The sequence below is a fragment of the Dermacentor variabilis genome, chromosome 6, assembly GCF_050947875.1.
Source record: "Dermacentor variabilis isolate Ectoservices chromosome 6, ASM5094787v1, whole genome shotgun sequence".
In the NCBI taxonomy this organism is placed as follows: Eukaryota; Metazoa; Arthropoda; class Arachnida; order Ixodida; family Ixodidae; genus Dermacentor; species Dermacentor variabilis.
Genome location: NC_134573.1, coordinates 57,794,834 through 57,939,012, shown reverse-complemented (window position 1 = coordinate 57,939,012; position 144,179 = coordinate 57,794,834). Strand labels below are relative to the sequence as shown.

At 47.2% G+C, this 144,179-nt stretch overlaps 2 protein-coding genes across 4 annotated transcripts; both read right to left on the bottom strand.

Annotated features, from left to right (window-relative positions):
• Nucleotides 1–1,993: 1,993 nt before the first annotated feature.
• On the bottom strand, nt 1,994–2,974 carry LOC142586143 (arylamine N-acetyltransferase-like). Its single transcript, XM_075697396.1, has one exon. The coding sequence runs from the start codon at nt 2,972–2,974 to the stop codon at nt 1,994–1,996; it is 981 nt and encodes a 326-aa protein (XP_075553511.1).
• Nucleotides 2,975–35,518: 32,544 nt separating this feature from the next.
• On the bottom strand, nt 35,519–142,631 carry LOC142584800 (monocarboxylate transporter 10-like). 3 transcript variants are annotated; one of them, XM_075695073.1, is made up of 10 exons: nt 142,381–142,631; nt 82,760–83,033; nt 78,154–78,302; nt 76,452–76,664; nt 73,965–74,054; nt 71,843–71,962; nt 55,332–55,472; nt 51,132–51,357; nt 38,147–38,253; nt 35,519–36,108 (listed from the first exon to the last, which is right to left on the bottom strand). In XM_075695073.1, exons 2-10 carry the CDS (start codon nt 82,977–82,979, stop codon nt 36,019–36,021), a joined length of 1,356 nt encoding a protein of 451 aa, XP_075551188.1. In that variant the 5' UTR covers nt 82,980–83,033; nt 142,381–142,631; the 3' UTR covers nt 35,519–36,018. The 3 variants fall into 3 exon arrangements, with proteins under 3 accessions (XP_075551188.1, XP_075551189.1, XP_075551190.1); XM_075695074.1 differs by lacking the exon at nt 142,381–142,631 and adding an exon at nt 84,481–84,503; XM_075695075.1 differs by lacking the exon at nt 82,760–83,033.
• Nucleotides 142,632–144,179: the final 1,548 nt, after the last annotated feature.

Genomic DNA, 144,179 nt, shown 5'->3' with positions numbered 1-144,179 from the left:
AGTACGTGATAACATAGACGTTTGCGCGTGGCATCTTGGTTCTTCTCGCCTGCCTCACGCTCTCGGAAGGTCTTCTTTGCTGATTTTACACGGGTTCGACGTGTCTGGCATCTAACATTTAATGTTTTCCGGAAATAAAGGCAACCATCAACCAAGAGCCGCCGCTAAAGAAGAGAAAATAGATGGAAACGTAACTGAAAAAAGCAACGAATAAAAATCCATATAAGGAAATACTGACCAAGAAAATGAGGCAGGATTTGACAGATATGATCAACGTCTACTCAGCAAATCCTTTGAGCCACCATGTAAATCGACCTTGTATTTTTAGCGTCGGCGCTAGGTTTCATCCTTTACTTGTTGTTTTTCATCTCGGGCTAATATTTCAACGCGCATTTATTTCACCGTAGCCACCATTTCGCGGCGCAGGCCGAACGGGCAGTGCAAGTTTGGTGATGGCGCAGCTGACGACAAACGCATGACGAGTGTTCACTGGCGACAAAGCAGACGAGAGGAACAAGCTGAGCGCTGTCTCAGCCATCGGTTCGCGCCATTCTTGCAGTACTAGGGTTGAAAAAAAAGGCCGCCACCTATAAGCGCTGAAATTTTTGTCCGTAGCTAAGAGTGTTTTCTGTAATCAGATTGCGCAAGTAGCAATAATAGTTTTATGCATCATCGAATGTGCGCGAGTACCATAGATTAACTTGAAATATAGTACGGTGATAAAGGCATAAGCAGCCGCCATGCTTGACTCCTGAATTTCTATTTGATGACCGACGAGCGTGGTCGCCGGTGTTATTATGATCTGAGTATTGGTTGCTTTTCTGGGGAGCAGTTTGCTCAATAAGTTCCTAAATGTGTGACCTGCCTGACTCACAATGTCGGCACTTTTTGATTATTCAAGTACAAATGCCAGGTTAAAATATCCTTTAAGGCAAGAGTGATCTATAGGCGCTTGCTTTCCTCGAAATATCAATGCGGAATCGGACAAAGTAATCAGTGAAATGGCAAAGTGTTCATTGATGTTATATCTCAGAGGGGATCTGTTCCTGTTGCAAAATATTCGGCAAGTTCATCTTTTATTAAACCACTTATGAAACACAGAAAATTTAGATAGTTACATCTCAAGATGTCTTCTATGTGACTCTATAGATCGCAATGCTTTACAGGTCCATAGAAAAACGTTTGAAAATGGGTTAGGAGGTTAATTTCGAAGAATAACCTAAGGCTGTACGAGATATTCCCTCAAATAATCGGAATTTAAGGACTCATCTGCGATGAAAGCGTATTTGATTTATGCCAGTTTATAATATACCTGCCTATTCGTTTGCATTTCCATTTGACCTGGGTATCCTCATGGGTGACCATAGCAATGGGTGATCTGTAATGACACTTGTGAACGCCGGCATAGAGTCTACTTCTAAAAGGGAGTATCTTTGTGGGAGGCACAACAGAGTGCCAACACTTGTGTCACAGCTTACGGAAATCATGTTGCGCTGCTATGCACAAGGTGGCTGGTTCGATCCCATATGTGGCGGTCGCATTTCGATGCGAGTGAAATATCAAAAAAATATTTGTTTGGTTCAATTTAGTTACAAGCGAAAGAAACCCAAATGCCAAAAATTAGTCCCAAGTCACCACTACGGCGTACCTCATAATCAGATCGCGGTTGTGGCATGTACAAAGGCAATGTTTACTTTTTTTTTGCCCAGCGTCGATGTAATATTTTGTGATTGCTTATTAAACATAGTGTAAAACAATTTGGGATTTCAGTGATGATCTCTGGCGGACATCCAAACGACTAGTGCGGTGAGGCTTTAATGCCTATCTATATAAAATATGGCGGACTACATCGGCAAATTGCATATCGTGTGCATCGTCGTGCAAATTTTACCTATATAAAGTAGCCTTTATTTCCTTAATGTTACACGAGGCGATTTGAAGGGGAAACGGAACATCCTGTTCCCAATTTATCTCCTTCTACAGATCTGCATGTCTAAATAACGCTCTTAATCCGGCACCTGAGGAAGTCGAGGTCAATGGTGGGATTCAGCTTTAAAGCAAACTCGGTGCCGAAGAGGCGAAGAACTTCTTCCACCTCCGTGACATGACGCTGTTCCACTTGCCCGATCGTCGAGCGGCGGCAAAAGCGGCCGTCCACCAGCGTCAGCCACGAATCATCAACGAAGCGCCCCACCATGAGCACGTTACGGAACAACGACCGCGGGTGCAGCGAGGCGTACCAGTTCTGTGGCACGAAGTCGATCCACTTTTGCGGCGGAGGAAACACGTGGTACAAGGGACGCCAACTCGCCGATGCGACACCGCGTCCCGTCGACTTGATGGCCACCTCGATGTTGCCTTCTTCATCGAGTCTGCGCACACGATACGGTTCAGCGTCGCCTTCTACAGGCAGGGCTTTGAACGGGTTGGGCCCGCCAAAGCCCACATCTGCGAAGTACTCTCCTTCCTCGCCCAGGTCGACGCAGAAGAGCATGTGTCCTAGAGGGGTCAGTGGCGTGTCCAGCGGACGGCCCCAGCGGACCCTGGCAGCCCGAATGTTGAACTTGAAGCCCAGTGTCAGCAAGAGCCTCCCGAAGATGTTATTGAGCTCCACGCAGTAGCCACCCCGGCGCTGCTCAATCAACTTACGGAACACTGAGTCGTCATCAAGCGGCGGCTGATGGCCGACGAAAGTGTCTATCCCCTGGAAAGGGATTCGTTCAAGGTGGGCTAAGATGAGGGTGTTCAAGGTGGTGAGGTTGGGTTCACTCAATGTACTGGGCTCTAGTTTCAGGACGTCAAGGTAGAGAAGCAGTTCTTTCGGGTTAAGTGGTCCCATGCGGTAGCCACTGAAGTCGATCTTCCGCTTTCGGGCTGCGGCAAACAGCACGGGGTCCGGATGCTCTGAGGACTCACCATATTGCAAACTGCAGTCAATGTTTTGCTGCGGTGAGACGAGCGCTCCACTTTCCATGTCTCCTTTTGCCAGTTCGCTCTGTCGCACTAGCAGTAATTGCGAGCTTTGCGTGCGCAATTGAATGTACACGCAAACTCACGGCGGAATACTGCACACGCGAAACGTGTTTCCAGTAAATGGCTCACTTCGACCCTCACCTGAAATGGGGCACAGGTGGCAGTGACAACAGTATGCCTATGCGTTGCAGTCCCTCTACCCGTAAAAAAATTTTGTATTTCGTCCCCGTGTTGCTGACCTATTTTACGCGCAAGCGCACGGCGCAGGCTACACGTATATTTGAGGATGCGCGCGAGCTCACGTAAACGCGCCTTGTACCTGCAGCACCTCGCGAGAGATGGCGGTGTGCACCTACAAAGACGCCCTAGAGTGCACGCTCTGTAGGCTAAGACGCTTTGGCGGACGCCACTTCGTACTTTGTTATTCAGAGTGTTTCAAAATTCTTTGATATCTATAAACATAATTGTTACATTTCCCTACCTGTTAGATCAGCAAAAAAGGAAATAAGATTTACTTTCTTGAAACATATAAGTCTGTTTCGCTGAGGATTGAATATATCGCGTCGTAGCTGTGTCCGCTGTGTAGCCAAGCCCCCCTCGCAAGGCAGCTGTAGGCAACTTTAATCTAAGGGGAATGGAGAAATGAGGCGAAGCGTCAAGGACGAGAAATGTCGTTGGAGGCGCGCTGGGTTGACCTCATCTGGCAGTTGCTGCGGTTTGTGTGAGCTCTGTAGAGGTACCCATTTATCTCGTCATCGAGTGCTGGAGTGCCGAGCAAAAAGGACGGAGTAGCAACACAAGCGATGGCAGGCCGACCGCGACTCGACCGACTCTGAAGTCGCTGCCAAGCAACGGGCACAAACGGAGAAAGTCCTGCAAAATTTGGAGGACGCTTAAGCTTCGCCTTTAGTAGTGGAACGCGATAGTATTCAAACACCCCTGACGGCTTCTCACGCTTTCCCGCACGTGAAGCGCATGTAACCGTAATGTTTACTGTCAAACACTGGCGGCGAACATTACGCACGAAGGTGATCTTTCTGGTAGAAATGCGGCCTCATGCGTACGTGGGCCGATCCCGGAGGTTGAGACCCCTCCCCGCTCAAGACCACGCTAAACATGTACATAAGTTCCAGGTTTGTGTTCTTGTATCGCACTTTTATACCTGACGTCTGAGAAGATTTACCATAGAAGACAATTGCTGTTAATGTTATTGAGCTCCAAGCAGACGCCATCGCGGCAATGCTTAATCACCTCGACGAACATTGACTCGTCATCTAGCGGTGGTAAATGGCCGACAAACGCATCTGTCCCCTGCAAAGAGATCAGTTCAACGTCGGTCACGATGAAGGTGTTCAAGGTGGCCAGATTCCGTTCATTCAGGGTGCTAGCCTGTAGCTTCACGGCGTCAATGCAAAGTAGCCGTACTTTCGAGCTAAGTCGTCCCATGCGGTCACCACCTATGTCGATCTTTCGCTTTTCCGTTGCGGCAAACAGCTCGGTGTCGGGATGCTCGATTGGCTGACCATTTTGGGACCTGCAGACTAGGCATGGTGGCGTGGAGAGTAACGCTGGACGTGCCATGTCTCTTTCTTCCAGTTTACTCCGTTGAGCCAGAGCAAATTTCTCTCATTTGTACACGCTATGACCATATACATTCTTGCGTTTCTTTAGTGCCTCCAGCTCCTCCTATGGCCTTGCCGGGCACAACCCCTTTCTCTATGAAAACTGCGCGGGCAGATTACCTGTAATTCAATAATGACCTTCCTATCTCCCATGGAGGGGTGCTTTCTAACTGAATGTACAAAATATATTGCTTGCGACGAACATCTCCTTCCAAGCATGGAGGCTTTATTACCTTCCATATTTTCTGGAAATGTGACTCAGATAACTGTGAGAAGAATTTCTCTAGATGAATCAGTCTCACTGTCCTTAAAATGATGTTATGGAAAGGAAGAAGCGTGCGTCTATATACAGATGGCTTTTAATGGCTGGGCCAACAAGCGTAGAGCAGCGATAAAGAAACTACCCTCTTCCTCTTCCTCTCTCAGACCACCATCATAGTCCTCTTCTTCACACATTACCGACTGTAACATCACCCCCATCGGAAAAGCACCTTATTGGTGCGCCTCATCTGTCCGAGAAAGGTAAGGTTTGAGACGGCTGACGTGGATGATGTCAGAGAGAGGTGAAGGCACCGTGGCATTCAGCGGAGACACTTCATATGTGACAGGGGTCACCTGGCGAAGGATGCGGTAAGGACCATAGTATCGGCAGACGAATCTCTCCGAAAGACCAACACGCCGAGTTGAATACCAGACAAGCACAAGAGCACCTGGTTCGTAATGCATGTTGTGATGGCGCTGGTCGTAACGGCACTTCTGGCGTGTCTGTGAAGCAGAAAGACGAATGCGGGCAATCTGGCGTGCTTGGGTCGCTGTGGTTATGACATCCCGAGTGTACTCTGTCGGCAAGTCGAGCGTGGTCGAGAGGAGTGTCTCGAAAGGCAATGTTGGCTCACGGCCGAAGAGGATATAGAAGGAGGAATAGCTTGCTGTGTCATGGCGCGAGGAATTTAGGCGAACGTGACAAACGGTAGAGCAGTGTCCCTGTCGCGATGATCGGAGGAAACATACAGTGCTAGCATGTCAGTTAATGTGCGATTCAGGCATTCGGTAAGACCGTTAGTTTGAGGATGGTAAGCGGTAGTAATTTTGTGTTTAGTAGCACATGATCGAAGTAGGTCGTCTATGACTTTGGAAAGAAAGTATCTGCCGCGATCGGTGAGAAGTTGATGAGGTGCACCGTGGTGCAAGATAACGTCGTGAAGAAATCAGCGACGTCTGTAGCGCAGCGGGTCGGTAGGGCTCTAGTAATGGCATAGCGAGTTGTATAGTCCGTAGCGACGGCAATCCACCTATTTCCGTCATTCGATATAGGGAATAGTCCGAGAAGATCAACGCCAATGCGAAAAAAGGGTCGGCCGGTATATCCAAAGGCTGCAGCAGTCCGGCAGGAGGCACAGCTGGTCTTTTGCGGCGTTGACACGACTCACAAGCGGCAACATAGCGCCGAGCGGAGCGGTTGCGACGGGGCCAGTAAAACCGTCGAAGAATTCGGTCATAGGTCCGCGTAACGCCAAGGTGTCCAGCGGTGGGAACGTCATGCAGTTGCTGCAGTACAGTCTGTCGCTGATGAGACGGAATGACGGTTAGGAGCTCGGGCCCGTCGGGGTGCATGTTGCGGCGACACAGGATGCCATTTTGTTGTACGAACATGTGAAGGGATGGGTCAGACGGATCAGAGAGGAGGCGTTCGATAATGGGGCGTAACGACTCATCGCGTCGTTGTTCAGCGCCAATGTTTTGCAAGGCCGAGAGCGAAATAACGCAGATCGGTGCGACATCCACGAAGCCGTCCGGTACATCGACGGGATGACGAGACAGGCAGTCGGCGTCCTGATGTAGACGACCCGACTTGTAGACCACAGTGTATGTGTATTCCTGCAGCCGTAGGGCCCAGCGACCGAGGCGTCCGGTGGGATCCTTAAGGGACGAAAGCCAACAAAGGGCGTGGTGGTTGGTTGTACCTGTAAATGGCCGACCATATATATAGGGTCTGAACTTGCCCACCGCCCAAATGAGGGCGAGACACTCGCGCTCAGTAATCGAGTAATTGCGCTCTGCGGGAGAGAGGAGGCGGCTGGCTGGCGTAGGCGATGACGCGGTCGTGCCCACATTGGCGTTGAGCTAAACTGTGCCGATGCCGTAGCCACTAGCGTCAGTGTGGATTTCTGTCGGATCGGAGGCGTCAAAATGGGCGAGAACAGGAGGTGTGGTGAGCAGCGTGATGAGCTGCGAGAAAGCAGACGCTTGTTCAGAGCCCCAACAGAGAGGAACATCTTTCTTCAGAAGGTCAGTCAGGGGAGGGGCAACATGGGCATCATAATCCTCTTCTTCACACATTACCGACTCTGACAATATTTGCATCGTAATGACTCATTGTGGTGCCTATAGTTTGTTCATGTTTTGCTGAACTTCGTTTTTTGGGTATGTCCCAGGATCTGTCAGATAAGTAAGGCCAAGCCCATCAATAATCATTGAAACGTTTTTCGTATATCTAGAAACAGAAGGTATCTCACAGGGAATGCTTTCTCACAGCAATTTCGTGTCAGCGCGCAAATAAAACAGATACGGGTGGTTTAACGTTTGCTCCAATGAATTACGGCCTTCCCCCTCAACATTACCGCGTGAGGCCATTGACAGCCGTGCTATTCGGTTTAAAGCTCAGTTCCGCCAAGAGGCACTAACGTTTGTGTGCTAATTTCTTCAGGAACTAGAGAACAATAATAAATAAGTTTCAAATATTGAATTATGAGTTAAATGTGAGTTCTCCAGTGAGCCAAGTGATATAAGAATTAAGTTCGCGGCTGAAAAGAACTGATGGGTGATGACTGTAAGTACGATTATTTTATAGTCTACCAGTTTCTTTTTTTACCAGTTTGGATATTGCAGACAGAGCCTAAAGTAAATTTGTGCAGTTGCAACCAGCGCATCAACTTTGTCCTAGCACATTCTCCGAAGCAATGAGTTACTGTCATCAGTCCTACGTACGTTAAAGCAATTCATCGCATCATAGAGAGTGAAAACAGTTTTACACGTTCTTCAAGAGCAACTATCGTGGCTGCTTCATTATTAATGAGCCTGCCTCCATTTATTGGGCGCTGTTCGCGGTTAGTTCCTCAATCTGCGTGCTCGTACAAATGTTGCTTTTGCCCTACTGTCGGGCTTGTCCGCAGTATTTTACTGGAGCGTACTGACGTTCCCTTCCGATAGCTACACGTATGGGAATGGGCACGTGATCTCAAGGTGAGCACGTAAGGGCCCGCTGTATCCGTGAAAAATTTCATGTGAAGAATCAAAGCTATGCTGCTTGTGCTGTTAGTCGAAGCCAATAATGAACCTCCGCGCACGCAAGTTATGAGACCTCTGGCTGCTCTGTTTTCTTTGCAATCTTCCTTCGACTGCGCGAATTCAAGTTATGCAAGTCAGGGCACAAACCTCTTTTTAAAACGAAGGACAAATTTGAACGAAAAGCTGAGTGTCAAGACTGGGTTCCGATCGCTGCTTTGTGCCCTCGGCCGTAGTTCTCTGATAAAATCCTTTCTAACAACAATCCGTGTCAGCGCGCTATAATAGTACACATACATGGGTTAAACACTAACTACCCTTCCCTGAAGCTACGGCTTTCCCCTCAACTTTGCACCATGTAGCCACGGGTATGTGCTGCCTCCTTCATGTGTTGACACAAGTGTCGTCGGTTTTCTGTTGATGTGGTCTGAATGTGTTTCCTTATCTCAGTTCTACGCTGGTTTATCATTAAGCGTGGTCTACACGGACGGAAACTTCAAGAGGAACTTCGCTCGACGGATGCAGACGCGGCCACACTAGGTGCAATCTTCATCGGCTTGCGGTACATAGAGTAAGGTCATGGGCAAGGGTGCGGCTAGGCCCACTAGCGCGGCGCCTCGACACGAGATCCAAAAATGAAATAACAAAAAGCACTTGTATGCCAAAAGAATGACCAAATTCAAATGCACATGCAATTTAACAGCAAGCAGCGTGGACAACCAGTGACAGCTTGGGCCTAGAGCACTCGGGCTTTGTCTATCTCTACCACTGGTGCGCTGCTGTGAAGAATAGAAGCAGCAAAGCTGCTTTGCTGCTCCGATTCCACTATAAAAGACGAATAATGGCTACCTTCTATGACATCCAGAAAGCTTGCTGCTTCTTTGTCTTCATCTTAGAAAAACAGTCCTTTTCGTAGCAAGCTTCCGCTAAGTTTGGAACAAGTAAAAGCAAAGTAATGAAATTTTGAGATTTTACGCGCCAAAAGCGTGATCTCATTACCAGGCGTGCCACACTGCGGTGCTCTCGGTTAATTTGGACCACCTGGGATTCTTTATGATTCGTTAATATACGTCGAAGGGCGTTTTCAGATTTTGTCAGTATCGAACACGTATAAAGGGTTTGGAAATGGTATATCGTATATTGACCGCGTGAATAACCTAGTAACCATGGTGGGTCTTCAGTAACGCCGCCGCTGATTCAAACGTGCTGCCTTTATTCATATCAAGTGCGCATTTAACAACGTTAGGCCCAACGCTTTTTATAGTTCCTTGATGAATATGCTACGTCTGCCTCTATGCACCTGTAGACAGCCAACTACCCTTTGAAAGGAAACAATTCGAAATTACGACCAATATTCGTGATAGCACGAAGGACCATCCCATCTCTCGTGGCATAATTTAAGAATACGGCTGAACTCGAATTGTGTACTATTTTCATCAAATCACTAGTGGGCACAATGTCGGTGTCCATGGCGCAGAGGATTTCTGCATTTGGACAGTAAGGGTAAGTACACGCAATCTAAGCTGCAGCATGCTTTGTTAATCATGTCCAGGTACTAAATCGTGGAGGTCTACAGCTCTCAGCGACAGGGACAATTGCTTTCACATGTCAGCTGGTGACTTTCTATTTCATTTTACTCAAAGGCAATATTGTAACCTTAGGTAACTCACTCCCTACTTCTTGGGTATCACCGTAGACCGCGATCTTTCTCTGCCGAAGCCTGTTTCAACATTTCCAAAATACCTGACGCCTTTGTAGAATATATGGGACATGGACTTTGAATTTGTGAGGGTCATCGAGTTCATCTCTTACGAAGATTTACCAGGCCGTTTTTGGTGAAAATTCTTTCAATGTGGTGCACTTGAATTTCCTCAGCTTAGACCATCCGCTACCGATACTATTAAAAGTGCTTTGTCCACTCCGCGAGAGTTAGCCTAACGCGAACACTGACATGCTGCAGCATAGAGCGCTATGTCACAGGCACGTGTCTTACCAGCTTTACTATATTTCAACTTGAACTAAAAGAATTCATTTACGATGTAGTTGGTACATTGTTGCTGAAAGCTCTGTATCTACAGCGCGAATTGACAAGACAGTGAGGAAGGCAAAGGACGTACACGGGTACATGTCTAGTTCGAGGGCATCTGCGACTAGTGACTAAGGATGTGGACTGTGATAACCTGCGATAATGTGGAGCCGTACACCAGCTACTCCAATAAAGCATTGTACCATAACGAGATTTATGTTTATTGGGCTATGAGCCCATGATGTACCAGAAGTTTTGTTCGGGACACTGAGGTCACTGGTAGTACAGCTCCATCCCCGGCATGAGGAAGTTACCGAACATACCCCGTCTTGAACACAGACAACTTGCGCTTTTATACATAGCTCACTTGTGTAGGTATGCCAAATATGTTTCCGCAGATGACTCCGTAGATCAAACCCCTTCGGCGACCGCTTGTATGCTACCAGGAATGAGAATCGTCCAGCGTTTCAAAGTACGCAAATTATTTGTCTACTGCAGTTGAATGCAGCAGTGTGCGGGAGGCAACGCGCTGCATAGAAGAATCAAATCTGGCTCAGTGGGCAATATCTTGTCAATATATAACCAAATTGGAAGTGGTAAGCAATTACATAACCCAAGGAAGGGCATATGGTACACTTATTGATAAAGTTGGGCGAATATTTGAAACTTTCGAATAACGTATCCAATATTCTTCTATTCGATTAGGTATACGTATCAAATAAACCCTTTTTGTAATTGTGATTATCTTTCGAATATATTTTTAATATTTCTGAACATCACGTTCTCCCAAATAAACATAACATTCGCGATAAATTACGGTAAATTTTCCCCACCGCGGGCACACTTGAGACATAAAACATAAGAATTTGCGCAACGGTGGAGGATACGTCTCTTAAGTAGCCGTACATTACAGGCTACATATACAGGGATCATTCGCAAACTCTTGAGTCAGGTGCATGCAAAGAAGTTATGTGATTTTTTTTTCTGATGCTCCATTTGTGCTTTTCATAAACGCTTCATAACGTACTCTGTAAGGACAGAAATTTGCTAAGTTTAGAATACTGCGATGTAAACAACCTTTTATATAAATATTAGTAACGACCGTTCATTACTCCACAAGTTTTCGTAAATTATTCGATAGGTGATTCTAATCGATTCGCCTCTGGGGCTGTTCGATTCGTATTCGATTCGGCCTAAAGAAATTACTATTCGTACACGCCTACTTATTTATACTATCTTTACTCTGCTTAGGGAGGTTCATCAGTCTGGACATATTGTCACGATTCAAACTAGCAGGAACGGATAAAAAAGCTCAGGGCACTTATATTTTGCAGGCCAACTGAAGAACGATCGCATAGGGACCTCTTCCGCCATGCGCGAGATCTTCGTCTTGCTCTACGTGCCGTGCACTGGATGTGGCATTTGGCTCCCTGCTCCCATACTCAGCGGCACGAAGGTGTGTCGGACGAGGTGTGGGCACTTCACTCCGAACAATAGGGCTTCACGCGCACAATGTGCACGACTTATGGTGGATGCTGCCTCGCCCCGGAGAAAGCAGGACTGTCAGGGATAACCTCTTTGTTCAGGACATTGAGGCGCCGTAAAACCTTGTACGGACAAAAGTACCGCCTGAGCAGCTTTTCTGAAAGCCCTCGCCGACGGATGGGACTCCAAACCCACACTTTGGCGCCTGGCTGATATGTGATGTAGCGGCGCCGCAGATTGTAGCGTCGAGCGTGTAGTCCTGTTGTCGGGCGATTCCGACGCGGGCGAGTTGTCTGGCTTCTTCAGCACCTGGAGCGCAAGCTTGAGCGTCCGTGCCTATATCACCGCAGTCATGTGGCAACATCGCATCGAGCATCGTCGTCATTTCACCGCCATGAAGAAGGCTGAATGGTGTCGTTCGCATTGTTTCCTGTTGAGCAGTGTTGTAAGCGACTGTGATGTACGCTAGAATGTTACAATTCATGTCGGCGATAGTCTTGTTCAAGCGTTCTGTTAGGCCGTTCGTTTGCGGGTGATAGGCTGCGGTCTTTCGGTGAGCCGTGCCGCTGAGGCTAAGCACTGTCTTAAGAAGTGTAGCCGTAAAGGCAGTCCTTGTGTCCGTTTTATCATCGCTGGTGCACCCTGCCTCAGAACCAGGTTTTCAATAAAAAATCGCGCTGCTTCAACTGCGGTGCCACCTGCAAGGGCCTCGGTCTCTGCATAGATTGTGTCAGGTAATCGATGGCAACTATTGTCCCCTTATTGCCAGTATTGGAAGTCGGGAATGATCCTAGAGGGTCCATCTCGATTTGGGCAAAGGGGGTCGCGGGCACTTGGACTGGTTGTAGTAGTCCAGCTGGTTTCATATATGGTGGTTTGCGCCACTGACAATCGATGCACGTGCGCTCGTAATGTTTCACAAAGGTGGCAATCGTTGGCCAGTAATATTTCTCTCTGACTCGGGCCAGTGTTCGCATGTAGCCGAGGTGGCCAGATGTCGGTTCATCGTGGCAGGCTTGCAAGACCTCATCACGGAGGCACGTTGGGACGACAAGTAGGCGGCTGCTTCCGCTTGCAGGGGAGTTCTTCTTGTAAAGAACATCATTACGGAAGCAGAATGATGGTAAGCTCCTTATAAATGTTTTGGGCGCGCTTGTAATCTGGCCTTCTATAAATTCAATAAGCGGAATCAGTTCGCTGTCTTCCCGCTGCTGACGACCAATCGTGGCCATGTCTAAAACACCTATAAAAGCCATGTCTTCGTCATCTTCTAGGACTTCCTGCTCAATCGCTGGCCTTGAAAGGCAGTCGGTGTCGGAGTGGTTTCGTCGGGACTTGTACACCACTGTCATATCGAATTCTTGAAGCCTTAGGCTCCAACGCACTAGTCGACCGGACGGCTCCTTCAAGTTCGTCAGCCAGCAAAGTCAGTGATGATCGCTGAAAACACTGAATGAATGGCCATGTAGACACGGGCGAAACTTCATAACTGCCCATACCATCGCAAGGCATTCCTTCTCTGGGAAACCCAGCATGCAAGAGCGTCCTGTTTGCGTGTGCAATGACCCTCTCGGCTGAGTCTTGCCACTGCATGAGCACAGCGCCTAGACCTACGTTGCTAGCGTCCGTATGAATCATGGTAGGAGCATCTTCGTCAACATGAGCCAGAACAGGAGATGTTTACAGGCGCTGTCAGTGATCATTAAACGCTGCGTTTTCTTATTCGCCCCATACACAGGCAACCTCTTCACTTGCAAGGTGCGTTAACGGTGAAGCTATATGTAAAAATGGCTATAGATCTTCGGTAATGCGAGGAGCGACCTAGGAAAGCCATCGCTGCCATCTTATCCGTTGACGTTGGAACTTTTCAACGGCCGTGATCTTCTAGGGGTCAAGGCGGACGCCTTGATGACTCACAACATGACCTAAGAACTGGAGTTCTTCGAAAGCAAAGTGTCACTTTTCTGTTTTCAGTGTTAAGCCGGTGGACAGGATCGTTTGTATAACTACCAGCAGTCGTCTCAGATGTTCCTCGAACGTTTCCGAAAAAACTGTGAGGTCGTCGAGGTATACTAGGCATGTCTGCCACTTGAGGCCTGACGGAACCATATCCATGAGTCGCTGAAATGTTGCCGGAGCTGAGCATAAATCGAAAGGCAGGACCTTGAATTCGTAAAGCCCATCAAGCGTTACGAAAGCAGTCTTTTCTCTGTCTCTTTCGTCAACCTCGATTTTCCAATAGCTACTTTTGCGGTCCATCAACAAGAAGTAGCGGGCATGGCTCAGCCTGTCGAGAGAATTCTCTATACGCCGTAATGGGTATACGTCTTTCTTTGTCACCCGGTTCAGCCCACTCAGCCTACAGTAGTCGGCACGAAAACGTAGACTGTCGTCTTTCTTTTTGATAATACTTACCGGCGATACCCACGGGCTTTTTTATGGTCGGATAACGCCATCGTCGAGAATTTTATTCACTTGCTCTCGGATTGCTTCGCGTTGTTTTGGTGCTCCATGATACGGGTTTCGTCGGATTGGTCACGCTCCCTCCTCTGTCATAATCCACTGCTTCGTCAGTGGCGTCTCGCCAACTCTAGATGTCGACGAGAAGCAATCGCGAAACTAGTCAAGCAGACCCACAAGGCACTGCCTTTCCGCTGGTGATAAGCTCGCGCCCACGTCAAGTACAGGTAATGGTGCACAAGCGTCTTACTCTCCACCTTGTAATGCAAAGCATTCGCCGAAATCCGCAATCTCGTCGAGGTAAGTAACTGCTGCGCCTTTTGCAACGTGTCGTCGTTGCTTGCTGAAGTTTGTCAACCGTAGTTCTGTTTCTCCATGCATTACTTTGACGGGACTTCTGGGCGTGGCAATACCTTGAGTGAGCAAAAGCGTAATTATCGGCTCTGCAATACCTTCCCCATCGTACTCTGGTCGCAGTTGACGGAAACAAGACGGCCAGATAACGGTGGTACGTACGGTCAGGTCATCTACGGTGCGCAAAGACTTGCGCTGTAGTTCTGCACTTTCTTTCCCAGAAAATGTTAGTATACCTTCTGGTATGTTAATTATGGCGTCATACTCGCATAAGAAGTCCATACCTAAGATTACATCTTTGCAGCAGTCGGGGAGAATAAGAAAATTTGCGACGAATGACGAATCCCCCATGTTGACCCTTGCGGTACACTTGCCAGTCGGTGTCAGTAGCTGGCCTCCAGCACCTCTAATTTGCGGCCCTGACTATTCTATTTTCCCTTTGCGAAGTCTGTCCGCCAGATTTTCAGTTACAGTTGAAAAGTCCACGCCGGTATCTACTAGCGCCGTCATGTCGTGGCCGTCAATTGATACAGTAACATCGGCGCTAGCAATCTTGTCCGTCGTCAAACCATCCGGCTGTATCGGCTCCTCGTTCGACGGCAATGGGGGGATTTTCGGCACTTCGACGTGTGGCAAGCTTCCCGCCTGAGGTCGCGGCCTTCAGTTTCCCCAGCGTCGGCTGGGAGATTGTCCTCGGGCTACGTCGGTGGAACTGCGTCTTGCAGCTGAAAAACAATGTCCCGGAGAAGGGGCGCGCGACCGGTAACCGGGTGGATCGGCTTGCCACCTCGTCAAATTCCCGTCGATGTTCGCTCGGCTGCCGTCAAAAGCACGAGGAGAAGCAGTGGCTGGGAACGCTTGGTGCCCTTCTATGCGATAAAGTCAATGACGGCAGATGTGGCCTGCTTCCCCACAGTGGAAGCACAAGGGCTTGTGATCAGCTGTGCGCCAAATGTCGGTTCTGCGAAGCGGTAGTCGCGTCGGTTGCCCCCTATGGTACCAAGGTAATGCCGGTGCAGACTGCTGGTGACACTCCGGCGTCGGCATTGGAGGTGGCGGACGAGGGACAACATCTGCAACGCTGCGCTGCCAAGTCTGGGAGTTTGGCTCGGGAGCCGCAAATGCTTGCTTTCTTTCTTGGCCCACAACTTTAGCAACCGACGCAGCTGTGTATTCATATGGTGTGGCAGTGAGCTGCTTAATTTCTTCCTGAACAATTGCGTGTATCAGCCGGCGCAAGGAACACTCGTCTGTGACTGTCACTGCTGCGACGCTTGCCGGTCCAGTGCTGGTCAGGTGATCATACTGGCGGCTGTGTAGGTGCACAGCGCACACTATGGCTGTCGATTCTTTAATAAATTCATCGACACTCGTCGGCGGGTTCCGCACAAGACCGGCAAACAGCTGCTCCTTTATGCCGCGCATAAGGTGGCTGAGTTTTTTTTTTTTTTTTTTGCATCGGGCATATCGGGGTCTGCATGACGACAGAGACAAGCCATTTGCTCGGTGAACATGGCAACAGTTTCAATCGGCTTTTGAATCTGTGATTCGAGAAGACGCTGCGCATGGTCTCGCCTTTCGGTGCTCCCGAACGTATGGAGGAAGTGTTGGCGGAACTCATCTCAGCTTGGCCAGATTCCCTCGCGATTTACGAACCATGTGCGGGCTCCGTCTTCAAGAGAGAATTACAAATGGGATAGCCTCTGTCCAGCATACCACTCATTATACTTGGCTACGCGCTCGTATTCCTCGAGCCAGTCTTCTGCATCCTCGTAGGCATTGCCGTGGAAGCTCACGGATCGAGGTGTCAAAAGAGTCAGCTGTGCAGGGCCTAGGTCTGCCATGGCTTGGGCACTCGTCGTAATAGGCAGACTTCCTGTTAGGGGCCCAAATACTGGGCTTATGCCTAGTTCCTCACGGCTGGCGCGGTGAACGGTTGTTTCGACACGCGGAAAACATCCTGGGCTTGATTTGGGGCTGTTGACAGGCGTCCCAAACATTTACCCAGCGCCTCCACCAGTGTCACGATTCACATGCAGCAGGAACTGATAAAAAAGGCAGGACAATTTTTTTGCAGGCCAACTGAAAGACGATCGCATAGGGACCTCTTCTTCTCTTCCACAATGAGCTAGATCTTCGTCTTTCTCTACGGGCCGCGTACTGGATGTGGCAATATCATCGCTCTACACTATATTGCAATAACTGTGGAAAACCCTCAACGAGCAGGTTAACGTTGTGTCAGAAATTGTTCACACTTGTGCCAAGGTATTCGGCATCAACTTTGCTCGATATGGCATTAGTACTTTTGGTTTCTCAATTGCGCCATTCCTGCAAAAGGCCACGTCAACGACCCCGGCAATCGGCAAAGCTGCCTCAATAGATTTTGCCCTATTTTGCATTCCCATCATGCATTTTGGCTACGGAGATGCCATGAAACACTGTGCTCTATCAATTATCGGTCTTGTGTTTTGCCTCGAATCATGAATATCTTCATAATATTCTGCTTGAACGAAACACTCACTACCGCGTCTGCCACATTTGTAAAACAATATCCTCCATACTTACCACATGATCGCAATAACGTTGTGTCAGAAATTGTTCACACTTGTGCCAAGGTATTCGGCATCAACTTTGCTCGATATGGCATTAGTACTTTTGGTTTCTCAATTGCGCCATTCCTGCAAAAGGCCACGTCAACGACCCCGGCAATCGGCAAAGCTGCCTCAATAGATTTTGCCCTATTTTGCATTCCCATCATGCATTTTGGCTACGGAGATGCCATGAAACACTGTGCTCTATCAATTATCGGTCTTGTGTTTTGCCTCGAATCATGAATATCTTCATAATATTCTGCTTGAACGAAACACTCACTACCGCGTCTGCCACATTTGTAAAACAATATCCTCCATACTTACCACATGATCGCAATAAGCTGACGCGTGGAAAACATTAATGTCCACTGTCTGAATGCCCTCGCCTCTTTAGAAAAGATCTCCAGAATAAATGCCGGTGAGCAATAAAATCTCTTTGCGAGTTTCTGTTCGAAGCAGGCTAGTGCGGCCGGTTCTAGTGCGCCTGATACGAATGGGAATGTGCAAAGATTGTTTGGGAGAGCAAGTTCTGCGTAGACGTAATGATTCAACGTTTGCCGTTGTGCAATACGCATATAGCATATTGGATGTTGCTGACATGACTCATTGTGTTATGTTTTAACATGGAATTTGCATTTACATTTCTTTGTATCTGTACTTTCTGCTTATTATCGGGGAGAATGAGCATGCCGAAGACATATTGTACTGGCCCTCTCGTCTTCAACATTTTGTCTCATAAAATCTTTTTGGATCTCAAAGTTTTGCTTATTTTGGTGTCTTTTGTAACACGTGACAAAGTGTCGAAGAGTTGTCGATGTGTTTGCGCCTTTTAGGCAACACTTTAACGTCGACAGTGTGCTTAAATGGGCTAGTTCATACACATAGGTAAAAACATGCATTTAACGGTGCCGCCAAGGAAACAAGAGTAACAAGAGCACTCTGTCCATATGCGCCCATCGTGGAACTCATAAAATACACTCTATCCTACTGAAATACCTTAACTTCCAATGCGGTTGTTGTGAAACAGCATCATTGTTGCAATTATTCATTAATTTGCTAACCAGCCTGCAAGCCGAGATTGGGTTAGATTAATGAATGGGAGGGCCTATTTGAGGAGGTGTTTAAGGTAGGAGATACGCATTTGCAAGAGCGGCTGCGAAAATACCGTTTGCGAAGCTCTATATAGTGAAGCGAGTGTCTAGCGCCGCCCATCTACCGGATCAATTTCCAAAACATTTCTCTCTTGGAACGGTGTTTGTTACAGAATGTCGCCAGTGTAGCGCCAGTGTAGGTTGCGTAACGCTTATCTTACCACGGTTTTCTATCCACATTGTCATTGTGTAGCCTAAAGAGCGCGTTATAATACGCACTTTAAGGGACCATTGAAAGGCGTTTTCAGCTTTCTGATTCAATGATCGGTGTATATTCATAGCGGGATGACTTTATTTCAATATGGACATTTAAAGAAATTTAAAATTGTAGATACACAACTGCGTACGCAGTTATCTTGCCATGGAGATTAGTTACATAACACTCTAATGGCCTTACTTCTTGAGCGCATCAAAAAGATTCGTAGCTGCATGTTGAGTATTTATTTGTGCGATATAAAAATTATCTAATCAAGACCGGGAAGCTCTGCGAACAGCAGAGGTCGTCTCTCCGACAAAGATACTTTAATGAAGCTGCATGTGCAGATGCAGTTTTTCGTCCATGTCAAGGTCGAAATTCACTTTAAATTCACCATCCTTGAGAGAGACTAGATGCCGCTTGTGACAGGACGACGCTCTGTCACTACTCCTATCCCACTGGACCTGCAGCGTCGGCGAATGAAGTTACGGTTACGCAGCGTTAGCTAGCAATCCCCTTTGTAATAGCTGACTGATAAAGCATCGCGCAAGATGACGCCTGGATACGTGGCAAATCACCACGATTCATCCATAAAATGTGACCACTCATGCGAGTAAGCGAAAACGTGATACAACGGAAGCCAGCAGGAGCTTTGTCAATCTTGTTTGAAGATCGACACTTCGATTAGCTTAGCCCAATCGTCATCTTGCGTGCGAAGGCGATAAGGCGTGGTGTGACCTTCGAGTGGAACAGCGTGCCGAGGACAAGGTCCCCACAAGCCTGTGTCGACCAAGAACAGCCTTATGCGACCTAGCCTTTTGTCACCTTCCCTGATGCAGAGCACCATGGGATCAGCCGGCGTCGGAGGATAATCCTCTGGAACCAGCCAGCGAATCCTGGAGCAGGGAACCTGAACTTCATAGCGAACTGATAGAAACAGTCTCGCGAGGAGAGAGTTCAGTTCGAAGCATTTGCCTCCGGCACCTTCCATTCCGATCTTAAAAAAGACAGCACTGGCTTCCACAGCCTCCGAGCCCACTGAACAAAAGTCGTTTTGAAGAAGTCTTGGACCAGCGGAAATCAGCTAACACGTCTACAACTATTTAGGACGGATACAAGACGTCTTTTTGCGCATGTCAGGGCGACGTTCTGCAGGACTACTAGGAGACTTCTTGTTAATATATCTTCTGCTTACATCTGGCAAAGACGTCCTTAAAGAGCCGTCAGCAGATTGCTTGAGAACGCTTTTCGCAAACATATGGAAGATGTCCGAGCTCATGTCTTTTTGGATATGTCTAATGTAAGACATTTCGATGATTTTCTTGGCTTGCACGACTGTTACATATCATCCCAAAATGACTATACCTAGTACAATACGTGATCTTCTTGGTGCGGTCATAGCGTCTATACGTACGTGAAGGAAAAAGCTTGGATCGAGCATAAAAATATTAGCATTTAGCATTACAACGTGTACGTGCATAGGCCAATATCAGTCGAAATATCAGTGAATAGGCAATTTCGTTTAGAATAAATTCAAATACTCGTGTAAATGCACGTGAAACACACACACGGGCGGAAATAAGGCGCTGCACACTGTATGACGCATAGGCGTTGCAGTATTTCAATGATTTTTGAAAAAGAGATAACTGTAAGTGGCTGGCTTTACTGTTTGTACTTTTTCATAACGTGAATCAATTCTATATCTGTGGTGTACCAGCATTTATCTAAACTACATTTCTTGCTGCACGAAGCGCAAGAATGCACACGGACCGGTATATATACCGCAGCCTTTTCTTACTGTCATACTAAGTGGGGACTCCACGAGCGTGGCGCCAACATACAGTGGCGAGATATGCACGTTTTTTTTTCGCAACAATATTCGGGCTTTGCCTTTGCGTATCGCTTTCTCAGTGCCAACAGGCAATACGGAGGTTAGTCGGAGTGGAAAATTCGATGGTTCGAAAGGGTAGTATAATCGTCCTGCATGCCATCAAATAATTCACGAAATAAAATCACTATTTATTGGTTTAAGTAGAAAGAGCATTTAAGTAAATGTGGTGCTACTGCTGCGATATTGAAAACGGTGTATTCATTCGCGAACATAAGTATACACGCGAGCGCAAAAGTAATCCGCAGCACTGGCAACTCTTTGAAATGCAACACCCATACGAATCCTTTGTTTCGAAGCGCAGCCGTTCCGAAACGATAGGATTTAACGCTTGCTCGTTGCAGATTTGTGTCGTAGCCAATCCCTCGAAGAAAATGCAAGCACGGTCACCTCTACAGAAAAACAAGAGGCACATTCTTTAAGCGCATCAGTCGTTTCGCTGATATATCGAAAAAGAAGTATCAAATACGAAAACACGAGAGCGAAGCAAGACTGCACTCTAGCGAAGCTGCAGCCGTCAGTGCTAACTTATGTATGGTAAAACGGCTCCGCCACTGCCACAAGGCAAGGAGGATAAGAGTGGAACTTTCTACTTTCCCTCACACCCGATGGTCCAGGCGGCATGTTGACGCCTCGAGCTAGCACGTGACCGAAAGCCTTGAGAGAGGGCGTAGCTTAAGCTCGTCCTCGCTCTGCCTTTAAGTTCTCTCTCCCTGCCTGCCCTTCGAAACTTTCGCCCTTTTACATCATTCCGGTGTGAAGCGGAGCACTTTGCCTGGTGGAGTCCATTGGTTCGGTTTGGCGCCTGTGTCGGTAGTGTAATGGTTGGGGTCAGGCATCAAATAGATGGTAGCTGGCCCATGCCGTCGTCCAACTTATCCCCGCTGAGGTCATACTGGAAGGGAGAGACATGTTCTCATCGAGAACGAGGAATGTGAAATTTATTTACTGTTTCTACATGAGGACGTTACAGTTAATAAGTCTAATATGACTGAAAGAGGAATGTACACTGAGGAGCCGCCAACGGCTCCTTAAATACACTCAGTCTTCCCTAGATCCCTAGGTGAGGAAAAACGGCAGTTCATCCCCATCATCACTATCATCATCATCATCATCATCATCATCATCATCATCATCATCATCATCAGCCTGGTTACGCCCACTGCAGGGCAAAGGCTTCTCCCATACTTCTCCAACTACCCCAGTCATGTACTAATTGTGGCCAGGTTATCCCTGCATACTTCTTAATCTCATCCGCCGACCTAACTTTCTGGCGCCCCCTGCTACGCTTCCCTTTCCTTGGAATTCAGTGGGTAACCCTTAATGACCATCGGTTATCTTCCCTCCTCATTACATGTCCTGCCCACGCCCCCATTTCTTTGCCTTGGTTTCAACTAAGATGTCATTAACTCGAGCTTATTCCCTCATCCAATCGGTTATTTTCTTGTCCCTTAACGTTACACCACCATTTTTCTTCCCATAGCTCGTTGCGTCGTCCTCAATTTAAGTAGAACCCTTTTCGTGAGCCTCTAGGTTTCTGCCCCGTACGTAAGTACTGGTAAGACACAGCTGCTCACACACTTTTCTCTTAAGGGATAATGGCAACCTGCTGTTCATAACCTGAGAATGCCTGCCAAACGCACTCCAGCCCACTCTTACTCTTCTGATTATTTCAGTCTCATGATCTGGATCCGCAGTCAGTACCTCTCCTAAGTAGATGTATTCCCTTACCACTTCCAGTGCCTCGCTACATATCGTAAACTGCTGTTCTCTTCCGAGACTGCTAAACATTACTTTAGTTTTCTGCTGATTAATTTTGCGACCCACCCTTCTGTTTTGCCTCTCCAAGTCAGTGAGCATGCATTGCAGTTGGTGCCCTGAGTTACTACGCAAGGCAATATCATCAGCGAATCGCAAATTACTAAAGTGTTCTCCATTAACTCTTATCCCTAATTCTTCCCATTGGAGGTCTCTGAATACCTCCTGTAAAGACGCTGTGAACAGCATTGGAGAGATCGTATCTCCCTGTTTAACGCCTTTCTTTATTGGCATTTTGTTGCTTTCTTTATGGAGGACTACGGTGGCTGTGGAGCCACTGTAGATATCTTTCAGTATTTTTCATACGGCTCGTCTACAGCCTGATTCCGTAATGCCTCAATGACAGCTGAGGTTTCTACTGAATACAACGCTTTCTCGTAATCAATGAAAGTTATATATAGTGGTTGGTTATATTCCGCACATTTCTCTATCACCTGATTGAAAGTGTGAATATGGTCTGTAGTTGAGTAGCCCTTACGGAATCCTGCGTGGTCTTTTGGTTGATGGAAGTCTAAGGTCTTCCTGATTCTGTTTCCAGTTACCTTAGTAAATAATTTGTAGGCAGTAAGCTGATAGGTCTATAATTTTTCAAGCCTTTGGCGTCCCCTTTCTTACGCATTAGGATTACGTTAGCGTTCTTCCAAGATTCCGGTACGCCTGAAGTCATGCGGCATTGCGTATACAGGGTGGCCAGTTTTTCTACAACAATCTGCCCACTATCCTTCAACAAACCTGCTGTTACCTGATCCTCTCCAGCTGCCTTCCCCCTTTGCATAGCTCCCAAGGCTATCTTTACTTCTTCCAGCTTTACTTGTGGGATTTCAATTTCCTCTAGAATATTCTCTCTTCCATTATCATCATGGGTGCCACTGATACTGCAGAAATCTCTATAAAACTCCCGAGCCACTTGAACGATCTTATCTATATTAGTAATGATATTGCCGGCCTTGTCTCTTAACGCATACATCTGATTCTTGCGTATTCCTAGTTTCTTTTTCAATACTTTTAGGCTTCCTCTATTCCTGAGAGCATGTTCAATTCCATCCATATTATACTTCCTTACGTGAGCTATCTTACGCTATTTGATCAACTTCGAAAGTTCTGCCAGTTCTATTCTAGCAGTTGGTTTAGAGGCTTTCATACATTGGCGTTTCTTCATCAGGTCCTTCGTCTCCTGCGACAGCTTTCTGGTATCTTGTCTAACAGAGTTACCACCGACTTCTATTGCAGACTCCTTAATGATGGCCATAAGATTGTCCTTCGTTGCTTCAACACTGAGGTCCTCTTCCTGTGTTAAAGCCGAATACCTGTTGTGTACCTTGATCCGGAATTCCTCTATTTTCCCTCTTACCGCTAACTCATTGGTCGGCTTCTTATGTGCCAGTTTCTTCCGTTCCCTCCTCAAGTCTAGGCTAATTCGAGTTATTACCATCTTATGGTCACTGCAGCGCGTCGGGCCGAGCACGTCCACATCTTGTATGATGCCAGCGTTAGCGCAGAGTATAAAATCTATTTCATTTCTAGTTTCGCCATTCGGGCTCCTCCGCGTCCACTTTCGGCTATCCCGCTTGCGGAAGAAAGTATCCATTATCCGTATGTTATTCTGTTAGGGCAAACTCTATTAATAACTCTCCCCTGCTATACCTGAGCCTATGCCATGTTTCCCCACTGACTTTTTTTCCAGCCTGCTTCTTGCCTACCCTGGTATTGAAGTCGTCCATCAGTATTGTGTATTTTGTTTTGACTTTACCCATCGCAGGCAGTTCACTGCCGACGAATTCGGATCGCTCAAGGTCATCGTAGCCGATCCGTTTTGAGAGAGAGAGTTTACGCACTCACTTCTGCACAGGTTGCACTTACCACACCAAGGTTAGAGGGTTCTCGCAGACACGGTGCTTGACCCGAGCAGGCGCCTCTTCATCCCAGTGTTGACTACGCAGACAATGACCGCCGCGTCTGTCCATGAATTATAAGCCCCATGAGACGGCCGCAAGACACCTCCCAGGATTTCCACCGCTTCAAACAAGCCGGGGAAGCCACTAACGGCGAATCTACTAACAATACTTGGTCCGCCGACCGCGTTTAGTCATAGCGGCGCCGAGGGGGTGTCTGTACACTTGAGCCTGTACACTAGGGTATTAGTGCATGGCCGTGAAACCGGTGTGGACCCTTGTGTGGCATTAATGTAGATCATATTTGCCTCCACGTTGGCGAGCTTATTTCCATGTAAGCCACAGTGTCCCGAAATCCACTGCAACCTTATGCAATGGCCAGCTCTCAGGCCGACATTGGGTTATTCGATCACCTCTTGAGTAAGCACATAGCAAGGTCCTCGTGTAAGTGCAGTTTCGATCAATTCATCGGCCGGTATCGCATCGCCAAATATAGTCCGCGTCTGGCGCGGCTACACAATATATAATGAATCGCCTGCCGAATGGCAACAATCTTTGCGTCCGTTGATGTAGTTCGGTGGTGGAGATGGAAGTGCTTACTAATTTTCATATTTGGTATACTGATGCCACGGTTTAAGTGGCTGTTGACACCAACCCATCTGTAAATATGCTATAGAAGCGGCATATTCTTCAGATATATGGGTTTAGGTAACTTGCTTAAGCCCACATGAGGGTGCACGTGAGTTTTTGCTCACTCCGGGAATGGATCGGTTCACTACAGGGCTTGACAAAGGCCACGCTGGCACGTCCACTGCTATTGCCATAGAAAAGCCTGAACGAAGTACGCTCTCATGACGCAAAAGGTATTCCAAGGAAGCACTGTCTGGACGTAGAATGCGAATAGTCGATAGAGGGTGACGTTCGTAGTGGTTCAACTGTTGAAGATATACCCTTAAAGGTTGGCATGAGAGATAAGCATTTATAGGAGGTACACCTGATTTCGCAATCACGCCCTTTGTCGAAGTGCAGCTAGGTAGATCAAGAAAATGTACTCAGGGCTTGAGCTTGGCAGCTCTCCCGCGTATATAGGCAGCAGGGGCGAATATTTGTAATAATCAGTAAACTGTATCCTACGTAGACTATGAAAAATGATTCATATAGCTAGAGCAATGGTCTCCCGCACGGGCCGCGCTTCATGTCTGCTATATGTTTAAGCATGTGTTTGAAGCTGCTTAATTTGGCCTTGAGCATCGATATTTGGTTAGACGAGGACAAGTTTTGGTTAATCGTCACTCCTAAGAATTTGTGGTGCGTTACGTACGGTATGGCTGCTCCGTTATTTGTAATCTGGTAGTGGTGCATCACCTTGCTTGTAGAAGCAAGGGCCGCACACTTCGCAGGGGCCAATTGTAGACCTCCCTGCGCAAAAACTTAGAGGTGGCCCACACTGCACGTTGTAGTCTTACACGAAATTTTGGCGCCTAAATAACAGAAGTGCATATGCAGATATTGTCAGTGTATAGGCTCATGCTGGTAATCTCTGGCGCTATATCGGTGAGTCTAATAAGGGTTATATTGAAGAGCGTAGGGCTGAGTACGCCTCTTTGAGGAACGCCATGGCTGATTTGATGACGACTGGTCGCCCTGTCTCTCGTCGTCATAAATATGGTCCGACCAATAAGGTAGTTCCTTAACCAGTGAAACCTCCCACCTCCAGCTCCTAGATCCTCAAGTACGTCAAAAATGGCGTCAATAACGCTGTCAATGCAGGATCTTCCTTTGCGAAAACACGCCATCACATCTGGTTAAAGGTTGTGCTTTTTCCTAAACCACACTAGCCTCTTCGGCGCCATTCTCTTCATGATCTTGCCCACGCAGCTTGCCAGGGCAATAGGTCTGCAGGAAGATATGGCATGAGGTGTTTTTCGAGCCTTCAGACGCTCTACAATAAGATTCGTTTTCCAGTTATTGAGTACTGTACCAGCACTCCACGATGCGTTGATTTCAAGAGGAGGACAGTGTGTGCGTCTTCCCCAGAGAACGCAGTGCAGCATATGTGATGCCAGTCAGTGCAGCCGCTGATCATCTCCGAGATGAAGCCATGCAGCGCTTAGTTCTTGCATAGTGAACATCGGGTCAAAGCGGTCGTATGTGGATGGTGTGGGGCTTGTGGGACTACTTAATGTGCACCTGAAGCTATAGCCTCAATGATTTTGAAGTAGTACTCTAAAACTTCTACTTCGCTTTTACACTGTCCCACTGCTAGTGTCCGGAATTGGTACTTTTCTTGAGGAGAAAATCGTAAACTGTGCATTATCTTGCCGTATTTTACAAAGTGACTTGCGAGGATTAAGAGAACTACAATATCCTCTTCGGAGCTTGTGCACAGTTTGTCAAAGTACCGACGAACAGGTCATTAAGCTCGGCGATAGTATAGTACAGTCTGAGGTAAATTTTGTTCTTTGGTATTTCCTCACTGCACGGCGACGTACAGTTTGTAGTTATTCATATTCGATGTCGGTGGAGCTTCTAGGTACCAATATGCGCATGAATTTTGTCGTTTCATGCAGAGCGGTGGTAATAATACGTTCTAGATCAGGCGGCGAAGATTTGTCTCACCAAACATTTTCCACCAATTTTTAATAATCTCTCTAGTTAGTACAACACACACGAGGTGGAGGAGCTTTAAGGAACCATTGCGGTTGAATATATGTAGGTATGTGGTCACTACGACGCGTTTCCAGATTTATTCAGCAGGTTGTTCAGGGTTGATGATTTCCGGACGCGATTGCAAGCTGTAATGAGCTGCTACGAGCCGGGCGTCGGATAAATGTTGGGGAACCGTCATTTATGGTTGCCAAACCTTCGTTGTCCATAAACTTTGTGAATTCCTCGCCCTGTCTATTCATCGTACTATTGAACCATAATGCTTGGTGCGCGTTAAAGACGGTGATGATTATATGTGGTCCAACGCATACTTGGGCCCTCGTTTGTTGGCATGTAGCCTCCACTGATCGAAAACACGTGCTGCTTATGTCTTACCGTTGCGCAGATATATTCATTAAACGCATGTTCCGCGACCATATGTTGGGTCTACACCATGACAGGTGTATGCACTAGTCAGTGGGAGAAAAATATAGATGCATTCGAGGATATTGTGCTGTTGTATTGCAAGTGGTACACAGCGTATCTGGAAGATTGGCCAAGAATGCGTACAAATTCAGTGACAGATGCTTAATGCCAAAATGTAAAAAATATATAATATAGAAAATGGACACAATGTAATATGTTATTCCATTAAGATGCTGATGTTTTATCGATTTTTTTTATTTTAAGAATGATATGCTGCAGGCCTTGCTAGACCCAAGGAGTAGGGACAAAGTACACAGAAAATAAAACAGTACATATAGAATCGAAGTACAACACAAAAAGTAATGCGACAAAGGCGCTGGAAAGGTTAAACGTTCCCTATATGCCGCTATATATGTTTATATTTTATGCAGAAACTTATTTTCATATTAGGAAGAACAAAAACCGCTTACTGCCGCTATTTTGTCGGTTAGCATACTGTGGTTATAAGCCTCTTAGCTGTCACCTACATTTGGAGCACAAATCACCTTGGCATATCAACCGACTCAGAAGCAGCAGGCCCGCTAAAGCAGGGAGGGTTGTCAATGAATGAATTACTCAAATGAGGCAGAATGTTTGCTTTAATGGGGAACGCGCAATTAAGTAATGACAGCATGCTGACAGACGAGCAGTCGAGCGCTATCATGCTGTACACTGCTCCTGTTAGGACGTCTCGAACAGAGTGAGAATCAGAAACAGCTTTTATTTTCCTCAAGGTAAAATGGACACCAGAAACAAAGCTGCTCATTGACGGCTTGACGAGGCCTGCTTCGTAATATTCGTCAGATAGAACTGATTTGTTACACACCACTCTTAGTTTTGCCGCTAGTTTGTGAGTATGGCCTTTAAAAAACGCTGACAAACAGACGTACGCATGTAAATTTACGCATAAAATTTTTGCAGTTTAGATGTCCTAACAGATGCAGGTTAGAGAAATGTGATATCTTTTTGCTGCTGAGGTACGGATTTGTAAAGGTTCTGCTTATTTTCTTTTTATATTTACCAATATGTGAAACTTTTTGCAAATACTCTGGCCATACGTTTATATTCTGCTTCCAAAAATCATCAAAAACTTATTTGTACTGCTACACGCGTGTGGTCTTTAATTTATTGAACGAGGTGTGCGGGTGCCATCACTCAAAAAAAGAGGAGAATAAACTAACTGGGCTCGCGCTGTGAATCTAATAGGTGAGCGCTACAACCGGTGTTGTAGATATACCCTGCAAATAGTTGTTCGTCTTACTGAATCGTCCTTCGCGTGACATTCTGGTGGAGGGGGAACGTTCCCCGTCCCCGCCATGGGGCTCCAAACCAGCCGCACCGTCGTCTTAGCCACGGTTTCCGAGGGAACTACTGCGTCACCACCTGCACCTCTGATGCCAACCACAACGCACGCTACGGTTCCTAGTGTCCGTGATCCTGGAACATTCTCCACCCAAAATGACGTTGACGTTGACGTTGACGACAGGCTCATCGTGTATGAGCGTGTTAGCCAAAGCCACCACTGGGACCCTACCATCATCCTTGCCAGTGATCTTTTATCTCGATGGGACACCGCGTGTCTGATTTGGCCCCCATGAGATCTAGCTCTCCAGCTGGGGCATTTTCAATGAGCGGCTTCAAGACCTATTTGGTAACCCGTCAGGTCGCCAAGCGGCTACGCAAAAAGAGCTTGCCACCCGTTTCCAGTCGTCGACCGAATCGTATGTCTCCTACATACGGAAAGTGCTCGCGCTTTGCCAGAAAGTCGACGAGCACATGACCGAGGTGGACAAGGTGGGCCATATCTTAAAACGCATCGCGGACGAGACCTTCAATTTGCTCGTCTATAACAACGTTTCTACCGTCGACGCCATTGTCAAAGAATGCCATCACTTTGAGGTAGCCAAAAGCCGCCGCGTCTTCCCAGTTTTCCCGGCTCCAAAACATCCCTACCATGTCTTCTTACTCCTCTCTTACCGCCACACGACCATTTCAAGAGAACGTCACATGTATCGTTCGCCGTGAGATTGAAGCGGCGAGTCCGGTCCCCCGTTCATCCACTACCCTCTGATGGTACCCTTGACCAGGCCGCCCCACTATTTACGCTATTCAAGCAGTTGGGCGGCAAGAAATTGAAAACCTTTGCATCCCTAGCGCCTGCTCGGCCTCCCGACTTGATTCGGCGCCCATTCCCATCGCCACAACCTGTAATGACCAGTATTTTGCTCCCAGACCGCGCAATCCTGCTGAATCGCGAACCTCAGACGACAAACCGATCTGCTTTTGCTGCCACCGCGTTGGTCATGTATCCCGCCACTGCCGCACTACTTGGATGCCGCCGAACTGGAGCTCATTCCCTGAATCCTCGCCCATACACCGACGCTCGCCATTATTCACCTCGCCGTCTGTACCCTGCTTCTGATGCCCCTGACAGTCGCTCCTCGGCGAGATCGCCGTCGCCTAAACGCTGTCGCTCCCCGAAACCCAAACCTCGCCGCTTTTCCTCGCCAAACGAACGGACGGAAAACTAGGCCATGCAGCTCTTGGAGGTAGTGCTGCATCACGCTCGTCCTTTCCAAATTCTCCGTTGACGCTCCTCACCAACACGAACCTAATTGAAGCAGACGTGAATGGTGTTTCGTTGACGGCATTAATTGATACTGGAGCCCAAGTGTTCATAATGAGCTTTAACATAGGTTAACGCTCATTATGAACACTTAAAAACTTTCTCACGCCTGCCATCACTCGAGCCGTACGCGTCGCCAATGGCGCGACTGTTGCCGTCAGGGGTATGTGCATTGCTCTCGCAGGAATTGCTGGCTGTTAAGTTCCAGTCCTGTTCCCCGTGCTCACCAGTTGCACTCATCACCTAATCTTCGGGCTCGATTTTCTGCCGACGGATTCTGCCCTCATCGACTGTTCCACCGGTGCGCTGTGCCTCGAGCTTCCTCTTCTTTCAGACGTTCGCCCCCAACAACCGAACACCCTCTTCACTACAGCGTTTGTTCGCTTACCTTCAAAAGCCCTAACCTTCGTCGAATTGGCCTCAACGGCCACCGTGCCTGACAGCGACTATGGCGTCACACCTATTCGTGATGTCCGCCTTGTGGGCGACATCTATGTGCCACACTCCGTCGTAACCCTTGCCGCTAATCCGATGCGTCTCTGGTTATGAATTTTGGCTTGACAAAGCAAGTGTTACCTGAAGGCATAGCGGTAGCCACGCTGTGGTCAGTGACAGACGACCACGTCACTGCTTTTGCAGCCGACGCATGTCCAGATCCTCCTGATTACCTGCAGAATGCCTTGAGCCTCGACGGCACATTACGTCACATGGTCACTCCGGGCCTCGCACCTGACCCAACAGCCGCCCTTTATCGCCTTTTGCTTTCCAACCTCGACATATTTGACACTTGCAATCAACTATTTGGTCAGATGTCCCTTGTTAAGCATCGGATAAATACTGGTGATGCTGTTCCCATTCACCGGCGACCGTATCACGTGTACACGGCAAAGCGGCAAGTTATTCAGTAGGAAGTAAAACAGATGCTCGCCAGAGGCACTGCTGAGCCCTCGTCGAGTCCTTGGGCGTCGCTGGTCGTGCTACTGAAAAACAAAGATGGCACGTGGTGTTTCTGCGTTGATTACCGCCACCTAAACCGAATTACTAAAAAGGACGTTTACCTTTACCACGAATCGACGACGCTTTTGATTGTCTTCACGGTGCCAAATACTTTTCGTCCACACCGACCTTCGACCTGATTATTGGCAGATTTCCGTCGATGAGCAAGACCAAGAAAATACCGCTTTCGTCACTCCAGATTGCCTCTACAATTCAAGGTTATGCCTTTCGATTTATGCAGTGCCCCAGCCACGTTCGAACGGATGGTCGAATTTCTGCTTTAATGTTTCTGCTTTAAGGTTTCAAATGGTCAACTTGCCTTTGTTACCTAGACGAAGTCCTTGTGTTTTCTCCAACATTTGAGACGCCCTTTGAGCACGTCGTAACTATTCTTAACGCCTTCCGCAAAGCTGTGCTCCAATTGAACTCATCGAAGTGCCACTGTGGGTGCCGACAGACTACAGTGCAGGCCATCTTGTCGATGCTTCCAGGTACAACCAGACCCAGAGTAGTTTTGAGCAGTAACGGCTTTTCCTATACCTCAGTCTGTCAAAGACGTCTGGAGATTTGTGGGGTTCTGTTCTTATCTCCGACAGTTCGTGAAAGATTTCGCAGCAATCGCTCGACCACACTCTCAACTTCTGAAGAAAGATGTGCCTTTTACGAGGGTTCCCCTCAGGCTGCCGCATTTTCACGCCTTATCACGATTCTCACCAATCCACCGGTCTTGGTCCACTTTGACCCATCCGTACCTACAGAGGTCCGAACCGATGGCAGTGGTTATGGGATCGGCCCCGTCAAATCGCAACGCCCACATGGACACGAACGCGTTATAGCCTACGCTAGCCGGCTCCTGACAACTGTAGAGCGCAACTATTCAATTACCGAGCGGGAATGTCTGGCTCTCGTCTGGGCTATTTCAAAGTTCCGCCCATGTTTATAGGGCAAGCCCTTGTCAGTAATCACAGACCATCATGCGCTCTGTTGGCTTTCGTCGCTCAAGGATCCTACTGGCCGGCTCGGTTGTTGGGTCCTCCAACTACAAGAATATCCCTACACAGTGATTTACAAGGCTGACAATACTGACACTGACACCTGCGTTCTGTCTATTTCTCCACTGCTCCATATCGCCGACAAGCAGAGTAGTGACCCGCCCTTGCGTATCATCACTGACCACCTAGAATCGTCACTTGCCGGCAGTTCCCTTCGCTGATTCACACTTCAAATAGCGTACTCTACCGCCATAGCGTTCGCCCCGACGGCCTTGCATTGCTCCTTGTGATCCCTAAACAGCTTCGCTCGGCTGTTCTCCACGAACTTCGCGACTTCCCCACTGCCGGTCCCCTGGGTGTGTCACGTACCTACGACAGGATCCCCCGACGCTTTTTTTGGCCAGGGCTTACTCGCTCCGTCCGAAGATACGTAGCTGCGTGTGAGAAATACCAGTCACGCAAGACACCATCGACGCTCCCAGCTGGGTACCTTCAACCACTCGACATTCCCGCAAAGCCATTTTTTCGGGTTGGTTTGGCTTACTCGGCCCTTTTCTTCTTTTTACCTCTGGGAACAGGTGGATCGCTCTGGCCACGTATTACCCTATGCGCTACGCCATTACCCGAGCGCTTCCTACAAGCTGCGCCACAGATGTCGCCGAATTCTACGCAACGGGATTTTATTACATGGAGCTCCGCGACAACTACTCAGAGACCGTGGCCGGACATTCCTCTCTAAAGTTATGCAGTCCTGTGCCACGAGGCACAAGCTATCCACGTCATACCGTCCGCAAATAAATGGCCTCACGGAGCATCTCAATCGCACTCTCACAGACATGCTCGCGAGATATGTCTCTTCAGACCACACTGACTGGGACCTCGCTCTTCCGTATGTCACAGTTTCTTATAATTCCTCGTGCCACGACACAGCCGGTTTTTCCCTATTTTTCCTTCTGTTCTGCCAAGAACCAGCACTGCCCCTCGACAAAACCGTCCCTGTTCATGCGGCTGCGACCAGTAAATGTGCACTTGACGCCATCGCCCGCTGTGCCCATGCAAGGGAAATTGCCCGTGACCGCCCTCTGAAATCCCAAGAGAGTCAAAGGCGTTTGTGCAACCGGCGACACGGAGCCGTGCACTTCCCACCTGGTTCTTTGGCGCTTCTATGGTCTCCGTCGCGTCAGGTGGGCCTGTCAAAAAACTGCTGTCTCCTTACACAGGCCGTAGCGAGCGCTTCGTGCCGTGACTCCCGTAACCTACGGGATCGCCCCTGGCGCCCAAGCTGCTTCCCAGTCTTGTGATATCCTGCACGTTACACGACTGAACGGTATCACCCTCCCAGTGATTATGGGGCGATTACTGGGGATTATGCTACACGCGTGTGGTATTTGATTGTTTGAACGAGGCGCGCAGGTGCCATCACTCGAGAAACGATGAGAAAGAACGAACTGGGCTCGTGCTGTGAATCTAACCGGTCAGCTCTGCAACCGCTGTGGTGTATATAACCTGTAAACAGTTGCTCGTCTTACTTACTCGTCATTGGCCTAACAATATCTATAATTTAACAGATATTGATGAAATGGGTCCAGCAATTGTATTATAAAAGCATTTCGCTGTTTTACAGCCACTTTAATAGGAAAATCAAAGCAAATATGTCGGTGCGCAGAGCTGTAGCTGCAAGTCAACGCAAGAAAGTGGCTTGCCGAGGAACGCATGGTGCTTATAGACTCACCTGAACACCGCCTACACAGCTTGTACGCATTCTGAAGATAACATAGGAGACGTAATCCTATAGGGTGAATGGACACAAGGCTATAGAAAGTACAGAAATAGCATACAACGAAAGTGGCATCTCAATGCGTGTAGAATAGAACAAGCCAACTTCACTAAGCAGTGCTAGGTGGAGATTAGAGGCCACGTCTTACGGTCAGAAGATTGGGCCATCTTGCCAGAAGGAAGATAATTATTGGGGAGTGGCAACGAGTTAACAAATTTTGAGCTAAGAAGTTTAAAGTATCTAAACTGCACAAATCGTTAGGAGAAACAGCATACTCGGCGCTCCAGGTGAATTTTGATGGCCGAATTTTTTTAATGCGCACCTAAAGCTACGTACACGAGCGTTTTTTTCTAGTCCTCTCTGATTGAAATGCAGCCGCGGGAACTGGTAATCGCAACCTGGGCCTCCTGCACTGTAAGACAGCGCCATACCCACTGATATATAGAGGCGGCTCAATTCGGAGATATAAGGAAGCTAGAAACCTAGCATACTTGGCTGAATATGAACTGAAACAAAGCCGTCTGCTTGTGCTTTGGTACCACCAGTGATAAAGACCTACCTTGCAAAAGCAGGCAATATTTTCTAAGTTGTTGGGGAAGTACATATCATCTAGGTGATGTAGTCGACACTTCCAACGGGCAGGCAGAGACTCGCCTTTTGATACTTGTATGGCAAAGAGGCTGGTTCATCAATATCTGCATAGTAGACACAGTAGGTTAGAATAAATCAAGGCCGCATCACTGTTTCTTCATTATGCTGCAAACATTCAGCTTCTGCTTCTGTAAAAAATGATATGATAATGTAACAACATTTTGCTATTGCCTTTGACAAACTTATACCAACAGTTGACATCCAGAAGAATAACGTTGCTAGCTCCATTACTGGCATGGGACCCTGATTATGAAGAAAGTAATTCACAGAAGAATGAAAATGGTTTAGAATGCATACGGTTGGCATTCTGAAATGCTGACTGCAAGCTTTTCACTCTCGCTGAAAAGAAAAATGTACAATTATTGCATTGTACCAGTGCTTACATGGGGCCAGAAACTTGGAGGCGAACATTGAAGCTCTAGAACAGGTTAACGACGGTGCAAAGAACGATGGAATAAACTATGTTAGGCGTAACGTTTACAGAAAGTTGTGTGGATCAGAGGGAAAATGGTGATAGCCGATGTTATAGGAAACACTAAGGTGAAGAAATAGAGCTGGGAAGGCCATGTAATGCGTATGGCAGCTAACCGGTGCGTCATTAGAGTTACACCGTGGGTGCCAAGGGGAAGAAATTGTAGTCGAGGACAGCAGAATATTGCAGGGGGGAGGGGGGCGGATGAAATTAGGAGATATGAAGATGCAAGTTGAAATCAGCGCATGACAGATCGTTGCAGATCATTGGAGGGATTTTCGTCCTACAGTTGTCCTATGTTGTTCGTCCTATGTTGATGATGAATATGAGACCAAAGCCGAAATGTATGCAAGTTTAAGTTCTAAGACAAAGTGACACCCAATCTTCCGTTCTAGTTTGTCGCATACTCTGCTAATGGTGCCGTGCATTTACTGCTCGACCGTTTTAGAAGGAACCAGATGATGAGTCTATTTGCTGGGACTGAATTCAGTACATTTGCTTTCCTTTGCACAATAATTGGCTTCTCTTTATGATTAGGTAGGAGCTTACAAATTACAATTATCGATAATTTACAAAGCCCAGCGAGGGCTTAACTGAAACTTAGTTACAGAAATGTACTGTAGAGTTATGTGTTCAAGGAACTACAGACCCCTGCATTATTCTATTTTGTTCCAGTCAAGGGACCGAGAGCGCTGTTACACAGAGACTGTGCACGTCTCCACTCGCCGAATAAATCTGTACTCACGCGTGTTTTATCTGGCTTGTAGCTGGACGGGTTACTGAAAACGTGTTCTTTTTCGCAGAACGTGAGATGTCTCGGCTTTTGTACCGTGTCAGGTTTAGGATACTTCTGGGATTTCCCAGCCAGAAACCTGGATACATTAAACGCAATATGAGCAATCAAAGTAGCGGGCGCTGCTGCTGACGTGCTTGGCTTAAACAGCTAAGACAAAAGCTGTGCAATTAGTGAAGGGACTAAGACTATTGAGATAATTTTCTTAGTCCCCATAAAATGTCAGCCAAGACAGTCGATAATGATGTCAACGTATTCGAAAACGACACGCTTAAGTGTTGAATATTTTTTTAGGAAATGAGCCCAATATTACCCTGTAATACCATGAATAAAAAGCAGAAGAAAGGGAAAAGTCTTCGTTGATGTGTGTCCTCTTTTATGAATTACAGACAAGAAACACGAACAGTTCACGACCTTTCGAACCTTAGGCCGTTACATGGGACATGAGTCACAGAAGAATACAAATCACGCAGCAACGTTTGATGGAGTAATAAAAAACAACGCAAAAGAGAACTGTCGACACTTGGCCTTGCCGGCTTGACGGCTTCACTGTGTGTATCCACTGCTGACAACCTTGATTTTTCGCCGTCCTTGCCTCCTCGACCTGTCCAGCTTTTCGCCAGTAGAGCAGATGGAACTCGTCATGTTGATTGCTTCCATCGCGGCACAAATGGATGGAAAAGTTACCCTGTTCACGTTCACACTCACGCTGTCACAGTTCTCGTATTGAGCTTTCCATTGAATTGCGAGGCTGTCGCTGCCTCTTCATTTTCTCCATCGGCCGCCATCGCAGGCCATTGTGCATGTATTCGCGGCAAGGAAACTGTTGATTTATAGTCCTGCTCTCTTTATACTCCCTTCAGGGCTCTGAAGCCACGAGCGCACTGAGCCGCCTCGCTCCAAGGATGTCGCTTTCCTTTGGTTGAACGTCGCGCTGCTCATTAGGGTCCTGGAAACAGAGAACCGTAATGAGATGATGGTAATATATCACGGCTGCAAATGTACAGACCACGCATGATGTAAGCAAAAAAAATGGCAGCATTCATACGAAAATTCTTCTTGATATTAAGTGCCCCTACGGATTCTTCAGCAAAGTGAAAAAAGAAAGCGCCTACCTGAAAAAAATAGCTCTGGATTTTGTATTGTCGCGCATACTTTTTTTTTCCTGGTTTTAACGTTTGTCTCTGTAGCTTGCTTCGGGTCGGTGATTTACTGTGCCACCGCAATAAGGAAAGCCTTGCGAAGTGTATTTTAATAACCTGCTGTACATGCCTACTGCTATTTTTATTGCATGCCGTATGGGACAGTCAAGGGCCGTCAACCAAATAAGCCCTGCATTTCGGTCATTGCATGACAAGTCTTATTTCATGGCTATTCAAGCTGTTGGAACAAATTCGGAAATTCATTAACTGCTGACCAAACTTGTCATTTTATCACTAATTCTAAGTGCACCATCAGTGAACATGAAACTTTGTTGGCAGGAAACAAAGAATTACTGTCCGAAGTTCCCACAGTCTCGTTTAAATAACGTACACCAGTCGGTAATTTACAAAATATTTCACTCTAACAAATTTGAAAAGGAAATTGTTGAGGGTTCTTTGTGTACTTTTATACTGCTTAATAGTGTCTGTATTTGCGGTATTGGTAAGAACATTAACTTGCAATAGTGAAAGCGTGTATTTATTGGTGCTGTAACCAGACTTCGTGGCTGGCGATTTCCACAGTGTAGATAATGGATAGATTGAGTGTGATTTCACCTAGGCGTTCGACATTTTTTCACGTTCTTCTTTGTCGCTGATATAAATACATTTTTTTTTCATTGCAAAAGCCCACAGTACCAAGGACGTGGAAACAGTTGAGGACAGTGAAGACCGTCACTCGACCGTCGACGTGGTTGGGGTTCGTTCTCAAGGCCGTTAGCATATGTAATTTTACAGCAACCGGAATGACAACGCTGCAGTGAAGCGATGAGTTATTAGCACCGGAAGCGTATGGCTTAAACCTTGGTCGGAACACATATAGATGCAAGTGTATTGTATGGCTTTGGCTGTTGTCGGTACGAGGATGACCTATGGCACACTCTATATACAATTCTTAATTGACAGCATATAGAATCAAAGGACGCAGCAGTTTAAGTTACTTTGCATTGCCGGTATATGCCTTGCCTTCGCTGTTCACTAGCAAGTTAATTTATAAATCACTATATGGCAATACGTTTTGTGCCTAAACCTCATTTTAATAGCGGAATGTGTAGCCTTTCCTTGAGCTTTTCATTCGGGGCCAGTACCCTTCAGGCTCCAGCTTACATGTTTGCGCCGCGGCTGTTTTGCGACAACAATTCGGCTGGGTGCTTAGTATATGTAGATTTTATTAGGGAGATGCTTATACATACCTGCTGGATGGCTTATAATAGGATCGTCCGTCACCTGTTTTTTTATTCGTCTTCATCTGATTTTTTTAGCGAGGAGTCTTAAGGGCACCCACATCTGTTGTACACTATTTCTTTCAAACTTTTGACCTGTTATGTAAGCGAGATCAGCCGGAACCAACAGGTGATGGCATGTAAATAAAATGAAAGGCTGGCATTTTCATCAAGTACCGTGAAGCAGTGGTGCAGCACGAACGCTTCAATTGCAATACCTTGTTTGTTATACGAATTATTGCAGTAGTCTCCCGTAGCTTCAGCCAAGATTCAGGTAAGTGCCAGCTTTCGTTTTCACCTCATCGTTCACCTTATTATCTTGCAAGAAACAAGAGACACAATATTATCTGAGTTTAGGAAAACCATTGGTACGCGTGAATTCGAGCATTAGCAGCGTTAGGTCATGGTCGTCACAACAATGTATGACTAAGAAGCTAGTAACAATGAACTCAGAGTACGAAAACCTGGTAGCATCTGCGGACAATACAAGAAGCAGTAGTGCGGCGCAGAGAGAGCAGAATGGAAACGCAATGGAGTTCAAAAGTTGGAAGATGTTGTAACTCACCGTTTTTATCAAATGTATGGCACACATGAGAATAGATGCCACAATTGGAGGCACGCCAGCAAGCAGGAATGCAAGGTTGTAATTTCCTCTTTGGTCATAGAGAATTCCTGCCAAAGAAAAAACAACCCGCTAAATGCAAGCCCAGCCTTCGTCAAGCGATGTCAATGCCTTCTCTTACAATATTTTGCTTTTTCCTAAAGACAAGCTTCAATGATAGGTCTCCATGCTTCAGATAGCTTCAAATGATTAGCAGTTCTTACTTATAACCTTAATGACACCTAAACAGACGACGCGTGAGCCTGGTATTTTACGGATACAATGAACACAAAAGAACACCGCCTCCAAGACTTTACACGGCACTGCGGACGCTAGCTGATCTCTGAGGTCATGTCGAACAGTCGTGCTCTGAATGAACGTTCTAGGATGTACATCACTTCCGGCACGCCTTAACTTAAACAAACTCCTTTTTTTCAGTTTCAGAATAAAAAAGGTCTATTCTGCAAGTTTTCTGTAATGCATGCAGCCTCATATACGTGAAGTTGTCCATGTAGCCTGCTCTATATCTATACTACCTGAAACTAGGCCTTTTTCGTGGCACAAAAATTTTGAAGTCCAGTAACGATAATAAAAAATATCATAAAGTATACTGTCCGAGCAACGCCTACCAGCTGCAACGAACAGAAACCTTAGTGCACTGCGCCCTTTGTCCGTAGTGTTTGAGCTCGTATTTCACCACTTCCATGCAGCGAGGAACGCGCACTTTGCTTTTGCCTGTTGTTTCATTTTATACACCATTTTAGACAAATTTAATTCCAGTTACACATCGAAAACACTTATCACTCAGAAGCCCGGTCGTTCCAACAGCACGCAGTACGTTGATTAATATCGCAATCTTTACTGAAAGCCAGGGAGCGCGCTAATTTTTCAGCTTTGCCGTGTAGGAAGCTTACTTTTTATATTCACGTAAAAGCGGCCTGCAGTGAGAACCCTTCCGGTGGTTCTGATTTCAACTGATATCTTATTTACTCTTTGGTAAGCTTCCATTGATTGTCTTCAAGGAATCAGTCTGAAAGATATGGTAATCACAGTTTTTGCATTGGTATGCGTAAACGGATGCATAGTGTCATGCAGGAAGCGTACAAAAAAGCACAATAACGAGAAGTGTATAGTAAAAAAGTGTCAGCATACTTTGGCAGCGAAAGGCACGCGGCCCCGCATAAATGACAATGACAGGAGCCATGATGCTTTAAAGATATTTGACCCAATAATTGATAGCACCAACTTACGACTGGTTCTCTGGCTTTAAAAACATATGAACTCTAGCCACCGTTATAATGTACAATTATGGCGATTTGGCTATACATATATATATATATATATATATATATATATATCACGGTATTTTGTTTGCGATTAATTTTTTCAACTAGATAATAGTAAACACACGTAGCAATACACAACGACGAGGCCGACATTCATAGCTGTGAAAGTTTTCAACATGCAGTGTTTGCTGCCAATCTTGATGGCAAGGCGACAATGGTTTTCGTGCGCATTGATTCGCGTTTACATTTCATACTGAATCTTTTTTTTTGCAAGAATAGCAAACGACACAGTATTTTGTTTAGTCAAGCTGTCGAACTGAGATGCGATAAGGCATGAGTGTGCTCCACACATCTGCGGTCTGAATCACAGCGCCACCGAAAGTCTATCTTGCTGCTACAAGTGCAGTATGCAATACTGTATGAGCCTGAATATTACGCATCATTACTCAATGTTTCACTGACAGCCTCTTGTCTTTCATGAAGGAAGCCTTAATCGAGAAAGAAGGAGTATCCATTACTAGGTAATTATACGCCGAGAAACAAGGCGACTTGAACAACACGAGTGCGCATCGTCTTCTTTGTGTCACCTTCTTACTAACTTGTCTTATGCCGGGTTATATCGCTGATGACCGGAGTTGAACTTCATCAATGCGATAACTTTAAGAGATGTATCCGTTGTCGTCATCACATGGTGCTCAGTGAAAATTCCTGAAAGATAGCTAGGGCGAAATACTACTTTGAAATATAGAAATACCGAAGCATCAGAATATAAACATAATCTTCCTATGTACATGAAAACAAAATTATGCGAGATGGCAAAAACAAAATCACCCCCTTATCCTTATATTTTGCATGTTTTGTTATGACGAACTGTTCTAAACATAGAGTAGACGTCACTCTTTCTACATGTGACACTACTTTCTGGCATAGTTTCAGTCAATACGATTAAGTTTTCGGTTGGAAGCGTGGGCTTCCAGTGAGGAAATTCGCGAGCAGCGGTTCTTACTGCACACTTATATATATATAAACATGTAGGTATTGGAAAAGTATTGTTCCACTTACTGTTGAATGCAAACGCTATTTTATGCATTGAAACACAAAGTTACCTGGAGGCTATATATTTCATAGGGCAGTTTGAAAATTAATATATTGCTGAATTTTCTTCGTCGTGTCAAAATCCTCCACTGACGCTCCCGACGAACCAGAATTTACTTGATTTTCTCGTCGACGGGTGTCCCTTTGACGGCGGTAATAGGTATTAGAACCCGGAATCCATGATGAGTTGTAACCTCCATCGTCGAATGAGAAAGGTTCTCACGCCTGCTGCTACACGAGCCGTACGCGTGGCCGATGGCAGCACCATTGACGTCACGGGAATGTGTACTTCCCGTATAAATATCGCCGACCGCCACGTTCCTGTTTTAACAGTGCTGACCAATTGTCCCCATGACCAAATTATTCCTCGGACTCGACTTTATTACGGCGCATTCAGCTTTGATCGACTGCTCTGCCGGTACCCTTTGCCTCGAACTTCCTCTACTCGCGCAAATTCTTGCCGAAATGCCGAACAACTTGAGTACGACCGCCTTCGTCCACCTGCCGCGTAACGCCTTGACTTTCGTCGGTTTGCTATCATCTTTTCGTGTGGCCTATGGTGATTACGTCGTCACACCTGTTCCTTATGTCCTTTTGATGCGCAATATAGCTGTGCCCCACTCCGTCGTCAACGTCACCGATAACCGCACATGCTTCACCGTCGTCAATTTCGGCCTAACAAAGGAAGTTCTACCTCAACGCCTATCGGTTGCAACGCTGCGTGCTATAGGAGATGACCCCGTCACGGCGTCTTCAATAGACGTCGGCTCAGGTTCTTCACCATGTCCACAGGACGCTATTTGCCGTGACCTAACGTTTTGTCCCATGATTGGTTCGGACCTATTACCTGAACAAAGAGCAGCTCTGGGTCGCAATTCGGTTTACTACCACGACATCTTCGACCTCAACAATCGCCCATTGGGCCAGACTTCAATTGTAAAGCATCACATAAGTACTGGTGATGCTGTCTGAGTCATCGCTGGCCTTATCGAATGTCTGCTTCAGAGCTTAAGGTTATTCAAGATGAAGTGAACAAGATGCATCTCATGCCATAGTGTATTACTATGCGCTAGTTTACAAGTCGGGCAATTACATCAAGACGCCGACTGTTTATCACGCTATCCAGTGGACGAAGCAACCGCAGACCCTGACCCCGATGCTGACGCTTGCATTCTCTCCGTTTCTCAGCTGCTACACGTTTCCGACGAGCGACGCCGTCATGCCACCTTGCGCGCCAGCATTGGTGGCTTGCACTTACTTGACCCTTTCCGTCTATCCAATTCTGGCAACAAGTGGGTCGCTGTGGCGACAAATTACACCACGAGTTACGCCAGCTCCAGGGCCATGCCAACAAGCTGCGCCACAGATGTCACCGATTTTCTTTTGCGCGACGTTATTCTGCAGCATGGTGCTCCGCACCAACTGCTGACTGACCGTTGTCGGACATTTCTTTGTAAAGTCATCGCCGACATCCTGCAGTCCTGCTCAACCAAGCACAAGCTGACTACGTCTAACGATCCACAGACTAATGGTCTCACGGAGCGTCTGAATTTCACCCCAAAAAACATGCTTGCAAAATATGTCTCGTCTGACCATACTCATTGGGACCTAGCCTTACCCTATGTCACTTTTGCATATAGTTCTTCGCGTGACGACACTACTGGTTATTCCCCGTTCTTTTTGTTGTTCAGCCGAGAACCCACAGGGCCACTGGACGCATTCCTTCCATCCGCCGCAGCAGAGACCAATGAGTATGCACTTGAGGCCATCACCAGGCCAGCCTAAGCACGCGAAATCGTTCGTGCCGGCCTCGCGCCCTCCCAAGAGAAGCAGCAGCGTTTGTACGATCGCCAACACAGAGACGTCCACTTTTCGCCCTTTCTCTCTGGTACTCCTGTGGTCCCCGACTCGTGACGTTGGCCTATCATAGAAACTCCTGTCTAGGTACAGAGGCTCATATAGAGCGCTGCGTGCCGTGACTCCAGTTAAATACGAAATCACCCCAGTCAGTACCAGGGCCTCCTCTGCCCCGAATTACACTAACGTTATGCATGTCGCACACCTCAAACCATATTACTCTCCTGTTATCACCGATATTGCGACACACCGGTACGGTCCTTCTGCCGCCAGGGATAATCATACATGCATATCGCGTGTTTCTTGTGGACGATGCATGCGGACGCCCCGACGAAGACGACGAACGCTCTCTGGCTCTCGAGATGTCGGATGAACTGACCAGCGCTGCAGTTATCCTTTGTAAATATACTCTGTAAATAGTCTCCTGTTCTTAATCCTTCGTTCGCGTAAGAATATCAAAACTGTCGTAGTCTTGAAAATTCGTTTAATGTCGTTAGGCCTGGCATGCGCACTAGGTACAGTTCGTAGATTAAAATATATGCCGCAAATAAATAAAAAAAATGTTGATTAACTTATCTATGTTCATTACTCAATGGGCCATTTTGATTTCTCGTCAATGTAATGGCCACCTGACTGAGCGATTGAGATCACGAGTTAGGGTTGTGGTATCTGCTGCAGACAACTTTCAAAAAAGAGACCTCACCCAACATTATAGATTCGAAAGACGCATTACTGCCACCGCATGAAAATTTAAACACAACGTCGTCGTAACCTTACGCTTACTGCAAACACACACCTACCCTAGCCGGGCCGTCTTACACCACTGTTACCGAGAATAATACCCGTCTGATGCGTGTAAAGCGTACGGACAAAAAAAAGGATGAGAGACATGCTGACACACGCAGACACATGCATGAGATACGACAGTGGTGATGAAACCGCCGCCGTTTGCAAAAGCGTCCATAGCAGCGACCGTGACCACCGTACAGGAAGCCTCGAGATCGCTCCTTCCCGACGCCACCCTGAAAGCGAGGAGGGGGGGGGGGGGGTGATCCTTTTCCGTGAGCGTCCCCGCGCTGAAAGGCGGCTCACAAAAGTTCGGAGCTGGAAGAGCAGCTCTAGGCCATGGGATAAGCCGAAGATGTCACCAGAGTCCACGGACTTCAAGCCGCCACTGGAGGCCACCACAACCAAAAACTGCCCGACGGTTCTTTTTAATCACGTTTATTTTTGTCTGCTAAAGAAACATAACATATTTACAAGATCAATCAAGCGCTGCGAAAACTAGCTGCAAACGATCGAGCCAGGCAGCCTGTTTTTATTCGTTAGGTAATCATGTTCGTTTTCAAGAGGCGAACATATGTAGCACTATCCCTGGCGGCAGAAGCGTCGTCCCGACATATGTTAATATTTGTGGCAGCGTCTGAATGGCAACGCTTTGAGGTGTTAGACATGCTGAATATCACTGGACTGTGCTGCGAATGACGTAGTGGAAGCGGCGGGGAATACTTCATATGTCACGGAAGTGACGGCACAAAGTATGCCTTTGGGCTAGCGTACTGAGAGAGGAGCTTTTCTGAAAGCTGTACGTGACGAAATCGCGACCAGACAACCGTGCGAAAAGGGCACGTCTTTTTATCGTACAGCGTATAAACGACGCTGATTCTCTTAAGAGCTCAAAATGTTAGTGCGGGCATTCTTCCGATATTGCGCAACCCGAGTGACGGTGTTACGAATATAAGGAACGCGTCCAGTCGCAATGCTGTTTCTTGGCGGAGCACATGAAAAAGAACGGGGAATAACCAGCTGCATTGTGGCACGAAGAATTGTATGCGAACTTTACATATGGTAGAACAAGATCCCAATCACTGTGGCCCGACGAGACATACTTGGAAAGCATGTGTGTAAGAATTTAAATGAAGCGGTGCAGGAGACAATTTGTGCGCGAATGGTAAGGATGTGAAGCTTGTGGCGTGTTGTATGGGTCTGCAGGATCGTACGGCCATGGTCAGTAAGCAATTGCCTGAGGCTCCGTGTGGCCAAGGGCGCTATAACGTAAAACTATTCCAAACTTTTCTATTCCAATTCTACAATCAGACCACCGCGATTGGTCAAACACTTTTTTGGGCCACTCCCACTTTACTTGTCTGTCACGCGGCGTCACAAAAACCGCGATAGCTTCTCATCTGATATGACGTGTACGCACTGATTATGCATAAATTGACCGAACAAAACAAAAATAGTTATTTCTGATTCGACGCCTTTTTGCCATCAGCCCTCGGTTATTGGTCAAAAGTTTTCGGGCTGCACCCACTTCACCTGCCTCACACGCGACGTCACAAAACCACAAAACTTACCGCGTCAAAGTGACGCGCACGCGTTAAAGATGCATTATTATGCCGAACAAAACTGAATTTTCTTGTGCATAGCCGCAGGCTGCCCCGTTCCGAAAGGAATAAAAGATGGCTGCCACCCATCGCTCCGCCACTGGCTACTCGCCCCTGCCGGAGAGCATGGGTTTATTTGTGTGTAATAAAACTTTTTGCGTGGCCGTGTAACGTTTTAGAGAACTTTCGGCACGTTTACGACCTCTTTCTGCCAACTCTTCTTTGCTGAGGACCCGTTTTAGCGTCATTCTTAAGGTTCCGTTGCATGCCGCCGCGATTGTCGACGAGCCACCGCAAGCTAAGTAAGAGAAAGCGGAACAATCACCGAGGGCGGCACCACCTTCTTCATGCGGTTATCAATATTCAGTACAATGGCTCGGCCCCATCCAATCCCTTTCCACTTGAGCATGCTCCTCGCCTCTTCTGAGCCAATTAGATAAGATAAGCGGCTCAGTGCAGGCAATGTTATTCGTTTTTAAGCAAACAGAAGTGGCCTCCTATGAACGAGGGGAGCATTTCATTGGTTTGTTCAGACAACCCTGCGGGTGACCGCCCGATGCTTGCGTCGGCGCTGACGCAAATTTGACGTCAGGAGATTGGAATAAAACATATCAGAATAGTTTTACGTTATACGGCCCCAAATACCGTCCTGAATCAGCAACATCTGCGGCGCAGCACGTTTGTAGTGCTTGCGTTACTGCTTAGCGCATAGCGTAATCGGTAACCACACCTACCCACCTGTTACTGGATGGTGACACAGAAAAATGGCCAAATAAGTTCAAGCGAAAGTGAAAGAACGGTTCCCACGGGATGTCAAATGATTCAGGGCACTCTGCGGCGAACGCCGATGGCGTTTTTCGCCCCTGGTACAGATCGCAACAAGCAACGTATTTTCGTACGGAGCTAGCGATGCCAGATAAGAAAAAGCGTCGGCGGATTCGTATATTGGAGGGACGTCGACGTAGCAAGATGTTGAGACATCACGGTTTTCGTGGTGATCAGTCGAGCGGAGACCTTCCGGAACGACGAGGCTAGTGAGCAGAACCGTCAGGGTGAAAGTTGCAGCGGTTCAATACACCGTCTTTGGGAACAAAAAAAACGAAGGGACGCTCTTAAACGTGAAACTCGAGACAGTCAATCGGAGAGCACAAAGGGCCGTCACGGCGTCGCTCATTGGTGATGTGGAAGAGCTGCAAAATTGAAAAAAACGCAAATTTCGGCGTCCCTGTCCGTTGTGACGGCCGGTAGCTTATTCGCAAAGTAATGAGATAAACGGTCTCCGTCTTGAGGCAAGCGGCCGCATTTGTAAACAACCTTATACGAAAATTCTTGCTGACGCAAAGCCCAATGACAAACACGGCCGGAAGGATCTCTGAATCAAGAAAGCTAGCAGAGCGCATAATGGTCCGTGATTACAGAGAAAGGCTTGCAGCTTAAATGAGCCCGGAATTCGGAAACTACGTCGAGGAGAGTTAGGCATTCAGGCTCCGCAATCGAATATTTGCGCTCTGCGGCTGTGACAAGGCGGCTGACATAGGTAATAATCTGGTCATGTCCACGTGTGCGTTGCGTTAAGACAGTGCCAATTCCGTGCGTCATGATGGTGGTGAACTCCCGAAATGCAACAGCTTGATGCGGACATCATGCAAAAGGAACTTCTTCCTTGAGTAGTTCAATAAGCAGTCATGTGAATGTTGCAAAATCTTTTACGAGCCGCCGGAACTAGGAACACAATTTCAGGAAACTCCGGACATCTTTGGCCGACTAGGGCACAGGAAAAGAACTCACAGTGCATTTCTTGCGAATCAGGTATACCACCCACACGAATCATAAACAAGCCGGCCCAGCACTAATCTTTTGATGCCCGAATCAACACTTTGACAAATTTAATTAGAGACCACCCTTATTATTAGCTGATAGGCACTTTTGTAGGGAGACAGATGAAGGCGGTAGTAGTGAAGTTCTTGGGTAGTTCCCCACGAATATGGAACAGAAGTATGAGATTGAGGCAGAGATCAGTGACGCAACTGTCGATCAAACGGTGGGGGTAATCAGAACGCCTAGTCCAAGAATGAAATCATGGGGACAACTGGTCATGGCGGTCACAAGGCCTGGAAAGTGATAGTCCGCGATGCTTATGCGAGCAGAGCACATCCGACTGAAAGCAACAGCGCCGCCGTCGGCGACGCATACGACTCGTCTAGCAACAGGTGTAAGTTCCTTCTTCAGTCGACGCCGCTGCTTGGCGCTCATAACGGACCTCGGGAATCCAGTATCGATAAATGCCGTCAATGGAAACACCGTCAACTTGTATATATAGTTGGTTTTGGTTCGTAGAGAGTGTCAATGAAGGATTTTAGCATGGTGAAAATAACGTTACTAAAACTTTACTCCACAAAAGAAAATAAACACAGACTATCTCGTTCATGTTTGCACAGTAACAATGAAAAGGAAGATTAAGACTGACAATGAATCACACTTCAAGAACGCCACTCACAAACAAGCTTGTGCTTGTGCGTTTGTGCTTACATTCGCTTGCATGGCTGTCGCTTCTTCAGTACATCGCGTGCTCTATACTTTTATGTGTTTTTTCTATGTGGTAGTTAACCCAAGAAAAATAAACTTCCTTTGCAGGGATACGTTGTAGTGCTAACCTCATGCAAAAAAGCATATGCAGATGTAAGTGCTTGTTTTCCACAAGCAATTAAGTGGGGCAGTCAGGCGTGAAGGGGTGGAGGGGTGGACCGAGTGGATGTTGTTGAATTAGAAAGCGAGGGTATGTGTGCGTCTCATGGCGCGGACCTCATTATTGTCACGTTAGCAGCGGATCCGTTAAAATAACGTTAACATGAAAACTTCTTTGTTCTTTACAGCCTTCTAGAATAACGCAAAAGCCACTTTCACCGCGAAAAAGAGTCTAGTAAGTAAAAATATACGCAGAAGCGAAAGACGGGTGGCAACGCTGCCTTTAGTTTCCCGCACCGTCACGTCCTGATAGCACTGATGTTGACGACATAGGTTGCATGATGCTAAGTTAATCACTTGACAGTGAAAAGCGACTGGAATCTTTTATAAAAAGCCAGAAACTTAATATAGCAGCCTTTGAGAACTTCAACTCAGCCACGACAACCCAAATACAAAAAAGGCGCACTTCCTCCAGAAAGCTGAAACATCATTGCGATGGCAAATTAGTAGACAGCTGTACGAAAGAAGGACATAAGTTTTATTGGCCTTATAACTAGATAAAGGCTCACTTACTACTTAAATTAATAAGCATGAACACATCTTATTCGAAGACAACGGAAACTCCTTGTGAAAACGATGGAGTGAGGGAGCGCAGGAGCAGCAGCGAGAGACTTGACTTTTGTACTGCCTCGCGACTCAACGCTAAGTGGCCGGAACACAGGGCACACCAAGCTATGTGCCCTCGTCGCACCTAGACTCTGTCTACGCCACAGATCACTTTTCAAGGGACCGCTCGATAAAGCCATAAGGCTGTTTCACATGGCGCGATTAGGGCAATAAAATCGTTCTGCCGCGCACGGCGCAGTGTGATTTTCGCTGACAACTTTCACGTGCGTTTGCGGCAGCGCGATTTCCGTCAAGCGACGCGCTGGGTTGCCTCGTGCTCACGAAGTCTGCATCGTTAAATAAAAACAATATGAAAACTAGTCTAATATTCGAATTTTCCTATTTTTATTCGATAATAGAACAGGTACACCATTTCTTTTTAAGTTTAAAAGCGTTGAGACTTTACGACAGCTTGCAGATAGGGTGAGTGAGGCGCTACTCAACACCGCAAGTATAATCGTGCGGCTTCTGCTGCATCGGTGGGGTGGTTCCGTTTAGTACACTCTAGTTTCGCTGTTACTATGGAAGCCACAACTTTCTTTCGTGGATGAGTATTTGTTTTTGCACAAGAACAAGCTGCTATTGACTGTGCATGTATAAGCAGCTGGCGCAATTTGTAGCAATGACGAGGTTGACGACGGTGGCGATCAAGTGGGTACGTGTCTTTTGTTGAAGCGGCGATCTTCTCCCAACCTGGCGAGCACAACTGGCAGCAGCGTCCAGCGGAGCCCTGGACTAAGGGCAACCGACCGTTGTGCAAGAAGATGGACGAAGCCATCTGAAGACCGCAGAAGACCAGCGAATCTAGAGCTAATAAAGTTTTTCACTCACTTACGCACTCTCCCTACTTAGATAGCGTGCAGCTTCTCGTTTTTAACGAATTGTGTAAGCGGAAGAAAAGAAAAATGTTTATGACGCTCCTAAGCCGCAAACACTGGTGAGTACGCCCTAAAAATGGCTAAAACTGGCACACGACATTGCTCCACAGAGCTACCAACGTCTGGTAAAACAGGAAAGCGCCTATTTTGACAGCGCTTTGTTTCGTCACACACATTGCCCCTCCCACATCCCGGCGTTCGCTGCGACTGAGCGACGGCGCGAACAACCTTTTGGAATCCAGTCGCAGAGAGCCCGCGACGTCGCGGCGGTCGCCGAGTGACGGAATTCGCTGTGTCGCTTACTAAAAATAGCGCCATGTGAAACAGCCTATACGCGGCAGCGACAGAAAAGTGCGTGCTACCTCGCAGCTTTCCTCCCTTGCGCGCGACTGAGCCGCCATCGTCGCCTCACCTTCGCACGGTGTCATTCGGACATACAGCATGCGGCGCGCGGCAAGGGCGTTATCGCCTTTGGCTTTATACATGACATCACGGCGACGGCAGACATGCGCCTGAGGCGTCTACCAATTGCTATCATAAAAAATGCAATACATTTGAAATCCGTGACATCACACAAACTTCGGCTCAAAATTAAAAATAAAGTCAAGTTTGACCTTTTTCTCCTACCAACCTATTACAGCGAAACTGACAAAACTAAATATATATGTACAGAAAATAGAAAGAACAGTTTATCTATTTAAAGTTATTTAGTGTTTCTCTCTAGTGTTCAATTCAGTTGTCCAGCAACTGAACACCTGTCCGTTCCCAACTGGGACCGACCTTGCGAAGCCGTCTTTAACGCCAGTCATCGCAAATAAATCCACCGGCGCGTTCGTGGTGACATGGCAAACGACCCGCATCCTCGTTTACACCTTTTACAAGCGAACATCCCTTTACTTTGCTTCGTAGAAAGGCGTCGCATATCAGGTGGACTGGAAAAAGGAGTTAAAATTATCTGCAGTAGTTAGCACAATTCAAATTTTTGAAATGGATTGCTCGAACAGACTGACGTTATTTGTAGCATGAATACAATTACGTAATTGTATACTAAACAAATTTCACTAATCCAGCGTCAACTATTCACTTTACAGCACGTATTAGAACTGAAGAAATGTAGCAGAATTCACAGGGCGAATCCTCTTCGAAGACATTCTGAGGACACAAATTTCGAGATATTAATTGCCGGTGTGGGGAATGACATGTTATATTTGTCCTGCAGTGCAACAAACGGTCGTGGTAGCCGAGCAGTTTTAACGATGCGCTGCTGGCCAAGAAATTGTGGGTTCAACCCCAGCTGAGAGGGCCACCCTTCGACGGCGGAGGAATTCAAGAACGCTCGTGTACCGGTCATTGATTGGAGGTTATAGGACTAACTAAATGGATCGAAATTAATCCCGAGGTCTACTGCACGGTACCTCTCATAACCCCCTGTGCAAGTTTCAGGACGTACAAACCCCGAATTTTATTTATTTGTTTGTTCAGTTTATTGCAGTGTTGAAAACGTAGATGAAACAACGATCTATCTTGATTCAACCTTGACGTCGCATATCTCTAAACTATTGTCAACTTCAGAATATCTTCAAGGGGAGTATGGTAGCGCGATTCAAAGACGGGACAAGAGAAGACACAAAGGGACACGCACAGCGCTGTGTGTGTCCCTTTGTGTCTTCTCTTGTCCCGTCTTTGAATCGCGCTACCATACTCCCCTTGAAGATGCATTACCAACAAGCCCACATTGCAACCCTCGTGAACTTCAGAATATCATTGCCGACAATTCACGAACTGCCGTATATGTGGCCAAGGGACAAGTTTAAAAATTAATGTTTCCTAGATAGCCGATGATGCGTTTCAATTTCGCGTACCTGTTCAACAATCCGGTTCCTGAGAGAAAACGGGGCTATCGGCCATAGGCGACACTGTGAAAATTCTTCTAAGTTAGAAAAAAGGCGCACCCGCAAGATCATACCAATAAGGGACGCTATTGCCTAAAAAAAAACACGCTTTTTCATAGAACCTTTGGGTCTGAACTCAAGCTTGCTCTGCTTTTGTTACGTTATTTTGCCCAAGTGTATACATATTGCTGAGCATAGCGCACCGGCAGCGGGGGGTCCGGCGGTGAGCGGAACCGAGCAGAGTCCCAGCAGGAAACCGATGGCCTGCGAGGCACCGCGGGCCCCGGTCAGTCTCTGCGCCGCTGGTCCGATGAGCGAGATGAAGCAGCCGTCGCAAAGCCCCAGCAACAGGCAGACCAGCACGAGGGACACGTAGGTGTGCGCTGCAGCTATCGAGAGCGTGAGCAGGCCCATGGCCATGAACGACACCTGCAAAATCACCGCACAGAGCGTTGTATTGAACTCAATTTCGGGCCCTCCTGAAAACGATTAGCGTTTGAGGTGGCATAGAAAGTAGCCTATGAGGGCTGGATGTTTCAATCTATGCCATGAAACACAGAAACAATTCGTGCAATGGGAATAACTCTCTCCACTTTTTCTCTTATTATGCCCCTCTCCGTGTTATGTTGTTTGAGCGCATCTCACACGATAGGCCAAGCATGTTTCCCAGCAAACATCAAGTTGCAACATATGCTCATTAAGGCGTTGTAAAAAGTAAGACCGCCGAGTTAACCCGAGTCGGTGTGAAAAACAAGATAATGGAAAATATCTAAAACCAGCTGCTCACGCTGGGCCTGTTCTTGGACCTCAGCAACGCTTTCGACACAATGCAGCATGACACTCCTCAAGCAGGAGAATTTGTTTCGTTGTAGGGTAGTTCCAGTGGCAATTAGTTAAAGTGTATCTGAACTGCACTCAATATGTGACCATAAATAGCAGGTTATCTACTAAATTGATGATACGGCATGGTGTTCCTGGAGTCTACATCTTAGGGCAATTATTCTTTCTCGTTTATATCAATGCCATAACAACAATACCGGAATCACAAGAATTAGTAATATAAGTAGGCGCAACGAACGTTTTCTGTACCGGAAATAAGAAAGAATGTTTAGATAAAGCCGCGAACACATATCTTGTGGGAGTGGAGCACATTTCAAGCGAAAACAAAATTTGTAATACTTAAACTTGTAAGCATGCAAGATTCTTGCTAGATCAGTATAAAGTGTGATGAAACTTGATGAGGGAATGGAACTAAAACTTCTGAGTATTTGGTATTCTGAGGAGAGGACCAGGAGAGCTCATCGTCTCAAACTGCGGGGAAACGTTTTCAATGACGCGGACAGTCTGCATAGAATACAACAATCCGTACCAACATGGATAGAAATAATCATGTAGTACGCATTATTATACTCCAAGTTAAGCTATACCATGTTAGTATGGTGGACAACAAGACATACGAATATGATAAGTTTATAAAATTTAAAAAATATATAATACGTATACCTGCAAACTATTACGGCGATGTTAGGAAATTAAGCACGAAACGGATTCACTCTGTACAACGTTGCGGAAGCAGGCCAAATATCTTACTTTAAGCTGACACAGCATATAGACATGTACAAGCTGTGCAGTGGGTTTTTTAAACAGTGCTAGTGGACATGAAATTCTGAATCAGAAAAAGAGCCAACTATGAGCTGCAGACAATGCGTTTTCAAGCAACTAACAGGTTTAATAGAGATGCTATCAACTTAGACTTTCACAAACCAGTAGTTAATATGCAAAAGGGCTCCGGCAGTTCATCATTATGAAATAGTGTTGTGTTTTTCTTTATAAAGAAAATGTGAACGTGTGTAAAGGTGTCCCTACTAGTATGCGACAAGGACGGGCCTATGTCAGAACACTTTTTTCCATGGGTCCATATACCTTCCCAATGTACTGTGCAATGCGTGTGACTGGCAGTGCTCAACGTATGCGTCTGACGATACTGACTCTTTCAGGGGTTCATGGTCCTTTGCCAGTATTTACTGGGTTGCAGCTCCCTCGGCATATGCTCCTTTGTTTGCTGGAGGACACGCAAATGGTAGAGGACTGGGCTTGTGCCTGGCCTTGCTTGTAGCCTTTAGAATACGGTGTGTATAAAGCATTTTCCTGTTCACTTTCTAGTTTTTTGTTAGATTGACTCGTGATACCTTTCTGTTTTCCCGATGGTAAATACGCACTGAGCGGAACACAAAAAAGATTTCCTGATTTATTGATGCTGTTTTTCACTTATTAATGTCATGTGCAATTTCTTGTCTTGAAACTGCATCACAAAGACATATTGTTTTTTGCTACTTCTATGTGTCACGCTTTAGAGGGAATATGTGTGATGTAAGTGTCAATTCTTTCTTCTTTTCCTGAACAGTAATCTATTAACTGTGGTATCGTCGTACTTCAATGTACTGATGTTTTGTCAAACTACGACACGCGGAAGCTACTTTTCAAAAATGGGCCGGGGCACCATCAGCGTCCATATTGCCTTTACCCTCCGCCCCTTTAAGACCTCTTTTTAGATAAAAAAGAAAAGGGAAGAAATTACTTCTGTTCAGTGACTACCCTTTGGTATGAACGATTTGCCTCCTAGTCAATGCAGGCGGTGTGCCTGGCCCTGCGTAACTTGCCAGGGATCTTTAATTATCCGTCACCCGAGTTTGTTTACGTATGCATGCGAAATAATAACAAATGCTGCCTAATTCGACTGAAGACAAGCGACGACAGAATTGTGCGAACGTATACTTTCGAGGAACTGCCACGCGGCCATTGACCATTTTCTGTGAGCATGAAATATTGCTTTGAAGCCACAGATACAGCGAAAAGATTCTAAGAATATATAGCACGAATGCCCTAAACCTTATCGACAAGAGCTACGACACGTTCTATCGATTAACGGATAGTTGTTAAAAAAAATGGTTTAAATACATGGCTTCACACCGGGAACATTAGTCGCACCAGCGGACAAGTAAAATTGTAAGATACTGGCAACCAGTCTAATAACCTTTAATTTGCAGTTTATTTAAGATTTAGACACATGTTCAACTAAACAAAAGAAAAACAGTGTTTGGGGCATGTACATTTACCAAGCCATATTAGGCCTGCGCTATATTCGAAACACCTGTCCGCAAATCCTATTGAAATGAGCGCGCCGGAACTCTGCTTAATCTTTAAAGGAAGCACTCCACAGAGAATTGCAGCATGAAACTGTGACAGAGGGATCACATAAATTTCATAATATATTTGGCAGATGTTCGGGAGACTGCATGCATCCACTTCGTGAACAGAAATTGACACATTTTCGGAACGCACAGGCGGCCTCCAGCGAGCAGAATCCGTGAGTCGTGCATAGAGGTACCTGGCCTAATACAGGCGTTAGCCCGACAGAAGAACAACGAAAGACAAGAAAACTTAGCCCGACGTTTGCTGCGCTGTCCGCATGTCGCATTGGGCCTCGCAATGGAATAGCTACCGTGGCCATGCTCACATACCGCGTACCCGGGTTCACTTTTCTAACTATCAAGTTCAATAAATCATTTTTATTTCACACTGCGGCCGCTTCAGCCTGCGCTTTCTCTTTCAAACTTGCAGCTGACATTAGAGATGGCGTTAGCCACTCCCCAAGTGTTACCAAGTCAACCAATTTCCATGAATATGTGTACATTTTAATGTACTTTTCACACAAGCAGTTATTATTAGCGATTGTCATGCGTTGTAATAAAGGCAGCAAGCTGAAAATATCCACAAAGTGGGGCAGAATTCCCCAAATGGCAGCGCATAGCTTGTGCAAGAAAAACGCATGCTGGGAATCATTAAAGGCTTTAGTAAAGGTGATTGTGCTTTTCAGACCAATCGACTGTATTTTTGATGGTCAAAAAGCATGCTGACAAGGCCATCATCAAGAGCACAGGGCAACGGTCCTAATGAAGAATTGAAATACTTTAACACTGTGAACATGTCTTGCGCGTCAAGTTCATCTTTGTAATATGACGCCATTTCTAAAGCTTGCAAACAATGAATACATACAGGGCTATACGGTCGCGAAAATGTGTTTGTTTTTGCCACTCTTTTCAGCTATGTGGTAAGCTTATATAAGCGCACTTATTCCTTCTTTTTACTTAGGAAACATTATATATACAGAAAGGGCAAGCTGACATAAGGCTCCGGGATGGCCACCAAAAACAAACGAAAACCCAATTAATACACAAAGGAACGTGAAAAGTGTATAAGAAAATCTCAAAACAGTAACAGACATTTCTAATCACGGAGACAAATGGAAGAAAAAATTTAGGCCCTAGGAGACACTGCCCCCGTTGTTCTTGTATATCTTTACTCCCTGTGTATGACCAGTAAAAGCTGAACAATGCACTTACCTGCTGTAAAACTACGGGACTAACACTGGGCAGGTCGGCTAGCCTGCCAAACAGGATGCGTCCCAATCCAGACGTGATGCCCATGCAAGTGACGAGCGTCTCCCCGTTCGCGTCGGGAAACACGTCTTCCACGTGCTGGACCTGCCGGAAAAGGACATCGACTTACCGCGTCATTTTTTCGCACACATGACTTCATTTGGTCGCCACATCTGTAGCTATACCATTAAGCAACAATTGTCTTTCTCTTAGGCTGAAAGAAGCAGAGCTTCCGTATACATCTGCGTGGGCACAATCAAGCTCAGGGATGAAGCCGAACGAATCCTTGCGGTTTTGCGAACGCGAGGTTTATAAAGGGGCCGAGACGTCCGCTACTAATAAATATTCCCTACCAATTTCGTGATAAACCTAGCAGCTCGGACATATACGTAGGGACAAAAATAAACAAAACCTAATCGGTTTTATACGGACACTATTCTTTGGACACTATCATAGCGTTTCCTAGGATAATCATTTGAGGAAACCCTGGTGCTACGATAGCTCATTTACGGTGAAACTTATACTTATTACATTGATTTGTCTGACCTTCGGGCTTGTGTTAGCTTTTGTGTTAGCTTTTGTGTTAGCTGTTAGCTTAGGGCTTGTGTCCGGCCCTGATAGTTAGCTTTAATTGCCTTCATCTGCCGAAATTTGAATGCAATGTATACTAGTTTCCAATGCAGAAAGTAATAGGGCTCTTGGAACACGCATAATCGCTGGTAATGCAGTGGCTCATTTTGTCCACGCAACCTTGGCATAATGATTTTAATATCAGACTTCCCTGCTAGAGGTATAGTGTTGGAGTTCTGCCGGCAGACCTATTTATAAATGATAATTTATTATTTATAACGCAGTAAATCGTTGAAAATGATCAGTTTGCAAAATAACGGAAAAGTGTAAAGCAACCAGGAAGTAGTTTAGACAAAGTCATGTGTATAGCATCATTCAGAAACCACCCTGCTACCAGCTCTCGTACCCACAAGGGCCACAGTTGCCTGTATTATTCTACGAAATTGTATGGGCGTTTTAAACATATTTATTCAGCAATGTTAACAATATTTGTTAGCGTAGAAAATGAAGGCCAGATATTTTTTTTATATTTCATATCCAAACCCGCGGCGCTCATGACCTCGGTGCAGCGTCGCGATGCAAGTGCATTTCCATGTGCCATATTTCTCGTGAAGGAAGTGTTCCGAAATTTTGACAGGCGTTATCACTGCTCACCTTGGGGGAATCCATTTTTATTCGTCTCAATTTTCCTCCGGGACCGACGAAGCTCACCGAGCGAGTGCACAACATGAGTCTTGCGTGAAACCCGATTATAAGCCATCACTTTAGAGATTACATAGGTCGCTTCACTCAAGCATTTGGGAATGACGAACCGGCCCGAATACTCGAATCAGAAGCTTTGGGCAAAGTACCCTTTTCCGAACCAGTATCTACAGCAACACGAAGTCACCGGTGGCGAATCTTATGGGCCGATGTTGTGCGTCGTAGCGAGCCTTAGCATGAACAACCGACAATAGGCTTCTGAGACGGGCAAGTCGACGTACTTCTTCGGCGCGACCCAATATCTGCGTGATAGAAGCATCATCGTTAGTTGAAAAAGGAAGTATGGTGCGGAGAAAACTTTGAAAATGGCGAGAGTAGAGGAAAAATAAAGGTGCGGATCCTGTGACTTCATGTTTGGCTGCGTTTAAGGCACACGTTATGAGCGGTAAAACGGCATCCCAGTTCTCATGATCCGATGAGACATACATTGAAAGCATGTTGACGAGAGTTCGATTGGTACGCTCAGTTAGACACTTGGTTTCTTGACGCTAAGGCGTCGAATGACGATACTCCGTTCCACAACGGCGTAGCAACTCTCCCACGACGTCAGCGGTGAACTGCCGGCCATGATCAGTTATCACCGCACGAAGAGCTCCGTGGCAGGGTATAATCGTATGCAGAAGAAAGCCCGAAACATCGGATGCTGTAAGTGAGACAGGTGCCATTGTTTAAGCAAAACGTGTTAATTAATCCACGCACACGATTATCCAGTGGCAGCCAGGGGAAGACTTGGAGAAAGGGCCGACTAAATCTGGTGTGCACCGACGTCCTCCGCGCCTGCGCTGTGACCCACCAAGATACTCGACGCTGCCTGTATACACCGACTGCTCTGCGTATTTCCGTCAGTTGGCAGCAGTGCTTGTGGTTTCTACAATACCCATCAGTCATTTTTCTGTACAGGTGCACTCTTGCTCGGCGCTATCCATCGGCTTTTGCGTGGATGAAGCTGCGCAAAGAAGCCAGTACCTGACGAAGACAGGCGCCGTTTTCGTCGGCTATCCCTGCACTGCTATCCCCCAGGACCAGCTGGTGTACGCCGACGTCCCCGCGCCGGCGCCGTGACCCACCAAGATACTCGACGCTGCCTGTATACACCGACTGCTCTGCGTATTTCCGTGAGTTGGCAGCAGTGCGTGTGGTTTCTACAATACCCATCAGTCATTTTTCTGTACAGGTGCACTCTTGCTCGGCGCTATCCATCGGCTTTTGCGTGGATGAAGCTGCGCAAAGAAGCCAGTACCTGACGAAGACAGGCGCCGTTTTCGTCGGCTATCCCTGCACTGCTATCCCCCAGGACCAGCTGGTGTACGCCGACGTCCCCGCGCCGGCGCCGTGACCCACCAAGCTACTCGACGCTGCTTATGCATACCGACTGCCCTGCGTATTCCCGTCAGTATGGCAGCAGTGCGGGTGGTTTCTACAATACCCATCAGTCATTTTTCTGTACAGGTGCACTCTTGCTCGGCACGATGCATCGGCTTTTGCGTGGGTGAAGCGGCGCAAAGGAGCCAGTACCTAACGATGACAAGCGCCGTTTTCGTTGGCTATCTCTGCACTGCTATCCTCCAGGACCAGCTGGTGTACGCCGACGTCCCAGCGCCTGCGCTGTGACCCACCAAGCTACTCGACGCTGCCTATACATACCGACTGCCCTGCGTATTTCTGTCAGTTTGGCAACAGTGCAGGTGGTTTCTACAATACCCATGAGTCATTTTTCTGTAAAGGTGCACTCTTCCTCGGCGCGATCCATCGGCTTTTGTGTGGGCGGAGCTGCTCAAAGGAGCCAGTACCTGACGAGGAAAGGCGCCGTTTTCGGTGGCTATCTCTGCACTGCCATCCCCAAGGACCAGCTGGTGTACGCCGACGTTCCTCGCGCCTGCGCAGTGACCTACCAAGCTACTCGACGCTGCCTATATATACCGACTGCCCTGCGTATTTCTGTCAGATTGGAAACAGTGCGGGTGGTTTCTACAATACCCATCAGTCATTTTTCTGTACAGGTGCACTCTTCCTCGGCGAGATCCATCGGCTTTTGCGTGGGTGGAGCTACGCAAAGGAGCCAGTACCTGACGTGACAGGCGCCGTTTTCGTTGGCTATCTCTGCACTTCTAGTCTCCAGGACCAGCTGGTGTATCCCGACGTCCCCGCGCCTGCGCTGTGATCCACCAAGCTACTCGACGCTGCCTATATATACCGACTGCTCTGCGTATTTCCGTCAGTTGGCAGCAGTGCGTGTGGTTTCTACAATACCCATCAGTGATTTTTCTGTAAACGGGCACTCTTGCTCGGCGCGATCCATCGGGTTTTGCGTGGATGGAGCTGCGCAAAGGAGCCAGTACCTGACGAGGGCAGGCGCCGTTTTCGTTGGCTATCTCTGCACTGCTATCCTCCAGGACCAGCTGGTGTACGCCGACGTCCCCGGGCCTGCGCTGTGACCCACCAAGCTACTCGACGCTGCTTATGCATACCGACTGCCCTGCGTATTCCCGTCAGTATGGCAGCAGTGCGGGTGGTTTCTACAATACCCATCAGTCATTTTTCTATACAGGTGCACTCTTGCTCGACACGATGCATCGGCTTTTGCGTGGGTGAAGCGGCGCAAAGGAGCCAGTACCTAACGATGACAAGCGCCGTTTTCGTTGGCTATCTCTGCACTGCTATCCTCCAGGACCAGCTGGTGTACGCCGACGTCCCCGCGCCTGCGCTGTGACCCACCAAGCTACTCGACGCTGCCTATATATACCGACTGCCCTGCGTATTTCTGACAGATTGGAAACAGTGCGGGTGGTTTCTACAATACCCATCAGTCATTTTTCTGTACAGGTGCACTCTTGCTCGGCACGATGCATCGGCTTTTGCGTGGGTGAAGCGGCGCAAAGGAGCCAGTACCTAACGATGACAAGCGCCGTTTTCGTTGGCTATCTCTGCACTGCTATCCTCCAGGACCAGCTGGTGTACGCCGACGTCCCCGCGCCTGCGCTGTGACCCACCAAGATACTCGACGCTGCCTGTATACACCGACTGCTCTGCGTATTTCCGTCCGTTGGCAGCAGTGCGTGTGGTTTCTACAATACCCATCAGTCATTTTTCTGCACAGGTACACTCTTGCTCGGCGCGATCCATCGGCTTTTGCGTGGATGAAGCTGCGCAAAGAAGCCAGTACATGACGAAGACAGGAGCCGTTTTCATCGGCTATCTTTGCACTGCTATCCCCCAGGACCAGCTGGTGTACGCCGACGTCTCCGCGCCGGCGCCGTGACCCACAAAGCTACTCGACGCTGATTATATAGACCGACTACCCTGCTTATTTTCTCCAGTTTGGCAGCAGTGCCGGTGGTTTCTACAATGCCCATCAGTCATTTTTCTGTACAGGTAAACTCTTGCTCGGCCCTATCCATCGACTTTTCCGTGGATGAAGCTGCGCAAAGAAGCCAGTACCTGACGGAGACAGGCGCCGTTTTCGTCGGCTATTTCTGTACTGTTATCCCCCAGGACCAGCTGGTGTACGCCTACGTGCCCGCGCCAGCGCTGTGACCCACCTAGCTACTCGACACTGCCTATATATACCGACTGCCCTGCGTAGTTCCGTCAGTTTGACAGCAGTGCCGGTGGTTTCTACAATACGCATCAGTCATTTTTCTGTACAGGTGCACTCTTACTCGGGGCGATCCATCGGCTTTTGCGTGGGTGAAGCTGCGCAAAGGAGCCAGTACCTGACGAGGACAGGGGCGTTTTCGATGGCTATCTCTGCACTGCTATCCCCCAGGACCAGCTGGTGTACGCCGACGTCCCCGCGCCGGCGCCGTGACCCACCAAGCTACTCCACGCTGATTATATATACCGACTGCCCTGCGTATTTTCTTCAGTTTCGCAGCAGTGTGTGCGATTTCTAGAATACCCATCAGTCATTTTTCTGTACGGGTGCACTCTTGCTCGGCGCGATGCATCGGCTTTTGCGTGGGTGGAGCTGCGCAAAGGAGCCAGTACCTGACGATGACAAGGGCCGTTTTCTTTGGCTATGTGTGCGCTGCTATCCACCAGGACTAGCTGGTGTACGCCGACGTCTCCGCGCCAGCGCTGTGGCCCACCAAGCTACTCGACGCTGCCTATATATACCGACTGCCCGGCGTATATCCGTCAGTTTGGCAACAGTGCGGGTGGTTTCTAAAATTCCCATTAGTCATTTTTCTGTACAGCTGCACCCTTGCTCGGCGCGATCCATCGGCTTTTGCATGGGTGGAGCTGCGCAAAGGAGCCAGTACCTGACGAGGACAAGCGCCGTTTTCGTCGGCTATCTCTGCACGGCTATCCTCCAGGATCAGCTGGTGTACGCCGACGTCCCCGCGCCTACGCTGTGACCCCCCAAGCTACTCGACGTTGCCTATATTTACCGACTGCCCTGCGTATTTTCTTCAGCTTGGCAGCAGTGCGGGTGGTTTCTACAATACCCATCACTCATTTTGCTGTACAGGTGCAGTGTTGCTCTACGCGATCCATCGGCTTTTGCGTGTTTGAAGCTGCGCAAAGAAGCCAGTGCCGACCAAAATGCACCTGCTGTCACCCTGAGCCATGTGAACGCCGTGACACCGCCTGCACGCCCTGTGTCACTCCGTGTGCAGACACTCGCTGCACATCAATTTATTGATCCTGAGCTCCTTTAACTGCGCTCATTTAAAGCAGCACTGCGGTTGGCCGATATCCTCCTTGATGGTGTCACACTCGGCTGCGACACTTCTGCAGGCAAACCGAGACCATTGGTCCCCAGCACGTTGCGCAAGCAGCTTTTTGACACTGCAGCAGTTAGCTCATGCCACACAACGCCTTATTTCGTTGCGCTATGTATGTCCCCCGATGAACGCCGATGTACGCGACTGAGTTTCTACATATGCACCCTACCTACGTGCAAGAGTTCATAGATAACGCGTTCTTCTAGCGCACCAATTTCTCCAACCTGATCATAGTTTCGATGTTGTTCATATTGCCATAGGTGGACCACTATCACCGTGTCACGGATTTCGTTAGCTGCGCACCAATACCGATAGGCTTACCCTTTGGCCAGAAGCAACGTTACTTAAAGACAGCTATGCTGCAACGGTCGCGGCAGCTTTTGTCACAACATCGGTAGCCCGCTTCGGATGCCCTATTAAACATGTTGCTGACAGAGGACAGTCGTACGAGTCCACTCTTTCAAGAGCTCCAGCGCTTGCTTGCCCCGAATTGCCTGCGAACAGCCTCCAACCAGACACAGACCAATGGCTTCGTGGAACGCTTTCATCGGTATCCCTAGTCCGAGGTAATTGCTAATGGCATGCCATCACCATGGGTTCAAGGTCCACCATTGGTTTTTCTGTGTATCAGGTGCTCCTTGAATTCGGACATCGGGGGCTCAAGCGCGGAGCTCGTCTATGATACTACGCTCCATCTGCCCAACGATTTCTTTTCACCACAACCACCTTCTGCTACACTGTCTACGAATATGTTCACCTTCTTCGTGACCTATTCTGAGATCTAAAACCCGCCCGACGCGTCCAATTCCAGCACACAGACCTTACGCTTCATGTGACCTTGCCAACGCAAGCCACGTTCTTTGTGCGCTAACAGCAGGCCCAACGTGTCAAGAGCAGGCCGAACGGGTCGTTCGCCCAGCTCTCCACCCACTCTAACTCGAACCTTTTCCCCCACTGGGGTGGCGCGAGTTTACATACATCGTGGACATTCATCCTAAACCTGACACCATCGCCCTTGACCGCTCAAGTTAGCCTACTGCGAGGCAAATAACACAGTCGCATCCTTCAATTCAGCCCCGGACGTCTCCTTTGTAGTCGGTGTTCACGCTACTTCAGTGCAGCGAGTTTCATGGGCATGCTGATATCGCTCGCAGATCATGCTGCTCTCTAGAATAGGTGCTATGTAGCGCCAGAAACATTGCCGCGATCACTGAAGGAAAGAAGACAAAGTCATTCGATGCCATGAACGGCGCGGGAGCTTAGTGTTCTGGGAACCGAAGAAATAAAAGGGCAGTTGAGTTTGAGCTCTGGTGCTGGAACAACGTCGCGTTGTGTCTCTCTCATGTGCTCCACACCTCTGCATAAAACATTTCGCAGTTCTGTTGAACGATTCTGCTGTACTTCAAGCAGTCAAATGTCAAGTTTGATGTTTGCCTGAAATTGTTTCAATGTTTACGAACCTTTTGTTAAAATCCTAGCGCCAAGTGAATGGCGTATAGCAAAGCATTGCACCAATTTTGTTTTCGTTAGAGGTCTCAATAGCTGCAGCTTACACAACCATAATATTCGTTTCTTTTGCTGAGTAGCGGGGTAACGAGATTGACATTGTAGTCATTTATTTAGTTTAGCCATAGTCAAGAGCGCTGCACAACATAATAAAAGGAAATGAAAAATATACTCGCTGATGTCGGCTGGCACTAACATTTCTTTGAAATGAAGCCAGCCTCATAATACTTGGTGCATTTTATAAAGACAGCAATAATTCTTCCTTTCCCTTGAAGAAGCTCCTCAGGTAAAGTTTCCTTCAAAACCTTCACGAAGCACCCACCCCGAACATGCGCATCCTTTTCTGTCTCAATAGTGGACCATGGGAAATCACCCTCTACGTATCTTTCCCTATAGCCTCGTGAACCCAAGCCAACTATATCACGTAGAACATAGGAGCGCGGCTAAGCAAAACGAGTAAGAAACATGGTAGTGTCTGTAGATGCTTATCCAAGGAACTACGAACAAATTGTTGGCCACAAGCACATAACGTATTATATGTCGCACCTCTTTCTCAACTTCCACAGTATTAAATATAATCTTAATTATTGACACGTACACGTGCATCTTTTGTAGTGACCACTTTTCACCGCCTAACAAATGTTATCGCATGGCGCAGGACGCGCCTGCAAGCATCCGAAGTTTCTCTAATGTCATCAATGGTTCTGTGCACTCTCTCTTGTCACGAACCTTGTCTAATCTGATTTCATGTATGCACGACGGGAACGGTGTTGAACTTTCTGGAAGACACGCGGGCACCAGCGATTACTCTAAAGCCTTCTAAACTGATGTACAAAAGCCGACGCGCTTTACCCGCTGATGAAATGTTTGACGACCAGCGACTGGGGCGTGGGGGTGTTCGCCACTATCGTTGTTCTTTGAGTGTAGCCTGTTTTCGAGGGCACAGGTTCGCCCAATAAAAGACTAGTTTCTGTGACATCTGGTGGAGGTGCTAGTTCGTTCATGTACCGAGCGCCCCCGCAAAGCTGTGACCAAGCCCGAAATCCAAAGACAACACAAACGTCACCCAAGAGGAGCGAGCTAGCCGCAAACTGCAAGGACTGCCTACGGAGCACGGATTTCTGCCTGATACGACCAGAAAGACAGTGGCCAGCTCAGCCACCACAATTGCAACCCCAGCGTCCGCCAGCTTGCTTCAACAACCGAGGGTGCCCCCTACCTTCCGTGGAGCTTCGTCGGAGGCTTCATAAACCCGCCTCGAAACCTCTGAAAGGATATCAACCTTCAACAACTGGACCTCTGATAATAAGCTACGGCATGTGCAGCTCTCCTTGACGTTGCCGCGAGGACGGTTCGAAACCCTGGAGTCCACCCTTACAACAAGGGACGTGTTCCGCAGGCACTTCGTGAACACCTTCACAGGCGTTGCCCGGAAAGCAAGGGCCGAATTTCTCCTGTAAATGCGAGGGCAACTACAAAATGAGAATATCGCCATATCCACGGGAGAGATGACCCGTCCTTTCTGGCACGATGACCGGAAATGTCCGAGGTGAAGAAAGTCCGCTTCTTGATGCGCGGCGATAAGCAGGAACTTTTCGCTGGACTGATCCACAACCCACCGAAGACCGTAGCTGAGTTCTTGACAGAGGCAACGGTGATTGTGAAAACTGGAACTGCACAATAAGCAATATAAACGCCAAGTGTTCCCACCGCATTGCGCAACCCAGGTACAGGGGTTCGGTGACCTCCAAGAGACCATCAGGGCCATTGTGCGCGAAGAACTGCGCAAGTTGTTTCCTTCATCTCAACCTCAGGTGTCCTCAATCATTGACATGGTGAAGAACAAACTTCGAAAGTTACTGGGCGTTTCCGAAGTGCAGCCCGCATCGGCGCCTCCCTTACCGGAAGCGGTGACTTCTGTGCCTTCGCCAGGACCCTGTAACGCAGCAATTCCCTCATCCGTGACCGTCACCGCAAGCTCGCCCGTCTGCCGCCATGCGCCACTACCCAAGGAAGACAGAGATTTGGCGCGCCTCCCTCCACCCCTCGCTCTGCAACTATTACGGGGAAGGCGGGCATGTGTAGCGCCGCTGCCCATACCGCGACATAGGCCTGCGAGGGTTCGCGGTCAACGCGCCGCGCCCACAACTTGGTGAGCGGCCACGTGGCATCACCGACTACATCACCACCGCTTAGTGGAGCGCACGATGACCGTCTCGCCATCACCAGGCCGCTACCTGTCACCGCAGCGCCGACCTTACACTGGCCCATCATGGGGCTGGTCCATCAGCCCATATCCGGAAAACTAAAAGCAGCAACAGATGGAGGTGCGGTTCGAAGTGCTATCGAGGTGCTTCCGAACCTGATTTCGATATAAATCCGTCTCGCCCTCAATAAGCAGCAACAGCTCAAAAGTCTTCTCAGACAATGCAACAACTGCTTTTCGACAACATCGAGAATTCGACAAACACCAATTGCAATGCATCGCAAATATCCGAAGAATGCGCTCGACCGTTCCGCAAGAGCCCTTACCGAGTTTCAGCGCGAGAACGTGAAGCTATAAGGGAACTCAACGAAATGCTGCACGACGACATTATCGAGCCGTCGAAAAGCCTGTGGGTATCTCCTGTCGCCTTGGTAAAGAAATAGGACGGAACCCTACGTTTCTGCGCGATTATCGTCGACTGAACAAGGTCACGATGAAGGACGTATAACCCCTCCCACGGATCGACGACGCATTGGATCCGCTCTGCAATGCAAAATAATACTCGTGGGTGGATCTCAAGACTGGCTGCTGGCAAACAGAAGTCGTCGAAAGGGATTGAGAGAAAACCACCTTAATCACACAGACAGCTTCCAGGAGTTCACAGTCATGCTATTCGGTCTGTGCTCGCCACCTGCATTGTTCCAGCGCGTGATAGACACGGTGTTAGAAGGGTTTAAGTGGCGGACCTGGTTTTATACTTGGATCACGTCTTCGTCTTCGTTGGGAATTTCGACGATTACCTTAGGCAGCTTGCGACACCACTAGAGCTCATCAAGTCAACAGGGCTCACTCTGAAGCCAGAAAAGTGTCACTTCGCTTACGATGAGCTTTTGTTCCTAGGCCACGTCATCAGCAAGTCTGTAGTCCGCCTCAACCCGCAGATGACAGCTGCCATCGCAAAGTTCCAGGAGCCGACCAACAAAAGGCACTGCGTTGATTTCTTCGGCATGTGTGCCTACTACAGGCGCTTGTCAAGAACTCTTCAAGTATCGCTCAGCCACTGACACATCTAACTCAATCTGAAGTCGAGTTCAAGTCGGAAGCGCAGCAGCCTTATGCATTTCAACAACTGAAACGACGCATGCAGTCACCACGGGTGCTTTCACACTTCTACGAGGACGCCGATACAGGAATTCATACTGACGCCAGTAGCCTAGACCTCGGCACCGTCCAAGTCCAGCAGAAAGATGGAGTAGAAGGATGATACCTTATGCTGGCCGATCGCTGTCAAAAGCGGAAGGCAATTATTCTACAAGTGAAAGCAATGCCTTACCATAACATGGGCCACTGCATGGCAAACCGTTCAAAGTCGTCAGCGACCATGACGCTTTGTGCTGGATAGCGAATGTGACGAACCCTTCGGGACGCCTGGCACGGTGGAGCCTCAGACTGCAAGAATATGACGTCTCTGTAATCTAAAAACCCAGACAAAAGCAATCTTATGCCGACTGCCTATCACGCGCCCGCATTGACCCTCCACTACAAGGCGACGAGGACTACAACGCCTTCATTTGAATAATAAAGGCGGAAGGGTTCCTTGAACAGCAACGAGCAGACCCGGAGCTACAAGGCCTCGTCTAGTATTTGTGAGGGAACACCGACGTTGTGCCTAGGGTATTTAAGCGAGGACTGTCGTTGTTCTCGCATGAAAAAAAATCTCGCGAGGAAGTCCTTCTCACCAGTCTGCGCCGAGTACCTTCTCGTTGTTTACTCAACACTCCGTTTCGAAGTACTGCATGGCCTACATGATGATCCAACCACTGCGTACCTCGGATTCTTCTGGACGCTATCGAGGATACAGGGAAGGTATTACTGACCGCGCCTCGCCGTCGATGTCACACGCTACGTCAAGACATGCCCAGACTGTAAGGGATGCAAGACAGCACCGACAACACTAGCGGAATTAGTACAGACGATGGAAACTCCTTTGAGTTTTGAGTTTTCAATCACATGGCATGTACATCAGATTGCACACAGAGGTGGTCAGGTGTAATGGGGGCGCTATAACGTAAAACTGTTCCAAAGTTTTCTATTCCAATTCTGCTATCAGCCCTCCACGATTGGTCAAAATCTTTTTTCGACCACCCCCACTTCACCTGTCTGTCATGCGACGTCACGAAAACCGCGATAGCTCCCCATCTGACACGATGTGTACACACTGAGTATGCATGATTTCAAAGAAAAAAGAAAAACAGTTATTTCTGATTCGAACCTCTTTGCTTCATTAGCCCTCGGCTATTGGTAAAATTTTTCGGGCTGCACCCACTTCACCTGCCTGTCACGCGACGTCACAAAACCGCACAAACTCACCGCGTCAAAGTGACGTGTACGCGATAAGGATGCATTAATATGCCGAACCAAACTGCATTTTCTTCAAGGAATTTTCTTCCCGAAAGGAATAAAAGACGGCTGCGGCCGATCGCTGAGATGCTGGCTACTCGCACCTGCCGGAGAGCATGGGTGTATTTGCGAATAATAAAACTTATTGCGTGGCCGTGTAACGTTTTCGAGCGCTTTCAGCACGTTTACCACCTCATTCTGCGAACTCTTCTTTGCTGAGGGTCAGTTTTAGCGTCATTCTTAAGCTTCCGTTGCATGCCACCGCAATTTTCGACCAGCCACCACAAGCTAAGTAAGGGAAAGCCGACCAATGGCAGACGCCGGCACCACCCTCTTCACCCGGTCATCGAATTTCAGTGCACTGGCTCTGCCCCAGCGGATCCCTCTCCACTTGAGCGTTCTCCTCGCCTCTCGTCAGCCAATTAGATGCGACAAGCCGCTCAGTATAGGGAATGTTATTCATTTTTCAAGCAAACAAAAGTGACCTCCTAGGAACGAGGAGAGTATTTGATTGGTCAGTACAGACAACCCTATGGGTGACCGCCCGGTGCTTGCGTCGTGGTTACGCAAATTTGACGTCAGGAGATTGGAATAGAAACATATTGGAATAGTTTTATGTTATAGGGCCCGGGAACAAAGCTGCATGTAACAGCTTGAGCGGCCCCATCACCTGGACGACTTACCGGCCATTTCAGCAGATCGGGATGGAGTTGTTGGGACCCTATCCAACCTTAACATCTGGAAATAATTGGATATTCGTGACGAGAGACTGCCTCACCCGCTTAGCTGAAACTAAAGCTCTGCCAAAAGGTAGCGCAGCCCCACAAGGCGCACAAGCTATGAGTTTCGTGATTGCGGGACAGATGATTGAAGGTGAAAGCGGCAGGTCAGAAACAAGGAGAGAATTGTGCCACATGCCCGGACACAAACAGCTTTGATGACGCTTGAAGCCTTGATGCACTAGCAGACTTTAAGGCCCTACTAAATTACGGTATATAGGATACTTATATGGAAGATTACCTACTACCATCTTTAGTATTATTTATACAAGTAGGGCTTTGGGTGAAGTTGAAATCATTCCACAGCGAACTAATTCCTATCCAACAAAGCTCTGTTTGCAAAGGTAGACATTTCCAGGCTCCTTTTCCATGAAGGTAAATTAGTTTGCCGCAATGCGTCGCAACATTATTATAACAGGCGCATATTCAGCAACACTTAATACTCGTACTGTGCCAGTCGACTGCAGCATTGATACTCACAGTTTCTTTAAAGAAGGTACTAAGTCTTTTCCCAATAACTATCGCCTTATTTCAATCACGAGCGTCTGCTAGAAATTAATGAAACATGTCATTTCTATTGTAGCAAAATTTCTAACGTTCATCCACCTTTTTTATCCTAACAACACGCTTTCTGTAAAGGCCAATCTTGCGAGGCACAATTGCTTTATTCTTGCAGGCATTCATTCATCGTTTCATAGTATTATACCTGTCCATGCAGTTTGTCTTGACTTTGATAAAGATTTCGATCAAGCAACTCATGCTGGTTGACCATTCAAACTCTGACGAATAAATCTACCCCGATCATTTCTTAATTGGATTCAAGCATTTTTAACTGACCTTCAGCAGTCCGTCTATGTGAAGAAAAATTCAATTTTTTTCACCAGTCAAGTCCGGTGTTCCCCAGGACACGGTCCTCTGACCGCTTGTGTTCCTACCATGTGCAAACGATGCACCTCTTTATGGGTCCTTGAAAATACGCCTTTTCGTCGATGATTGCAATCTTTACTGCCCTATAACATATTCAACATGCTAATCGCTAGGAACGATCTTCATCATACATAAGAGCGGTGTCAAATAATGTTTATATCTCTCACTATATATCTCTAACATTATAAAAGGTCCCCCTACAGTGTTTACACTATGGGACCTTTTTCTGTACTAAATACCAATATTTTTGTATCTGCACCATGTATTCAATAAACTTCAAACTTCAAACTTCAAACTTCAAACTTCAATGTTCATAAAATTTTACATTGCATTTCACCGTCATCGCAACGTTTCAACCCCCCCAATACACTATTAACAACTGCCATATATCCCTCATTGACTCAATCAAATTCCGCAGTACGCATATCTCCCGCCACCTAACTTGGACCAGTCTTGTTAATGCAGTTGCTAATTTTGCAAACCGTGCTCTAAAGCGTACAGACAAGGATAACGTGCGCCATAAAGGCTGAACGACGTTTCGATAGGAGGACCTTTCTTCGTGGAAGGCGGCCACGTTATCCTCAGCAGGTTAGTTTTGACGGGTTATTAGAGTGATGTCTCGAGCGGTCGCTGTTGCTGGAGGCTCGATGTGAAGGAAGAGTCTGTAAAGAAAATGAGCGCTGTTGATTGACGTCTCCAATCGTGGTTTCTAAGACGAGGGTACGATTGCAGGAGAGTAGGAAGGCGGGGATAATAAAAGTAGAGCAAGAGAAAAAAAACATGAAAAGAAAAAGAAGGGCTTGGGAGAGTGTTGGGAGAGTGAAAGGTTGGAGAGCCTTCAGGGGTGTCTATAGCGACATGCTCTTGTGGCTTTAGAAGAGCCGGTCAACCGGTCAGTGCGCGAGTAACAAAAAAGACATGAGTTTAGAGAATGACTTTAGTAGCGTACCAGCAATGCGTCCTTTAATTTTGAAGGAGTTGAGATGGCCACAAGAAGTCTGGGGTGCCATGGATGGGGTAGCTGGAAGGCGTCCGCTTAGTCTTTCAAGGCACGTTAGCCTCAGTAGCTCAGCGTAGGCGTCGTCACGACGGTATACAGAAATAGCGGCAGTCTTTGTGTTTGAGGCGCCGAAAAAGGTATCCTAGCGTCTGAGATTTTGGAATGTCTTGGTGAGGGTGTTTAAAATTAAACAGAAAAGCAAAAAACGGGGGGGGGACGACAACCGGAATAACAAATCAAAGGCTGACATGAGTAAAAGCGGGAGGGGACAATTGCATGTGGGAAAAGGAGTCGTACAGTTCACATATGCATAAAAACGTGGGAGAGTATATTAAGTCATAGGGTGGAGGCCGGGACAAATTGGAAATGGAAGTATAGGTGAGGTTAAGAATTAAGGGTAGCTGGTGGAATAATGTGTTGTGCGCTTTGGCTTATGATATGAGAATTTCAGGTTGATGTTACAGCTTTTAGCGACTCTAAGATGCCACGTGCCAAATTAGTTCCCATCGGATGTAGACATTTAAACTTGTGAATGAGGTATGATTTCATTTACTTGCTCTCGCCGGATGAAAGGAAACTTGTAATATACAGAGTATCTCCCTTTTCATCGAGCCGCCACCGACAGCAACCGCATGGGACGTCACTCTACTAACCAGTTAAAACTAACCTCCCGAGGATGACGAGGCCACCTTTGACAAAGATAGGTGCTCCTATCGAAACCCAGGTAGGCCTTTCTGAGCCGCTTTATCCCCGTCTATTACCTTTATACCACAGTGTGCTACTACAGCTGTCAGCCCCATTCTTGATTCTCCACCCATCGGAGTCATTCCCTTGTGCCTTCTTCTGCTAAAAATTTAGCATAGAAAAACCTCCATCCACCAAAAATTTATTATTTATGTTCTTGTATGACTTCTTAAAATTAAACCTAAGTACAACGCTCGAGTCAGTCCGTAACCAAAGTAATACGTTCATGTTGCGTGCCTATTCTTGCAGCATCACAGAACTGAAGTCATTACTTGATCTACCCGCTGTTGCTCATCGCCACAGAATACCTCGACTGAATCTTTATTACAAGTTATTTCACTCTTTGCCGACGAACATTAAAAAGATCATCGTTCCCGCATATCGCGTGTCTCGCAACGCCCACCCAAGCACTATCGTCCGTCCACGTGCACATACCGTAGCATTTCATGAGTCACTTTTTATTCGTACCGCAGAGAACTGAAATGCAGAAACTGCAGAATTCACATCCGAAAACCAACAAATCACGTGCATCGGCGATAAACCATACGGTCATCGTATGCACTGCTGCGTATCGTTATATTATTTTATTCACTGTGTCTTGTATTCACTGGCTCTTATTCATTTTCGCCTGTATTCGCCGATTTTTAATCACTCCAATTATGTTATCGTATTCACTGTACCCGCCCCTCATGTAATGTCGCTCCTGGGGCTTTTGAGGTATAAATAAATAAATAAAGATATAGATAAATAAATAACTCCATATTAATGTTAATAAAGATGGCTACGTTCCTTCCAACGAAGACTTCTACGCTAAAGTTCCTGAACGAGGCACAAATTCAAGGAATATTACTCACAAGGTGAACGTAGGGCACGAAGTAGCCGAACAGGGCCAAAGGAATCGCGATCACCCAGACGACGAACCGTCGATTCTTCCATATGGACCTGTTGAGCACGTCACAGCAGCCGCTTGGTTCCTGCGAAGAGTACAACGCTATGGGTTGGGAAGAGGCGGACTAACAGCCTCCAGAGCGAGTAGCAGGCATATGCATTGTAATTATACCATCCCGCCATTACTGCTCCACAGGCTGACAATATTGTCATGCAGTGAAGTGCTTCTTTCGAAAGCTTCAGATCAAATATGCCTGCACATATTGAATATTTGTAATAGCAGGTTTTATTGATGATGAAGAAGTAAAAACTTCCTAAAATGCCAGCTATATATATATATATATATATATATATATATATATATATATATATATGACGAGAACAAAGGAAACAGAGGGCCCCGATTTTTAGTAGTCGTATATGAAGCCAACAGACAATGAAACCAGGGACAGCAAGGGGGGGGGGGGGAATTAGGAGCAATTCTTAAGTCAAATTAAGGAGCTTAATTGCATGGAATGAAAGTTGTTGAAAAACGACTGCCCGCAGGAGAGAAGCGCAGCTACGTCTTCGCATTACACGAGCAGTCTTCTCACCAATTGAGCTACCGCGACGCCATTTTCCGATCCACTTTCTCGGGCATTTATGTGTATCTACTAGAACTTACAGTGGGACTATTAGCCAGCACCTTGGCGACGGGCTGGGACACACACATATGGATGTGTTCTGTGGAGCTCGCAATCCGGGATGACGCCTGTTTCTTGATGTTACTTGCAGAACTTTACGTAAAAATTCATTGGCGTTCCATTTACTTTTATGCTTCCATGCATAAAGTGACATCTTCAAATGGAGTAAGTGCAACGATAATCTATTTTTTGACGGCGAATTTCTCGCAAACGATGTAAACTGGAATATGTGCCATAAGTTATTAGCTAAAAACCCACTTAATGAATTTTTGTGAAGAAGTCGATTACGCATGTCAATTGTTTGTGCAAAGAATGTTCACCTCAGCGAGTAGACCAGCCCATGCATATATATATATATGCCTTGATTATCACAGTGGTCGCTGGCAGTCGCGCGTACTGGTCACGTGCGCAATATGATTGGACAACGCGTTTCAGTAATAGATGCGGTGGCAATAAATCAATTGCGGGCACAATATCAGCGTCTCGTCGCAGAGCGAAAACTTGGGACCAGTAATAATTCGGGAGGAAGTGTCACAAGGAAAAAACGAAATGTCGTACACCTGACAGCATGTGATAGAATATTTATGCTGTGCTATCCGTATGGTAAATGAGAGGCACGACTTAATCGATGCCCAAAAAGCATACCGTACGGCCAAGGAAAATAGAACCTTACATTCTGGAACGTGCAGCGTAGTTATCGCGTTGCAGAATGTGCCCGTGCCGTTTAATTTTTTTATCAGCCCAAGCGGAAGGAACGATTGCTGGAGTTCAACGTACATAAGCTATTCCCTTTTGTATTGGAACATCGCGTACCTCCGCTGCCATCTCTCGTTTAGTAACGATTGCAAACCGCACAAGGTGGGCGGTGTTTCGTTCCAACATTATATAAAATTCACGCATAAATTCGTGCATGAGTAACATTGGCTTCGATAACTCTAATATCTTGGTAAAAAAAACAGCGCCACTAGTGGACACGAAAGAAGTATGAACACACAGCATGGGCAGAAAGACAGCCTCCGAGTTTCAGTGCTTGTTCTTGTTTCTGTCCGTCTGATACCACCGTTTTTCGTGATCATGCGTCAAATAGCCCGACTGCAAATGCTTACTTGCTCTTGTATTCGGTTGCACGTGTATGTATAGGCCACTACACAGACGGTTTAGAAATATGACACAAGTAATGTTACTAAACATGCTGCGTACGCTCACTGGTCATCTCTTTTGTAACACCTATCACTCTTGTGCTTATTGGTGGAGAACACTTAAAGCTTGAAGCCGCCATTTGGGATGGCGACGCCGGCACGATTGCTAGATATGCGTGTAGCATTCTTAGTAAGAAAAGACAGGGACGATCAGCTGAACCTCCGAAATTGCACTCGCTACGTGCTGCTTCAGGAAAACTACGTACCTTGTCCTCGTCATTCCAACTGTGAATGAGGACTGGTGTCTTGAAGGCGATGCCACACAGAGCTACACTCAGCGTCAGGAGAGACATCACCTGAACGAAAGAAATGAAGGAGCCAAATTTCGTGTCTATATTGGAAGTCATTTCAATTACCTTCGAAGGCTGCGTGTGTTAAACCATCCTGCTCAGACAAGAGCGTAATCATTGTCTCCTATCATCGTGATGTCAAGCTGTTGGTTTTTGTACCGAATGGCTCATGGCGTGCTCAACTGTGACCTGCATTTGGCTTCATAGCACTTTCGTAGGGCATAAGAAAAAAAAACTAAGTGCTTTCTTAGGCTCTGTCCTTATGTTCTTTCATCCTTCCGAATGACTTGATTACAAAAACTTCAAGATGATCTGTTGCATATCTGCGACCTACGTGTGTTGCGTAACATCGTCTACACTTTTAGAGACGAAAATCTATAGTATGAGTTAAGCCAGTGTCTGTCATCGGTGATATATATAATGCTTTCTACCTTACAGCTTGTATTTATCGTAGTTTTCCTGCTTAAGTATATTAGTAATTTTTTAAGCGCGTAACTGTGTCTGATGTAGTGTGCTCTTGCGTAAGCCACAGGGCTGTAAGGAGCATCTGTATAATGAAGCTATATTCTTTATTGTTCCTTCTAGTGAGACACCCTTGCTTCAGCTGATTCTAGTAAACATATCACGTGCTGTTTCGCCGAGAAATAGTGCTATTGAGTCCAAAAGTGATGGTGTTTTCGAAATCTGGGATCGTGGAGTCCAGGGGCAGCCAAATAATAGAGATTTTTTTCGTGGAACGTTGGCATGAGAGGCAAGGAATAATCATAACAGATCTATGTCGCATACTTTGAATATTACGTAAACACTCTGAACACATTTGATTCGAGTCAAGTATGTTGATTTATGCGCGAGGTCTTCCATCATAGATTTTGTGTGTATTTATAGACACTAAATTGCGGGTGAAGAGCCAAAATATCACACTCGTATTATTTACGGTGGTTGCCATCGAAAGTAGTAAAACAGTAACCAACAAACACGAGATATTTCGCCTACTACGTTATCGTTATGGTTTAGAGCCTTCTCTGCTATGTTCTTTATCCTCGCTTAGATCATAGTGATGTTCTGCATGTGAATTAAAATTCATATACGGAATCTCGCGTAGAATAAGTACGATCTGATTATGTTCTAGATGTAGCGTGCATGCCCTTATCACAAGTCAACTAACGCATCGGAACTGATAGTTGGGCGAGTTGGTACGAATTCACAGTAAAATATTTTTGCGCACACAATTGACAAGGACACAGTGAAAGGGGGACGCACGAGCGCTCGTGCGTCCCCCCTTCACTGTGTCCTTGTCAATTGTGTGCGCAAAAATATTTTACTACCAACTAACGCATCCGCATATGACTTCTGTGCGGCTCTGTATGATTTGTTATGCCCAGCACAGTTCACTGTTTTCTACCACACACACACACACACACACACACACACACACACACACACACACACACACACACACACACACACACACACCCACACAAACACACACACACACACACACACACACACATATATATATATATATATATATATATATATATATATATATATATATATATATATATATATATATAAACTACTGCTCCATTATGTCCGCACGTCGACTGTGATGATTTAGCCCGGTGTCCAGATTGCTTGCGACTACTTTCAATGCATGCGGTTGGTACGAGTGGTCGTACGTGTATCCAAAAAGCACGGAGTCCTGATAACAGAGTCCTTGTATTTTCAAACAAGAAAAGAGCGATAGCATTGCCTTGCGTACTGACTTGCGTGTGTAAGTCTTTCAAAGGACACGCAACGAAGAACGTAGACGCTCATGGAGATAGATGGTAATGAAGCCGAGAGAAAAAGCGATCGCTCATCTGTGAGCTCCGAGTGGTGTAATGGTCCGTTAAATGTCATAGAGAGAGCAGATAAGAACAATCTGAAGAAAGAAGGAGGCAGTTTGCTGTATATGGCTTGCAGAACGTGTGGTTCTGAGCCGTTGTTCAGAAACGTATTGTTACGACCAGGCACACCCAGGTACCAGAGTGTTGATCACTGAAGCAGCAAGAACGGCTAGTATTGGTACCGTTTGTGTGAGTGCAACATCATGAGTTTTTTTTTTTTTTCAGCAAACGAGTCATTGTTTTCGAATGGGATCTACTGTGCTAGGCATATTCACTTACACATGAGCTTCCCGCATTCACGCGCACACCACGCACCGTTCCGAGTCCTGTCAGTTATAAATATAGTGATCATGCGTGTTCGTATGTTTTGTGCGTGTTCTCTCACACCGCTTTAACTGTCTTACCCAATGTCTAACGAATTACGCTGAATCTCTGCGATCGCCAAGTATCTTGGTGCTATATAGGCATCACTGCGTTCCTTCGCAAACGCGGCGTTACTTATAGATTGGTTTACCCTAAACGTGTTTTGCAGTCCAATGGCATCCAACATGGCCGCAAGTGGAATTGGTAGGAGCGCTGTGAACACGGAGCTGCCGGCCGTGGCGATGCCGTTGGCTATACCCAACTTGCGGTTGAAGTAGTGCGCCAGCACAGAGAGTGAGGGCGCGTACGCCATGGTAGATCCAACTCCCAGCAGGCCACCATATGTGACCCATAAGTATGGTACCTGAAAAGGGTAGCTCTCTTTTACGTAATGTTTAACACCGAGCAATGACCCCATCCCAAACATAGATACACGAGACGAGCATGGCCTCTCGTTGATCTATATTTGTGCTGCGATCGTTAACTAGACCCGAACTTTGGTAGAAAAGTTGCTCAAATTGGATAGCACAAGTATTAGCTTTAAGTGAAGCGGTTCCGTGCTCAAGAAAACGCTAACAGCGTACCTTTGAAGATTCAGAGTGTGAAAAATGTATATGAAGTATTTTAGGGTGAATACACTTCAGAAACCTTTACAAACACGTGTACAAATTGGTGCCTATGTAAAGGAGAACATTCACAGCGGGATCGCTGTCAGACCCGCATTTTATGTCAAGACAAGAACAGGGATTCTAAACATTCTCATTCCTTCAATGTGACATGGCTGCTAACGGTTTGCGGACACTGCTACTCTACCTGTTATTCAAGTTGATGGGACCCAAAATATACGCTGGCGGTATAGAACGTGCGCTTAAGCAACAAACATACCGACAGCATTCGATACAAAAATGTTCCTAAATTCAATTACAAATTCATGAGATACAAAAAAGATCACGTGAAAGCAAGTTCCACTCTGTCAGTGCTCAATATGAAGAAAATAATTGTCTAGAGTCATTACACTACCGACCTCTCAGTGGGTTACTGTGAATCGGCCAGAGCTTACGCACATGAGCGCGCCCGACAGCCTAAAATTGCTGTCGGGCGCTCCGATCTAAAATTTTTTTGCATTTTTCTGACTCCCAGAAGGTCTGCGCTCGCTGAAAATTTATGAATTCGTTATTTCTGAAGCCTAATGTTTCCATATACCTCGACCTAATGTGTTTAATTACTGTCCTTAGTGGTAGACAGGGCCAGAGTGGCGGCGAGGAACCCTGGCTCCTGAAGCCACTCAGCTGGGGGTGACCAAAAACTTTCGTCTACTCATTTCCAGCAGAAATGTTTACTTCTGCTCGATCTAGTGCCCCTTTAACCTGCAGCCTTCCAGTAGCGATGGCTCTGGCAACCTACGACTGAGCGCGGTGTCTCGGGATTTGTTCCCCGCCACAATATGTGGTTTCCCATGCAAGCTTAGTGCAAAAGAACTCGTTAAAAGTGATTTGGCTGCACGTTAAATCACCACAGCTGATAAAATTCATTCCTGAGAACCCCGCTACGGCGGCCATCGTTACCGAAATTGCTAGCTTGGGGAAGGCAAACCCCAAAACTTTAAACTTGCTTCGGAGTAAGCGCACGTGACCCCGCATTTTAGCAAAGATGATTTCGACGGAGCATTGTGCCGGCATCGTGAGGTATTGCAGAGGGTGGTTTATACAAGCGCGTCTTCAGCATAGTTTGTTTTCATATTTTAACTATAGCAATAACTTGACTTCATCGCTCTAAAAAAAAAACTATTACGTTTTCACATTGTATTTCAGCACGAAGCACACCTGCCTAAGTGAAATGAACGATATACTCACCCTGAAAGCCCACGAGCTCATAAGGAGTCCTACGGATCCTATAATGCCACCACACACCACGGTTATCCGAGCGCCAAACTTGTCTGCCAGCAGGCTCGCCACTGGAGACATGGCGAACGTCGACCCCACGCATAGCGAACCAACAAGTGCTGCGACAGAACAAAAGCACACGTGCATTCATTACCGGTAAGTAACCAGAATTCGTTTACACTTCTATCGTGTACTGTGGATACGCCAACGAATCAGCTTGACGTCACTGTGCCCAGACTTCTCAGAGGAGTCCACCTACGAGTTGGCTGTCCCGTTATGAACATCCTACGCATCGCACAAGCAACACAAACTCATATTGACAATGTTGACGGTGCTGGCACTGACTCCTACATTTAGTTGTAACTAAAAGGAAAGCATCTGCATTGTACAGGGTGTCCCACATAACTTCAGCCAAGAATTTAAAAAAACGAAAGGTGCGTGGGAAGCGAACTGAAGCGAATGTTCACTATTCGAAATAGCCTAGAGTAACTCAGACAATTATTTGTTTCCCCTATAAGTCACTAACTTATTAAGTTTAATTACCGAACTTTTAAATCATTGGCTGAGGACCCTAAGTAAGACGCGCAAATTTGTTGAGCATCTTCAGAAACCACCGATCGAGTTGTTTCCTTTACGATACGTCTCACGTAGTCCTTTTTCCGGGTTGCAAAGATGGCCCACGAAATACAAAAAAAGAACATGTGGCGGAGTGCTTGCGCGGTGGTATCGTGCGGCTCTCAAGCGTGCGTTCGGTGAACAAGGTCGGCTCCCGTCAGATGACTGGCGAAAATGCATGCTGCTGGCCAAGCGCTGCCGAGGAGATAAAGTAACCTCTATCGCTTCACTGTCGCCAGTCACAATGCAGCCAACCTTGTTCACCGAACGCACACTTGAGAGCAAGCAGCACGATACCAACGCGCAAGCGCTCCGTCATGTATTGTTTTTTGTATTTCGCGGGCTTTCATTGCAGCGCAAAAAAATGACTACGTGAGACTTATCGCAAATGAAACAACTCGGCCCGTGGTTTCAGAACGTTCTCTATAAATCTGCCTTTCCTACTTGGGGTCTTCAGCCAATAATGAAGAAGTTTAGTAATTAAACTTAATTAATTAGTGAGTTATGCGGAAAACAACAGAGGTCTGAGTTATTAGAGGCTATCGCGAATAATATGAGTTTCGTTCAGTTCGTTTCCGACACGCCTTTCGTTTTTAAATTCTTCGCTCAAGTTACGTGGGACACGCTGTATATACGATCAGCTTAACAACCAAGATAACATCGAGCTCCACATGCGACTCGAGAATCATTTCTTTCTATTCAGCCGTCCACCGACTATTTGAGCACTGTACGTAAGTATTTGTAATATAACAAAGTGTAGTTGAACCAGTGGTATCTCATTAGTCAAGCTGTGCCATGTCTTCTATCCATCCCTTCCCTTTCTTTAAGAAGGAAACCTTCTCTGGACGTATCCTTCTTGAAGTGCCACAGGTCGTGGGCGCTAACATGTGCGCAACACGGGTCATACCGCCCCAAGATTGGGCGACAGTATCACTTGGGTTGGGCTCACATTATACCAGCTAAAAGGGTTAGTTGCACGTCTTTGCCAGTATGCATCAATCTAAAGCAGTAACTCTTCACGAAGGCAGTAGTGTTCCCGCTGAATAATGATAATTTTGTTCTGAGCGCGAGGAACAATCAAGGTATTGCAGATAATACTAAATACTCAATTTGTAACATTGTTATTAAACTACATTGATATCAAAAACGAGATATCGTAGATTCATCATCATCATCACCCTGGTTACGCCCACTGCAGAGCAAAGGCCTCTCCCATACTTTTCCAACCACCCCGGACATGTACTAATTGTAGCCATGTTGTCCCTGCAAACTTCTTAATTTCATCCACCCACCTAACTTTCTGGCGTCCCCTGCTACGCTTCCCTTCTCTTGGAATCCGGTCCATAACTCTTCATGACCATGGGTTATCTTCCCTCCTCATTACATGTCCTGCCCATGCCCCCCGCCCATTTCTTTTTCTTGATTTCAACTAAGATGTCATTAACTCGCGTTTGTTCCCTCACCCAATCGGCTATTTTCTTGTCCCTTAACGTAACACCATCATTTTTCTTCCCATAGCTCCTTGCGACGTCCTCAATTTAGGTAGAACCTTTTTCGTAAGTCTACAGGTTTCTGCCCCATATGTGAGTACTGGTAACACACAGCTGTTATAGACTTTTCTCTTGAGGTATAATGGCAACCTGCTTTTCATGATCTGAGAATGCCTGCCAGACGCACCCCAGCCCATTCTTATTGTTCCGATTATTTCAGTCTCATGATCCGGATCCGCAGTCACTACCTGTTCTAAGTAGATGCATTCCCTTACCACTTCCGATGCCTCGCCACCTATCGTAAACTGCTGTTCTCTTCCGTGACTGGTAAACATTAGTTTTCTGCAGATCAATTTTTAGATCCATCCTTCTGCTTTGCTTCTCCAAGTCAGTGTCCATGCATTGCAGTTGGTCCCCTGAGTTACTAAGCAAGGCAATATCGTCAGCGAATCGCAAGTTACTAAAGTATTCTCCGTTTGCCCTTATCCCCAATTCTTCCCAATCCAGATCTCTGAATACCACCTGTAAACACGCTGTGGCTAGCATTGGAGAGGTGGTATCTCCCTGCCTGACGCCTTTCTTTATTGGGATTTTGTTGCTTTCTTTACGGAGGACTACGGTGGCTGTGGAGCCGTTATATATATCTTTCAGCATTTTTACATACGGCTCGTCTACACCCTGCTTCCGTAATGCCTCCATGACTGCGGAGGTTCCGACAGAATAAAAAAATTTCTCGTAATCATATATCGAAAAGTAAGACGTTTGTATTCAGCGATCCCACCATAAAGTTCCACGCACGCGATGGACTGAATTGGGTGGTTGAGTATGACGTGGTACCGCCACCCAATCATGCCGCCAACAAGGAATTTGCATACGAGGTACCATCGCCCCTGTTTGTTGCAGTTCAGCATCGACGCGCTTCACTACGGATTGAACCTGTGATGCGCCCTATTGTGTGAATACAGTTTAATTTAGCCGACGGAACCCACTCTGCAAAAGTGTCAATTGAAGAATAGGCGTGCACACTTTTGTGCATACTCTATCATGCTCCACTGGTGCGCTGCATAGCGCAGTGTTGCTATGCACACAGTCGTTGCTAGGTAATAAATACCGGCGTGAACTCTGTGCGACCCGCGTGTCCTTGATGGCTACCGGTGTTAGAAGCCACTTTCTCTCAAACCTAACGCAGTGCTCTAAACTAGTGCCGCGTTAGGAGAATATGAGTCCCGGGGCTATATTTGCCTCAGCGCCATATTGAAGATGATGATGATAACAATCATTGTGACCGGTTAAGCGTCCTACCACTTACACTGCTGCGCATTCTGCTCTGTTCTGTTGTTTATTCACCGATAAAATGTTACACGCCTATGGACATACATAACGAGGGAGGTCATGTTGCGTCTTCATATTACATTTGCTAAATTTATGTTGTTAGACAACGTATTGCTTTAGTTCCGGTACATTGTTGTCTAACGCTTATTGTCTAACCGACATGTCATCTATCAATATATTGTAAGTTAGTGACAAATCCATGAACTGCTCCTTCTTCATCGCTCAGAGAAAAGAGCACCGCACGTTGAAAAGCAAAAGAACATTTAAGTTAACGTAGACACTTTAAATTTTTTCGCGTATGTGTCATGCAATCCATGCGAACACTAGAAAGCGCCTCTCCTGAATTCTTCGTTCTTATATGGAAGAAGGAAAAGGAGAAAGGTATCTTGTGGTGCTGGTTAAACACATAAGGAGAGATTCTGGGCATGAAGAGCAACTCACATTTTCATATCAAATATTATTGGCGCCTATTTGGTATAGTATTATGTCATATTCAATAATTATTGTGGTAGAACGTTCTCTGCACGACGCTCTACAGCTTCTATGGCACAAGAAAAATTCGGAAGAGGCCCTGGTGAGGACCTCTTTAAAATTGTTGAGGAGTATGTCAAGAAAATATTTTTAATGGGACCACCCTGGCTGTTGGGAGACCGGAGCTGTGGCTCCTTTAGCCTATAGGTTCATTCGACTGTGCCCAAGAGAGAGGTATTAACGAAGTTTATGAGAAAACGCCGAATGAAAGACATGTTGCTGCGCTAGATTTTTTACAGTTCGTAGGCAATCGGTACACATACATAAGCAAACGACACAATACTGGAGCACCGGCTGCTTCCGGTGAAGTGTGAACAAACCTATTTTAGTTCCAGAAGATTCAGACTTGTTTTATTTGCGAACATTTCAGGAGGCCCAAGGGTTAACTGTGAATAAATTGTCAGTAATCCTATGAATAAAATTTGCGCGCCTGCAGATCACTGCTCACTGTTCATCGGCCCCTACCCCTTCGTGCACAGTCCCTCTGAATACAGTCACAAATACAATCACTATGCTCTACAACAAAGTCGAGTGCCTCAATACCCTCGTGTTAGTCTAGGCTGTAGTTGCGACTGCGTCTTTCAAAGAAGGAAATAAAAAAAACTTACAAGCTTGGAATGAGGCCTGTTCCTTGTCTGGAGCAAGATCGTGTATGACTGGGTAGAGTACGCCGAAGCAGTTAATAATACCAAACACAGCGCCGTGCACCCAGAACGAGGCTAGACAGACGAGCCACGCCAAGCCTCCGTCCTTGCGCGCTATTATAACGTCACTGACTACACCGTCCATCATTGGCTCTGGCTCCTTGTCAGGAGCAAGGGAAGTCATTGTTCGCCGTCTTCACGGCGCTGGAGCTGCTGCACTTGCGGATGACACGTGACCCTGCGAAAGAAGAGGCGCGAAACTGAGGTCGTGAAGAAAACAAGCCGCGTGTGCACAAAACGATCTCTTCTAATTGTGTGCTCGGGTTATTTCCAACATGGAAGGCGCAGTGGTGCTATTTACGCAATGTTTAGGTATTCTCGGCTGGGCGCCACTTTTCGTTTTTGCTTAGTGAATGAGAGGAATGCGCTTCCACGACCTACAGCAGTCACATTCAGCGTGGGTGCAATTGCAAGCTTGAAGCACCCTAACATACTTCAATTACCTTTGTGAAATTTTAACATTCTTGCATGACTTCTCCAATACCAATTAGCTAATGTCATGAGATATTGCCACAAAGAAATGGACAACTACGCGAACATAGCTGGAAGTTACAGAGTGTGTATCTTGCCCATACAGGTTTTCCAATGGCACATTGAAAATGCAGGACCAGCTCGCCGACGCTACCACCTTGCTGATAAATAACACTGTTCCTTTGAAGAGATTTTAGCTACCTTCAGGTTTTCTGCTATTCTTCGTAGCGCAGGCTAGACAAAGAAAATTTCTGCTAACGCCTTACGCTCTTGAAACCTGTTTCATTGACCCGCCGAGATTTGATCACAGTTGAACAAAGTAATTTCTACACCGCGAGATCTGTAATGACATTTCATTTGCGATATGCGAATGCGTGTGTCAGCTATTCCTTTTCCCACTCAAAAGGGAACAGAGAATGTGACACAATAGGGGACAGGACGCCGACGCCGATGAGGCTGCGGCGGTGCAGAGAAGGGCACGTGTCGCAAGGGGATGGGTAAAGCAGGAGTGCTATAAGGGGGGGTCTCTCATTGCAGTACCCGCTGTTGCCGTTGGCGTGCCATTCCAGGTGGGAACACCTCTCGCTAGCTCTATCGATGCGAAAGGCGCTGTTGCTGAGTTTTATTCATCGACATTGTCGTCTACAGTTATTTCGTGTGCATAGCGACTTGTACGACTACGTTGAAAGAAACTGGCTGCCTATGAAGGCACTCAGCATAATGGTGTACCAGGCCCAAAGAGATCAAATGAATATGCAAGGGCCGATACAGAAATATAAAGTTTTTTTCTAATAAGCAGAAAAGGGGTCGGTAATGAGAGCTTGACCACAGCTCTCCACCTGTCTTCATCGGGAGAGGGAAGTGCTCAGCGTATATTCCTTCCTGGTTAGTGAAAATTACCCTGAACTCCAAATAAAGAAAACTTGAGAAGGGTTGAAATGCGGCCTTCTTGGTACAGCATACTGCAAGGGAAGCGTGAAAAACGGGTACAGACGGGGGGACGCTGATTTAAACGCAAATGCCGGATGTACAGAACAACACTTTTGAGGACACTTAAGCTTCGCCATTAATAGCGAAACGCGATCGCATTCAAAGATCCCTGACTGCTTCTCACGCTTCCCGGCAACTGGAGCGTATGAAACCGTAGTGTTTACCGAAAAACGCTGGCCGTGAACAATATGCAAGAAGGTGGACTTTCTGGCAGAAACACGGCCTGTTGCGTGGGCCGCGATGAGGCGGAGGTGAGCGCCAGCTGGAGGTACTGCAAGGAACCGTGTACGCGGCTCCGTGGCGCCGAGACACCCACGCGCCGGCGTGCGCAAAAGGCAGCTAACGCGGCCAGTCTGTGAATTCTAGAAGCGCTGGAAAAGGCGTTTCTTTGAGTTTCCGGGTGACAGAATGATGCTTTCTCGTATAGTCAAATTACAATCCGAGATGTATCATGTCTGTAGGTTGTGTATATGTCGTAGTTTACGATTTTTCCGCGTATATTAAGTTGACAAACTCAATTGGTTAGTAAATTCTTTGCATCAGATGGATAGCCTTGGAAGAGGTTGTTCGAAAATCTTTTTGCTGAAACGACGTCCTAGCCGGACGCTGGACTCAGACGCCGGATTTTCTATTTTCTGCGACACGTACTCCGTAGTGCTATCGCGTTAATGGAATTGCCTTTGCACGGCTTCCCATATTCTCAATGTTGCCGCCTAAATCATCACAGTGTGGAACCGCAAGAGTGCGCCAAACATATTTAACGGTGATCCTATAAATAACAAAGAAAGTCCACTCCATTTAAGCTGTTGTGTGAAAGTTCATGCACATAGAAGGTATCGAAGATGCAACGGTGTTTCCATCGCGAGGACTTCCCTATAGTGATCCCGGTGCGAAGAGAGCACTACGCAATAGGTTCTATCTTGCAGTGAGGCTGCCACTAGTGGTTGGTTCACACTGCCAGCAACAAGCGAACTGAAATGTTCTCCTTGCTACCTGCTTTGAACAGAAAGTTCAACAAATAATTCGTGAAGCTCGTGGCGGAGACTGTAATTCTATTGTCGACGGCATAAATATTACTTTTCCAGTGCCCGTTATTTTTTTCCGCACCGCGCGGCAAGAGCTTGAAAGCCTGCAGCACTATATTGAAAGCGATGACTGCGCAGAATTATTAGAAGTTTTTTCATGCATGGACACATATTTTCGCAAAAAGAAAGCAATAGTCTTAGGAGTAGAGCGTAGGGAAGTTTTTTTTTTTCGCTTCAGTATTATCAAAACACCCGACGTTTTAGAATACAATAATTTGTGGTGATACTTGCGCCATTCGCTTAAATGAAACTTCGGATAAACTGAGCAAATGTTTCTGTCCTTTCGAGTTCCGCTTAAGTGGAGTCTATTGTATCTTCGCATCGCCTCAGCGTTGGAACCAATAATGGAACTGTTCACAGCAGTGGTTCAAAGCAAAGAAAATGTCATAGCTGGTAGAAAATGCTAAATTTTCAGTGACTGCCAACCATAGCTACCCAAAGGACGCATTCTATATCATGCCACATGAATAGAAAAATAAACATGCCAGACGAACAATGCCCGCGATACACAATATTGAAGTAATGAAATTTGGGGAAATGTTTACGATGCGCTTGACACCACGAGCTAGTTCATGAAAACGGAATGTTGCAGTATCGCAAAATAATAGCACTGCGTTTCAGCGTGCGTTAGCCATACTAAGATATCTGGGAGAATAAAAATTCTATTTCCCCCTTGTGCAATGCATAAGAACAAGTTCTCTTGTAGAACAACGGATGGCTATTTTTTCTATTCAATAATATATACCTAACATGCCAATAAATATTCAATTCTAAGCATGTTGGCCAAAAAAGATACTACCTTTCGGTGAGACAAAGCACGAAAGCCATTCACATCACGAATGTGACACGCTTGATCCTTAAATACGAGCTCACACTTTGTGCCTCAAGTTAAGCTGCGCTAACTGTAATTTAACCGAAACGATATCTTACTGTAACCTTGCGTAACTAGTGCATGAACTTCTCGCTATTGTGCGGCTATATCATTTGTGCGCCTTGTTCTTGGTAGCACGCACATTTTTACATAACATGCACAAATATTTCACGCGGCACTAAAAAGCGTGCTCCCCTTCCATAAGTGCAGCAGGTTAGCCTGATTGTGTAGTTACACACTACAATAGTTTTTGACGCCTCGGAATCAACCATGAAGCCGTATGGTCTCCATTGCTCCTATGCATCTTAACACAACTAACCGCGACGTGAAGCAACTGAATACCAGTTGTGCAAACATGAAAATATGATAAACCAGCCTTCTTGCGTAGCAAAATTGAGCGCTCAAGGTGGAAACACGCCGTCCTACCTGTTGCGGTCTGCTGCGGCATCCTACTTACTACGCCGCGATGGCGATTCAGAGCGGTGGCGCCACTGCGTGTAATCGCAGCCAATAATACAACCGGCAGCGCTCGTTTCGTTCCACTCGTCGCTAAATGCGGCGGCTGATGTAGAGCGTCCTTCGATCATAACCGCCGAGCAGGCGGGGGCAGATTCGGGCAAACAGTCAGGCGCCGAAGACGCGGCGACGAGTGGGTGCTGTGATGGCTAATCGCTATCACCTGCATATTGCGCATGCTTTCGTCAATCAAGCGTCAATATTGTGACTGGCGTTGACCGCTGAATGGTACATGTCGCCGCTCTAAGGAGTTGTCGGCGAGTTCTGAAACAGAAGACTCGGTTACACGAAATTCGTAATCGAGCTGTGCTTTTAGACAAGGAGAGGCGTGTCGAAAGTAAAGCGGATGCAATACGTTAAAAGGGACGATGATGACAATGGTGATGACGATGGTGGTGATGATCATAACTCTATGATGATAATAATGATGATATCAGCCTCACATTTGAAGGAGTGCTATGGGATATTCCACCAAGACCGTTCCTAATACATTGTGGTGAATATAAATAACTAGATATTCCCGCCTAGTGCATAGGCGATTGATTTGTGCTGACGACTGTTCCGCATTCCATGTCATGCTGTGTGACACAGATGCACACAGCATGACAACCCTGGTGGGCGATGTCGCTGACGTTGACAACTGCGTCCAGAACATCGGCTGTGAACGCGGCGCCCCTGTCAGTAATTACTACGGCTGGGGCACCGTGCCTAAGGACGGCGTTTCCGAAGAAAAATCGATGTCAGGCTGCTTCTCCTGATATGCTCCGCTAGGTAGCTTTGGTCTCCGCATACCGAATGATGTAATCGGTGGCGACAATAATGCACCTGTTTCTGGCAGTAGAAGATGGAAATCGTCCAAGAAAATCTATACGAATTTGGGCGAATGACGCACCCTGCAACTGAAGGGGATGTAGGAAACTAGTTGGCTTGTCGGGTGTAGCTTTCCGTTTTCGGCAGACAATACAAGTGCTTACGTGATCTTCAGCAGCAGCTTGGCACTACGGCTGGGAGCAGCGGCCAATAATGCTTGCGTTGCAGTCGATACAATGTACATGTGCAGCCAAGACGACCAGAGATAGCCTCATCATGACACACTGTGCGAATTTCGTTGCGACTCGAAGCAAACACGACGCGTAAGTAGCTGCTGCCCGTCGAAAAAAACTTTCTCATAGAGAACATTGTCCCTGAAACGAAATGACGGTAGGTTTTTCGCAAACCGTTACGGACACCTTTAGCTCGGCGTTGAAAGAAATCAATAAGGGGAAGCAGTTCTTTGTCATCGCACTGCTATGGTGAAATGGTAATTGCATCGGCGACTACCAAGAATGCAGCGTCCGCCTCCTTACCGTCGGTGGCCCAGGGATCAATTGGTGAAAGAGAGTGGCAGTCATCGACAGTGTGCTTTTTGCCTGACTTGTGTACGACGGTCATGCCGGACTCCTCAACACTGAGACTCCAGCGCGCCAATCAGCTAAATGGGTCTTTTGAGTTAGTCTGCCAACAGGTAGAATAGTGGTCGCAGAAGACGGTGAATAAACAGCCGTACAAGTAAGGGTGAAATTTCATAACAGCCTACACACTACTAGGATGCATTTCTTCACCATAGTGAAGTAGTTTTCCTCAGTGCGCGAGAGAGTGCTGCTGGCGTAGGCAATCACTTTTGCAGCGAAGCTGTAGATGGCTTTCTGAAAATGGTTGCGTCCGTCTATCGAGTCGCATCAAAAGAGAAAATAAAACGTCATAGTCTACCCACCAATTGATGTGCCTCGTTTACTACGGACGTGTCATCGCCCTAGCGACATTATCAGCAGTTTCACTTTGGACTTGTTATGGGCAGGATGCGCGTAGTTCGCTCTGGAGAACATGCCCTCACAGAGCGCCGACGTCAACAATAGCTTGAATGGACGCGATAGTGGAGGGAAGTAGCTGCCACCCTAGGGGCAGCGGCCCAACAGGTCGGGATCATCGAGTAGCTGCTCTCTTACCGACGAAGAAGGACAGAGGGCGTCGGAGGGCGCGTGGAGCGTCGGCGGCAGCAGCCGGGAGAATATCTGCGGCGACGGCGGGCCAATACGACCGACAAGGAGGGGGCCGCAGATGCCAAATGCAAGCGCAATCTGCATTATTGACGGCGTGGCCTAGGAAATGGGGTTGGTTAAAGCCAAAACAAATTTTTTTTGGCTTTAACGTGAGGCCAGCTGAGTGTATAGGGCTTGAACAACAGCATGCAGCTGGTTTAAGCGCTGTTTGAAGGCAGCTGAAAACACGATCACGCCATCTAGGTACAGCAGGCACGCTTGCGATTTTAGACCTGCAAGTACAGTGTCCATTATACGTTTAAAACTTGCTGGCGCCGAACACAAACCGAAGGAGTAGACTATAAAGTCGTAAAGATTGTCAGGAGTCACGAAGACGGTTTTCTCACCATGTCTCATATCGAATCGCTGCGTAGGTCCATGGAGGAAAAAACAACGTCCATGGCGCAACCTGTCTGGTGAATTATTTATGCGTGGTGACAGATAGACGTATTTGTTTGTTACCTCTGTTAATTTGCTTGGTAGAGAGTGTGGGTTTCGATACAGATACGACTTCGAGGACTTTCTGAAAAACTGCTAAGGTGATATTTCGAGCCATACATAGCGATCATAGGCCATGACATAAACGACATAAAATACGAGGGCATGCCACATTGAGAAACTCTTGTGGTGTACGAAAGTATTGTTAGTAGAAATTGCGAAAATTTTACTCATGTTCTCAATCAGTAACTTTGCGAAGTTGGTACTTCGTAGACCAACACCTATTACTTGAAGTGTAGCTTACATTGCTCACATAAATATGGCGGTTCGCCATCGAAAACACTCGTGCCATTCCCATGTATTTTAAGAGGGACATAAGAATGCACCCTAAAGTAACGCTTCTTCTTACAAGCTTTCTTTTCGCTTCAAATACGCGACATGCAGGAGTGTGCATTCACAACATTGGAGTTAAGAATTTTATCATCTCCTTACAATACCGCAAAATGCCCCGAAGTGAGCTGGAAGGTTTCATTGCTCATGATTAGCATTTGCGAAGCTCCAGCGTTATGCGAAGTGGAAGAGACACGCAGCCAATTTTTTGACACATTCAGGTGAGCAAAGAACACTATCTTCCACTAGCTTATTTTATATCTACTATACCTGTCACAATCATGACTAGAAATACTCGAGGAGGAGGAGGAGACAAAGGAGAGGAAAGACAGGGAGGTTAGCCAGTGTAAGTACCGGCTGGCTACCCTGTGCTGGGGAAAGGGGTAAAGGGAATAAAAGGAGAAAGAAGAAGAGGGAAAAAAAATGGAAAAAAAAGAGAAAATTCACACAGTAACGCGAAACTACGCGCTACAACGTTCAAAGGCGGTCGCACAATTCGCAGTTCCTTAAAAACTTCAACAGAGCCCTTAAGGCCTTCAGTGCCGAAGCCCGTCTGGACCAATGTCCTAGAGCTTTTTCCTCTGTAAAGGGGCGATTGTCCAGTTTTGCGAGAGCGGTCACGAGCACTTTTCTTCGCACTGCGTAACGGGGACAGTCACATAGGAGGTGTTGAATCGTCTCCTCGCAGCCGCAGGTGTCACAAGTAGGGCTGTCGGCCATGCCAATGCGGAATGAATATGAGTTCGTGAATGCCACGCCGAGCCACAGGCGGCACAGAAGTGTTGCTTCCGCTCGTGGCAACCCTGGTGGTAGGCGGAGTTGCAGACGTGGATCCAATTTGTGGAGACGTGCGTTCGTGAAATCACTGGTGTTCCACAGATTCTGCGTAAGCTCGCGGGCGAGGGAGCGAAGACTTGTGGCTGCGTCTGTTCTTGACAGCGGTATGGGCATAATCTGGGCACCATCATGAGCCGACCGGGCAGCGTCATCCGCACTGTCATTTCCTGAAATTCCACAGTGTCCCGGTATCCACTGGTAGATGATGTTGTGTCCCTTGTTGATTGCCTGATGGTGGAGCAGTCGGTTGACTGCGACTAGGTGCTCATTTGGTCCATGGTTGAAAGGAGACATCAGACACTGAAGAGCTGCCTTTGAGTCACATAAGATGGACCATGAATGTGATGATTTGTGAACGATAAACTCCAGTGCAGCACGGATAGCTGCGAGTTCTGCAGCCGTCGATGACGTAATGTGAGATGTCTTGAACTTGAGGGTGACGCACTCTGCGGGAATCACCACTGCTCCAGCAGAACTATTAGAGGATACAGAACCGTCTGTGTAAACATGGATGCGTCCTCTGTGCTGTTCATGTAGCACTGAAAGCACGGTTTGTTTGAGGGCGAAAGTGGACATCTCCGTTTTCCTTTTGATACCGGGAATAGCAAGAAGAGCCTGGAGTGGATGGAGGCACCACAGCGGTTGAGGTGGTCGTGCTGCAGGCGTGAAGTTTGATGGTAAAATTCCATGGTTGGCGGCAATAATCTTGCTAAACGCTGAACGAGGTCGAGCGGCAGGAAGGGAGGCGAGATGATGCGATGGAAGGCGGGCGAAGTGCCTGATATGCATCCTTAAAGTGTCGACTTGAAGATACGTGTTGATGGGGTGGTCATGCGCGATGGCTATTGTTGCAGCCGTGGACGCACATCTGGGAAGACCAAGGCAAATTCGCAGAGCTTGCGCTTGTACAGATTGGAGGGCACGGAGGTTGGTCTTGCCGGTCCCACCCAGTACAGGTAAGCTATAGCGCAGGAGACCGAGGAACAGTGCGTTATAGGGTTGGAGCATCGCACTCACAGACGCACCCCATGACTTGCCCGCAAGAAATCTGAGCACGTGGGTTATCATGACTAATTTCCTTTTTAGGTAGGATATTTGAGGACTCCAGGAAAGGTCGCGATCTATTATCACTCCTAGAAACCGGTGCGTCTTCTCGTAGGCAATTGGCTGTCCATTAATTCTTATAACGTACGGTTTCATTGCTTTACGCGTGAAAGCGACTATAGAGCACTTCTCGCAGGACAGCTCCAGACCTCGTGCTCGAAGATAACCTGATGTTAGTGTGGCCGCTTTTTGAAGTCTGGCGCGCACCTGAGGACGCGTCGCTCCTGATGACCAAATGCATATATCGTCTGCATAGATCGACACATGGACGGATTCCGGAAGGGTATGGACCAGGTCGATGAGCACCAGGTTAAATAGAGTGGGGCTCAAAACTCCGCCTTGTGGTACGCCTCGGTACGTGTTGCGTTGTGATGACGCACCGTCCTCTGTTTGCACAAAGAATGACCTGTCCTTCAAGAAGCTGGATATCCACCGAAAAACAAGGCCGCCTAGGCCGACCTCACCCAAGGCGTCTAGGATGGCTTGATGGGTTACGTTGTCATATGCGCCTTTGACATCCAGGAACATTGCCGCTGACAGTCTCCTGAGGCTTTTTGCGTGCTGAACAGACGAGACAAGAGCTATAACGTTGTCTATAGAAGAGCGTCCGCGTCGAAAGCCTGCCATAGCGTCAGGATATAACCGGTAGTGTTCTAGATACCACTCTAGACGCGTCAGCACCATCCTCTCCATCACCTTTCCTAGACAACTGGCCAGAGCAATGGGACGATAAGACGCCACATCTAGGGGTGATTTACCTGGCTTGAGCAAAGGCACAAGGCGGCTGGACTTCCATGCAGCCGGAACTTCTCCATCACGCCATGAATTATTGTACACGTCTAGAAGTGCATGCCGGGCTGTGTGACCGAGGTTGCCAAGAGCTGCGTATGTCACCCCGTCAGGCCCAGGCGATGAGGAACGTCTGCACGCTGCCAACGCCGCCTGCAACTCCTCGATGGAAAACAGATTGTCCATACGAGAATCCCGCGAGATTGGAACATCACGGGGATCACGTATAGCGAACGATGGTGGTAAACCAGCAACTTTGAAACAGAAGTCCTCCGCTACGTCGATCTCTCTGCGACCTTGGTAGAGAGCCAGGCATTTGAAGGGGTGGCGTTGTTGCGGTGATGTTCGAAGACCACGCACTGTTCTCCATATATGTGACAGAGGTTTACGTGGATCAAGGGTATCACAGAAGGTCTTCCATCGTAGAGACTGCAGGGAGTTAATCCGACGCTGGATCTTCTTCTGTATGCGTCTCGCCTCCCGTAGGGCGTAGATGGACTTGGTGCGCCTGTACCTTCTTTCCGCGCGACGGCGGATTGCTCGAAGCCGCTCCAATGCAGCTTCGAATTCAGAAAATTTAGGAATAGGCCTGAAAGATCTTGTTGCTTCTTGAGCAGCAGCGTTAATTAGCTACTCGATGTTGCCAGGCAGACAGTCCTGGATCTCTTGGCAATTCTTCTCCATGAGCAATGTGTATTTAGGCCAGTCGATGTGATGAAGAACTGTAGTAGAGTGTGACTTGCGTATGCCGTCGATTTTGACATATGTTGGAACGTGGTCACTACCATGCGTTTCGTTGTCCGTGAACCATTTCACACTGGCACTGAGGCATCTTGAAACAAATGTCAAGTCCAGGCAGCTGCTGTATGTCAATCCCCGCAGAAAAGTGGGACTGCCATCATTTAGGCAGCAGAGCTCATGGTCCGACGCGAAGGATAGTACACGTCTGCCTCGACAGTCCATCTTTAAGCTTCCCCATAGCGGATGATGCGCATTGAAGTCGCCGGTAATAACCCATGGTCCAGGTGTCGCTGTTAAAATTGCACCCAGTCGTGCGTTGTCAAATCGACTATTAGGTGAAATGTAGGCACCTATGAGCGTGAGTGCGACGTTCTTGCATTTTATAGTCAAACACACATACTGATTGTCGTCATCAGGTGCCACTGGGTGTAAAACATATGTGAAAGCGCATCTGATATAAACAATGACTTTGCTGCGGTCGGTACAGGTGGCAGACATGAAAGCTTCATATCCTGATAGGCGGATGGCGCTCTCAACGTTGGGTTCACAAATGACGATGATTGGAAATTTGTTCTTAAAAACAAACGGACGAAAGTCCGAAATACGCGATTTAATGCCTCTGACATTCCATTGGAAGATAGACGCTTCCTTGACCTCTTTAAGGAACGAATGTAGAGGAGCAGCCATGGTGCTTCTCAAGACCGGACAGTACCGGATACAGGGCATCCAGTATTTGAAGTGCGCCTCGAGCCGCCGGAGTGTGTATGGCGGTCAGCAGTGCTCGTAGCGTGTCCATAAGGGCCCTTATCATGGTGACAACTTGTTTGTCGTTGTCTTGGTTGCTGCCAGAAGGTGAAGCATGATTCGGCGAGCGTGCTACATCTTGTCGCTCCGCTGGTGGATCTAGCCGTGGCAATGGCGGCCACTCCTCGCTTGAGGCAATGATATGGGAGACATTCTGCTGAGGAATCTCATTGCTGCTATTGCTAGTTGTATGCAGAAGTTGCTGGACTGTCAGTGGACGCGGTGCATCCTTAGCAATAGCAGTGGGTTTCCTAGATCTCCGGCGACGTGAACGTCGACGTCGCACCTTAGCGGCAGCCTCCCTGTGCGAGGAACCATCCCTGACCATTTGCCTCAAGACTTTCGCCTCATTTTTCACATGTGGGCAATGCTTCGAAGTTGCATCGTGAGAGCCCTGACAATTTGCGCACTTTTGGTTTTCTGCACGACAGGCGTCGGAGCTGTGCGAACCAGAGCACCGTGAGCATACGGCAGCAAATGTGCAAACCGCACTAACGTGCCCTATCCTTTGACACTTCCTGCACTGAAGCGGCTTTGGCACAAAAGGCCGTACAATGTGTCGGAAGTGACCGACCTTGACATGGGACGGTAGGCTGTCTCCTTTGAAAGTTAACTTGACACACTGCGAGTTTCCCAGGCGGCGGGCTTGCAATATGGCAATTCCCTCTGTCGCCGGCTTGATGAGTATATGCAGGTCAGCATCGCTTATGGAATTATCTACGTCATACACAACGCCGGCCGTAGAGTCATGATGTTCTTGTTTATAGCAGCGTACGTTGATGCTATCCAGCACCTTAACGTTGCTCAGAATGTCTAGCGCGCTGCGGTTTGTGACATCTATAGCGAGGATGTTCTTACGGCCGTTGATCCTTATATCTTTGATCTGACCCGGAACAAGTGCCTCGAGCGATACAGATGTGGCTTGGCGGTTGATCCGGTTCAGATTGTCGCTAGCAGCCACAGGCACATATAAAATGGTGAGGTCTGATGGCTTTCGCGTCGGGATCACAGTTGCATTACTTGTGGAAGGAGACGTCCTGACGAGCCTTCTCTTTGCTGTGTGCTTCGCTACGGGCACGAAGTCGCTGTCATCCGAGGTTTCATCACTAGTCCCTGAGTAGATCACAGTGTCCTCGCTGTAGGTGTCACTCGGGCGACTAGACCGCTTTCTCGGTGCGGTCGCTGTTGACGTAGAGGGACCAGGAACCTCTCCAGGCGACTCCACGTCCATCGCCGTAGTTAAGGGAGTGGCGTCTCCCACAAAGTAGCTTTAAATTCTCAGAGACAAAAAGGCAGCGTTCCACACAGGACACTTCGTCGTCGTCCAGAAATACTCGAAATGTTTCATTGTGCCATGCCCGACGCTGTTCTCAATTACGGTGATTGTTCTTTGTGTTGGCGTTCTCTTCTTGTTCATTCAATAGAATGTTCCGCATGCGAAGAAGCAGATGGACGCTCTTCAGAGGTGTCGACAGCTCTCTGTGACAGCTAACGGGTCCACAACTTGAACAGCATCTTAGCAAAGCAAGCTACATCATTTGAACGCTGTAATAACATCGCTGGTTTTCTCAATATTTGTATGCTACGTTGCGGTGGTGAAGCATTGTTTGCCACATTCTGCTGTAGTATCTTGGTGACATTGTAGATTATGAAGAGTGTCAATAAATAAAACATAGATCAAGCGCACGTGGAGGGGAGACACAGAGTCGTCACAATGAGACTGAACGTGAACAGCATGCCACTCAAATGGCAACTCTCGCTGGAGTAACGAGAAAGGTCAAACAGGGAAAATGCGCGGTATATGTCACGCGAGAATTCCGTTGTACCTTGAAATAGGGCGAAATAGTTTGCATGTTTACTACAGGCACCAATCGCGCAAGTAATTTATTTGTCTACGGAAACTGTGCTCACATACACACACGCCATTACATCTATCACATTCAAGTTAACATTGCCTAGAGCCGAGTGTTGAATCCTGTGTCATACAAAAACGGTAGCAGCTACTTCACACCACTAGACCATGCTAAGCGACGTTGCATGCACCCAATGAATTTTCATCCGTAAAGTTCTCTACCAGCCAGTGCTCAGTTGAGCATCAAGCGAATAAACGGCGTTCAGAGATGAACAACACTGAATGGTGAATGACATCCACTGCCTATCTGGCCTCGTGAGAACGATTGTTTGCCTTGGAGAGTCCGCATGAGAGCTAACGTCCAGATGCTAACCTTTAGAACTGCCGATAACTCAATTCCAATATATTGTTACGAAGAGGAAGCCCATTGCACAAACGCATTTACGACTATTTGCATGGGGAAAGGTTAGTGGTAATAGCGCAGGCTGGTACAAAAGTGACAGCTCCAGGAGAGACAGTCTGCCGCTTCCTCTTCGTCTTGTGCATACGGTCCTGTGGAAATGCTATGTAACATGTATCCTAACATGCACTGTAACAGCGTAATGCTAAATACGTATTACCTGCTTCGTCTAGGACGACAGTTGTGAGCACCGGCAGAGCCCGCTGTCAGCTCTGAGACGGCCACAGCTGTTGCTTGGGGCACGGGCACACAGCGATTGAAGAGCCACCCGAAGCTTTTTACAGCGAGTGTGAATGCGATTAACATTGTTTAGATGCTTAACGCCCTTTCCGGAATCTATCTATGTCTCTAGCCATTTTGCCACCCCGTGGCTTAAGTTGTCGTTTAGCTTGGCCTACTAGGTAGGAGCTCGTGATCGTGATGTTGTCGTCGTTGCCGCATCGTCGTCATTAAACCTTCTTCATTCCCCTTTCGTCATTCAGTCGCCGTCACGCTATCGTCGTCATGCAATCCTCAAACGAATCTCGTCATGCCATCGTCGTCGCACTATCACCGTATTATCGTCATCACTTTAGACACGTCATGCCATTGTTGTCGTGCCGTAGTCGTTATACCACTTAGTGGATGAACAAATGATATATATTTTGATAATGTCGCTCACTTGGAGTCACACTCGCGAAAATTGATCTCACACCTGCTACGGATACGTGCTACGATCGCAGAAGGTTTCCAACGTCAGATGATCCCGGCAGATGATCCTGCCGAGTTCCCGTCTGTAAATGTCACTAAGGGCGCGTCACCACAGAACACCAGTAAAACTGTGGCAAACTCTCCAGGATAACAGCTTTTGCCCTCAAAGCCACCCGGAAGGGAAGAGTTTGGTTTCATAGGAAGCATTCGGGGAGCTTTGGAACATGGATATCGCTTGATACAGTTCATTTTCCTGTTCTCGTCGACCAACGTGGGACGATTTGAGTTAACATCAAATCTACATAAGGCTGAAGTACTCGTGCAGAAGCTACATTATACATGTCAGTGGTGTGCTCTGTCACCGTCCGTTGAAAGCTTAACTCATTGAAGGCTTTTGTGGTTGACGGATTATGGCAGTAAGCAACTGCATCACTTGGTCTTGGTAAAAACATTAAGGTGCATTTTGAGGGCAGGTTTGTGCATGTGATGGCACTCGTTTTGAGTAAAGAAGGGTTCGCGCTCTATAAACATCGCAAACAGAAGCGAAGGAAGGGCACGGTTTGCTTGGCTTGACCGGCGCAAATGTTTACGTTGGCCATACAATGTTACTTTTTTTATTAACACAGACCCACACACACACACACACACACGCACACAGCTATAAAATTTACTGATATTACTTCCCTGCAGGATAACTATTTGCCCTCGTGGGGATAGTTTGCAAGAAAAACTACAGCAATTCAATCAATAATAAAACTAATTACGTTACTTACCTTCTCACTTACGACCTTTATGGCAAAGGTCTATGTTGGAAAGTTTATGGCAATTGATCGCCACAAAATTTAGTTGCGCTCTTCTTCATTTTCATATGGCCGTGTGGAAAGAAACAGCTGGCACGAAATTATCCGTTCGATTTACCTGACACGGGCGTGGCGCTACTAAGCATATGTGACGTAAAGTCGTGGTCTAAACTTTGATGCGCTTCCTGCAGCGTCGCTCTTCCTTCAACTCCCAGAAAGCATACGCTAGCTTCGTTTTCCGCTTCTCCCGCGCTTCCCTGGCGGAGAAGGGTTGTTTCGAGATAATATTAATGTGTAAACAATATGTTTGAAATATACTTGCTATTGCAGTGTTTAGACTGCTAATAAACTATGGAAATAAAGAAAAAATGCTTTTATTACGTGAAACAAAGGAAAGCGCTACTCTTTCCTTCGCTTGAGTTTTAAACTCTACCGCTTTCGTCTGAGAGGGCTGCTCATCTCAGCAGGCTGGGCAGCTCATGCCTGTTGTGAGCCATTGTTGAGCGCTGCGTGAGTTGTCCTTGGCCTTCGCAACCATTTCCGATTTCATGGGAACACCGACCACGTCAAGCTACGGAACCGTCCCAATGTGCGGCGTGTCAAGGAACGATTCTGGTAGACGAGGTTGGATCAGACGACGACGCGACTATGCCACGCAAGAATGAGGGCAGAGGTCGACAGGAGAGGAGCGCGACGCCACCTTTTGTTCTGTTTGTGAATTCACTTTTACGTCATGCACCGCCAGCAAATGAATTTCGCTGATTGTAGGCCTCACGTGTTGGTGACACAATTTGACCGGGCCAACTGGCGGCGTAAATAGTTTCCCAGCTGGTTTTCCTCTTACCACGCGGTGATTTCAATGGGCCCTTTGTGCAGCTCCAAATTGAAGGCATAGTCACTTCAGAAGCGGAGGTGAGACTGCCTTATCGCGTGCTGTCAAGAAACTTTGTTCTATTCCCCGATACTAGGCTAGAAGGAGGTTGCACCAGGATGATGATGATGAAAAACGTTTATTTGCTCTATTTTGCAGTGATTTTTGCGGCTTCAGATGGAGTCTTCCATCTTCTCTCCAGGGTCGGTTCCCCTAGTCCAGGGCTCCGCTGAGGGTAGCTGCCCTGCGTGCACGCCTTACTAGTCCTTGTTGGACTTTCAGGATGTCGCTGGATAGCATCCTCTCCCACTGTTTCGCACTCGAGTTTTGTTATTATGGCTAGCGCTTCTGTTTTCTGGCAAGCCCATGTGGTATGGTATAGGGTTGGTTTGTCTCCACACCATAGGCACTTGCTCTCGTACTGCGTGGGGTAGATCTTGCTTAGCATGTTTAGGCATGGGAATGTTCCCGTTTGTAGCTGTCGCCATGCTACGGCGTCTTCTCTATTTAGTTGTTTGTGAGGGGGCGGGTATTTTCGTCTGATGCCTCTGTAGTAGTTTAGTATCTCTGAATAGCTTTGGGCTACCCGCTCGGGTTCCTCAGCGGGATCGGGATTGTTGGATGCTCGGTTTGTTGCGTGCCCTCGAGCTATCCTATCGGCCTCCTTATTTCCCGTAATGTAGGTATGTCCCGGCACCCAAACTATCGTGTGTTTGGCCTGGTTGTTGACGGTTTTGCCACTTGAGCGGAGGATTTGGAGCGCGCTGTGGCTGATTCTGCCGTTTATGTAGTTGCGGCATGCTGCTTGTGAGTCTGTGAGTATGGTTAAGGACCTGTTGGATCGGTAGCCCTCCACTTCCGCTGGAGCCACGGCTGCCTCTTCGGCCTCAACTACCGTACAGTTCCGAATTGATGCGCTGGTGATTTCTTTTAGGCCCGAGTTGATCACCGTTGCGACTTTGCTTTTCTTGTGGTTTCTGTCCTGAGTGTAGGTAGCGGCGTCTACGTACACTGTGTCTTGTCTAGTTGCGAGTGTTCTTTGTACATACTCTGCTATTGCTTGTCTTCGTGCCATGTGTAGGTTCGGGTCCATATTGCTGGGTATCGGTGCTACTTTGATGGTGTTTCTGTCGTCCGGTATCGTTTCCGTGCTTTGTGTATCCTTTATGGTAGCTTCGCCGCCGTATCTGCTCAGGAGTCTTCTGCCCGTTACCGATAGCTTTAGTTTTGCATTTGCGCGATTATCTGCGCTTCTTGGAGCTTCTCGAGACTTTTGTGTAGCCACAGGGCATGGAGTTTGTCGGTCGATGTTGACTGCGGTAGGTGGAGCGCCGTCTTGAGGGTTTTCCTCAGGATTGCGTCCCCTTGTTGCATTTCGTGCTTTGTGCAGTGGTAGTACGGGAGGCTGTACGCCACTCTACTCACCACCAGGCTTCTGACCAGTTTGAGTGTGTCTGCTTCCTTCATGCCGTGTCTTTTCCGCGAGACCCGCGTTATCATGCGGGCCACTTGGTTGGCTGCAGTTTTAAGTAGTGTTATGGTGTGGGTGCATCGTTGGTTCGCTGTATCCACATTCCTAATATCCTGATGAGCGTCTTCTCCGGGATTGGCTGTCTCTCGAGGTGGATGTTCAACTTCATGTTTACTTCCTCTGGGACGGTGTGATTCTTCTTGCCTCGCCATACTCTTAGGAGCTCGGACTTCTCCGTTGAGCAGGCTAGACCTCTTGCCTTGACTTATTCCTCTACGCATGTCGCAGCTTCTTGTAATCTTTCTGCCTTTCCCCTGAGTGAGCCTTTGGTGACCCATACAGTGATATCGTCGGCGTACATGGCGTGGCGTACGCCATCGATTTGGTCTAGTTGTTGGGCCAGTCCAATCATGGCAACATAGAACAGGATGGGTGAGATGACCGATCCCTGTGGTGTGCCTTTGTTTGGGGTGTTGAACTTTTCGGATCTCAGCTCGCCCAGGCCGATTGTTGCTGTTCTGTTGGACAAAAATGCCTTGACGTAGCTGTGTATTTTCATGCCGCAATTTAGGTTGTCTAGTCCTGTCAGGATGGCTTCGTGGCTTACGTTGTCAAAGGCGCATTTGACGTCCAGTGCCATGATGATGTGCTCTCCGTTGAGCGGGATATTGCTCAGTACCTCTTCTCTGATTTGCAGCAGTACATCTTGGGTCGAGAGCCTGGCTCTGAAACCAAACATGATGTGGGGGTACAGCTCGTTTTCTTCCATATGATATTGTAGCCTCCTCGTAACCACTCTCTCATAGATCTTGCCTAGGCATGATGTAAGGGAGATTGGTCTGAGGTTTTCCACTTGAAGTTTTTTGCCTGGTTTCGGGATCATGATGACTTCCGCGTGTTTCCATTCTTCTGGTACTGTTCCCGTTTGCCAGTTTCCAATGAGGTATTCGCTTAGCTTTTCGACTAGCTTGTCTGCGAGGTTGCGGAAGAGCGCGTTTTTGATCTTGTCCGCACCTGTGGCTGTGTTCTTTGTTGCGCTTCTTATCGCCGCGTACACCTCTTCCCGGGTGATGGGTCTATCCAGCCTTCCATTTTCTTCTCCTTTGTAGCGCTCTGTGTAGGCTGCTGGGTCGCCGTCGCCGTAGCACTTTTTGCGTACTTTGTACAATAGTTCCGAGTCTATTCCCTCGTACTGGTGCACCAGTCGGTATATGACTGTTGTTTTCGGTCTTTGATTTTGCCGGATCTAGGAGTGCCTTGAGTATGCGCCGTGTTATTGCAGTGCTCAAGGTTCCGTTTAGAGAGTCACTAAATTGTTGCCAATTTTGCTTCGCTAGCTGCGCCGCGTACTCTTCAGCCTTTTTCGTGATTTCCGCGATCTTTAGCTTGAGCGTTCTGTTGTATTTCTGTCTTTTCCACCTTTTTGTGAGCCCCCTTCTGGCTTCCCATAGTCTGAGAAGTCTAGAGTCCACGTCCAGGAGCCGGGCTTCGCAGGGTAAATCTGTGACCTTGTGTAATCAGGTAAATCTACGATCAATTTGGCACCACTTATTTTGGTATACTTGCCAATTTTCAAATTTAGAAACACAAAACTGGACTTTTGCGGTGGTTTCCTTCTACTTTCCATTGCAAAATGGGCCGTACAGTTTGTCATAGCAACCTGTTCGACGTAATTACGTTAAAGAGTCAATTGATTATATTTCTTTAGAAATGATGCTTACATACGCCAGTAGTAATCTGCAATGACATTAGTCTGCTAAATTACAAAGGCTCTAAAGAATATTTTGAATCAAGAAAGAATTCACAGGATGGTTATGCGAATGTCACGCGAATGTTCAGGCGTTAGCTGTGATGCTGGCTAGGCAATTTTGCTCCCGATCTTGAGCGCGACGAATCGCTTGGGGGCCGGAAGGTCCTCCTGTTTTTATACGAATTTAGTGCAAGGGATCTTTTAAAGGTTTCTGGGGCGGTATTCTAGGGCGATCACTTTCGCGAGACTCAACGCTGAATGCGCCAAAATGAACGGCCGACAGCGCTCTTAGCATTTTGCGTGCATAGCGAGCTTGGCGCAATGCCAGAAATGCGGTCGGCCGTGTACGCGTGCAGTGCCGAGCCGCGTAAAATCTCACGAAAGTGAAAGTAACTTCGAAAAGAAGTGCAATAGAATACAGCCCCTGCTTTAGTCTACTACGCTCCTCTGCGATGCGCAAATGCTCGTTCGGTTTGTTTGCGTACATTGACGCATTCGGCCACGTCGCAAGAACCATCGCTGTCGGTGCTCCCGGAAGGACCATCTGGTTAAGGCGACGTGACGGCAACGTCAGTGCCACCACCGAGTCACGAAGGGAAATGCAAAGCGCTAGCGCGACGCGGCAAAACTTCAATGCTGCGGGAGCAATCGTAAAGGCTCATTCACAAAAGCCCAACACGACACAGATTTCCGTCTGCCGATTATCGGCGACCGCGTTTGTTCCTTGTTGGCGCCTCTGTCACGCTGTGCCGATACTGAACAATCTGCCGAAGGTCGCTGGAGAGCTCGGCGTCGGTATAGTGTGACAGAGATGCCTACCCGAGGGAAAAACGGTGTCGCGGACAGTCGGCACACCGAAATCGGTGTCGTGTTGGCCTAGTGTGAATGAGCCTTAATTTCTTGTTTTTGTTCCCTAGTTATATGGTGCAACCCACTCTAGGGGGTCAGCCATGAATCAGGCAGTGAAGGAACTGTTAGCATGTTTCGCCTCCAGTGACGATGATGACGACGATGGCCATGATGATCCTTTTTATTGGTATTACCTTTGAAAAGGGGCAGCGATTAATAGGCACTTGATTCTTGATTTATACAGGTTTTACATCTATATCCATCTAGTATTTGGCCTATCTGGTTTGGATGTCTCGTATTTAAAACATCTTTCACATCCTAATTTCTTATTAGAGAGAGAGAGGGAAAAAACATTTATTCGGACCATCGAGGTGGTTGCTCTTGAGGTCGAGTGGGTGGTGTCCTCATTCCAGGACTCCACTGGCCATGGCTGCTCGACGTACTTGCTGGACGAGAGCTTGTTGTCCCGCCAGGGTATCGCCGGTCAGCTGTACCTCCCACCGCTCAAATGACGTGCTAGGAGTCTTTAAGTGTTGAAGTTTGCCCTCGCACCCCCACGAGATGTGAAAGAGAGTAGGGCGTGTTTCGCCGCACCAGGGGCAGATGCCGCGATATGTATGTGGGAACATTTTACTGTATCTGTGTAGGTTTGGAAATGTGTTGGTCTGTATAAGTCGGAGAGCTACGGCATCTTCAGTGCTGAGCTTTTTGTGAGGCGGAGGATAAATCCTGCGGTTGAGTCGCTGGATCTCGAGTCGGTCGCAGTAATTGGATGGCAGGGGCATGAAGGTGAAGGGTGGGGATTGATGAGACGATTGGTCTTGCCCCGCTCGGTTGATTGGCGCTCGAGCTAGGGCGTTCGCCCTTTCGTTCCCCTTCAGTCCCGCGTGACCCGGCGTCCACGTGATTTGATGGTATTCTTGCAGCCTCGGGCCTACAATCTGAGCCGCCAGCAGCGGTGTTCGTCCGTTCGTAAAGTTACGGCAGGCCTGTTGCGAGTCGGTAACGACATGGACTTCCCTGCCTACCCTGTCTTCTTGCTTTATTACCAGCGCCGCGGCTACGGTCTCAGCCGCAGCTGGGGTCTCTGCCCTTACGGAGGCCGCGAGGGTCAAGGAGTTGTCTCTCCCGCTCACGGCGGCTACCGCGAAGAGGCTCCCTACAGGGTACGCCGCCACGTCCACGTACGTTACGTACGGGTCACCCTTGAATTGTCGGCGCTGTCTGTCGACGCGAGCCTTGCGTCGTCCTTCATGGAGTTCATGACTCATGTGCTTCAGTATCGGGTTCGCCTTGATCTTGCCTCTAACCTCTGGCGGGAGTGATCGTTGCCCATCGAGGGCACGGAGCTCCGTTGCCGTTCCGGTCCGGTCGAGGATGGCTCTGCCCGCCGCCGTGTTCTGTAGTCTGGCCTTTTGCGAAGCTATAGCCGCGTCCGACCGCTCAGCGAAGGTGTTGTGGATCCCGAGGGCCGCTAACTTCTCGTTTGAGGTGGTGACAGGGAGACCCAGGGCCGTTTTGTACGCGCCTCTGATGATGGCATCGACTTGTTCTTGGTCGCGTTTGCTGAGCGAGTGATAGTGATACGGCATGCTATGCGTTATTCTGCTGATCACCAGAGCCTGGACGAGGCGAATCGTGTCCTCTTCTCGCATGCCCTTGCGGCTTCTGGTAATTCGTTTTATAATCCGCGAGATCTGGTTAGTGGCAGACCTTAGGGTTTGGATGGTGTGGGAGGCTTTCAGGTTGCTCTGGATCCAAAAACCCAGAATCCTAGTCTTATTGCCTTCCGTTATCTTCTGGCCCTCAAGATAGAGGTCGATAGGGCCGCGGGACTTGTAGATTCCTCCTCCATGCACCCGGATCACTTCAGACTTTTCGGGCGCACAACGCATCCCGCTCGCTGCCGCAAATCGCTCCCCGCAGCTGATGTCGTTCAGTTCCTTGAGAATGGCCTAGTGGGAGATGTTATCGAAGGCCCCTTTTAGGTCGCGTGCGAGCAGGAGGTGTTCTCCTCCCTTCGGGATGCCCTTGAGAACTTCTTCCCTTATTATTAGGAACGCATCTTGAGCAGAAAGTCCCGGCCTGAAGCCAAGCATGGTGTGCGGGAAGAGGTCACCGTCCTCTACGTAATGTTGGAGGCGGGTATCGATGACCCTCTCGCACAGCTTGCCAAGGCACGAAGTCAGCGAGATGGGACGCAGGGCGTCGATCGCGGGCTTCTTGCCGGGTTTGCGAATGGTCACGATTTCCGCGTGTTTCCACTCGCTCGGTACGTGGCCCTTGCTCCAGAGTTCCCCGCTTAGGTATTCAGTCAAGTCCTGGATGTGCATCGGGCTCAGGTTTCTAATCATGGCATTGGTGATTTAGTCAACTCCGGGAGCAGTGTTGCGCTGTGAGGCTCGTGCCGCGGCATACACCTCTTCCTCCGTGATGGTAGCGTCCAGTTCTGGTCTTGGTTCTCCTTCATATTTTAGGAGGCAGGGTTGTATGGGGTCGCTACGCAGGTATCTGGTTTTTAGGGTGTCAATCAGATCCTGGTCGTTTCCGGGGAACTCGGGGGCGATTTCTATAAGCGTCCGACTGGTTGTCAATTTCGCCTTGTCGCGCTCGATCAGGCAACGTAGGATGGCCCACGTCTGCGCCGTACTCAGGGTACCCTTGAGCGAGGTGCAAAACTGTACCCAATTTTGCTGCGTCAACTCGTTTGCGTAATTTCTGGCTTCGTCTGTTATTTTCTCGATTCGTAGACGTAGTTTCGGGTTTAACCGCTGTCGCTTCCACCGTTTCAGGAGGCCCTTACGGGCTTCCCACAGGTGTAAGAGCCGGCGGTCGACTTCGGGCGTCTCGACCTTGCGCTGGATGGTTTTAGTGGTTTGAATGTGGGCGTCCCGGAGGTGCTGCATCCATTCCGCTATGTCCATTATACCATTTTCGGGCTGGGGGTACTGCCTGAATGCCTCCCTGTCCGTAAGCCTAATTTCGCCAATTGTTCTCTTGAGTTTCGGCGTGGATACCGAGATGCTGAGGATATAGTGATCGCTGCCCAATGTTTCGCCCAGGTGCGCCCATGAGTATTCCCTTACGATTTTGACAAATGACAGGTCCGGAAACGTGTCTCGACTTACACTGTTGCCTACTCGGGTTGGCTGGAGGAGGTTTGTTATCAATTCGAGGCCCATTTGGTCAACCGCATCGAGGAGCGACCTTCCCTTTTGCGTGTCTTGTTGGTAGCCCCAAGTCGTGTGTCTAGCGTTCATGTCTCCCACAACTACCAGCTGGTTGCAGCCGGCGGCTCTCACGCTGTCGTAAATGATGTTGCAGAAGTCGTCTTTCTGAGCCCTCGGCGGACTGTACAAATTCAGGATGAAAGTGCTACGTCTACCCTTCTCTTGCGGGAGGACTTCCACTAGCACGTGATTAATGTCATGATGTTGGTAATGTTGTCCCACGGCCGTCACCGTTTTGTGAACTAAAACCGCGACCTTCGGTGATCCCGCCTGTTTAATTCCGTAGTAACCCCGTAGCCTGATCGGCTGGTTCCCGACCTCCTGAAGGCAGATGACGTCGGGGGGTATAGGTGATTTTGGATGAAGAGTTGGATTGAACTTGCCTTCTTGTTGAAAGAGCGACAATTCCACTGCCAGATCTCGAGGTGTTCGGGCGCGCTGCGTGTGGTGTTAGCCATTGCTGACGTTCATGCCACCGCCGTCGCAGTTGTCGGCGTCCCTGACGTCACCCGTGTTGTTTATGCGCCTGTACGCCTTGACGCGTGGGTTGCTGATCTCGTCGTCGACCCGATTGCGCGAGCCAAACTCAACCTTGCGTATTCTTCTTTCAAGGTTTTCATGGCTTAGTGTGTTCTCCTTGACTTTATTGTTTAATTCGCCCATCTGGTAAAGCATCTGTTGTATCGTAGCATAAATACCTTCGAGGGTGACTACACTTGACTGGACTGCCGCTGCCGAGGCCGCACCGGGGAGCGATGAGGGCGTGGTGGTTCTTGAGGGGGGAGGAATGGAGATGGCGGGCTCATGGCCTATCGTTCCGCTTTGCGACCCTGCCTGTGTGTTGTTGCTGGTTTTGCTTAGCAACGCTTCTAAGCGTTGCATGCGTTGGTTTAGGTCGTTAACCTGAGCCTTGAGTTTTTTATTTTCTTCCCTGATGCGCGTACATTCTGGGGAGCATTTACTGTTTTCACTGGTATTTTGAGCGCAGGAGGTACTAGACTGATTCCGGCTCACCTAACAAGGTGAGCCTAACAACAACAACAGTTGTTGGCTTGGTTCTTTTTGCCCGATTGGTTCTTCTGTTTAGACGTGGATGTCGAGGTAGAAGGCTGCCGCTGCTCTTGCTTCTCTCCTAGCTTTGGCCACTCCGAGCGGAATCGGGACCGGGACCGGGACCGGGACATTGACCTGGACTGGGCCCGGGACCTTGAGCGGCTCGCCGAGGATTCCGAGCTGAACCACCGTAGGCGGCTTCGCCTTGGCCTTCCCCCATCATTGTCGTCGTCTTCCTTCCTCCTTCCGGGTGGAGGATGATTCTTGGTGGTAGTGCTGTTGTTCTTTGGCTTTTGCTTGCACTCGCGAGACCCCGTGGCGTGGGCTTCGCCGCAGACGGCGCACTTGAGCGAGCGCTCGTGGTCGTCCGTCGGGTCGTGCGTCCCGCAAGCGAAACAGATTTTGATGTTCGGGGTAGGACAAACGTCCAATCGGTGTCCCATGCGCTGGCAAACATAGCAGATTTGTTTTGTGGGCTTGTAGGGGTGGCACTCCGTCTCCCCTCCGTAGTAGTAGACGTATCGTGGAACTACGTGAGAGCTGAACGTGATCAAGGCCGTCTTGGTCTTTCCCAGCATTTCGGGCCTGCACGATTTCCACGCCTTGGGTCCTAACCCTTAGGTGAGTCATAAGCTGCTCGGGCGGGGTATCCGGGTCGATACCATGAATGACGCCCCGGGCCACTCCGTCTGGTGCCGCAACGTACGAGTTGACTTCGTAAAGGTTGCCGCCCAGCACAATCCGCGTGATCTTGCGAGCAATATCCGCGACCTCCTGATCTGGGGTACTAACAATAATTATGTTGGAACCGGGTCTCAAGCGCACGATGAAATGGGAATCGTCAACTTTCCCTCCGCAGGCGGCCGAGACGGCTTTCGATATTTGGTGGTTGCTAAAACTCTTCACCTGAAGGCCTTTCTTGGGTCGAATGATGATTTTGAAGTCGCTACGTGGCAGTGGGGGAGTCGTCGCCTCTTCTTAAAAGAAGGCTTCTTTGACGCCCCAGCGTCTGCAGCTGCGTAGGATGATGATGATAACTCGGTGGCAGAGGAGGGTGATAGCGGAGAGATCACCCTGCCTGCCACGCACACTTGCTCGCCTCTGGCGAGCTTCTTCGTCGTTCTTCGCTTGAGGTGTAATGACCAATTGGAATAAGGACCTTCCGATGGCGTCCCTTGCCAAAGGTCCTCTTCCATAGTGGCAGGGTCGTCGTGGCGATCTTCCGAAATGTCTTGGAAGTCCATGGCTGTAGTTTCTTGCGACGAAGGCCCGGCGGCAGCTCGAACAATAGCACCGGGGCCGGGTGGGGGTGTAGCAACAGCTCCACCTCCACTCCCTCGGGTAGAAGTAGAAGCGGCCGGCTGGGATCCAGCAATGTGCGCCATAGTGAGTGTCGAGTAATCGTAGCAAGCGAGCGGCGGCAAAGGCGGCGGAGCGCCTCGCCTACCTCCGCGCTGCTACGTGCGGCGGCGTCAGGCTTAACACGGCAGTGCCACCCTGGAGAACTTCAACGTCCAAAAGCGCAAAATAATATGCACTCACGGTCTTCAAACTTCCCAAGGGGCTTCTGGATGACTTCACGAAGGTCTTCCGACAAAGACTTCGGTCCTCCGATGGGAATTTCTGAAAAGAACAATTATATTTACTGCTGTACACATGCAAATACGTTTATAATCTTATGTTGTTATGTTATGGTCGATTGGGAAGACGACGAAGTGTTGTTTTTTATACAGCGTTGTTCTTTATAGCTCCGGTTTATTTCTGTGAAAATCCAAGTGCATCCGCTTGTCCTTGCTCCCTGCGCAGTCGTGATGGAAGTGGACCACCCCGCACGTCTGTCGGCGACGCTGGCGTCAGCGGCGGCAGCATCCATAAAGCCGTTTGGTCAACAGAGTGACCGCGCGGACACCCATGTTTACTCTCTCAGCAGTGGGGACCCTTTCGATGACGACTTCCAGCTTGTGCAGAGCCGCAGAGCGAAGAGAAGGAACAACATGACGTCTTCATCGTCAAGCACGCAAAGTGTAAGACACACGCAGAGACTGGACGCCAATACCACCATATTTGCGTCCGTGCTTCCTACCGTCAACATGAAGCTACATAAAAGGCAATCTGTGTCGATGTCACTGGAAGTCCTGGTGCCAGATGAAATATCACACACTTGAGTGAACACCCGAAAAAATATACTGGCGGTTGATGCCCAGCATGCGGGGGCTATGATCATTTACGCAGCGCAACCGACCTCGATTGCATTCAGGTGCGTTCTTACATCCTTCTGGGGTCCGATGTAGTCAAGGGCGGTATCTACAACGTAGACATCGCCATTCTTAATAACGGCATGCCGTTTCTTATAAAGCATGATGAGGCCATGGTTGATGTTACTCGGCTAGGCAGTTCCCGCTGCGTGAAGAATGCGTTCAAGGGTAAATATATACCCTCCCATGTTAAGGTGCAACATTCCAGACATGCAATACGGCCTTCCACTCGAAAACCTCTTCAATGCCGCAAATTCAGGAAACTCGGACACGTGAGCAGACTGCGAAAGCAGCCCCCCCCCTTGCGCCGAGCCCCACGCTGCAGATAAATGTGGGCGTGACTGTCCTGAAGTGTTTGAACTGCGGCGGGTCACATGAAGCCTCATTGAATAATTTTCCAAATGTTAAGAAGGAAGTAGCCATCTTGAAAGAGATGGTGAGAGATCATTCATCTCATCAAGAAGCCGCCGATAAAATCAGAAAGTGACCTTCCCGCCACCGATGCTCATCAAGAAATCATCCTCCTCCATCATCCCTCCTCCTCTGCTGCCCAGGCCAGGCACTGTGGAAAGGACCACCAAGAACAAGGCAGCTGAGAAGACCACATCTGCCGAATCTGGCCTGTCCTATCAAAACGACAGCATTCACCAACAGAATCAGGGCAATCATTCCGTGGACAGCTCCCGGCGTCTACTATTGGTGATTTGTGCGGCCAAGACAGGCAGGTGGCTGTAATGCTGCAATCGCTAATTAATACAATCCGCATGATATTGAACAAGCTGCAAACACCAGCAGCTCGAAGTCCTCTGCAAATATTGGATGCACTAAATCCAATGCTTGCTAGCATCGTTTAAGCACTATCGCTCGACCAATAGGCCCCTTCCGCATTGAAGTTAAATGTGTGTCGATATTTAAATGGAATGCCAGAGGTCTCAGGACCCGTATAGCAGACTTTCCTAAATTCGTTTTTGCAAATCGCTGCCCCATACTGGTCATTTGCGAACCAAACATATCAACTGTACTCCGACTGTCTGGCTAAGAATGTTTCGTCTCGTCCACATGCGGCCCGCACCAAAGTAATCAACTACATCCGCATGGATTTTGCATATGTGGCCAACGCTGTAGTCTCATGACGACGACGAATGTGTCTGCCTGCATGTCAAAAAGAAGGCTGTGTCACTTACACTAATTGGAGTCTACATCCTCCCAGCGGCTCATGTTGACGGCAAAATACTTAAGAAAACATTACTAATGGCCAATGGCCCCTCGGTTATCACAGGTGACTAACCCTCATCACGAGCTATGGGAAAGCACTAAAATTGACTCCAGAGTACAGGAGTAATCATCATACCTTGCTGGTGAAGCACCGCACTGACACGGACACCGTGAATACACACAAGAAAATACGACACTCGCTGCTGTCCGTTGTAATGGAAATGAAGTTCAGTAAAGTGGAAAGTTGGGAAGTGGTGTCTTCACTGTTTCCGTGTCAGTGCGTTGCTTCACCAGCAAGGTATGATGATTACTCGCCAACTAGCCCAACTTTACACTTTACAGAGGCAGGAGTCCTGCCTCCTTTACTGCCGATCATGGTATGTGCTTCGTGAATAACGGCAGCCCTAAATTTATGCGAGGCACGATCTATAGTAACTGCTTTTACTTAACTTTGGTGCCACAGCACTGCGCCTCGAGCGTCGAACAATTTACGGACATAGAAACACATAGAAGTAACCATAATCCAACATACTTAGAGATTAGTGGAGTTGAGTGATTCTGCTCTACTCTCTTGCGTAAAGCTGATTGGTCAAGGTTTACGAAGCATATAGACGACGCATGTCCGGGAGGCCTTTCACAGAATATTGCAGATGCAATTGCAGAAGCAATGAAGGCATTCATCTGCTCGCCCACAAGGTCAGCAAGGCGAACAGACTTGGATGTTGAACTGGAGAGGCTGCATGCGGCACGCCTGCAGGCGGAGAGAAGATATCGGCGCACGAAGTCCGTTTTGAATCTGAGGAATTCACGACGCATACAAAAGAAAGTCCTGCATTGAATGGATAAACTGGAGGACAAGCGATGGAAAATTTTATATCAGTCGCTTGACTCCCGAAAATCGCTCTTGCACATGTGGAGAACGCTTAGGGGTCTTCGCCCATGTTCGCAACAAAGTAAGCACTTTGCAGCTCTGATCATCTACCAACTTTGCTCGAAGCTTGAAGTGGCTGAAGATTCCTGTGCACGGGTTGCTGGGTCCATGGTCATCATTACTGACACAGTACTGAGGCACGTGTGCGAGAAATGAACGTGACATTTTCACTCGAAGAGCTCGGCGCTGCGTTGGTGATCTGCAGGCGTTCTTCGTCAGCAGGACCATATGGCATCACGTACGTTGCCTTATGGCACCTCGGACATGACGCACGTGGTGAGCTGCTCAACTTCTACAATGAGTCTTGGCCCAACGGCGTCATTCCCAAACAATCGAAATCGGGCCCCTTTATCCCCATTCTGAAACTTGGCAAGTCTCCGCTTGATCTACCATCATATCGTCCTACTGCAATTTCGAGCTGCGTCGGCAAAGCTATGGAAGGAATAATTCTTGCTCGCTTGGAATGGTACCTACAGAAATTCAAAGTCTATCCGAATGCCATGGCGGGCTTTCGGCGAGGTCGCTCGTATATCGACAACGTCATTTGACATCGTAACCTACGTCGCAGAACAAAAGAAAAAGCCGCCATGGCCTATCAGTGGCACTTCTAGGTATCAAAGGAGCATACGACGACATCGTCAATGAGGCCATACGAACTCATTTGAGGCTGTGGGCGTTAGTGGACGGATGTATCAATGAATTTGGGACTATTTGACTGAGAGGTACTTTTTCCTTACTGACCGAACACGAACCAATTTCGCAACATTACCTCTGCCCTGGTGTGCCGCAGGGTGGAGTGTTGATCCAAATATTTTTTAAATGTCATCCTGGTAGGACTAGTGGAGTACTTACCGCGGACAGTTCATATCTCGAAGTACGCCGACGACATTTGCATCTGGGACCTGCGGTGACTCGCCCTCAGGTACGGGCCAGGCTTAAGCGGGCAGCAACCATGATGGCGTCTTATCTTCGAGAACAGGGCCCCACTATGTCTACCGAAAAGTGATCAATGGTTGGCCTTACGCGCAGACATCTCATTCTATCCAGTTTCAATCAATGGTCAAGCCGTGTCCTATGTTAAGACGCATCGCTTTCTGGGTGTCATCATTGACCGCAACCTTTCGTGGAGCCCTCAATGCGTCTATCTGAAGAAAAAGTCAGTTGATATTGCTCAGGTTCTCAAATTTATCGGTGGTAAAATCTGGGTACACCACTCCATTCTATGTTGCAGCTGTACAGGATACTGTTTCTCGCGCTTTACATTACAGTGTACCACTTTTGTCAAATACAAGCAAGACGAACATTCACGCTTTGGAGAGCATACAAGGTCAAGCCCTACGTACACGTTTATTGCTGCCTCGGTGCACTTCAATAGCAGCAACATCGTCCGTTCATCTTGGGATACCATATCATCCAAACACACGTAGCTGTCGAGTCTCTCAGAGCGCACATTCGCCATCCGTCAAGGATTCGTCACCATCACTTTGCCTCCCTACCGGCCGAGAGGGCTCAAGCGACCTTTTCGAAAGTGATTATCGCTGATCAAGAGTACATACCGTCATCTTATACACCGGCGGCGAAGCCTTCATCTCCTCTGCAGTGCCTGCGACAGCCTTAAGTGAATTTTGCTATTCCCAAAGTTACAAAGAAGGCCAATCATCCATCGCTGGGTCTATAGCAACTGACGACTCTATTACTGCACCAGACGTATCATAACCTCATACATATATACATACGGACGGTTCGATCTCACCTACTAGCTCAACCCTGTCGCATTCATTGATCCAGCTACGCCGGCTACAGTTAAATTCATATTGTCACACGTGACTATATCTACGTCGGCTGAACTTTCAGCTCTGCATCCCTCCATGACGCACATCCCTGAAAAGCCGACAGGGAAATGGGTGGTATTTTGTGACTCTAAGGGAGGGAGCTTTTCAGAGCGTGAAGTCTGCATTGCATCACAGCACTTACGAGCAGATAATACCCGACATCGGGGAAGTACACCACCATGCTCTTGAAACAGGGCAGAACCTTATGTCTCAATGGATTCCGGCTCACTGTGTCATCGACGGCAAGAACTTTGCTGACAGGGCTGCCCGGCCTGCCAACGAAGACACCCAGACGCATCCAATACCTTTGGTGACGTTAGACGCTGCCATGGAACTTTGCCTGCTTGCACGCAAAAAGTCGCAATATTTCTGGAGTTCAAGTGTCCTCAATTGCCGATTGCATAAACTAGACCCCATGCTACAGCTACAACTGCCATCTAGTCTTTCTCGCGGCAAAAGAACCTTGTTGTGCCGCTTGTGACTGGGAGTGCCATTCATGAACGCCTACTCCTATCTTATCGGAATGGCCGAGAGCCCGACGTGCGACTTCTGTAGGTGCGAGGAAACCATCGAGCCCCTATTGTGCACCTGCCATCGCTACGACATAAAATGCCTCTCTCTAAGGACTACTTTAAACAGACTGGACTCAAGACCATTGTCCAAGTCAAAGATACTCGGACCGTGGCCGCACCAGTCACTGGCACTAAAAACGATTTGTGCACTAGTACACTACTTCAAGTGCACCGGCTTAAGAGACCATTTATAGTGTCCATGTGCGTCCTCCCACACGCACTCAGTGGTCACTCTCTCCCAATTTTTCTCTTTCTGTTCCCCTTTCCTCCTCTCCTAGTTGACGGTAGCAAACCGGGTGCTCGTCTGGTTGACCTCTGTGCCTTTCCTGTCGTTGCCCTCTCTGCCTCTTTATTATGTTATTGTGTTTACTGTATTTATTATTGCTCTTCATATTGTACTTACTAATATCGTATTAGTTTCCCATGCTGCTGCGTTACGTTAATATTCCTTATATTGTACTGTACTTTTCTTTTTTTTCTTTCCCCAATTTCATACGAATATGCTACCGAATTTATCACCTTAAACAATGCCTTTTCGAAGGCCTGTAAGGTACGTGTAAATAAAATAAAATAAATAAAACATTGTACCGTTACTTAAGCTTCCAGTAACTCAGCTTCTATAGATCTTTTCCCTGGTTTTCCATGCAAGGAATTCTTAGCCTCATTCTTCCAACTTTGCTGTAGGAATATTTGTGTCCCGCCTCGCTTTAAGAAAAATTAAATAACATGTGAGCGATGTGATCTGGGAATCCAACCTTTGCCATCGAGCACAGCTGACAGGTGCTCTAACCTTAGGCCGCGATCACACGCATGACTCATTTCTTTCGGAGCTAGCCATCTCTTTGAAACACTCGGTGCGCGCGCCGCGTGTCTCTGTCATCGTCTTTGCTTATCTTTGCTCTGTCATCTTTGCTCTGTCATCGTCTTTGCTTGCGCCGTGTCAGACCTACATCCTCTGCGGGACCGGCCCACTTGCCTAGTCAGTGCGCCGTTTACTAGATGCCAGCCGGGTCGTTCGCTTTCCCATTGTAGCGGCGGTTCCCTTAGTACAACATAAATTCCGCGAAGCGGCGCTCACTGCATTTTGAACTTCCGCCGGCGGCGGCGGCCCAATGCTTCCGCCGACGCGTTCATAGCGCCGATATGCGCGCGTGTCTGTTAGCGAGCGTCCTTGCGGGCTTCCGAGACGGTGACAGATGCCGTGGTAATCTCAGAGGCTGCAGCGCGCGATGCAACTTGCAAGCGTTCGCCATGAGAGGCGTTCGTTGCCTTCTCGCGGGGTCAAGAAAAGGGAGAGGGCACGGAACCGAGTTTTCGGGACAACGCGCCAGGCATCTAGTAGAGGAGGCAGTGGCCCAGTACTTACCTCGTGCCAGCTTACGCTGTGCAGAAATTGTACAAGGTTCTCCAGGGGCGCTATAACGTAAAACTATTCCAAATTTTTCTATTCCAATTCTGCTATCAGCCCTCCACGATTGGTCAAAAACTTTTTTCGACCACCCCCACTTCACCTGCCTGTCATGCGACGTCGCGAAAACCGCGATACCTCCCCATCTTATATGATGTGTACACACTGATTATGCAGGATTTGACAGAAAAAAGAAAAACAGTTATTTCTGATTCGACTCCTTTTAGCCATTTGCCTTCGGCTATTGGTAAAAAGTTTTCGGGCTGCACTCACTTCACCTGCCTGTCACGCGACGTCACAAAACCGCAAGAACGCACCGCGTCAAAGGGACGTGTACGCGATAAAGATGCATTAATATGCCGAACAAAACTGAATTTTCTTCGGAATAGCCGCAGGCTGCCCCGTTCCGAAAGGAATAGAAGATGGCTGCCACCGATCGCTCAGACGCTGGCTACTCGCACCTGCCGGAGAGCATGATTGTATTTGCGTATAATAAAACTTTTTGCGTGGCCGTGTAACGTTTTCGAGCACTTTCGGCACGTTTACCCCGTCATTCTGCCAATTCTTCTTTGCTGAGGGTCCGTTTTAGCGTCATTCTTGAGCTTCCGTTGCATGCCGCCGCGATTTTCCACCAGCCACGGCAAACTAAGTAAGGGAAAGCCGACCAATCGTAGGCGCCGGCACCACCCTCTTCATCCGGTTATCGACTTTCAGTGCAGTGGCTAGGCCCCATCGAATCCCTCTCCACTTGAGCGTCCTCCTCGCCTCTTGTCAGCCAATTAGATAGGACAAGCCGCTCAGTGTAGGCAATGTTATTCGTTTTTCAAGCAAACAAAAGTGACCTCCTATGAACGAGCAGAGCATTTTATTGGTCTGTTCAGACAACCCTGCGGGTGACCGCCGGGTGCTTGCGTTGGTAGTTACGCAAATTTGACGTCAAGAGATTGGAATAGAAACATATTGGAATAGTTTTACATTATAGGGCCCCAGGCTTCATGATCAGCCAAGTTAACCAAGTGTTAACATTTCTTTTCTGAACCTCATATGCCATCGTCATTTTAACATAGAGCATAAAAAATAGCCACATATACGTACGGTTGTATAATACGTAGCCTCTGATCATGTCACAATCGGTCTTCCTGTCGTTCGCGCGCGTTCACTAACTATAGCATAGAGAACCCAACAATTGACGTGCCGTAGGCTAGCGTAGAAATCATGCCATTCTCGCCATACAATGGTCTGCAACGGAGTTGTCCTCTTGGTGCTTTCGACAAGCACTAGCATGCTCGCGACCCACACTCACAATTAATAAATTTAGCGGAACACGTTGTTCCACCTGGCATCACTTTGCGGAGCACCAAAGAATGCTGAATAGCCAGGCAACTGCAAAATTGTTTGCAATACATAGATTCCCACAGTGCATGAAATATGCGCATTTTCTGCCCACCAATAATCTAATGGTCTCTGCTTATTCAAAGAAAATTAAAAGAAATTATGGGGTCCTACGTGCCGAAACCACGATCTGATTATGAGGCATGCCGTGGTGGAGAACTCTGGATGAAATATCTCTACCTGGGGTCCTTTAACGTCCACCTAAATCTAAGTATACGGGTGCTTCTTTTTTCATTTCGTCCCGTCTAAAGGCGACCGCCGTGGCCGGGATTGATCCTGCAGCCTTGTGCTTAGCAGTGCAACATCAAAGCCACTGCGCAACCACGGCGGGTCTTTCTCATCTCGACTACAGAGCAGGTTATCCTTCCGTCTTCTTTTAATACCAATGCTTCGAAAAGGTGGACATTTTCTATAGGTTTCGCTAAGCAAATATCCTGACTTTCCAGTACGTTGTGCACAACCTTTCCCGTGCTCTCTTTTACTTTTCCTTTTTTTTTTGTAGCGCATGTGTGCTTCATGTTATGGCTCATAATTGCTTCGGTATGCTTTTGCCCTCTATCAGCTGACTTGGTCTTTAAAAAGCAAGGTGCTGCATTTTGCATTATCATACAGAGTTTTCTTCCCAATTTGTTCCTTGACGTTCTTGTAAATATCCACGGTCCTTGTTGTTTCCATTCTTCGCATTGAATTTACCGTTTCTGTTTCTCTTGCTTTCTTTCTCATGACCCCTGGCTGCCTAAACTAAATTTCCATTTCTTTGCACTTAGTTGCCACTTTCTAGACCTCTTCCTCCATTGTGTGTCCACGCTTCCCCAGTACAAACTGGTGCGCGCAGGGCAACATCATCTGGTGGTGTTGGAAGGAAGCGAGCTTTGAGTCATCAGACCGAGATGTCCTTTCTCATTGGTGGAAGCAGCTCGCGCGCTTCCGCCAATAGACGCACCTACTAGCGCACTGCCAAGTTCTGTGCTGCGCCGTTCACTCTCCTGTTCTCTCTCTGCAGGCGCACCGACGCCAGACTGAGCGATGAGCTAGGAAAAATCTAACGCTTCAAAAACACACTGGACAGGCGTGACGACAGAAAGAAGCTCGTGGCAAACATCAACAGGACACTTCTTGGACTCAAGGAGTGGCTTCCAAGCCAGTGAGACAGCCATGTGAGGCACCTAGAGACGGACACCTGGCAGAAAAGCGGACAGAAGCTACTTTACTATGGCTGTGGTCCAGCACTCTCCGCAGACGGCAAACTACACGACCAAGCGGACAGCACGTATATTAAGTCTCGTTGCACTTCTGAGGGAGCTCTCAAAGCAGACAGTTTCGCAAGGTCAGTATAAAAGTAAAAAAAAAATACAGGCTGCACTGCTGTCCAATCAAGACAGCGGCTGAGCCGGAGGCCTGTAAACTAGACAGGAAGGTCGCCTACACACAAGAAAAAGTAGACACACTTTCCTGCGCCTAATGAGAGCCTGGTTGTGTTTTCATAGGTTCGCACACGCAAATATTTAGAATAAAGAGGTAAAGTGTGCTTTTCCGATCGATTTCTTCAGTCCGCGAGGAGGCGTCACGTCGCATAAACGTCGCGGTCATCAGTGGGTCAGCAGTGTAGATAAGCAAAATAAATTTAGGGCATTGGCGAAAAAAAAAAAACTGGGGAAGCGATTGATACGACCGGATCCGTTACAGGCATAGGTAGCAGTGTTGAGGAGTTACCGCTCAGGAATTGGAATGACTCCAGAATTATTCCACATTTGCGTGACCCCGGAATGAAATGTGAATGGAATTATGCGCGTTTTTCCCGGAAGGTAATAGGAATGGGCTTGCGTTTGCCCGGAAGGGAATAGAAAATGGAATTACGTCTTTTTCCGAAAATAGAGCGCCTTTTCGTCTACGCGCTGTTTTTTTGTCACAATATACCGAAGAACAAAACAGCCCACGTTCAAACATTAGTATGTCAGAGCATCGAATTTAACAACAAAGCAGTATTTTTAAAATGGCTTGGCTGATTACAAGCACGGTAAATTTATTAGCAACGCGCTACTAAAATTCGGTCCTTATACACTGAGTTGCTCCGAAGTTTGTAGCGGTTCTTCGCGTAACCGCGGTTCTATGCCACCCGTATCTGCCGTGCGGAAACTAGAGCGGCGGCTTTGAAAGTTGAAATCGCGGGATCACCTCAGAGAGAAGTTCCTGCCCGGGAAAATAGCAGCGCTGCAGACCAAAATATCTTGGTCTTTGGCGTGTGCGGAGTACCTCTGCATCGCTCTAGACGTGTGGCCATCGCGGTCTACGGGAGGCTTCCTTCCTGTCGAAGCAACATTCGTGGACAACGTCTTCACGACTCACACGTACCTGCTCAGATTTACTCGCCTGTCGGAGAGCTACGCAGCTGCTCGGATCATCTCCGAGTATGAGGCAGAGTTGTTGCGGTGGAACATCGCCAACAAGGTGAAAGATGTATTTCTGTAAAATTTCGCCTCCGTTAACTGTTTTTATTTCATTTCCAGGTCCTTCGCGTGGTAACAGATGGCGCTTCAACAATGATAAAGACATTTGCTTACTGGGTGGTACACGAAAGACGACCATGATTATAATGATTTCTACGCCTGCCTGGAACGCTTACCCAAGTAGCCTTTAAGCGATTTCCACCAGTTGGAGCAATTTAGATTTGGCTGCGCCACCCACAGCCTGCTTCTTATGAAAAAATGTCATTCGGCAGGTATGCGCTATTAAATAACATATTGGTTTCACCTTATCTGCACTTCATAAGCCTCAGCCGAAAAGAAATAACAAATGACACACCATGAAATAGCAAATGGTGATCCATCTAAGCCAGCATGGCGTCTGTCTTTAGCTGTGCCGAACCCTCTGGTAGAAATTTCCAGGAAGTAGTATCGCAAACAGTGCAGGAATTAGCCTGGATTGAGCGCATTTGGAAACCGCACAATCCAGGCTAAGCAAACCTCCCTGCTATACTGAGTCATTGCTTTCCCTTTTGAAAACATTGAAGAAATATGGAAAAACGCTGCGTCACTGCGCAGAAAGCGACCCCTAAATTAGCCAACAAACATTTCATTAACCCCGCTACACAATGATAGAGATGGAGAAGCAGCATACTGGATAGCCGCGGTGAACAAAAAGGCAGCTTAACAATATCAAACAGCGTAGAATAACATTATGAGATGAGGTTTAGGATAATTCAAAGCTCTTAGCACCATATAAAAAATCAGACCATGGCATGTGATTTTGAGAACATGACGTTATAACGGAAAAATTACTAAACACCCCTATTCGTACGTAGTCCTAGGAAATTGCACAGAGACGATTGACGGTCCTTTGTTAGCGTGGCTAAGTATGCATCGATCTGTAAACGAGAAGTAACTGCCATGTCCAACGGCTTCATTTTTAAAGAAAGCAGTGAAAAGGCGTGAAGACACGGCATTGTAGAATACTAAAAAACACCTGCAGCCATGTAAGTACACTGAGCCTAACGTGAAAGTACGTTTCATGTTTCCTCCTTCAGTCACTCATCCTGCTCTGTTATGTAAGCATGACGACAACGAAGTCATAACTCATCGTACCCAGAATATTTGAGATGGTAAATTGATGGCGAAATTTTATATACATACGGTGGAATAATCTGACGTATCTTTAGCCCACGTGGCTTCACACAGCATGATGGTGCGCAGAGAAATCTGTGTGGAAATGGAGAGCGCTGTAATTACAAGTATAGCCGCTCATTTGCTTCGGCAGCTTTCTTCCGTCTTGGAATTAAGTTGCAGAGTGATGCTAGAGGTATGCAGCAGTGACTAACATTGACTTATACAAACAGTAACAGCAGCCAACAGTCTCTAATAAGTGCATGTTTAAAATAATGTTTCTGTGCTGTTGAAACTAGAAAGCCGTCTACAAAGCAGCAATTATTTCGCGACACATTTTCAGTGCCTCTTTGCCGAAACTCGCTGTCGACACGAAATTTCGAGTGAATGCTCTGACAACCACCAGAATTAAATATTACAATTGTAGCATGCCCTTTAATCAAAATATACAAAGGTTATTAGTGAATTTCATTATGCTCGCACTCACCGTATGTTCTAAAAATTCAGCTTAATGGCCACATCCTGCTCTAACAATTGATGACCATTGCCTTATGTTTCGGTTGATCCCGTTTCTCGTTTTAGACTTACGAGGACCGCACATGATTCTGCTTCCCTAAGAAAACGGAGGCAGGCGGTGGCCGCCGTTTGTGAAAGTTAAAAAGTGCAGATGTCGTGCACTCTGTAAATTACTGGTGGTGTTTGTTTATTAGAAACATCCATGAAGAGGACTATGCTGTTCCTCAGACTAAATTTATTTGCAGACATTTTGTAGCTTTCAGCGATTGTGGGCGTCTTCGTATATTCTGCGATAGGCGTGTCTTTTATATTACAATAGACGATACTTCAATCGATGTGTCAAAAATGCAGTAGATACTGCCAGATGCTACGGCCGAATTTGTCACGATACAGACACAAGATACCCAAAAAGTATCTTAAGCTGCGGACATTTTTTTCAAACCGTTTCTTTTTCGCCGACCTCTTGACAGCACTTTGCATGTCAAGGGTTATTCCTGGCTGAAGGATTTCCTTCACTGTTCGGTTGAGCAAAAGGTAAGATGACTTTTGGAAGGTGGTTGTCAGATATGCAGCCTCCACGTCTAATTCAGCAGAAAATCCTTTCAGCACTGCTTTTGCGACCCCCACATTGATTGCGTCTCTTCGGATCCCGGCCGCATGTTTACATTACCATGCACCCGTAAAGTTTTTCTCACTTCCGAGAGTGAAGGGTAGGACGTCATAGGTGACCGGAGTTTCGCGGGTGCCCTTACGCTTTCTCCCGTTTCGCTACGATGTTGTGGGAGTACAGATTTTGGAAATCTTCGTCTTTTTCGTGAACGAACAGAATGGAGGACACTTTTTGAACCTGGCATTCAGGCACCACGTGTCCTCGTCTCAGACAGGTCTAACACATTACGGCTTGGTTTGGTCGCGGTTCCAGATGGTAACTCAACGTAACAGCTCAGTAGCGCGAGCAAAAGACGACAAGAATACGTCGAAAGGAGCATTTTCGTTTTAAATTATTTCTTTTGCTCGATTTGGCGTGGTTTATCCTCCGGAGTTATTCGTAATTTTTATTCAATTCTCAAAAGGACTTGTTTTTGTAGCGAAGCGTTCTTGGCGAGTTTCAGGCGCTTTTTCGTGCATACCAGGTCTCTCACAACGAACGAGTTTAACGAGATGGTGGCGCCATCTAGGAAGGGTGCAGCGAAGGAGTAGTTTACGAGCGCGAAGAAGTAACACGAGACGGTGTCACCATTCCTAGTAGCGAAACAAGTGTAAACGCCGCCAGGTGCTTGTGGCTGACGTCAACTCAAACTTTTTGATCGAAGCTCTCCCGAGCGTCGGCGGTAAACGTCATAAAGGGGCGTCAGCGCCAATTGACGCCCAAAAGTCCACCCTTCCTGTGCCTCCTTGTAGTATACGCATGCCCCATGTCACCTTAGCCGGTGTGTACAAGAGAGGATCGCTTCGGTTCTCTTTAGATTCCATGTCACATCGATGCCTCGACTGAAGAAGGTGCTCACTGCCGCTAAGCTTAAGCTTGCTGAGCGCAAGCGCAACCGGGACGGAACCGAACATCGTCCGTACTCCGTCAAGACAGCCGAAGCTCCCGCCTCCCGCAAACGAGGTGCCGCCAAAACGAAGCAACACAGCGAGGCTAATAATAAGAGCGGAACCCGACGACCGCTCTTCAGCGGCGGGCGGTGGCGACGGCCTCGGAACCATCTCTCACCCGTTTGCCACTGCGAATAGATCTTCCCCTTCATCCGTCTGCTCCTGAGACAGATATCTTGTCATCTCTGCGAAACTGCCTGGTTTGATGAGCAATTTAAGAACTCGGAGTTATATTATATCTACCCATGTATAAACCTGTCGATTCCGTCAAGTCTGATGCAAAGCAGAAACCTGTGACTTGGTACTGCATTTACACGACTTTTTATCCAGGATAACTCGTGCCTCTAGCCCGCAGTGTTTTTGTGGCCATCCAGACGAAGATGTACATCATCACCTCCTCGAGTGTACTATATATTATTCACCACGGAGGATTTGCAAGCGAATTGGTTGCTTCTATATAGAAGATCATTCACTCTAGAAAAGGATCCTTGGTCCATGGCCCACAGAGGGCCTTGAAAAAGAGCACTTCTTGCCTTAAACAACTTTTTCGAAGACAAACATTTTCAGCAAATGTTAAATTTCAGTTTATCCTAATGAGCTAAATGAGCGGTAAAAATGTGTTCAAAGTTGATTTATGTGGTTATTGTTTTTTTTACGCTATGCGTAATAACTTGTGTATTTTGCACTGTAATTGCGCTTACGCTGGAACACGCACTAAAGCTGTTTTCAAAACACGTAAGCGTAACAGTGGAGCTGTTTTCCTTACTTTAACATTGCTTAACAAATACAAAATAACAAAGTTCTTAGTGCAGTGCTGCAGTGGCCACTTTCCTTGGAAGCCTACAAGACAGGGCAGGCAAGGAAGTTCATGTCGTCACCGACTCGCAGCAGGCCTGCCGTAACTTTACCAACAGACGAACACCGCTGCTGGTGGCTCAGATTCTAGGCTGGAGGCTGCAAGAATCCCATCAAATCACGTGGACGACGGGCCACGCGGGATTGGAGGGGAACGAAAGGGCAAACGCCTTAGCGCGAGCGGTAATGAACCGAGCGGGGCAAAACCAATCGTCTCATCAATCCCCACCTTTCACCTTCGTGCCCTTGCCATCCAATTACTGAGACCGACTCGAGATCCAGCGGCTCAACCGCAGGATTTATCCTCCCCCTCACAGAAAGCTCAGCACCGAAGAGGCAGTAGCTCTCAGTCTTATACAGACCAACACATTCCTAAACCGACACAGATACAGCAAAAGGTACCCACATACGTACCGCGGCATCTGCCCCTGGTGCGGCAACACACGCCCTACACTCTTTCATATATCGGGGGGAGGGGGAGCTGCGCGAGCAAACCTCAACACTTACAGACACCTAGCGCGTCATTTGAGCGGTGGGAGGTATAGATGACCGGCGATGCCCTGGCGGGACAAGAAGCTCTCGTCCAGCAAGTACGTCGAGCAGCCATGACCAGTGGAGTCCTGGAATGAGTGCACCACCCCCTCGACCTCAAGAGCAACGACCTCGACGGTCCAAATAAATGTTTCCTCTCTCTCTTGCAAGCCTGTAATAATTTGTTGTTTTAATGAATGTTGTTATTTTCATAGTGCTGGCGTTGAACATGTCATAGGCAGCCAGTTTCAACGCTTTGAACCGGAATGGCTATGCAGAAGGTGAGCGGCAGCTCCAGCTTCCTATAGGGGTGGCAACGCTATTTTTTAATGTGCTAGTCCTAGGGCCCCGTTTCGCAGAAGATCCCGCATCGTCGTCCTGCTTGCAACGTTGACCGTCGTTACGGCAAAAGTTATTTCGAACAAAGCATTCCCATCCAAGCCAGCCCTCCATGTTGTGCAAGGACGTTACTCAAGTAATTTAACTTCTGAAGGTGAAATATGGCAGAAAAATCTCAAAGTACGATTTACGCAGAACCTGTAGACATGATTGCGTCGGATTGTAATTTTAATATAGAAGAAAATAAAATTCTGTTACGGGGAACTTCAAGCACAAACCAATTTTCCAGCGTTTCTACAATACATAGAACGGCCATGACCGCCGAAATTTGCGCTCCCAGGGTCCTTGCAACCCGTACAGATCACGCTCGCCTCCGCCGCATGGCGTAAGAGGTGGGATTTACCTAGATTTAAGGTGGGATTTACCTAGAAAATACCGTTCACTTTCAATGGCAAGAGATGAGGAGCGAGGAAAATGTAGATATCAGCAAGGGGCTGAGGCAGGGGTGCCCTTTATCTCCACTGCTGTTTACGATGTACATGGCAAAGATTGAGAAAGCTCTAGAATAACCTAATATCGGGTTTACTCTCTGATACAAACAGCCGGGTACAGTAGTAGAGCAGCAGTTTCCAGGTTTGTTTTATGCGGACGACCTTGTGTTGCTAGCTAACAAGCAAAGTAATAGGCAACGTTTGGACAGGAAGGCCGTAAGTTAGGTTTGAAATCTAGCGTTAAAAAATCAAGTGTTATGGCATTCAATGAAAACAGCAAACCTACAGTGACAATACAGGGCCAGGAAATACCTCCAGTAAAAGAATATAAAGACGTTGGTATATGGATAAACGAAGGCAATCGTTAAATGGAAACAGGAAAAAACAATAACAGTAAAGGGGAAGCGAAATGCAGCCATAATGAAGCGCAGAGTGCTACGGGGATACAATCGGTACCAGGGGCTCCGGAGTACGTGGAAAGGAGTAACGGTTTCAAGAATTACAATTGGAAATGTACATATGTTTGCTTGAAGTCAGGCGTACAATCAGGACTCGATGGCAACAAAAACTCATTGCGACGCCTCGCATTGCGCGCTCACGGGAAGGCTGTACACAAATGACGTGGTACAGGGTGATATGGGCTGGATAAGTTTTGAAGTGAGGGAAGCTCACAGTAAAACAATTATGGAGAACGACTGAGGAATATGAAAAAGAACTAAATGCGCTGGGAGAGTGTTCAGGTATTTGTACAGGAATAACATTGATTCACAGTGGACGAAAAAACTAGGAAGCTTGCCAGCTAGTATGCGGCCTGTATGGTGAGCAACACCGCATGAAAGAACGTGAAGCGGAAAGTCAGAAAGGCTCAGATAATCACAGGGTAAGCGGTAATGGAAAAGAAACCTACCATGAGTAACTACTTCAGAGGCAAAAACCAGAAATCAGGAAAGAAACAATTTATGGGAACTCAAAGGGATGATCATTACTCTTCGAAGCGAAATCAGGATGCCTTAAAGCACGCACTTATAAAGCGAGATATAAGAAGGAAGAAGACGCATGTTTTTGCTGTGGTAAAGCAAGTGAAACGATGGAGCATGTTTTATCTGAATGTGAAGATATCTGCCCAGCCGTCGGTTTAGGTATCACTGGCCTCCTTGAAGCCCCTGGGTTCAGAGAGAGCAGAGGGAAGGTAAACATCTGCGCAATAGAGATTAGTGAGAGGCGATTGGAAGATTGGTGGAAGTAGGGAAACGACAAACAACGGAGGCGTACAAAAATAAATTTTACAAGAGGGGTTCAGAAACTTTTCTTGGGGGAATGCCACGTGGGTTTTTTTCCTAATCTTTTTTTTTTTGTTCATTAACTTAGGGATAGGACATTAGGCAATAACACCACACGAGCTTGGTGGCGTAACCCACCGCCCTATTCCAAAGGGGACGCTCAATACATCCATCCATCCATTCCGTCCATCGCGGCCCACGCAAGAGGCAGCGTTTCAACCAGAAAGGTGGCCTTCCTCCATCGCGCTCGCCGCTAGTGTTTCCCGGCAAACCTTACGGCTACATAAGCTGTAGTCGCCGGGAAGCCTGAGAATGCTATCGCGTGCTACTCTTCAAGGCGAAGCTTAAGCGTTCTGCAATTTTTTTCGGCGAACGAATTGCAGCAAAAATGCTAAGAGCACAATAGAAAATCGAGACAGTTGTAAGCATATTCGACATTTTGAAGTGCCCGTTTGGCTGTTAGGAAACTAAAATACTGTAAACGGCTACTTTGTCCATCGTATACATATTAAAATCAGGGTCTCGAACCGAACCCAAGCGAGGATCGGAATTCTACCCGGAAGGGAACCAGAACCGGTATTCTTAAAACTTGTGTGAAAGGCAGGAATCGTCGATTGCCTGCGTGATAACCTCTCGCCGCTTCCACTGGACAGCCCGGTGACGTCATCGACATACAGCTACAAATTCAGCAGCCCTGGCCGGCTTCCCTCATATGGCAGCGGTGGCGTGAACAGCACGGGTGGGCGGCTCACAGCTTTGTCTTCCCTTCTACTGCAGGTTGGTGCCTGGTACTTGCGGCTGCCGCAATACATATTGACCCTTGCACGCCACTGCTGGCATTGGGGAGTCAAATCTGTCTGCTAACTGTTTTTCATCATGCCAAAAGTTAGCAAATAGTGTAGTGTTGCGTTTGACGACCTGAAAAATGAAATGAAAAATGACTTGAAGCATTTTCGAGAGTCCTTTGAACGTGATATTCGCAGTGAACTAAGGGAGATTAAGGCGAGCCTCTCTTTTTCAAACCAAAAGTTTAATGAAATGACCGTGGACTTCAAGAAGGTCTTGGATGAAAACAAACGCTTACGGGTAGAAAATGAAAGAAAATGAACAATGTAATCTCTTGAACGTTCAACTTAACAAAGCAGACGTAAGGAGCACGGAGTGCGAACAGTACTCGCGAAACCGCAACCTGGAAATAAAAGGAATTCCCATGAACCGCGAAGAAAACCTGGTTGAGTTAATCGGCAAAATCGGCGATAAAATTGGAGAGCCTATCCTACCCACTGATGTAGAACTGTGTCACAGAGTGTCAGTTCCTGGCGGTTCAATGAACATGAACGCTATTGTGCAATTCGCTCACCGCAAGAAACGCGATGCTGTCCTTGAGAAAGCCAGAAAGAAAAGGGTCACATGCAATGACCTCGGTTTCACTGCGTCTACGCTTATCTACATCAACGAGCACTTGTGCCCTGAACGGAAGCGTCTACTTGGGCAGACAATCAGTAAGAAACGGGAGGTCAACTGGAAATTCGTGTGGGTGCGCCGTGGCCAAATATTCGCACGCAAAGAAGAAAAAATCAGGCTGCTAAAGGTGATCAGCAGTGTGGACCTTGTTAAAATGATCTGGTATAACTTATAGTTCTGATAAATTGTCGCGAACATTTAGCTCGTTCGGTTCTCAAGAAGTTTGCAAATGAGAATAATACACTAGGAATTTTTCATCTTAATTGTCGCTCAATTAACAATAAGTTTGAAGATTTACAGTTACTTTTTGACTCTCTGGGTTTCTTCTTTAGGGTGATAATGTTCAGTGAAACGTGGTATAATGATGAATTTGAATATTTTGCTCTAGATGGTTATAAAAACTTTTTCCTTAACAGATCCGGTCGCAGAGGTGGGGGCGTGTCGATGCATATTCATAATGCAATAACTGTTGATCAAAGCGAGCAATTTACGTTGGCAACGGACGATCCTGAGCTATTGACTGTAGAAAGCCATAGTAGCATTTTCAGTGTGGTGTATCGTCTCCCTAATGCAAGACTAGACACCTTTTTTGAAACACTAGAAGCTCTTTTTATTACGCGTCTTCTAATGGAAGATTGCTTTATTTGTCGGGTGATGTGAACATAGATATGAAATGTGTATCGAAGCCAGGAAAGGAACTTGTGGCCTTAATTGATGCCTATGGGTTTTGCAACGTTATCGAAGCCCCGACGCGCACAACGTGCTCCACGGCAACGTGTATCGACGTTATCATCACAAATGCAGATAAGTCTAAATAGATGCAGGGACCGTCGCCTGTGACATCAGTTATCACCTCCAAATCTATGCTTTCGTTAACAACGCTAGACCAGATAGCGCTCATAAACCGCATGATTTCAAGTATCGCCGCATTGATCTGAACACCTTGAGCAACTTTCGGAAAGCGATTTCCGCCACTGACTGGGAATACGTCCTATCAACAAATGACCCTGGCACAGCTTACGATGCTTTTCTATCCAAGCTGAAAGCTATTTACGACACTTCTTTTCCTTTGAGGCACGCAAGAAAATGCAAAAATAGAAATCTATGGATAACGGCAGAACTAATTCGTAAAAGTAAATAAAAGGACAAGTTATTTACGCAGTTCATTAAATCTCGAGACCCTGCAAAATTAGGCACATATAAAAATACTGTAATCAGTTAAATCGATAACTGAAGAGGGCGAAATTGGAATATTTTAGCCATCTTTTCGACCCCGCTTCGAGAAACAGTGCCCGAGACCAACGGGACCAACTAAATCGCTTGCTTAACTTCCGGTCACGCCGTTCTATTGCTTCCATTGAAAAAGAAGGCGAAGTTCTGTGCGGAAAGGAACTTTCCAACCAGTTTAATAGGTTTTTCATTAATATTACAAAATCACTTTGTGTCGCACCAGATCTCCCTGTCGGTTATGCCTGTGCGGCACCAAGCGTTCACAAAACCTTTTTTATGTTTCCAACTACTGAATCTGAAATAATATTCATGTTTTCGAACCTCCGGTCGAGTAAATCCAATGATAAAGATGGTTTTCCAATCCAACCATTTAAATTTGTACTAGACTTATTAGCCCCGACACTAGTATATATTTATAACCTTTGTTTAAGTACCGGCGTCTTCCCAAAAAAAATGCAGATCGGAAAGGTTGTTGCCATACATAAAAGTGGATCTGTTTCTGACTTTTCCAATTACAGACCAATATCGATTATTCCAGTACTGTCTAAAGCATTATAAAAAGTTATTCATTGCCGGTTGACTAACTTTCTAAGTAAGCATTGTGTTCTTTCTGACTACCAGTTTGGATTTAGAAAACAGAGATCGACTGAAATGGCATGGAATAAACAAAAAGAAATTATAATTTCCGCCTTTGAAGAAAAGCTTCTTGTTCTCGACATATATATAGACTTATCCAACGCATTTATCTAATTGACCAGTTTCTATTATCTCAGAAACTCAGTCACTATGGCATTAGGGGCATTAGTCTTGCTTTAATACAGTCTTGCCTAAAGTACCGTAAACTAATGGTGTGTTTAAATGAAACCTCATCAGATGTTGAGCCAACCTTATCCAGAGTACCACAGGGAAGCATTTTAGGGCCTTTGTTGTTTTTAGTTTATATAAATGCCCCCTTTCCGCTTCATCTCGTACCTTACGCTGATGATATTACAATGCTTGCCACAGGAAACACACTAGCTGAGTTATCCATCCATGGCAATCAATTTTTGGAACATTTGCGTCACTGGTGTAATAAAAATTGTCTTAAAGTTAATACGAATAAAACAAAGGCTGTGATATATAGAACAAAAAATAAAGTAGTAAGTGGTGATATCGAACTATTATTAGGTAATGACAAGATTGATATTGTATCCAGTATAAAATCTCTTGATGTTATATTTTCTGAGACACTCAATTGGGACCTAGAAATTGAAAACGAAAAATGAACAGGTTTAATGGCGTGTTATGTAAACATAGCTTAACCCTTCCCACATAGGTTAAACTCCTCATTTATAATTCATACATAGCGCCAGTGATTACTTATTGCCACAAAGCTTGGGGTACAATGACACAACACAATAAACAGCGCCTTCTAATTGCACAAGAGCGTGCGGTAAGGCTGATAGCTAATATACCGTGGAATGCTCAAACCAGAGAATATTTCAGGCAGTTCAATATTTTAAGTATAACTACCTTGTATGTGTTCAAATTGCTTTGCATTTACAAAACTGCTGTAGCAACGAACAATAACCTTATGCTAACAATGTTTCAGCTTGTACGTCATGAACCTACATATGATTTACGTCACTATATGTCATGGACCCTACCGTTAAGTCGCACCAAATACCGCACACAATCTTTATCGTACAATCTGCCTACGTACCTAAATGTTCTCGAAGATAATCGTTTTTATCTTAGGTTGCTTTCTACACAAACTTTCATGGAATTGATAAATCTTTTAGAGCCTTCGAATGAATAGCTCACCTGTGTAACTGTATGACAATGCATTGAAGCGGACTTGAATAAATTCTATTTATCTGTATTTTTGTCTACGTTGGCGTTAGAATTGTGTAATTGCGTTAATTGTGTAAAATCATGACAATGTAATAGATTACGTGTAAAATTACAATTATGCAATACATTACGAGTATTCTGATTTTGGATTCTGTTTCTGCGTATACTTTGCAACCTGTCGCATTCCCTTTGTTTTTCACCACACTGCTGCTCTGTAGGGCGTAGGCGGTCCTCCAGCTGCATTCGACAGCTTTTTCCTTTCCGTCCTCTCTCATTTCTGTACTTCGTTTTGAGAGTAATAAAATCTATCTGCCTAAACGCATATAGAATCACAGTTTCTGTGAAATGCACTGCAGAATCACCGTTTCTGTTTAAGCTCCCAATTCGGTCATTACGCCTGATCGGTAAAAATACTAAATAAACCATAATACGTGGCCGCCAGGACACCGGAAAAGCAAGAAAGACGGTGTCCTCGAAAAAGGAAAATAATAAAATCAACTATGTCATCAGCCCACTTACATGTAAAAGTGACCCCGCGGCTGCTAATGAATGTGCGCCACGTGCAGTTGCGTAAGAAAGATCGTCATGGTGGTTTGCATAAACGTTCCTTGTTCATGCTTCGGAAGCATCAATCTCTTCAATTGCTTTTATTTACCAAAATAGTAGAAAACTGAGAAAAAACTCAGGCAGAATCTCCTCTGGGAGATGCCTAAGTTTACGTAAGTAATGTAACACTCGCTCATCTCCACGCAGCCTGGTTCCATGATCAAAGTTATGAAACTTAAACCAACCGCTATAAACCTTTATCAGTCGTTGTGAAACTTATCGCACTAGATCCGACCCTTATCAATCCTTATCGATTGTTATCCACCTGAATGGGCTCGATTCGAGCCTTGTCAAACATTATCGGTCGGTATCAGCATTGTACAAATCGAGACGATACTGATACCAGCATAGCCGCACCATCGCTTGCTTCCCGCAGGATCATCTCTCGTCTCTGCTTGCTTCACACCTTTTATTACCATCCACACTCCAGGCATTCCCTGTTAAATGCACCCTTAATACGCACATCCTCTCGCTTAAGTCACAGTCGTCCCATAGCAATCATTAACACCCGATCATCTACTATGAACACTTCATTCTTTCCCGACGCAATAACCCATTGGAACCATCTCCCAGAAGATATCATGTCATGCACTGACCGCAAAATGTTCCGCGAAATGTTAAATAACCGCACTTCTTAATTACCGATCCCACCTACCCTTACTCTAACACCACGTTTCCCTTTTTTCACAATTGTTCCTGGCTTGTATTTGTTTATTGTTGTTTCTTTACTATTCTTTAAATTTGTTCTAACATTGTTACAAGAATTAAAGCCCTCCCTTATGTACTGCCTCCGGGCCTTTAAGGTGAAAATAAATGAAATGAAACCCTTAGCTGTCGTTATCAACCTTATCGTACATGATCTGACCTCATGAACTCTTATTGGCCCTTATCAAACTTATTCGGCTTGATGGGACCCTCATCAGCCCTTGTCGGTGCTTATTACTCTCACTAGAATTGCAGCGGCCATTATACGCCCTGTCGCTCTTTCACACCTTATCAATCAATGCCGTATCATTATCAAGCGTGATAATACTCATATAACCCTTCATCATTCCTTATCGTCGTCAACTCACTGACTGGCTATTTTTCTTTGTTTCTCGACGTGAAGGGTATGAGCCCTCAGAAATCGCTGGCATTTCGGTCGGTGAAGAAATGCCCGAACCGATGGCTATCCCGTGACCACCGAAACGCATCGGAAATATGTGGCGTGTTTGGCATTAAATTTTCGCCAAATGGAAATTTTCTTGGTGTGGTACAGTGCTGAAAGTCGGCTCTACTCACGGGCCGAGTATCTTAACCGAGTGGGTAAAGCACTCGGCTGCTGGTGATGTGGTCATAGGTTCGAAACGCACCACTGCCATCGCTGTTTTTTTTTGCTTTCGCTTTTATGTTGTTTCGTTGATTTCATTATAGCAATTCGTTTTACGAGCGAAAGGGACGCACGGATGGGTTCCTTCGTTGCGTAGGCATAGAAAACAAAAGAAAATTTCACCGACGATTACGATACTCCGTAATGCGAATTTTGAGCGCAGGTGTATAGGTGTTTTGGATTCGCGATATATTGTGACGAAGACTTTGATTCTGAACGACAGTGTGCTTGTTCTTGGCGGTGGTGCTGAGCATCAGCTCGGGAGGTCATTTATCAGCAGTGACAGCCAAAGCATTTCCACCGATCCCGTCACTCATTGTCCAGAAAGAAAGCGTAAATATGGGAAAACGTCGAACGCTGGAAGCGTATTCTCTTTACTTCTGGACAACTTTCTGTGGCTATGTAGGGAAAGCTACGGAGGCAGAGCGCTCACAAGTGAGAAAGCTTCTGAAAAGAGTCCCACGTTTTAAACCTCGCTAATTTAGTCTGTGGAAGACAAAACATAAGCATCTTATTAGCAAAAGTTAAATAAGAAAGAACACACCGCTAAGTGCTAAGGTACACTTATTTTGCAGCTTTTCCTTTCGCATCTGGGCAAACGCGAAACCGTCGCACGTGGACGCTGCGTCCATTGAGCGTCTGTTCCGAGCAACCAAACACTGTCAAACGCTGCCGGACTACATGGCGCGGTAACACATGTGCAGTAGCCTCGCGCCTGTGTGTACCTTTCCCTTCATAGCCACAGAAATGTTGGGCGCGAATATAGAGGCGGCGGTGCGGCCGGCGAAGTACCACATGGGCAGTGGGTCCGAAGCCTAGCCCAGCGCTTTGTTTCCGCGCTGGCCGCATGCCTGGTAGTCCCTGGCGCTCTGGTTCCCTCCTCACCCTTTCGCTATACCCTCCTCCGATTTCCTCCTCGCGCTTCCTTGCTCTCACCTCTTTCTTCCTTGACTCTTCCTTGATTCTTCCTTGATTCACTGTGGTCGCTCACTCGGTTGCAAGTGACGCCGACGCTAGGCACAGGGTTGATTGATTTAGTGAAAAACTTTGTTTAATAAATAGGAAAGACACGGGAACAACGGATGCCTTAAAGCTGCGATCTAAAATTAACTGGCTGTGCTGCCGGCCTCGGCTGCTTTCTCGTAGCTCATTTTCGAAAACAGCCCATCGCTGAATTCGCTGTGATTGCGGCAGCCCCAATCCCAGACGTTTATGCAAGCAGTGCGCATCGTGTTTCGAATGAGAAAGTAAGGAAAATTACCCAGCACGAAAACCCGTCGCCTCTGTTCGCGTTTTCGGCATGTCAACTCCCGGATCTACGGTACATCCTGAAAGCCGATGCTTGAAAGAAAGGGAAAGCCTCCTTAGCGAGCACGAAGCATTTTTCGCTGGCGAGTAGCGTATGATCAATTGAGCGTTTGCTTTCACTCTTGCGATAATGGTCAGAAAAGTCCAGTAACAGTTCTTGCAGTGTACAGGAAGAAAAACTGATGAAATGGATACTCGTCTTATTAATTATGTTTAGCAGCACCGCAGCCACGATTGAGTTCCTCAACTAGCTCACCGAGGATGCCAGTTGTGCACAATAGCTGCAAGCCGTTGGTAATCATGTCTCGTCTTAGGCAGTCTACAAACTAGCTGTCTCAGTGCAGACAATGCAATATAGTATTTGAACATCCTCACAATGTTTAGAGTACTTAAAAACAAAGCATGCACTGTAGTATCGCACTTAATTTTTTAACGAGCGCAACACCCGCTGCATTCATATGCAGCCTAATGTTTTGTTTTTCCATTACTTTCATTGTCATCGTGGACCTGACGTTATTGTACCAGTGTGCCAGTATATTGTACCAGTATAACAGTGTGCATGTGTCAAATATTGTAAAGAAACTTTTTGTTGCCCAACGCAAGCAACGAAACCTTTAATTCATTTCACATTAGAAGAAATCGGAAATATTCGTTATTCGATTCAATATACTGCTGTCGTTTTTCTCGAGCAGTCTTATTCGACTCGACTCCAATACCTTGCTGCTCGAACACCACTGCGCATTTGTACTGTTTTACTCGTACTCAGTATGGATGACAATAACAGGAAACGAGGGAGAGAGCAAGAGCAGGGATGGACTCTCCGAGGGTGCTGTCCGCGTACCGCGCATGTGTACTTTTGCGACGACACTGCCTAAGATGGCCGTTTTGATGTCAATCGCTCCTGTAGCTGTACAAAAATAATATTCACCGGTGTTTATGTGAAAACGCTGATTTCTGTCTTCCTTGTTCCAGCGAGCTAATTTTCTTCCATCTCTTGAGAACTCTTGCGCATGCGGGATGCCGACAAGTCGATAGCAGTGTGCAGCAAGTCGCCAAAGTGCGAGATAGGTGCTACTGTGGCGATCCGGTTTAGTGTTGCGAACCGGTTGGCGAACCGTTATAAATTTTGATGTCTCTTAACGGGAACGGGACCGGCACGAAATCTGCCCAGGCCTAACCCACAAAAGAACGAAACCAACAGTTATCTTTTTTTTTTCGCTTCGTCACACTGATCAAAATACATTTACACATTTACCCGCTATACAAAATACATTTACACATTAACCCAGCCAATAAGTAACGTACTACACAAAATACCGATTTGTAGGGCGGAAAGAAACATAGGACAGAACACAAAGCGCCCTTGTTAATTTTGGCATAGTACTACACTTCTTGAGGATGAAGCAACGATTTTGCAACAGAGTAGTTCTATGTCCGCGAGCATTTCCCTCCTTACTGTCTCCGTCTGATAAGTGACGTCCACCGTGACATTGATCTCTGCTCAATCACATATTGAGTGCACACGCTAGAGAATTTGAGATATTGTCTTGAAATGTCGTAAGCGGTTATTTAGATTAAATTAAATTATGGGGTTTCACGTGCCAAAACCGCCATATGATTATGAGGCGCGCTTTAGCAAGGATGTTTAGAATAATTTTGACCACCCGGCGTTCTTGCATTTTGCCACCATCGAAATGCGGCCGCCGCGGCCGGGATTCGATCCTGCGTGTTTGGCCTTTGTAGCGCTATGCCAAACGGCCAAGGCTCCACGCTGGGTGGTTACTTAGACGTTGTAATAGTGAGGCCCTGCATAACTTTGTTCCTACGAGCTCCTCAGAGAATCACAGTCGCGGCAACTTGGTATTTTCGATACGCCATTAATATAAAAATTTTCTTCGTGCGATCAGATTGGGAAGAAGGAATAGTCGAAACAGAGCATGAACTAAAAACAGTACATGGATTAAAAGTGTTATGTGACTGAACAAACAAATATCAGCACTGCGTTTTGATGATGAATGCACATTAATCGCAGTTATTATTGTTATGTTATTCAGGCATATTGCCTACAGACATTGATTGATTGAAAACAACTTTATTTCCTGAATATTCGTAGAACTCGTGGGTGGGCCGCCTAGTCCGGTAGTCCAGTGGTTATTGTTGCTGCGCTGGCCTTCCCCACCAGCCAGTGCTGATGGTCAGGATCATCGCTGAGCAGAATAGCCTCCCACTGCTCTTCTGAGGGATTTGTAATGGGGTCAACTATGGCACTAAATTGGCATGTCCACACCACGTGGTAAAGGTTAGCTACCTCTCCACAGTGTGGGCATTGCGGAGAGTATAGAGTAGGATACCACTGGTGAACCTAGCTTGCGTTGTGTATGTATTGGTTTGCAGTCTCCTAAATGTGTTCTCTTCTAAGTTATTGAGGGATTTATCTGGCCGTTCTGTATGGTGCGAGAGTGTCAGAATACACTGCTAAAGCAGTCAGGCCGTAGCACCCTTCAAGGTCTTCAGGGGGAGACGCCTGGTATAGAAGTGCTCGGGCATGCCTGTAAGCGACTTCGTTTCCTCCTGGTAGTTCCAGGTAACCGGGAAATCAGATGACTGAGGCTTGGCTGGGTGGATGCTTAATCAACAATAAAAACCCTGACCTGTGAATTAATCCATTATTGAAGTTGCGACAGGCGTTCTAGGAATCAGTGAGCACATCGGTGTTGGCGTTAGATGCTATAGCTAATGCAACAGCTGCTTCTTCTGCGTGAGTCGGGTTGGATGTTTTCATCAAGGCGCAGTCCACCATCGATCCTGAAGGCGTTGAGACTACAATAGTCATCACTCCATTATTTGGCCCTGCGGCGTCCACATAGAGGGTGTTAGGTTGCTCGTCCCATTTCTTCAGCAGGGCTTCCCCTCTTGCTTTTCTCCTTTCGGTGTTATAGGTGGGATGCATGTTCCGCGGAATGCGGTACACGTTGATGCGTCTCCTCACATCACGTGGTACCTATTCCCTTTGGTCTATCATGTAGGGCAGATTAATATGGATCGTTTCGAGAAGATCTCTACCTGGTTTTGTGAGTGCGAGCCTATTGAGTTGTGAGAGGCAGTGTGCTTCCCACAACTCTTTGAGGGTCTTATGTACTCCTAGAGCTATGAGCTTTGCCGTTGGCGTGGATTTTGGTAGCCCCAGTGCCTACCTAGAGTAAGTATGACAGCGAGTGTCACCTATTTTTGTGTGTCGTCGCCTTGTCCTTGTCAGTGCGCTGTTTATCTACCAAGGTATCATGAATTGCGACACATATGTAGCTACATTTGAGGATTCTGTACTCCTTATGCCTCAATTGGACACACCCGCTCTGACTGGTTGGCCCAGAATGGCCACACACCCAGTGTCACATAGAGATTGGTTACATGAATGAAAATTTGGAAAAAGTCCGCTGAAAACGTTTTGTGCTATTTCATTAAGACGTTGGTGTCCTTTATAAATGCCTGTGAGGGGAAACTAAGGGAAGCCCGCGGCCCTATCCTTATTAATTATAACATAAGAAACCAATAAAGACTCCAAGGGCAGTGTAGGAAAATTACTTGTACTTATTAATTGAATTATATGAATGATAAAATTATAGAAAGGAGAGTGAATTGAAAAACAATCGGCCGCAGGTGGGGCACGAACGCACGTCTTCGCATTGTGCGTTCGGTGCTTGAAGCCATTGAGCTACCGCGGCCCCGTTTTCCCATCCACTTTCTGGGATATCTAATGTTTATCAACTAGAAATGAATGCGACGACGTCCGTTAGTGTCCCACCAGCGGCCAGTTGTTTTTTTATGCCCTTTCATTTCCATTAATTTATCACTTTTAATTCCAGTAATAAGTACAATTTTTTCCCCTATGCCACCCTTGATGTCTTCGTTCGTTGACTTTTGATTAAATCAAGGGAAACTATATGTTGAAGTATTGGGGAGATATTTTTTCTTAGTAATAAACATAACTGAGGTGCTCTTACCGCACGGCACTATGCTGTCGGACAGGATACAGAGGTTTTATGGCCCGCCGGTTGGTAGTACTTGCATCTGTCGCGCCTATAACCTCCTTATCTGTTGAGGATATCATGACTCACAGCATCAGACGCAGCAGCCACGCTAAAGCCGATAGGGTAGTCGAAGAAAGCTTCGCTCTATAAAAGCTAGTCAGCACCGGGCATTTACAACACCGGAAAGACTCGTCAAAATAGCCAAGTTCGAAGCTACAGGATGGAGCACTTCGTGAGAAGGAAGTACAACCCCTTCCCGCAAATAGGTTTGACAACGTTTTTGCGCCCATATGTGAGTGGTTGGAAATGCTATCAACAAGACGGGGGCCCAAATGGTGTCATCCGGCTCAAGTCATCCGACGGTGACAGTGCCATCTGGCTAACTTTTATGACTTCACTGGAGTCGTCAGTTTACTTTTACTCCACGTTTAGGTAACAAAAATAAGTTATGAATAGCAGAACGCATTGGCGGACGGGCAAAGACCTCCTGTTGCACTGAGAACGGCGTGTTGTGAAAAAAGCAGCAGGCTAAGGGAGCACACGCATGTAGCACGACATGTACTACCTTGCTCGTCGAAAATGCTAACACGTCAATATTGCTGGCCAGTTCTACTGCAGTGAATCTGATGTGTCAACTTGTCACGCGACCCTAGACTGTTTTCGACAGGCACGTCATGCAACCTCATCGTTGAGGGCTGAAAGGAAATTTTGGCACGCAGGACAGTGGATACTTTTTGACCTACATTTAGGCATAACAAGGTGGCCCCTGTAGTCGTTTAAGGTATAACTTCAAACGACGGAATATTTATTGTATGACAGCAATATACGAAACAGACAAAAAAGCTTTCAGTGCACATTATTTTTCAATCACTTATTCAGTCAATCAATCACTCATCAATCAATCATTCAATCAAGCTTCATAAGTGTAGATATTTGGGTTTGTTGGTGTAGCATTTTGCAGTTTTTCCTGTAGCGCAAAAAGCACAAGAACGTAGAAGAGAAAACAGGCAAACACACACAGACGCTAACTTTCAAAAACAATTTATTTCCGGGACGGGCGCCACTTTTATACCCTCACTTCATTCTCTAGCTTTTTTTAAGCACGCGTCTACTGACAAGGTAACACAGCGAATGATAGTACAACTCCCTTGCCGACTATAGCCCAAAGCTATCATGTTTAACGCATGCGCAGGAATTCCAACTCTTTTTTTGATAGTCACATGGGCGACTGAAGACAATCTTTGCCAAACTCTTCAATGCGAGAAGTTTCAATGATGAGACGAGCTAATTCGCATTTGCTTCTCCAGATAATAATTGCACCTTGAAATCGCGGAACGCATCCGCACTTATGGCAATGAGTTGCGAGGAAGTCATGCGGCGAGGGCTTGTCCAATTTATTAGAGTGCTCCCTAAGCCTATTAGGAGTGCTGCCTAAGCTCCCTATTATTGGGAGAAGCGAATACGAACTAACTCGTCTCATCATTAAAAGTGCTCGCGTTAAAGAGTTTGGCAATGTTTGGGTTAGCGAATCGTCCATGTCAATATAAAAAAAGGAGTTGGAATTCGTGTGCATGCATTCAAGATGATAGCTTTGGCACAGTCTGCAAGTGAGCTATACTATCGTTTGCTCTGTTGCCTTGTCAGTAGACACGTGCTTAAAAAAAGCGAGAGAAAAAAGCGAGGGTTTACGGTGGCGGCCGTGCCGGAAATAAATTGTTATTATGAGTTAGCCCCTGTGTGTTTGTTTTCTCTTCTACGCACATGTGCTTATGGCGCTACAGGAAAAACTGCAGAACTGAACCATAAAGTTGTAGAAGGCGTCTTTGTAGTAAAAATATGTAACTTTCGTGATCAATGTATATTTCTGAAAAAAAAATTGCAAGAAAACACATAGAACACGTCATCAGAAACGTGGAGCTCATTATTTATGTGCCCAACGTGCACATGAAGGGCACTGATTTAGCCTTGCGTGCAAGGCCCGTAATTTCGCGAACACCAAAAATTATAAAACGTTAGAGCTCTAATTTGTAAGGGTAAACTGTTCCACAGTCACGTGGCAATATATAAATATGTAAACATACGTTGTGGTTATCTTTTACCTGATTAGGAGTAGGACTGAATCTGTTTTACACGCCGAAATTCTCCCGTGAGCCAACGTTACGATGGTTGGAATGAGCTCTTCATTTGACTTGAAAGCGCCGATAACGCGAACTATAGTCCGTGATCGCTAGTCGCGCTAATATCATAGCGTGAAAGTATTCATTGTACAGTAATCTTACAGTCTCCGCTCATAGCTGTTCGAGAAGCGGCAGAATGTGACGCCCATAGCTGCGTTGAGTTTACAACGTCGCTGCCGCCGTCGCGAAACAGTAAAAAATTTGCCAGCAAAAGCAGCGGGGTTCGTTTCTGGCGTGCATGCGGTTCTCGGCGTGACGCACTTGTTTGTTTTCTCTTCTATCGGCGGCGCCTGACGCAGCACTCTCGTCAATCAAGCCACAGCCTCGCTAACAGAAAACCAGAGCGAACGAGAGACCTTCCCTCGTCTCCTCATTTTCTATTTGGCAGTCCATCCAACAATGCGCGACGTATATTTAGAAGGCTGCAAGAGGAAGTAAGCAGGCAAGGCGGCCTCTTGCATAACGGTCTGAGTATTTTTTTTCGAAACTGGACGCTTATGCCAAGTGGTCACTCATACTGCAAGACCACACACGGCCGGGATTATCAGACTTTGTTCCGTCAGCAGCGTTATCGTATGACTGGTTTTCGCCAGTACTGCACACAATATGCAAGATCTGCTAAACAGTGGGCCTCACTCGTACTGCCACATAACGAAAATACGTTAAAGTGAGGTTTCAAGGCAAAAGGATGCCGTTTGAGGTAAACATTATCATCAACTCATTGCTTCTATTGTACAGTACGGTGTTGTACACAATGCAAATGCTCTCACAAATTTGACGCTTGTGTCACCATGGTTGTTTTTTGTGTGTACGTGAAATTCTTTAAATTAGTGTTCCTTATTTTAATTAAGCCATTGAAAATTGTTTGTTTGTGTAAATTCTTTCTAGTTTCTAGTACGCAAAAATAATTCGATTATATCTACTCGTATAAATATAGCTGATAGGGTTAGTCATGATAATTCGTCATGTAAGTCGAATATACATACGCAGGGTCCTTGATGAGGGGCATTTTGTTATAATAATGCATTTCAATAGATAGCAACCACCGATACATTTTTTTTCACACCACTATATCTTTTCGCAGATGGCCGTTCTTGAATATATAAGGTTCTTACACTCTCTGTTACCAAAATTTGATAGAAGTGTTAAAATAACTAGATACTGGTCGACATAAAATTAACACGGTAAGTCAACCTCTTCTTTGCAATCTGCAGACTTAACAAAAAGAATGCCTATGAAGTTTCGATTTGTAGAATAAATAAATTTTGGGGCAGGCCATTCACGCTGGACAAACTAGCCCACTGGATCACGAGTGACGCCTCAGTTCTCCAAGCTATGATTACTAATATGCACAGACAAAATAGTTCAGACAGAATGTATTGAAAATTGCACACACGCCATAATATTTTTCATTTTGTTGAAGTTATGCCGTGCGCCTCTGAACCTACAGTAACACAGCGGTCCTTTAATGAAAAACTAAAACCTCGTTAACCATTTCTGGGATCAGATACCGCGTCCTCTTCCAGCGCTCCACAGATTGTGCAATAGAGTGTAGAGCGTATCAAAGACCGTCACACCAAGACCGCTGCTAATGATAAAAGTCGGCCTACCTGATTAACATTAAGAAAGTTACGAAGGTCCGGTTGTTTGCTGTATCATTAGGGATAAATGACATCCGTGGGCGGGTTAGCGTAGTACAAAGCTACGACGCTGCGTAATCGTCAGCACTAAATTTAGACAGTGAGAGAAGAAAGATGCTTCGAAAACAAGTGAAATAATGTTTCACATTGATTGGTATGCAGAGGAAACTAGACGTTTTTGTAGGCTTTCTGATCCTTGCGACGGTGTGCACGCAAATGATAACATAATTCTTGCTTTGTACTATGACAAATGGCTCATGCAGCGCAGATTTGCGGCGCGGCAAAGTGCCGTTGCTTGTCAGTATATTAGTCTTAGAAATTATCCCATTAGATAACAGGGCACAAAGAAATTTCAAACTGGCCTAATGTATTCTAGCTTTGACTAATGCATGTGGTAGTTAAGGCTGCAGCACATATGATAATAAATCTGGTGAGTACCTAATGGGTGTTTATCATGCCCATTTTGTGTATGAAGCTAAAGAAAAGTATCAGCAAATACTGTGTTCTCTCTTTGTTCTTACAGTGTAGCAGTTCGAGTGCCGTGACCTCTGCAAAAGTGTTCTCCACAGCGAAGTGTTCCCTTACACACATATAATATGTTAGTTTTCTTTAACAGCTCCAGCGCAAGTTTGGCTTAGTGACAGGAATATTACAGTACCTTTTAGTTTCTGAAAACCCCAAAATACTGACATCGCGCCAGTACGCTCTTCCTTGCTTCCACTATATACTGGAAGTACCACACAGAGAACAATACGAATCAGAGGACTAATTTTTCAGCACGTGCCACTCCGATGATGACAGTGAAATGGGGGACGCCAAAAAAGCACACCAGAGGTCGTCCAACAAACCGACGGCCCAGCGCAAATCCCGTGCATTGCCCCGCGGCAACCACACACGCGAAGCAGGCGCACTCACCGCGTGGGCCACACAGTTGACGCAGACGTGCGCTGCAGCGCCGGGACGATCCCGCTAGTCCTCGCGACGACAGCACACAGGGCCGAGTAATTTCTCACGAAGCACACGTGCCAAGCCAATTTCTTCGCTGGCTCAAAAGCCGGGGGCCCCGAACGCGGTGGCCAAGGTGCCGGTTTTCGGGCGGCCCGCGTCACCATGTGATCGTGGCAGTCGGGCCGGAGCCCTAACCCAGATTGCGTCAGCCTCGCAGCGGCGCCCTGCTCTCCCCCCTTTATTCGCTCCTTCCGCAGAACGCCGACCAAGCCTCAAACGCCGCCTGCGACCTCCGGGCGCAAAATAGCTCGCGGCGCGGTTCACGCGAACGTTGCCTAACGCCCGCGGCGCAGGCGAGGTTCGGCGTGGGCCGCAGCACAGTTCCGCCTGGATCGGAAGACCTGCGCGTTGTGTGGGACCGGCGCGCATGAAGGCTGTTGTTATTGCGCCACGTGGATAGCGCAATATTGGAACTAACCATAGCAAACATGCAATAGACGGAAATGCAACTTCATGACGGAGGAACAGCGCGAGAAAAGACACAAGAGATCGCAGCAACAAATGGCTAGTCCCAAACCTCTTTGTTTTCTAAGAAGAATTTTTTTTTATTGTACGAAAAAACTTCTCTATAGAAACCATAAAAAGTCATTTTACCCACTGTTCTTCTGTCATCAAGCTGATGGTTTTGCTTAGCGCTGCAGAGTTACAAAAATCGCTTGAGGGAACTTTGGTCGTTGAGCTATCGTGGTAGTGATGGTTAGTACATGTATTTGTCTATCGGTCATTGTGCTTACGGCTCAAACGGTCTTATCCGGTTGTTTATTAAGTTTTCTATTCCTACATACTCAAGCACTGCGTTTTCTTACAAAGCAAGACCATAAGTCTCTGCACACCGGCGCAGTCGTGACAAATTTTTGCATTTAGAACGCAATACCTAACACGCAGTGGTGCGATAGTGGATTTGGCATTGCGCTACTAAGCCAGAAGTCGGGGGATCAAAATCCGGCCACCGTTTCGGGATTTCGATGGACGGGGAGGGGCGGGGGGCGGTGCAACGATGGCGCCCGTGTGGCCTTCAATGGGTGCTGTTACGTTTCGCCTACGACGCGCGGTATAGCCGGCGCGGATGCAACGGACGCCGGGGCTTCGTTCAAAGCGGCAGACATTTTGGCCCGTTCGGCGCCGCCGCTACGCCTCCCCGCCAAGCGCGTCCAGGCATGTTCCAATGCCACGTGTCTTCGTGTGCGTGTGTGTGTGCATATTGGTGCCCACGCTTGTCGAAGCGCGGCAGCCGGGGAGAGGAGCTCCCCCAACTGTGAAGCGAGGAGGTCTGATCGGCGCCGGCCCGGCGGATGCGTCACCTACGCGTCCCAACGTGCCCGAGCGGCGCCGGCCCGGCGGATGCGCCACCTACTCATCCCAACGTGCCCGAGCGGCGAAGTCACGTGCGCGTCTATAGAGGCGTTCCTTCTTGCCCTCAACTGCGAGAGTATAAAAGCAGCTGCCCCCGGACGCCAAGAGAGAGGCTCCGATTTCTTCTGTTGAGTAACGTGCTCTCCAGTCTCTCCACTTCGGTCGACCTGACCGCCCGCTCTTTTGCTATGTTAGAATAAACAAGTTGTTCTGTTACCTGTCGACTCATGCTTTGCCGGGACCTTCGAATGCTTCCAGTTGTGCCCCAGGCCGCCAGGCCAACGCTACCCTTGGGGCTTGCGACCCAAGTGCAACAACGGGTGTCAGCGCCGAGGTTACAACAACTGTCTGCC

Excerpts from the sequence above, each read along its gene's own strand:
- LOC142586143 (XM_075697396.1), bottom strand. The coding sequence starts at position 2,974 with ATGGAAAGTGGAGCGCTCGTCTCACCGCAGCAAAACATTGACTGCAGT.
- LOC142584800 (XM_075695073.1), bottom strand. The coding sequence starts at position 82,979 with ATGACTTCCCTTGCTCCTGACAAGGAGCCAGAGCCAATGATGGACGGT. Across the intron at positions 51,358-55,331 it reads GTCCCGTAGTTTTACAGCAG|GTGTCGTTCATGGCCATGGG; the intron begins GTAAGTGCATTG and ends GTGATTTTGCAG. Across the intron at positions 38,254-51,131 it reads CGCCGGACCCCCCGCTGCCG|GAATTCTCTATGACCAAAGA; the intron begins GTGCGCTATGCT and ends TTTCTTTGGCAG.